At 52.1% G+C, this 140548-nt stretch overlaps 3 protein-coding genes, 1 long non-coding RNA gene and 5 other non-coding genes across 14 annotated transcripts; 7 read left to right on the forward strand and 2 right to left on the reverse strand.

The window, feature by feature from the left end:
• Window positions 1-7636: 7636 nt before the first annotated feature.
• TAB1 (TGF-beta activated kinase 1 (MAP3K7) binding protein 1) lies at window positions 7637-41254 on the reverse strand. Of its 5 annotated transcripts, none has more exons than XM_060306795.2 (11): window positions 37012-37160; window positions 27413-27549; window positions 26886-27039; window positions 25702-25788; window positions 25072-25210; window positions 23998-24111; window positions 23261-23372; window positions 21287-21431; window positions 19527-19749; window positions 18362-18524; window positions 7637-11123 (listed from the first exon to the last, which is right to left on the reverse strand). In XM_060306795.2, exons 1-11 carry the CDS (start codon window positions 37099-37101, stop codon window positions 11087-11089), a joined length of 1401 nt encoding a protein of 466 aa, XP_060162778.1. In that variant the 5' UTR covers window positions 37102-37160; the 3' UTR covers window positions 7637-11086. The 5 variants fall into 5 exon arrangements, with proteins under 5 accessions (XP_060162778.1, XP_030711773.1, XP_060162777.1 ...); XM_030855913.2 differs by lacking the exons at window positions 7637-11123; window positions 37012-37160 and adding exons at window positions 14949-16779; window positions 41173-41254; XM_060306794.2 differs by lacking the exon at window positions 7637-11123 and adding an exon at window positions 14949-16779.
• An 88-nt stretch (window positions 41255-41342) lies between these two features.
• LOC115852782 (uncharacterized) lies at window positions 41343-64027 on the forward strand. Its single transcript, XR_009565477.1, has 3 exons — window positions 41343-41477; window positions 50448-50561; window positions 62409-64027. It is a non-coding gene; the product is annotated as an uncharacterized lncRNA (long non-coding RNA).
• A 2425-nt stretch (window positions 64028-66452) lies between these two features.
• Window positions 66453-95436, reverse strand: SYNGR1 (synaptogyrin 1). Of its 2 annotated transcripts, none has more exons than XM_030855916.3 (4): window positions 95261-95431; window positions 75915-76152; window positions 74368-74507; window positions 66453-70285 (listed from the first exon to the last, which is right to left on the reverse strand). In XM_030855916.3, the coding sequence occupies exons 1-4, from the start codon at window positions 95357-95359 to the stop codon at window positions 70064-70066; spliced, it is 699 nt and encodes a 232-aa protein (XP_030711776.1). In that variant the 5' UTR covers window positions 95360-95431; the 3' UTR covers window positions 66453-70063. The 2 variants fall into 2 exon arrangements, with proteins under 2 accessions (XP_030711776.1, XP_030711777.1); XM_030855917.3 differs by lacking the exon at window positions 66453-70285 and adding an exon at window positions 70292-73135 and having other exon boundaries at window positions 95261-95436.
• Window positions 95437-121582: 26146 nt separating this feature from the next.
• Window positions 121583-128892, forward strand: RPL3 (ribosomal protein L3). The gene is made up of 10 exons (XM_030855918.2): window positions 121583-121699; window positions 123208-123400; window positions 124203-124371; window positions 124931-125066; window positions 126116-126302; window positions 126800-126960; window positions 127502-127603; window positions 128019-128114; window positions 128452-128571; window positions 128792-128892. The coding sequence occupies exons 1-10, from the start codon at window positions 121697-121699 to the stop codon at window positions 128834-128836; spliced, it is 1212 nt and encodes a 403-aa protein (XP_030711778.1). The 5' UTR covers window positions 121583-121696; the 3' UTR covers window positions 128837-128892.
• LOC115853110 (small nucleolar RNA SNORD43) lies at window positions 122182-122246 on the forward strand. The gene has a single exon (XR_004039425.1). It is a non-coding gene; the product is annotated as a small nucleolar RNA SNORD43 (small nucleolar RNA).
• Window positions 124876-124930, forward strand: LOC115853124 (small nucleolar RNA U82P). The gene has a single exon (XR_004039436.1). It is a non-coding gene; the product is annotated as a small nucleolar RNA U82P (small nucleolar RNA).
• On the forward strand, window positions 126362-126454 carry LOC115853117 (small nucleolar RNA U83B). The gene has a single exon (XR_004039432.1). It is a non-coding gene; the product is annotated as a small nucleolar RNA U83B (small nucleolar RNA).
• LOC115853116 (small nucleolar RNA U83B) lies at window positions 127803-127896 on the forward strand. Its single transcript, XR_004039431.1, has one exon. It is a non-coding gene; the product is annotated as a small nucleolar RNA U83B (small nucleolar RNA).
• A 2653-nt stretch (window positions 128893-131545) lies between the features above and the next one.
• LOC115853111 (small nucleolar RNA SNORA2/SNORA34 family) lies at window positions 131546-131675 on the forward strand. Its single transcript, XR_004039426.1, has one exon. It is a non-coding gene; the product is annotated as a small nucleolar RNA SNORA2/SNORA34 family (small nucleolar RNA).
• Window positions 131676-140548: the final 8873 nt, after the last annotated feature.

Consider the following 140548-nt stretch of genomic DNA (forward strand, 5'->3'; position numbering starts at 1 on the left):
TTTGTAAATTATCATCAGTAGGAATAAGAATTGTATCTACTGGGAATTCCCTGGTGGTCCAGTGGTTAGGACTCTGCGCTTCCACTGCAGGGAGCATGGGTTCGATCCCTGGTCGGGGAAATAAGATCCCGCATGCCACGGGGTGCAGCCAAAAAAAAAAAAAAAAAGAATCGTATCTACTGCATAAGGTTGTTGTAAAGATGAAACAAGTTTACACGTGTCAGAATGCTTGGAACAGGGTTTCCCTGGTGGCGCAGTGGTTGAGAGTCCGCCTGCCGATGTAGGGGACACGGGTTCGTGCCCCGGTCTGGGAAGATCCCACGTGCCACAGAGCGGCTGGGCCCGTGAGCCATGGCTGCTGAGCCTGCGCGTCCAGAGCCTGTGCTCCGCAGCGGGAGAGGCCACAACAGTGAGAGGCCCGCGTACCACAAAAAAAAAAAAAAAAAAAAATGCTTGGAACATAGCAAGGGCCGTTATTACTACTACTTGTAGCTGGTTACTGTCCAGAAACTCCAGCCACTCAGAGCCCCCCTGACTTCTCCCTTTCTGAAAGTTTAGGGTCATGGAATGGTTCCAGCCTACCCCCCATTACACCAGTGAGGAGACAGGGCTCAGAGAGAGGATGTGGCCTGAGACCATACGAAGCTGCGAGGACAAGACCCCATAACCATGGCCTTCAATCTACAGCATGTATGTGGCCCCAAGGCTCTGAAGCCCAGACCACTCCCCTGGGCTCTGCGCTGCCACCTTCAGAATGTTTGGCCCCTGCCTCCCGCCAGGACTGGGGCCTATGCAGAAGAGACACCCTGTTTCTGGCACCTTCTATGGGGCTGGGGCTGCGGAGGTTGGGGTGGTAGGACCCGAAGAGGCCTCGCCAGGACTGGGGCCTGTGCAGAAGAAACACCCTGTTTCTGGCAACCTTCTCTGGAGGGCAGAGCACCCACCCTCAGCCTGGGACCAGGGCCTTCGATGAGTCCAGACTTTCGGGGGCCTGCTGGCCTTACACCTCTTGGGAGGATGCTGGTAGCCTGGGCAGTGTGTAGAGAAAGCCAGGGTGGGAGCCAGGAGCCAGGGTTCTAGAACAGCCACACCCCTTGACTCACCACCAGACACCCGCACAGTGAGGGCCTTGGCCTTGGCAGCTCCTCAAAGGAGCTCTGCATCTCCCGGGTCACAAAGCCAATTCTCAGGCTTGTCCCTACAAGGGGGAGGAGGTAACCGAGGCTGGGGAAGGGGGATGACAGGGTAAGGGGATGCAGCAGGGCAGGGCGAGGCCTGGTTGAGCAGGGACCCTCCTGCCCCAGGGTCTGACTGCCCCATGGCCTTAAGCCTGCCAGCGTCTCCCACGTGGGCCCCTCTCATTCCCTCTGCCCTGGGGCAGCCTGGTCTGGCAGAGAGGGGTCAGGAAAGGTCAGAGCCAGAGGACTGAGCCCAGAGCTGAGTGTCCACAGATGGGGATGTTGGCAGGACAGGCTTTCTGGTGCCCACCAGGATGGCCAGCATCACTGCCCCTCCCCGCATGCCCCTCACTCAGGAGCTGCTGGACAGTCTCTGCCAGCTTCTTACCTGGCCCTGCCAGGGCTGCCAGCATTCCCTGGGCTTGGAGTCACACTTGGGTGAAAGAAGGAAGCCTTGTGTTTTGCTGGTGGGAATGTAAAATGGTGCAGCCACTGTGGAAAACAGTACAGCACTTCCTCAAAAAATTCAACATAGAATTAGCCTGTGATCCAGCAATGTTACTTCTGGGTATATACCCAAAAGAACGGAAAGCGCGGACTTGAACAGGTAGTTATGCATCCGTGTTCACAGCCTCTTTAATCACAATAGCCAAATGTAGAAGCGACCCAGGTGTCCATTGATGAAAAAATGGATAAGCAAAATGTGGTATCAATATGCAACAGAATATCATTCGGCCTTAAAAAAGAAGGAAATTCTGACAGATGCTACAACATGGGTGAAACTTGAAGGCATTATAAATGAAATAAGCGAGTCACAAAAGGACAAATAGTGTATGATTCCAGTTCCATGAGGTACCCAGAGAAGCCAAATTCATAGAGACAGGACGGTGGTTGACAGGAAATGGGGGGTTATTGGGTTTTTTTTTTTTTCGGCTGCACAGCATACAGGATCTTAGTTCCCCAACCAGGGCTTGAACCCGTGCCCCCTGCAGTGGAAGTGCAGTCTTAACCACTGGACCACCAGGGAAGTCCTGGGGAATTATTGTTTAATGGGTAGTTTCACTTTGGGAAGATGAAAAGAGTTCTGGAAATGGATGGTGGTCATGGTTTTACACCAATGTGAATGGACTTAATGCCACTGAATTATACATTTAAAAGTGGTTAAAACGGTAAATTTTATGTTATGTATATTTTACCAAAAAAAAAAAAAAAAAAAAGGAAGGAACTAGGAGATGGGGAGCAGACACTGCAGGAGTGGATGGAGCATAGGCTCCGGAATGATGACTAACTGTGTGAGCCCAGGCTAGTTACTTGACCTCTCTGTGCTTTCATCTCCTCATCTGTAAAGTGAGACTAATAACAGAGCCCCCTGCCCCTAGCCCACATAGAGTTTTGGGGAGGATTAAATGAGCTGCTAGATGTAAACTGCTGAGTACAGGGCCTGCACAGAGTGGTTACATTTGCCCTCTCTTCTCCCCATTTTTTAGATGAGGCAACTGAGGCACAGAGAGGTAACTTTCCCAAGATGGTACAGCTAAGAGTGGCAGAGCCAGGATTGAATCCACAGCCTGTACTCAGGGGCCGCTGTGAAGTTTCTGAGGTCCTCAGAGGCTGGAGGTGGGGGAAGGGTTCGCATGGTCTCCTCCCCACTGGCCCCCTCATGAACATCACTATCTAGGACTGCATTTACTCAGAACCTGTGAGGCTAGGGTGGGGCCGAGGTGGCACTGCTGGACGGAAGTTTCTCAGTATCAGGGAGGACCGATCAGGGCAGGGCCGGTGGCAGGCAAGGCCACAGCATCTCTCCCTGCCAGCGAGGCACCCCCAGCAAAGCCGAGGCAGGGAGTTTTAAGAGTGCTGTCATCAACAGGAAGAGCAGGCCCGGCCTCATTCCCCACTGGGGCTCGCTGTCTCACTCCTGGGGGGCGGGGGCGCAGGGAGCAGGGCCGCTGGGCCTTAGGAGGGGGAAAGACCCAGGAGACTGGAGAGAGAGGGCTCTGAGACCTTGGGTCCCCTTGGACCTGGCCAGAACTGGTCTACCCTTCTGCAGCTGGGCCTCTGAGCTTCCTGGGCGCTCCCTCCTCTGCATTCTCATGAGCCACCATCCACTCTCCCACATGCCGCAAAGCAACTAAGCCCGTGCGCCACAACTACTAAGCCTGCGCTCTAGAGCCCGCGAGCCACAACTACTGAGGCCGTGTGCCACAACTACTGAGCCCCGTGGGCCCTAGAGCCTGTGCTCCACAACAAGAGAAGCCACCACAATGAGAAGCCTGAGCACCGCAACAAAGAGTAGCCCTTGCTCGCCACAACTAGAGAAAGCCCACGCGCAGCAACTAAGACCCAACGATGAAGACCCAACACAGCCTAAATAAATAAATAAATTTATTAAAAAAGTTCTCCAGGACTGGATCAGGCAGACCCCTCTCAAGCTGGCCAAAGTCTCCTGGGACCCGGAGATACCAAGATGCTCTCCAGGGCTGTTGCCACAGGAACCTACTAGCTGCCATGTCCGCACAGGAACACCACCCCTTCTGAGCCTCCGACCGTCCTGGGAGACGTATGATGGAGCTCCAAGTGACAGAAGGGGAGGGTGAGGCCAAAAGACAAAGTGACTCCCCGACACCACCTAGGCCTGTGCCTCCACGCCTGTCCACCTTCCCCTCCACCTCCACCCTTTCCTGCTCTGGGGAAAACAGAGACGTGCCAGTGGCCCCAGCCAGGCTACTCAGGGGCAGCAGACGGCCGTCCACTGCCACACCTCTGTCAGTCCCACCAAGCCCCTGCGGTACCGGGGTCCCTCTTGCGGGGCCAGGTGTGGAAGGGCCGGGCTGAAAGGGCCCTTGAAGGGCCTTGAGTCCACACAGAAAGAGAGCAGCAGCTTGGCCCACGCGCTCCGCCGGGGGGCCGCATTCCTCCCTCCGCCCACCATCCCATTTCTGGCTCTCCTGTTTGAGAAATCGATGGAAAGAAGGGCACTCAGTCTGCCCCAGACGGACTGTAGGGCCACATTTCTACACAGGAGAGGCTTGTGCAAGGGGGAATCTTGAGGAAGAGCTGTGTCTTCAGCTGCTCCCCAAAGCAAGCACGTCTACTTGGGGCTGATGGAGTTTGGGGGTTGCCAAGACAACCGTGGGGCCACCTGTCTGTATGTGTCTGTCCCCCAGCCGGGGGTCCACTTGCACCCCTGTGCCCAGCTTTGCCCTCCCCCATCCCCCACCCTCCTTCCTGTGGGCCTGGACACACGCACTGCTCACTGCCCGTTGTCTCCTGAAAGCCGTGTCTCCACACTCCTGCCACTTTATCTTGTGGGTCATCTCTGTGCAGGAAGGAGCCTGGGTGGGTGCCAGGGCCGCCTAAGCAGACCTTGCCATTCACCCCAGGCGGGGGTGGGGAGGGTGTCCAAAGCAGCTGGGTCCCGGGGCTAGCCCCTAGGGGGCCAACCCTCGCTACCTTCAAGACCAGCCCCCAAAGAGAAAGCAGAGGCCCAGAGAGGGGGAGTGACCTGCCCACACCACACGGCAGGAAAGAGGCAGAGCTGGGCCTGGCCCTGCACACAGACCCCAGCTTCCCGATTGAATTCTCAGCAGCTCACGGGAAATGGCTCCTCTGCGGCTGAAGGGAGGACTAAGGTGACACCAGATCCCCCCACCCCATTTCCTGTGACCAACACTCCACTGCCACCAAGATGATCACCAACTTAAAAACGCTCGTTCCTGGGACTTCCCTGGTGGCGCAGAGGTTAAGAATCCGCCTGCCAATGCAGGGGACACAGATTCGAGCCCTGGTCCGGGAAGATCCCACATGCCGCGGAGCAACTAAGCTCGTGTGCCACAACTACTGAGGCTGCGCTCTAGAGCCCGCGAGCCACAACTGCTGAAGCCCGCGCGCCTAGAGCCCGTGATCCACAACAAGAGAAGCCACCGCAATGAGAAGCCCGCGCACTGCAACGAAGAGTAGACCCCGCTTGCCACAACTAGAGAAAGCCTGCGCGCAGCAACGAAGACCGAATGCAGCCATAAATAAATTAAAAACAACAAAAAAAGCTCGTTCCTAGTAGAGGATGGTTTACCTATCATGATCTACTCTTCCTACTATCTCGGGAGGGACCATCTTCACTTTATAGACATGGAAACTGAGGCTGGGAGAGGTTTGGAAGTCCCAGGGCTCGCGGTGCAGAGCAAGCCCTGAACTCAGAGTTGTTAGGGGGGCTTTAGAGCTCCTGCTTTCCCAACCGGTTTCCTCCACCTCCCAGGCTTATCAGTACTTGGGCCCTGGGGGTAGGAGGAGGCGTTGATGGTCACATGGCAGACTCTGAGGCTGCTGGTGGGGGCGTCTGTTACCTGGACTCCTGGCCCACAGGGCGATCTGATGGGAGCCGGGAGTCTGCCAGGCCTCCTACATCTGTCTTTGCAGACAGCCGTGAGATTCCGGTGTCTCCAGCCCTGGAGCCAGGAGAGGGGCTGCTGTAAATGAGGCTGGGATGACAGCCACTCCTCCCTCCCTGGGCTGCTCCTCTTCAACCTCCCTGGAGGATTCCAGGCCCTGCTGATCCCTGCAGTGTCTCTGCCTACCATTCCATGCCCATCCTACAGGTGGAGAAGCTGAGGCTCGGAGTTGGAAGGTAACACGCCCAACGTCACACAGCCACACCATGTAATGTGATGGCCAAGTGGGGTCAGGCCTGGGCCCAGCCCCAGGAGCACACCCCCTAAGCTGCACCGCCTTGGACATGTCGCTTCCCTGAGGCCCCCTTTCCTGAGGCCACACCAAGGCGGCTTTCTCACCACTTGTGGCTGGGGCACTCACCGGGGCCGCCAGGCTACGTGATCAGATCCTCCAGGAGCGGGGGCTGGATCACGGCAGGCATCCCCAGAGGGGCCCGGAGGCGCGTACCCACCTGAGGACCCAGGGAAGGTATCACAGCACCCCTCCCCCGATTCCTTTTGTTTTCCTCCCGCTCTTGCGGCGCTTGCTGTCATATGTCACTTACATTTCCTTGTTCGTTGTCTGTCTCCCACTGGGCAGGGCCTTTGCTTGGTTCCTAATCGGTGCTGCCCTAGTCAGTGCATGTTTACTGAGTGAATGAGTGAAGGCCTGCTGGACGCAGTACATCCCTTACTGGCAGGGGAGGCTGTAGGTGCAGGGATGTAGGGAAGAAGTGATGGTGGCTGGGCCAGGTGAGGTGGCGCTGAGAGAGGAGGTGAGACCAACAGGACAAGGTAATGTCCGGGGTAGGGGGAGGAGGGAGCTGCGGGGTGTCTGAGGGGGAAGGCTGGTCTCTTGGCCGCCCACCCCTGACAGTCGGGCAAAGCAGGGGCTTGTTTGGATGCCCTGACACCCTCTGGGCTGGGGCGGGTGCCTCCCCCCGAGATGGGTCCTTCCCCAGCCCCATCTTCAACTCCTCAAACTCCCTCTTCAAGACCCAGGATGCAGCCCCGCCCCAGCCTTCCCTGAGTCTCCAGCTCCGCTGCCTCGCTGGCCCAGCCTGGACGCTGGCCCTGCAGGGACACAGAGATGACTGTGCTTCAAGGGAAACAGACCCAGAAGCCAAAGCACAGCGTTACCCCAACATCCAAGCAATGCCGTGTGGACACTCTCTTAAAGAAAAAAATTAGTTCCGGGACCCTGGGGCTGTCTTCGATGGTTTTTATTACAGTGTTTCTTACTACACACAGACTCAGAGCCAGGTATAAACCTCTTGTGCTTACGTTTGCCTCCCACATTAAAACCAAAGCAAATGTACAAACAAATATAAAGAATATTAGCAGAACCAATAAAAGTACAAGGTGACAGGGGAATTCCCTGGTGGTCCAGTGGTTAGGACTCTGTGCGTCCACTGCAGGGGGCAGGGGTTCGATCCCTGGTCAGGGAACTAAGATCCCACATGGTGTAACCAAACAAACAAACAAACAAACAAGTTGACCACAGGAACGGACCTTGCCAGCTCTCACCACAGAAGGTCTGCAGTCCAGGGGACACAACGAAGAGCCGGTTCTCTGGGGCCGGGGGGCCTTGGCCACAGTGTGGGCCCTCCCCGCTCCTTGCACCACCTCTGTCCTCTCCCACCCAGCCTGCGAGGCCCCAGCAGGGACAGTGCCGGGACAGCTCCTGGCCGTCCTGGGCAGCCAGGCAGGCCTCGCTGGGCACGAAGTCTCCCCGCATCTTTTCTCATTAACCACCAGAGACTGTAAACTCTCAACTGCCCTGGTCAGCACCCACCCAACACACTGAGGGGCAGGACCTATTTTTTTAAATTGTGGTAAAATATACATAACATAAAATCTACCATTTGAGCCACTTTTAAGTGTACAATTCAGTGGCATTAAGTACATTCACATCGTTGCAGAGCCACCACCATCCACCTCCTGCACTTTCTCATCTTCCCAAACTGAAACTCTGTCCCTATGAAACACTAACTCCCCATCCCCGCCTCCCCCACGCCACAGCACCCACCCTTCTACCTTCCGTCTCCATGAATTTGACTCCTAAGTACGGCATAGGAGTGAGACACACAGTATTTGTCTTTGTGGCTGGCTTATTTCTCTTTAGTGTAATCCTCAAGGTTCCTGTGTTGTAGCCTGTGTCAGAATTTCCTTCCTTTTTAAGTTGAATAATATCCCACTGTGTGGATACATTTCGCTTATCCATTCATCGTCAATAGGCATTTTATCCATCGATGGGTTGTTTCCACCTTTTCCCTACTGTGAATAATGCTGCCATGGACGTTGGTGTATAAATAATTGTTCAAGTCCCTGCTTTCTCTTCTCCTGGGTGTGCACCCAGAAACGGATTTGCTGGATCATGTGGTAATTCTATGTTTAATTTAGGACTTATTTTTAGGTGATTGCTCAGATGATCCTAAATAGGATTATCGTCAATTTGTTTTTAATTCACAGTTCTTTTTAAAATTAATTAATTTATTGTTGGCTGCGTTGGGTCTTCGTTTCAGTGCGTGGGCTTCTCATTGTGGTGGCTTCTGTTGTTGCGGAGCACGGGCTCTAGACGCGCGCAGGCTTCAGTAGTTGTAGCTCACGGGCTCTAGAGCGCAGGCTCAGTAGTTGTGGCACACGGGCTTAGTTGCTCCGCGGCATGTGGGATCTTCCTGGACCAGGGATCGAACCCGTGTCCCCTGCAATTGGCAGGTGGATTCTTAACCACTGCGCCACTAGGGAAGTCCCTAATTCACAGTTTTAATTTGAAAACTCTCATACTCTGCAAATTATGTCCCGAGACTCTAGTTTGAGACTCTCTAGAGCTACGCCGTCCTATTGGGGTGACCATGTGCCACGAGTGGCTATGAAGTGCAGGAACTCGGCCAGCCTTCCTGTACTTGAGATGCTCTGTGCGGGTAAAGGCACCCGTGTTTCAAAGACTTAGCATGAAAGAACCATCTCATTAGTAGTTTTTATATTGATTGCATGTTGAAATGATAATATTTTGGCTATGCTGGGTTAAAGGAAGTAGAGTACTAAAATTAATTTGGAAACCCCAGCAATGCGTCTTGGGGGCTCCAAGGAGCTCTGGTTCTTTATGTCTCGGGGCAGAAAGAATTCAGCAAGAGGCAAAGTGATAGATAAGAAGTGACTTATTAGAATAGAACGTGTGAGGCTTACAAGCGGGTGGGCCAGAGGGTGCCACGCCCCGAGAACTTAGTGGGCTACAGTTTTATAATCAAAGGAAAAGTGAGGAGAGAAGACCACCTTCTTCCTCACTCTTGAGTAGATGTCAAGCTTCCATCATCAGTTCCTCCTCCACGTCAGGTGGGGGAGTTTTCTTGTCCCTCCATGGTCAAGCTGGGACTGTCATGGTGCAACAGAAATGGGCAAAAAGTGATAACATATCCTAAAATACGGTAAATCATCTCAGGTTTCAGTATAATGTCACCCTTATATTTTTGTTAGCGCACACAGAGGAGTGTGTCCTGGGAATCATTAACTTACTGAGCTCACTGGGCAGGATGTGGGTCTCCTGCCACCATTGTTTTATTGTTTTGGGGCATCTCATGCTTCTGTTGCATGGTTTTGTTGCTAAGCAAGCCTGCTTGGTTTTGTGGTTAAGCAAACCTGCTTTCTTGAGTTATCATTAACTTACAGGGGTCTCCCACACTTTTTTTCTTTACTTACAGTCCCCTATTGGGATTAACTATTTAATCACCTACTTTGTCCCTTTACTCTGTCCTTATCAATTTCACTTGTATCTTTTCACTTTTTGAGCGTGACCACTACGGAATCCAGCATGGCGTTTGTGGTTTGAATTCTCTCTCTGCTGGAAACATAACCCTCGCGGGTTAATCCAGGTGCTTTGCGAGTCTAGAGGAGGCACTTGGAGCTCAGAAGCCTTGGCCGGTTCTCTTACTTGTTTGTTTTTAATTCAGATAAAGTTCACATAACATACACTCAACCATGTGAAAGTGTACAATTCTATGTGGTCCCTGGGGTGTTTACATTGGACAACCACCACCTCTCTCTAGTTTCAAACTTTCTCATCACCCCAGAAAAACACGGCGTATCCACTGAGCAATCAGGCCCATTCCTTCCTCCCCCAGCCCCTGGCAACCACTAATCTGCTGTCTGTCTCTACGGATTTGCCTATTCCGGACATTTCATATAAATGGAATTATGTAATACATGACCTTTTGTGCCTGTCTTCTTTCACTGGGCATATTGTTTTCAAGGGTCATCCATTTTATAGAATCTATCAGGGCTTCGTTGCTTTTTATGGCTGAATAATATTCCATTGTATGCACAGACCACCATTAGCTTATCCATTCACCCACTGAGGGATGTTTGGGTTGTTTCTGCCTTTTGGCTGTTATAAGCAATGGTGCTATGAACATTTGTGGATAAATTCTGTGTGGACATGTTTCCATATCCTGGGAGTGGAATTGCTCGGTCATATGGTAAAGGCTGGTTCTGTTTGTCTTTTTTACCTTATCTACCAGAGTCCTAGATACTTTGTCGAAGAGACGGCTGCTCCCTCAGGGTGTGTTAGGACAGACACTTGATCTTGCTGAAAGGAGGCTTGGGGGGCACTTGCTGGGGATCCCCCCCCCATGTCAGTATTTTTGGGACTTTGTTCTTGGGAGGATTCGAATCTCCAGAGAGCACCTTCAGTGTCCTGCCTGGAGGGTAAAGGCCTGGCTGTCGCTGGGAGCAGGACAGGAGACAAGGGTGGGACCCCAGACTCAGAAGCCCCTGACTCTCAGCTCCCTGTTTTCAGTACAATGCCCCTATCCCCAGGCCAGGGACCCCTGGTTTACCGTTGCCAGAGAATGCCTCTGGTTTCCTGCTGGGGTGGGGGAGGGTGACTACCTAGCAGCTCTGGGAGGGGATTTGGGGGTCTGACTGCTCCTTATTTCACCTCCATCCACTACCCCCACTTGGGGCTGCCAGCTCAGGCTGAGCCCTTGGCGGTCCTGTGGGGTAAATCATGCTGGGGCTTAGCTGCCACCCTGCTTGGCTGGCATGTGGCTTTTCTGAGTCCTTTTTTTTTGCGGTACGCGGGCCTCTCACCGCCGTGGCCTCTCCCGTTGCGGAGCACGGGCTCCGGACGCGCAGGCTCAGCGGCCGTGGCTCACGGGCCTAGCCGTTCCGCGGCATGTGGGATCTTCCCGGACCGAGGCACGAACCCGTGTCCCCTGCATCGGCAGGCGGACTCTCAAACCACCGCGCCGCCAGGGAAGCCCGAGTCCGTTAAGTCAGCCGTCACTCTACGTTTACTTTCCAGCTTCAAAATTGCACTCATTTGCCTCCTGTCCTGCTTGCCCCATCCTCATGGGTTTATACTTTTTTTTTCTTTTCCGGCTGTGCCACACGTCTTGTGGGACCTTAGTCCCCAACTAGGGATTGAACCCAGGTCCTCTGCTTTCAAGCACGGAGTCCTAACCACTGGACCGCCAGGGAATCCTATACCTTAAAACTGGACCGCCAGGGAATCCTATACCTTAAAAAAAAGAAAAAGAGAATCAATTCCTTTCTGTAGTCTTCACGGGGCTTTAGGAGCAGAAGACGTTTGGCGTATGTGTTTAGTCTGCCACCTTTAGGGAGGTTGTCAGGATACGACTAGCCTGAAGCCCATATCCTTCACAAGTACGCCAGCCCCGACTCCAGGGAGCTTCTGAACCCATCAGCCGGAAGCGGTCCCCAGCTCAGCCTGGGTCTCGGGGCCTATTCGGGCTGGAGCTCCAGGTGCTGCTTTATCTTCTCTCCAGGTCAGGAGTCTTAACTGGGTCATTTGACTCCCTCCTCTCTCCACCCTCCCACCCACACCCTCTGGCTCAGGGCTGCACAGAGATGGCACTAGGCGTGTTTTGTCGCTAGACAGAGGAAAAAGGGAAGGGCACACGGGGAAGAAGACACAGCTGGGCAAAGGCCTGGAGCCGCCGAGCGCCGAGTGTGAGGGGACATCCCTCTGCCTTCAGCTCCTGACCTCCCCCTACCTGCTCTTGAACCCTTCTTGGATCTTCTTCCTGGGCCTGAGACCCCAGGAGTGCTTGGAAGTTCAGGAAGGCTGGGGCCAGGACCTCAATTGCAGGCCACCCCACTAAAGGGAACTGAAGCCCTGCTGGTCCCTGCGAGGCAGGGCCGACCTCATTAGGTGCTACAGACACAGAGCCTCAGGGGTTGGGACCTCCTGGGAAGGACTGGCGCCAGCAACACTGCCCCTCACTCCCTGCCACCCCACCACTGCCTGCCTCTCCTCCCAGATCCCTGTCACCTGCTCTGTCAGCCCAGCCCCCCCGCTCCCCGCTAAAACGTGCACTGTCTCCTCCAGGACTCTCGAGAAAGAATGGCCTGACCCCCATGGCGTCCCCAGGCCCCCTGCGGCCGCCCCGCCAGGCCCTCCACACCCTAGGCCTGTGCTCCTGCCTTCTCTCCCTTCCTCCCCCAGCTGATCACTACTGCTCCATCAAGATGCAAGCCCACTTCCTCCAGGCAGCCTTCCAGGAGCCCCTGAGTCTTGGTCAGGGGTAGCCCCAGCCTGTGAGCTCTGCCAGGACAGGGCTGTGGCTGATTCCCGCCTGGTCTGAAGTTGAGGGCCAAGTCCCAGTGCTGGGAAAGGCTTGGTACCTCTTTTGTCCCCAATCCAGCAGACAAGTTGGACCAGGTGACAATATTCCAGTGTGACCTTTGATCTCAGAGGGTCCTTGAGAAAGTTTCCCTCCTACACCCAGGAGAGTGTGTTAAACCAGCATGGAGAGATTGCCGTCAAATCCCAGCTCTCAGGCCTGGAAGGGCCTTTGAAAATCATGAGGAAACACTGTGGGGCACAGAGAAAAGTCCCGACTTCAAATTCCTGCTCCTGTGTGATCCTGGGCACCCGGCTTATTTTCTCCGAGTCTTGGCTTCCTTACGTCTATAGTGGGATCACTGACATCTGCTCCTTGCAGAGTTAACTATCCCGTGAGATCACGTCAGGTACATGCCTGGTACATGGTTACAACTCATTAAATGATAGGCGTGGGGCTTTGTTTTCACAAAAAGCTGAACTGTAAACCTTCATTTTGAGATGAGACAGGGATCAGAGAGCTTTTGGGCCTCATCCAAGGCCACTCAGGGACACACAGACGTAGGACTCACAGAAGCACCAAATCATGGAAGGGCACACGGAGCGGGCAGGAGGGCAGAAGCCATTCAGCCCGGCCTTTAGTCAGGAACTCCAGTAGCACGTGGTCTTGTGAGATTCCAGACTCGGGGGCCTCCCTCTGGAGGCTGTGATTTGTGAGTCCAGGATAGGGCCAAGGAATCTGTAATTTTCAACAACTACCCCCCACCCCCACTGGCACACAGCTCTGACGTGCACCCAGGCTGGGCCTGCAGCTCAACGCTGCTGGCTCCATCAGATGCTGTGGGTGCAGCTCTGCTCACACGCCGTAAAGATCGGAATCTCCCACCTCCCATAGGCAGCCCCTTCCGACGTTTAACAACTCACACGCCATTAGAAAGTTCTTTCCGATCCTGAGCAGAAATCTGTCTCCTGGTCGCTCCGCGCAAACTCCTTCACCTGTCTGTGCTTTATTTCCTCATCTCCAAAGTGGGAACTAACAATAGGACCCAGTGAACCTTCAGACACAAATCCCTGCCTGGTGGCACTGGGGGGCATGTGGGGGGCGACCACCGTGAGGGCCTCTCAGGAGTTAATGCCTCGCAAGTTCCCATCTGGCACGTAGCAGTTAGCGGGTGTTATAGGGTCACCTGGGCCCCTCCACCTGGGTCCTGCTGGGTTCCCTGCGATGGGCTGAGACCTACAAACCTATAGGACTGACGTGGATCACTTCCTGAAGCATCAATTTACTTGACAATAAGTAATTTTAAATATTATTTTTGAAAAAAAATGTTGCTTTTGTACTAAAACAACCGTGAGATTATTGTGGGTTTGCTTGCAGAATTCACCTCGATATTCAAAGTAAGGAGACATCTAACTGCTTACACACTTCCAAACTCGGGGGGTACTAGGGTGGGAGTTTTCTACAGGGTAAAGATGTTTCCTGTAGGAAAGTTCCAGAAGTTCTTCTCTGGGCAGTGCACCTACCATCGTTCACCTGACATTTCTTCGACCTGCCCAGGGGCTGTGCAGGGTCCAGGGTGGAGGGGCGGGGGGAGAGGGGTAAGCACACGAAGGACTCCAATGCAGCAGGTGCCTCGAGGCAGGACGCAGGAGCTCTGGAAGGTTCTTGAGCTCAGCACCATCTGGGCAAAGGGCAGGCTTTGCTGAAGTGACAATTGCAAGAGGGTGCACAAACAGGCGGGGGCCCTGAGGCCCACCCTGGCCCTGGCCCACCGAGGGACCTGGGAGAACGGGGCAAGAAGGGGCTGGATGAGCCGGCTGGTCCACACAGCCTGAAGGCAGGGGTGTCTCGGAGGCAGGAATGGAGTCCCTGAGCTGGTGTCAATACTCCTCAAAGCCGGCTGCCAGACACTGTGTCCCTCCTTGAGGAGGCTGCACGCCCAGAGGCTCATGGAAATGCCCTTCTTTGCTCCGGGCTGACATCACCTCTGCGTGGGAACAAAGCGCGTGCTCGTGCCGAGCCCGTCAGGATTGGCAGGAATCTGTGTCCTTGTTTGGCTTCAAAGCAGGGGGCCCAGAAAGAAGAATCATGAAAGATGCCCTTGCTGGAGGAAACGTCCGGGAGCCCGGTTGACAGCCTCCCTCTAGGCTTCGCTGAGAAGAGGCAATAACCACACCCACGGCCCAGCGTCTGGGTTCCCAGGGGAAGTGGCAAGTAGGCCCCAGGCAGACCCCTCCTTATACGTGACCTTACAGTGTTAGCGGGACAAGGTCTTAAGTCCCGTAAAGCGGGAGAGGCGCTTTGTGGACTAGGATTCATAGAGTATCCTCCATGCAGACGAAACCAAAATGAGGCCGAGGAACCTTCTCAAGGTCTACTGACCAGTGGGGAGCGGGAGTGCGAGGACTGGGTCCTGGTGACCCGCAGCCCTGCCAGCCACACCACACTCACACGCCGAGAACCGGCCTTGCCTTCAGGAAGAGGAGGAGCTGGCGCGCAGCAGGGGAGGACAGTCACCCTCTCCAGGTGTGCAGGGACCTCGGGGGATGCTGAGCAACCCAGCGCCCTCCCCTCAGGCTGTGAGGTGGCAGCACCGGTCCGGTCCGGAGGCCGGGTTCGCATCCCGGCTCTGCCACTCCCAGGCCTGGTGAGCTGGTGCTTCCAGATGCTGAGCAGGGCAGGAGGCGACGGCCACCTCCCAGGGCTGCCGCGAGCTACACGAGACACCCGTAGACTATTAACAGCACGACACATTATACCACCCTTTATTATCTCTTTACTGACGTAAAGAAGTGATTCTATCTCTAGAGACCAAACAGCATAGAGAGACGTTCTCGGAAGAGGATCCCTTTGTGCCCAAGCCTCTGTGACTGATTTTGAATCTGCTCACCTGCACAAGGAGATGGCTTCGTAGTGGAGGGGGGTCAGGGCCCTCTGCCGAGATCCGCTTTTCCTCTGCTCATGCCGCGGCTCCCCTCGGAAACCGGCACCACAATGGGCCCCGCCCTGCCACAGGAAAACATGTTCCTGGACCACATGGGACCTTGGAACTGGCCTTCGACTTTTCAGAGTCCAAGCACACTGGAGGCCGTGCACAGCAGCCAGTCCCTGGTGAGCTGTGTCTGGGGCATCATGGGGCAGGAGGCTGGGCACCAGGTGGGGGGGTGTTGGCAAGAACCCAGGGGGGCCTCAGAGACTGACAAGAAAGTGTGAGTTCTGCTCCACCACTGACTGCGTGACTTGGACAAGGTGAGAGTCTCCTGAGCCTGCTTCCTCCTCTGAAAATACGAAGGGCAATTCCAGCTGACAGCCCTGGTGGTACCCCTTCCCCACTGAACGCAGAGAACATGCATGAAATGGTCTCACTGAGGGCCTGGGCTGGCCTGATCCCGACCCTAAGTGTCTGTAAAAACAGTGCACGTCTCCAAAGCCCCCGACCACCCAGAGCAGCAGGTCTCCAGGACCTTTTGGAACCATTCTCCACTGTTCTCTGTTTCCAGTGAGCCCCGAGGCCTGGCCTAAGACCTGTCTGTTACCGTAGAGCTGGCAGAGACTCACAGTCAGTGGTTAAGACTGCAGTCTTAGCAGCTCCCACCCTGGGGCCCTCCCCAGCTCCAGCGGGGAAAAGCAGAGCAGAACTGGCTCACCCCGATTCAGGGCCTCGCCACTCCCGGAGGGGCCTGACAAGGGCGGCCCCTGCCCCCACTCAGGCCGGGCACACCTCCCCTCTTCACCCGGCCCTGGGGAGCCAGCCCTGCCCAGCCTGCCCACTCTGGTGGGCTCCAGAACCAGTGCTCCTCTTGGACCAGTTCTCTCCGGTTCCTTTCCACCTGACTGCCCTCTCTGCAGCCATCCCAGTGCCCCTGAGCCCAAAGAGGCCTAGGGACGGGGCCCAGGGACGGGTGCAGGCCTCGAAGGTGCAGACGCCAACTGGGGTTCCACTCTGGAGGCCGGCTGGAGAAGGCGAGAACCACCCCCCAGGGGCGAGGGGGTGCTAGCAGTGGCCACAGGCTCCACCAGGGGAGATGGTGTCGGGAAGGGGGTGGCCTTGGGAAAGCAGTGGCTGCCACTCGCGGGGCTTGTGGGCTGCCGCCCTTGTGCCCCTTGTTCTGAGAAACAGCCATGGTCGTGGCTGAGGCTGCCGGGGGACTGAGCCTCCGGCCCCTGTGCTGCCGCCGTGGCAAGGGGTCCGGTCTGCGTTGGTGCACTGAGAGAACATTCTCTACAGCACCACAGGCTGTGGAGTGAGAGTGCGATGCAGGCTGAGCACCAGGCCCTGCTGGCCCCTGGGGCACAGGCAAATGGCAGGAAAAGGCCCGTCCTGCCGGAGCTGGGCCCCGTCCCCAGGCAAGGTCCTGCTCGGGCTGCACTCCGCGGCCGGGCTACGGCGCCATCACCACACTCTGCTCGCCATGGTCCACGCTCCAGAGGCGGTAGAACTCCGCAAAGTCCACGTAAGGCTCGACGCGGCCATCCTCGCCGGGCGGGAGCGAGTGGGCGGGCCGGGAGCGGAAAAGGCCCCCGTCAGAGCTGGAGCTGCTGCTCTGGGTGTGCGTGTTGGTGGACTGCAGGGTCAGGGTCGGGCTCTGGCTGGGAGCACAACAGGGGCAAATCAGTGATGGGCCGTGGCGTCTGGCCAGCCCCTCAGGGCACAGGCCACAAAGGCAACCACGAGGGCCAGCCGGCCAGATGTCCTTCGGGGCAGAGGAAAAGTCAAATGTATTTTTGAAGCTCTAACCACATGCAGCTCTTTAAATTAACTAGAATGAAATAAAATGGAACCCTCACTTCAGTGCTCAATAATCCGCGTGGCTAGCGGCTACTGCGTAGGATGCAGAACTCGCCACCCGCGGAGCGGCGCCGAGCTGGGCGCCATCCACTCCAACCTCTCCAAATCCATCCCAGACCAAACCCCACTGGTCACAGGCAGGCCAGGGCTCTTCTCCCGGAAAACCTCCCTACTCCCTCCTCCTCGTTTCTCTCGCAAGCTGGGTGGGGACGGGCCCCCCATGTTCCCAGAGCTCCCCAGGCACCCACCCTCTGCCACACAGCCTGTAACATCTGGGAATTACCTGCTAACCCACTGTCCTGCACACTCCCAGCACTCAGAGCTGGGCCAGCCCGGCAGCGGGGTGGGGGTGGGGGCAACTAAGCTCTGACGCAGGATGGAGGGACCCAGGGAGCTGGAGGCACAGAAGAATGGCTGGTTCTCCTGCCTCGTCTGGGATGGCTGCTACACGCCCTGCCTTTGTGGACACAGCTGGTGGCTCCTCTGAGCAGCCCTGCAGGGGTGGGGAGGCCACCCGTACAATGCTTAGGATGCCCATCACTCAGCTGCCCGGCAGGCCCCTCCAGCCCACAGGGGAGGCGGCAGCAGCCTGGTGGCAGGGAGCAGGAAAGGCCCCTGCGAGGCACAGGGAAACCTTCCCGGTGGCCCTTCCAACCGGCCAGATCTTGAGTGGGCTGGGTGGGGCACCTCTATTATTCTGTGCAGGGCTGGAATGTGGAAACCAGAGCCCAGCCCCATGGTGTGGCAGGTGCGGGTACATTCCCCAGACGTGGAGGGGGCGAGGCAGACACCCGACCTGTCAGGCAGGTCTGCCAGGAGTGAGGAGGGGGCCCGCCCACCACACCCCCAGGCTCCAGACCCCCTGCTGCCTCCACCCCTCCCCCAGCCTGAAACTAGAGAACTCGCTTCAAAGCTAAAATCTGACGCTTCAGTCAGAGAGCACTGGCTCTCATAAGCTGGCACAGGCCAAACAATGTCCCACAAGCACAGATACCATGGGGGAGGCCCCCCAAATCACACACTCCAAGACGGGAGAAGAGAAAAGAACAAGAGGACAACCTTCCCATTAAATGAAAACGAATACATGGCACCTGCAAGCAGAAACGAGCAGCAGGCTGTCAGCACGAGCTGCCTGTCTCCACCCCCTCCCTTCCGGCTTCAAGGAGCTGCTGGAAGCTGCAGTCCCGCCTGGGAGGCTACGGAGGCCTCCCCAGGGATGGAACTGGGGGATTTGAGAGGAACAAGACCCCAGCACATCTCAGGGCGTCTCATCCAAGGTTCCTCAGGCACAGGACGTGGCCCTACGGCCACTCCTGTCCAGGGACCCAGGGCTGTGCCCAGGAAGCAGGCCTGAGATGGCTGGGGCTGGGGGTGGCCGCTTACTTGGTGAGGGTGGGAGTGGCTTCGTCCAGGGTGGAGGCGCTGTGGGCCCCGTTGACTAGCTGGCCCTGGGAGGGCATGACGAGGGACAGGGTCACGCTGGTTTTGCTGGTGCTCTGGGCGCTTGAGTAAGGCACTGATACGGGGTACACGCGTCCTCCTGCAGCTGTGGGAGGAAGAGAGTGGTGGGCTACAGGGTGTGGCTCGGGGGGACCCTGGGGTGGCAGCAACAGGGCCGCTCCAGGGCCTGAGAAGGTAGGCGGTGGCCCGGCTCGGATCCCCTAGCTTGACCCTCTGCCCCTTAGGACAGCGAAGGAGTACCCGTGGCAGAGACTCCTCCGGGCCAGGCAGGGGCCTCCGCGCAGCAGCAAAGCACTGCTGGTGCTCAAAGCAGGAAGAGAAGTGCTGAGCTGCCTCAACGAAAGGGTTACTGCCTGGCTTCCCACGGTGCTTTAACCCAAGGGCTAAGTATGCTCCTAGTTGAGGTTGGCCCAACAAAAATACGGCTGCAATAACAAGCTAGAGAAACTCCAGTAACCCCGGTGTCCGTGGGAGAACAAATCCATCTGATGCTTGAGTGCTAGGGCTTGCTTGTTTGAAAAAAAGAAAAAGAAATGCAGCCCCAGGAACTGCTGGTCTTGACACTAAAGCAGCACTGGGAGGGAGAACAAAAGAGTAATTCTTCCTGGGCAACATGATTTAGAATTAAAAGGTGGAGAGTAAAGCGTCTCTCCCTCACCTCTGACATGCCCGACCTCGGCTAGGTCCCTTCCTTCTAGGGCCTCAGTTTCCTTTCTGTAAAAGGGTTGTTAATGAGGACGAAAGGAAATATGTGGGCAAGGTGGCTGGCGCACAGCAGGCACTGAGCCCGCAGCTGCCGCTGTCCCCGCGATGTGGCCCGCGATGTGGCCCGTGGTGCTGCAAAGTGCTTCCCGTGCACTCAGGTCTTTCAAAGGAGGCCAGGGCAGGTGGTACTGGCCTCATTTCACAGACAAAAGGGGAAAAATAAGCACAGCTCAGACAGCTTTAAAGTCAGGGCCCGGCCTGGAACTGCTCAAAGCCAGGCCTCCCGACTCCACTCCGCCCCAGGCAGCAAGGCCGTGGCCTCGCCGCTCTGCCCCGACCCCAGCCCCGGACGGCCTCGGGCACGGGCTTGCGGCACACATACCTGGGGCTGGGGTGGGTGCGGCCTGGCTCATCTCTCCCAGGGGGTACCCAAAGTTCCGCACCAGCAGGGTCATGTCCTCGTGCCTTGGGCAGAACTTGGCACGCTCCCCGCCACTGGCGAAGGTGTCACTGTGGATGCGCTTCACCCGGTCCACCACGGCCTGGGCCACTGCATCCAGGGACGTCTGCTTGGCGAACTCCGTGTCGATCATGGCGGCAATCTCCTGGGGGCGACGGGAGCACAAACCTGGTGAGGAACGAGGGGGCCCAGGGAGTGTAGGCCACACCTTCACAGCCGAATCAGGACACTTAGGGGTCACCAGCCAAGCAAGTGGACGTCCCCACCGGCCAAGCCTGCAACCTGAGCTTCTCAAGGTATTCAGGATGATTCTTTTGGAACTTTCTCATTAGAAAAGGTGTGACCTTGTGATTTCTCTGATTTTTGGCTTCCACACACCAAAGAAATGGGGGAGAATATCCACCTCACTGCGTTGCAGTGAGGATTAAACAACATAATGGACGTGAGGGCACTTTAAGCTCAGTACAAACTGTCGGCTTTCCTTTCTGGAACAAACTTATTGTAGGAGATGATATGTCAGGATGAAGAGAGAGTCTCTGCCCTCAGAGAAGTCCACTGTCCCGTGTATTCTAGAACCCAGTAGAAGCCACTGGATAGTCTTATCACGAAGAGCAAAGAAAGGAAAAAAAGATCACATTTATGGTAAGATAAAAAATATAAACACAAAATCCTCTACGTGATGGCTGGCTGCAGTCTCTTGGAGGTAGGAGGGCAGGGGCAGGTAACGGGAAATGACCTGGGCCCGGTCCGGGGGGCTCAGCTCCAGCACCGACCAGCTTTGTCACCTCAGGCAAGACCCTGAACTCTGTGAGCCCCAAGTTCCCTAGCTTGACATGCCAGTGAGCCCCTGCCCCCACCATGTTATAAGGCTACTGGAAGGAATGAGATAAAATGGATGAAAAACCTTGAACACAGGTATTAGGAGACAGTGAGGCGCCTAAGACTTGCCCTCATTATTTTTAATTAGGACAGAGCAGAAAAGGTTACCTTCTCACCAGAATCACAGATGGAAGGAGAAACACAAGCTGAACTTCTCTGACTGACCCAGCAAGCCCAGGTCAGGTAAAGGCAGCTTCCCTTCAAGGTCATCCTCAATGTGACTGCCTCCAAGTCCCGCTTTACTGATGACTGTCTGACACGTGCATCCCAAGGTGTAGGAAAAAGCAGCAGCTCCCCCTGGCTGAGAACCTGTGTCTACCACGCCCAGCCTTCATCACAACCCCACAAAGGCAGAAGTCATCATCCCCATCTCAGAAACAAGGAATGAACTGTGTATCATCTGCAGCTCAAAGAGGGAAGCGACGGAGGCAGTGGAGCGGGACCTGGGCGGGCCGCATGACTCCTTGGCCGGCGCTCTATGTACCAGGCCGCGCTCCTGCTGGGCTTTCCTCCGCGGCCCACCCGGGCCCTTCCCAGTCTCCAGAGCCACGTGTGCCTGTGGAAATTCATTTCCCTCACCCTCTTCCCTTAGGCTTTGCTCAGGACCCTGGGGACTGGCACTGCTTCAAGCCCAGACGAGCAAAGCTTTTGGGTAGGATGGGTGTTCTTGGAACTCTGGGCTTTTTCTTCCCCCAACTTTGAACCCAGAGAAGATGTCTGGTGAGAGCATGTGAGAATCAGAGCTCTGGGGAGCATGCCACCCTGCAGGCTGGCCAGCCAAGCTCTGCTCGGGCCCAGCTCACCTGGTTGGCCTGCCCAGGCCCGTGGGCTGCCTCCAGGGCCTTGTACAGCCCCTCAGACATCAGCACCAGGAAGCCAGTCACCCCATCCAGGGGCTGTGCACCGTGGATTTCAGGCTCCGCGATGATGGGCTTGGACTTGGCAGCGCTGTGGGAAGAGAGCAGAGGGCACAGCTGTGCTTGGAATGGCCCCCTGGGGACATTTATTCTGGTGAGAAGAATCTACATCCAGAATGTAAAATAAAACACACATCTGACAAGAGGAAAAGAAAGAGAGGAGAGAGAAAACCAGAAAAACAGACCTGTCTTCTGAGGGCAGCTCTTAAAATAAAGCTCAGAGGGCCAGGAAAGCCAGGGCGAGGCTGGGGTCACAACGGCCAAGGTCAAATGCCCAATCCTGGTCCCACTCCACATTTCCTGTCCACAGAGCTGGGGGGTGGCAGGGGGAGGGTGGGACAGCCAGAGGGATGGGTTCTCTTTTAAAAGCCCACTCCTCTTGGGCTCCTCCAAGCTGACCCAGGCCCCACATACACTCTAGCTGCAGAGGGACTATGAACTGATGCACCATCAGAGCTGGTCAATGTCGGGAAGCTCCAACATGCACACATGCACACAGGGCAACGATAAGAAGATGTTCCCGGCAACAGGATTTGAAAGAGTGAGTCTGGCAACATCCTGAAGGTCGGTCCATCAGTAGGGGCGGGTTAGGTGAGTGCTGACAGCTACACACTGGAATCCTAGCAACTGTTACCAAGAATGCTGCCAGCCTAAACTGTAGGTGTGCAGGAATGGAGGAGTGGGTGCCTAGACTGAAAAAAGTGAGGTGCACAACACTGGGCGCGGAATGCTAGCATTTGTGGGTGTTTTGAAAAAGCAACTTGCTCCCTCCCCACCCCCAACAAGCACGCGCCATGCACAGTGCATGCGGCGCGCACACACATGCGCGCACGTACACAGAAACTCCAGGGCAGGATACCTCAGAAACTAGCAGCTTCTGAGGAAGGAGTCTGGGCTTGGGGTGGGAGGAAGATTCACTTTTCACTGCATATCCTGGGCACTGTTTGAATTGTTTTAAACCACAGATGGACCTTTCCATAAAGCAAACAGAACTCGACAAATTAGAGACAAAAGGTTCCAAACGTAATTATTTAAACCTTGTGAGGGTAAGGAGCTGTAACACATGTTTTCTAAGACACAAGGTGGGCATCTCTCTCTCTCTCACACACACACACACACACACACACACACACACACACACACACACACACACACACACACACACACACACACACACACACACACAGTGTTGTCGCATACAGGGCCGCCGTAGTTCAGGACACAAGCTCTGAATTCAGCCTGCCTGGCTTCAAGTCTTGCCTAAGCCCACTATTAGCCCTGAGACCAGGCAGGCTACCTAGTGTCTGCATGTGTCAGTTTCCTCATATGAAAATACCTCTGGGGCAATAAAAGCACCCACTTCATAGGGCCTGAGGACTGAATAAGAGAATGGATGTAAAAAACTGCGCATGGGCTTGGATGAAGGCTCACGTTATTATCATCGTCTGTTTGCTATGAGCAGTGGGTGGCATCCAGAAGGGACAACCCATCTGGCAGCCCCGCCCTGGCCCCAGTCATGACAATACCGACCAACAGGCCTTCGGTCTGTCTCTATCCACACCAGGCAGCTCATGCCAACTCTGGCCTCTCCTGCCAGGCCCTATGGCATTGGTTGCTGCCCTTGGCTTTGGCCCAGCTCCCCACCTAACCCCTTGCCAGCCTAGCTCTACAGGACCCCAACTCCTGGCCTGCTGCCTGCTGGGTCCAGGGCCTGCCCCACACCAACCTCTCTGGGAGAATGAAAGCATCTCCTTGGGCTCCAAACTACCTCAACTGTACCTTTTGTCCCTAGAGCCTACAATCTGCATCTGCCCCAGGCCTCTGGTCTTACAAATGGGGGCAGCTAGGCCGGCCACTCACCTGAGTAGGTCGATGTCAGTGTAGCCGTATTTGACCTTGTAGTCCCCAATGCGCCTGGTGCTCTCCTGCCCACAGATGACGCCCACTTGCTTGATCTTTCCTGCATCCAAACCTACCAGAGGAAGAACAACACGACAACCTCAGAGTTTGTTCATAAAGAAGAACGAAAAGAAGGGGATACAGACATATCCACAAAAACAAGGCACTGAACAGGAAGCGAAATCATAGCTGGCACCTTGGAGGGCAGTTAGCCCAAGTCCCCCAGTGCCCGCAGCCCCCATCCCCATCAGAACACCCGCGGCTCAGAGTCCTCCCCCACGGGACAGCAGATCCAGCACCGCCCAGCTCAGCTCCCTCTGCAGCCTGGGCTCACAGGGAAGGGAGGGGGTGGCCATGGCGGCAGCTGGAGCCCCAGGACTTCTTTGGCCTCTCAGTCTCCACCAATAACAGTGCATACCAGAGACTCCTGGAAGCATTTCACATGTAATAACTCTTTCAATCCTCACAACACCCTGAGGTTAAGTGTTACTATTATCCTCATTACACAGAAGGGGAAACTGAGGCACAGAAAACTTGAGTAAGTTCCAAAATCACCAACTAGTAAGTGGAAGAGCTGGGATTCAACCCCAGGCAGGCTGGTCCCAAGCCCAAGGTCACAGCCCGTCCACTTCATGCCTTTCTCTACATGACCAACAGAAGGCACAGGGTGAGCCACCAGGCCCCGCCCCCCCACTCACCCAGCTGTGAGAGCCGGAAGAGCTCATCCTCATTCTCCGTGGTGTGGTCCACGTTCAACTGTGTCACCTGAAGACCATCCCCCGTGGATTTGCATAAAAGCGCACGGTTCGTACCTGCAGAAGAATTCGAGCAGCTGAGCAAAGGCTGAGAGCACAGTGAAGAACGGGACACGTTGAGAAAAGAGAGAAAAGGCAAGCATCTCACACATGGAAGTCCTTGAAATGAGCAAAGAAAATAGGCTCAGACCACTGGAGCCAGTCACCAGTCAGGGAGAGCTGATAATATTAAGGAATTAGGTTAAACTTTTCCAGTGACATCCGAGGACAATTATGATTAGGATTTTAACGAGACCTCTTCTCTAAGGAGCCACACTGCAGTATTTACAGATAGCACGACACAGCGTCTGGGTTTGCTTAACAACAACGCGGGGACAGAGGGCTGTAGCTGAGTGAGGCTGGCCGGGGGAGGATGCTGGGGCTGGGGGATGGGCACACAGCAGTTCATTAAATGCTCTTCACTCTGCTGTTTATTACAGTTTTGAATTTTTTCCGTAACGAAATCTTAAGGAAAGGAGGAAGAGAAGAGGGACTGTATCAGTGGGGTCTCTGCAGAGCCCCTGCAGTAAACTGCACCCTGAGGGCACCACCTTCTCAGGCCGAACATGGCCCTTCACCTACAAATCCAAACGTCCCTGTGACCTCTCACCCTCCAGCCCACAGCCAGCCCATCTTGCCGCCCGTCATGCCAAGTGGGTCTTCCACAGCCGGGCAACTTCTTCTAGACAAGGAAGCCACTGAGGTAGCCCAGAGAGGGGACACAACTCCCCAAGGCCACAAGCCAGTTAGGGGCACAGGGGGGACTCAGGCCGGGACACCAGCCTCTCAGCAGGTACTTCAAATGCCCCGGCCTGGGACTGAGACGTCCTATGGAGTTAACGGGAAACACTTAGTGGTCTCAGGACGCTCGAGGTGGAGGTCTTCCGTGTCTGGGAAGCAGACCGCCCAAAGGACACACGGATCCCGAGGCTGACCTTCTCCCCTGCTCTCCCGCCTTGGGACAGGCAGGTGGCTCACCGACATTGGCGACATAGAGCCTGTTGTTGAGAAGGACCGCCACCACGGCCATGGCTCCTCCCGAAATCTCCTTCTCCAACGTCTTGAGTCTTTCGAGGATCTTCTGATACTGAGGGGGCAGCTGGTGCTGAGGGGCGCCCTAGAAGCCATCACCGGCAGTCAGAGCGGGCCAGGGCCTTGGAGAGCATCTCACCAACCTCCCCTCCCTTAAAGACAGAGCATCTGAGGCCCAGCCGGGAAGGAAGCTGGCTGCAGCCCCAGGGCAGGCTTCTTTCAGGAGAGCCAGGCGTGACCTAACTCGTCCCGTCGGCCCTGAAGGTACCTGCGCATGACGTGAGCAGGCAGGTGACGAGGCCTGGACAGATTCGGGCCGAGGACCGACCTGGAAGGAGCTTCTCTCACACCCTATGCCCACCCCAAGTGGAGTCGCAGAGTATGGCTGCTCGTAGCCAGCCAAGGAGGGCCCTAGGAGGGCAGACCCGTTGCATCCCATCAGAAACTGTCCCCTAACGCCTGCCGCTCTGGCCCAGTTGTATCAATGGCCTGGGAGGGACATGGCAGATGAGTCCTTGCTCCTAGCAAAGCTGGACCTTGATCTGCTGCTCGTGGGGCACAGGCTGGGGACGTTACCTCAGGCAGCTGGGACTGGAGGCTCGCCTTCTCTGCCAACGCGTCATCGATGGACTCTAGGAAGCTCCTCTCCACCACATCGAAGGCCTGGAGGCAGAGGACAAGGCGGCAAAGGCCAAGTCAAACACCACTGTCATCTGAGGCTGAAATGCTATTAACGGCAACAAGTTGCATCAACTGCAGGTTACCACGTGATGGGGCTTCGCACAGCGCACCACCAGGCACTGCTGCTCCCGCAGAGCAAGGTCTGATGAAGACGGCCCCGTGGGGCTGGTGCCTTCCAGGTGGCAGTGCAGAGTGACCAGAGAGGCGGGACGCGGCAGAGAGGTGGGGAGCACAGGCTCAGAGTCAGGCTGCCTGAGGGTGACGGCCAGCTTGGCACCTGCCGGCCAGGCAGCGGAGCCTCCTCAGAGGAAGTGCTGTTCTGACAGTGACTGAGGGTGTCCGCCCTGAGCACCCAGCGCCCGGCTCAGACTAAGTCTAGGTCAGTGACAGCTAGTGTCACTGCCACATCCTGAAGGCCCCTCAACACAGCTCACGCTGCCGCCTTTCCCAAGGGCGCCAGCTGAGACTCACTGGCACTGGGCCCTAAGGCCATGGCCGGCGCGCGGGCCCGCAGGTGCCAAGGCAGGAAAATGGCTGGGAACGCTGTTTTCGAGGAAGAGGAATCCACACTTCTCATCTAAGACTAAGTGCCCCTGGACTTGCTTCCAAAAGGCGATGCCAGGAGGACAAACTCCAGAACAGCAGCAAGCACAAACGCAGAAGTGGCAAAACCAGCACAAGCCCAGCGGGAGCGGGGAGGCCTGGGGAGCGCCCAGTGACTGAGTGCCTGAGCCACGCGGGGGGAGAGGGCCGCCCTCAACGACCTTGTCTCTACCAGGGCTCAGCAGCCGCCACCATGCCCCACGTCCAAGGTGACGTCCAGAATCCCCTTCCCCAGGAGCACCTCGTCCAGAGCCGACCCTGCCAGGCGTGGGGAAGGACTGCTGCTGGCTGCCCGGCCCTGCACCTGGGAAGCGGGTTGCCCCTGCCGCTGGGAGAGGCTCCCAGAGCTGGTTCTTCTGCAGAGACAAGGAGCCAGTGGGGTCTTCAGACCAGCCCCGGGCTAACCGCACGCTCTGCTGTCGCAGGGCCGAGGCCCAGGGAACTCAGCCACGGCCAGCCAGCCCGAGCCCCCGTACCTGCAGCAGGACCCGCCGCACGTCGGCCTCAGTGTGCTCAGCGCTGAGCTGGCCCAGCAGGAGCTCCGCAGACAGCCGCTGGGCCACGAAGTTGGTTACCCGGTTGCCATCGTAGCCGTTGAAGACCCCGTACAGGAAGCAGTTGTTCTCACTCCTGACAGAGGGAGAGGGCAGGAGGTGGCCTGAGACCAGGGGCTCACAGAAGAGTGATGCCAGCTCCAGAGTGAGGGGGAGAAAGGAAAGGTATTGGGGAGACAAAAGACACAGCAGCTGTGGCTTCAGGTGCCCACGTGGGTCCCCCACTTTGACTATCATTGCACTCCGGCCGTGGCTTTCTAGGATACCCCTGCCCCCTGTAGCAGGCCTTCAGCTGGTCTGAGGTCTAGATGTGGAAGGGACAGCAGCAGACACCACCTCTCGTGGGCCATATCGCACTAGGAAGCCCCACGGAAAACACCTGCAAAACTGCTTTCTCTTGCTTGCAAACCTACTTCTGGTGCCCAGGAGAGCGCTGCCAGCACCCTCACCTGAACTTGAGCCAGTTGTCCTCTGGTGGGTGGCTCTCAGTGCCCTTGCCATCAGCAGAGTAGCTGCGGTTGGAGGCTGAGCCAACTCCAGAGAGGTGGCAGAGCGGCAGGTCATCCGTCCAGCTTGGTTGCTGCTCCTGGGAAGGACACCAGGAAACCAAGCGTGTTACCTTCTCACCCAGGGCAGACCCCACCTCATCTGCTTTTTCTTCCCCAACAAAAACCTAGCAGGCCCGGAGCCCCACCCAGAGGGTTCCACTTCCTCCTGGAAAACAATGATGCGTGTATGAACAAACACTTGCAGAAGGGTTTGCATGGTTTATGGCTAATCCACAAACTTCCCCGGGAAACCTGAAAAAGACTAGAGTTCCCACATGCAAGGCTCAGCAGGGATCTCCAGGAGTGCGCTACGCTGTGGAGCATGAGTGAAACACACACACACAAGTGAAGCAAACTCCTCGTATAAAAACTCTTTGGTGGTCCCCACCTTGCACTGCAATGGCTCTGACTCCAATCCCTTGGGCACTGGTTAAAACTGCAGATTTCCAGGCCCTGCCCACAGAATGTCTGATCCTGGCGGGGCTCAGGATATATGCAGTGTAGACAGCTCCCCCCAGGGGACTGATTCAAGCAACACAGATCCACACCTAGAGAAACTGACTTAGAAGCTCAGCCTCAGTCACTCTTCCTGGCACTGGGGTCTCCACGCCCTGGTCCCCACTCCACCCTGGTGTCCTCTCCCATCTGCCCCCCTGCCATATGCTTCTCCACTAGTACCAAATGCTTGCAGTACCCTGTCCACATCCCGCTCTTTCCCTCTGCGTGGAACACCCTCCTTGTCCTTGTCTAATAATTCTCCATGTCCTTCGGGACTCTGGCTCGGGAGTCACCGCCTCCAGGAAGACTTCCTTCAGGACGCCCCTCCCCAGGCTTGGCTGCCAGCCCTCTTGTGTATCCCTACTACACTTGGCCCCCCACTCTTGCCTGTGTCTGACTCCCATTCTACCCCATGGATCTCAAAGCAGGCTGTTCAGTATAACCACGACAGAGCTTTAAACACAAACACACGCACATATACACAGAGCTGTCTAGGAGGCAGCCCAAACACAGACTCTGAATCTCCTAAATCTCCTTGCGGGGGGGCACTCTGAGCACCTGCACTTTCTAAGCCCCAGAATCGACCCTGACACAAGGCGCAGGTGTGATCCACTAACTCACTGAAAGCCTCCCCTACACCCAGCCCCCACTTGAGAGCCCTGACTGGTTCACAAAGGCATTCCCGTGCCCACCAAGCTGAACTAGAGCAAACTAAAACTGGGAAAATCAAAGTTCAACTGCAAGGAGAGTAAAATTTGGATTGAAAGCTTTATTGAAAATTTAAAAAGCACGAATACTGTGCACAACTTCTTACAAGTTAGCAGTAACAGACTTCAAAAAAGGATGTGAAAACTACTTCAACAGGCTTTTGCAATCAGATATGTAAAAAGCCTGTGGTTAGCTTTTGTGGCAAATTTCATCTTTTGTTTATTTACATACTGACAGGGAGTGACTTCATAGCTTTTTTATTTTTATTTTTTCATTTCAATTGCTTTTATGCTGCATTTATTCCAGCGCTTTAGTTTTGTGCTTTGCACCCTGGAGCAACTTCAGCGGGGTGTGGGAGTTTGTTTTTATTTTTAAATTAGCATATAGTAAAATTGCCTTTCTGGTAGGCAGGTCTATGAGGTTTTTTTTTTTTTTTTTTTTTTTTTTTTTTTTTTTTTTGCGGTACGCGGGCCTCTCACTGCTGTGGCCTCTTCCGTTGCGAAGCACAGGCTCCAGATGCGCAGGCTCAGCGGCCATGGCTCACGGGCCCAGCCGCTCCACGGCATGTGGGATCTTCCCGGACCGGGACACGGACCTGTGTCCCCTGCATTGGCAGGCGGACTCTCAACCACGGCGCCACCAGAGAAGCCCCAGGCCTATGACTATGAGTTTTAACACTCGTAGAGATTTGTGTAACTACCGCCACAATAAAGATACAGAACAGCCCATCTTCCCCAAACACCCCCTCATGCTGCCCCTTTGAAGCCACACCCTCCCCTAACTCCTGGCAACCAGTGACCTGTGCCCCATCACTCTACAGTCTTTTCAAGAATGCCATAAATCAAATTATGCAATGCATAACCTTTTTCTTCCTCTTTTTATTGTGGTTAACACGTATAACATAAACTTTACCATCTTAACCATTTTTCAAGCCATCTTTAAGTGTACATTTTCCTGGTATTAAATATATTCACAATGCTGTGCAGCCATCACCACCATCCATCCCCATAACTCTTTTCATCTTGTAAAACTGAAACTCTATACCCAGTAAACAAAAACTCCCCATTCTCCCTTCCCTCCAGCCCCTGGCAACCACCACTGTACTCTATGTCTTTTAAGTACATAACCTTTTGAGACTGGCTTCTCTCACTCAGCATTACGCCTTTGAGATTCATCCAAGCTGGTGCGAGCATCAACAGTTGGTCCCTTTTTATTGTAGAGCAGTATTCCGTCACATGGACATAGTATAGTTTATCCATTCATCCCCTTAAGGGCATCTGGGCTGTTTCCAGTTTTGGGCAATTCTGAAGAGAGCTGTCATAAACACTCATGGGCAGGTTTCTGTGTGAACATAACTTTTCATATCTCTAGGGTAAACACCTAGGAGTGAGACTGCTGTTTAACTTCATACGAAGCTGCCGAACTGCTTTGCAAGGCGGCGCGCCACTTGCCTCCCACAGGTAACGCACGACCGTTCTTGCTGCTCCGCATTCTCATCACATGGTATTTTTTTTTTAAGACATTCTAAGAAGTGTATAATGATATCTCATCACAGCTTTAATTTGCATTTCCCTAATGGCTAATAATGATGTTGAGCATCTTTTCATGTGCCTATTTGCCATTCACATATCTTCTTTGGTGAAGTGTCTCTTTACAAAGTCTCATACCTATGTTTTAATTGTGTTGTTTGTTTTCTTAACTACTGAATTTTGCGAGTCCTTCATATATTTTGGATAAAAGTCTTTTCTTGCATATGTGATTTGCAAATATTTTTCCCAGTGTCTACCTGCTATTTCATTCACTTACCAGTGAGTGTCTTTTGTAAAGCAAAAGTTTTTACTTGTGATGAAATCCTTTTTTAAAAAATATTTATTTATTTTCCTTATTTTTTTGGCTGTGTCGGGTCTTAGTTGCAGCACACAGGATCTTTAAGGCATGTGGGATCTTTCGTTACTGTGAGCTGTCTCTGCGCTGCAATGCTCAGGCTTCTCTCTAGTTGTGGCACACAGGCTCCAGAGCACGTGGGCTCTGTCGTTTGCAGCACGCGGGCTCTCTCACTGAGGCGTGGGAGCTCAATAGTTGTGGACCCTGATGAAATCCATTTAATCATTTTTTTTCTTTCATGGTTCATGCTTTTGATGTCATCTATAAGAACTCTTTGCCCAGTCCCAGGTCAAGATATCTTCTGTTTTCTTCTAAAAGTGTTATAGGGACTTCCCTGGTGGTCCAGTGGTTAAGACTCCACGCTCTCAATGCAGGGGGCCCAGGATCGATCCCTGGTCAGGAAATTAGATCCCACATGCACGCTGCAACTAAGAGCCTGCATGCCTTAACTAAAGGATCCCTCATGCCACAACTAAGACCCGGCACAGCCAAATAAATAAATTTTAAAATAAATAAATAAAAAATAAAAGTGTTATAGTTTTACATTTAGACCTGTGATCCATTTTGAGTTCATTTCTATATAAGGCAGGAGATTTAGGTAAATTTTTTTTTTTGGCAAATGGATGTCCAATTTTTCCAATACTATTTGTTGAAAAGACCATCCTTTATCTGGACTTCCCTGGTGGCACTGTGGTTAAGAATCCGCCTGCCAATGCAGGGTACACAGGTTCGAGCCCTGGTCCGGGAAGATCCCACGTGCCGCAGAGCACCTAGGCCCGTGTGCCACAACTACTGAGCCTGTGCTCTAGAGTCCATGCGCCACAACTACTGAAGGCCGTGCACCTACAGCCTGTGCTCCGCAACAAGAGAAGCCACCACAGTAAGCCCGTGCACCGCAATGAAGAGCAGCCCCCCCAGTCGCCGCAACTAGAGAAAGCCTGTGTGCCGCAACAGAGACCCAACACAGCCAAAAATAAATTAAAAAAAAAAGAGTATTTTAAATACTTCTGGTTACTTTAAAAAAAAGAAAAAAAGGCTATCCTTTCTCCATTTAATTACCTTTTTTGATCTATGTGTCTATCCTTCCACCAAGTCAAAGCTCTTGATGATTATAGCTTTATTAATCTGTATTTAAAATCTACATTATAACATCAGTTGGTGTGATGCCTCTAACTTTATTCTTTTTCAAAACTGTTTTGGCTATTCTAGTTCCTTTACCTTTCCATATAAATTTTAGAATCAGCTTGTATTTACAAGAAAATCCTGCTGGGATTTTGATTGGAATTGTTTCAAATCTATAGATCAATCTGAGGAGATGTGACATCTTCACTATATCGAATCTTGCAATTCATCAAACGGTATGTCTTTAAAAGTCCTTGTGTCTTCTTTATGGGACTTTAAAAATTCACACAACTTCACCACAAGGGCTAAAAAGCTACCAATGCCTACGAGCAGTCTTTGACAACAGAACATATGACTAAAATCTACTAACGGAAAAGGAACGGCAACAAGAGCTGAAATTCTGCTCAGCTCCCGATGATGCTGAGCATTTAACTCTTTCAGGTCAAGCTACAGGGAAATAAAACAAAACAAAACAATAACTGCTTCACGGTAACACAAAATTGTTTCTAGTTTTAATCCTGACCTGTCTCACTTTAAAGCAACAAAAATGTCTCTCTTAACATAAGTGTGAACTTCAGTCTTTGGAATCCACATATGACATTATGCAATGAGAGTATATTTGATTAATACATATATTCATTCAACAAATGTTTACTGAACATTTACAACAGGCTGGCATTACTCCAGGTGCTGTGGACACAGTGGAGAAAACAACCGAGGGTCCTGGCTTGAAACTTCCTTTCTAGGGAGAGAGACTTCAAACATGTAATACGATAAATAAACAAGGCACTTTTAGACAAGGAAATGTGCTATGGAGAAAATACATCAGGGTAGGGAGACAGACAGTGGTGGGGAGGGCTCTTTCAGATGAGGTGGTCAGAAGAAGCCGCTCTGGGGAGGTGACCTCTGAGACAGACCTGAACGATTATGGAGCAGTGGCCATTTCAGAAAGTGGGGAAAGAGCCTTCCAAGCAGATGCAAAGACCCTGAGGTAGAAAATAGAATGACTTACGTTTAAGGAAGTGTGAGGCTGGCATGGCCTCTGTAGTGAGCAGCGGGGAAAGTGGCTTGCTCCTGCGTTCACACACATGCACGCACGTGTGTGCCCAAGTAAGGACAGTGTAAGGCCTTTTAGGCCACAGAAAGGAGTTCATTACCAAGGAATTATACTTCAAGGAACAGATATTGCCAATCATCCCCTATGTCTTAGATCTGATTAATATACCTCCATCACCAAGGACCTCACAAAGGTCTCAGGCAACCTCGCAAGTAAATTTCCCAAAAAACTCCTTTTTCTAGGGTCTGCCTCCTGCCTCCAACTGGGAAGAAATTAAGCATAAGATAAGGCAGAGGCACAAAAGCATCTCCCCAACTAGGAGTGTCCCCTGTCCTGAAAAGATGGGCCAAGAAGCCAGTATTCGGCACCCCAAAATGTCCCAGCTGTTTTAAAGCATGGGAGGAGAAGACATTTATACTTTCTAGAATTCTGTCTGTGATTAAAACTGAGATTAAGATGGATTGAACTCGTCCTCTAATATGAGATGAACAATATGAATGTGTCACCCACGATGCAAAACCTGTCATCGATGCTGCAATCACAGTGCTTCCTCTGCCATTATCTAACTCCCACAAGGGACAGAGACAGGCTTCCAGGGACTTAAATCTTTCCAATAAATTCATACTTTCCAGAAAAAAAAAATATTACCCAAGCAACTTATGGGCCCACTCGGCATTGAGAAATACACTATGAAAAAGACTAGTACATTAGTCTTTCACAAGGAAGGATACAAACTCAAATGGATGACTGAGGAACTTGCCACGTCAGTGTGTCGTGGCAGAGGAACAATTCATGTAAAAGCACTTCACGATGGGAGCTCACGAAGCTGCTCTCAGGAGCGGGTGATGCCACGCTGGCTGCTGCAGCCATGCCCAGCTGACATGAGTGCAGCAAGCTCCCCAAACCAGAAAGACTGTGTGTCTGACAGTGGTCAACCTACTTAACAAGCACCTTATTCTTCAGAAAGTATTTATGCTTAGTGTCTGGATACTTCTACAGTGTTAAGTGCTTTTTCTGAAATTGGATTTTCATAATGTTGAGCTAGTAATATTTTGGAAATGCATTGTTTTAGTAGTTGGCAATCAGTGTTTAGGTCAGTGGGTAAGTACTCCAGGGCTTAAGGGCAGTGTTTGTCCATTTCTGATAAAAACACTTAAGGAAACAGTCATTGATGGATATTTTCTTAATGTACCATTATATATATACTTCAGTCAGTCCTAATACCAGCATCTTACTTAGTGGGTAAACACAAAAGGCATTCACATTAGGATCAGGAACAAAGCAAGGATACCTATAATCTCCATTACTTAATAATGAACTGGAGGTGTTAGCACATGCAATTAGACAAGAGAAAAGGAGGAGAGCATACGACTTGGAAAAGACGTACAGTCATCTCTATTTGCAGTTGATGTGATGGTATTTGGAAACCCTAAAGAATAAATAATAAAACTAACTCAAATAAAATAAATCAGTAAGATGGCAGGATACAAAATCAACAGCCTTCATATACTTAAAGAAAAGATGGGCATCTGGCCTCTACTTACTGTCAACTAAAACAACAAAGCCTTTTTCCTCTGAAGTTCTCTTGAGTCAGTTCCCCAAAACCACACTCCTATAGAGGAGTTTTTTTTTTTTTTTTTTTTGTGGTACACGGGCCTCTCACTGTTGTGGCCTCTCCCGTTGCGGAGCACTGGCTCCGGACTCGCAGGCTCAGCGGCCATGGCTCAAGGGCCCAGCCACGCCGCGGCACGTGGGATCTTCCCAGACCCGGGCACGAACCCGTGTCCCCTGCATCGGCAGGCGGACTCTCAACCACTGCGCCACCCGGGAAGCCCTATAGAGGAGTTTTTTAAACTTAAATTTATATCGGTTGGATTATATCTTAATGCTTTCATCTCAGCCATCCAGCCTGTTGACATAGTTTTGAATCTCACCCTTTGACAGATTAACAATCTCACTCAGCTGTCTATCTTGTACAGATAAGGCCTGCTACAGGGTGTTCCAAATGACTTCTAAAAAACTGTGACCAGAAGAAAAAGCGTGGGAAGCTAACCCGCTTCTGACAGGAGGTGTCTGCACCAAACACAGAAGGGAAGTAACACCTCCGCCAAAGGTTTATGATACTTGAAAAGCCATATATATTTTTGGAACCTCAAATAAAGAGGCTACTGACCCTAGAGGTACAGTCACAGAAACAAGCACATACTTTAAAACAAACCAACTATTTATATATGAACCTTGCTGAGTGAAGTTCTCCTATTTCACATTGACATTCTTTAAACAATGAGTTTCTAGCCAACTTGCCTTGCTATTTAAATAAAGAAAGAAGAAATTAGAAAAAAATTACCCAAAGAGCATATTAAATAGTATCTACGGTAAGGCAGAGCCTCCCCCTTTCTGTCTTTCCAAGTCCTATCCACCCACAAAAGCCCGGCTCAAATCCCAGTGGTGCCAGAGGCCCGTGTTTCCCAAACCTCAACCATCCACTCACCATCTTCAACAAATTATCCATTTCATGTTTTTTCTTTAATCTGCCATTTTTTCTTTTATTAAAATGACTTCATTTTGAATATAAACTCTTCAGTATTATAAGTGGAAAACCATTATTACCTGCCAAATCTTGATGGTAATAAAAAAGGAAAACAAAACAAGGTTATTAAATTCTAGCTTAAGTCATGGGCTGCTGCACTCTGAGCTGAAGCCTGTTCTCTCTGTTGAAATAAAGGGAGATTAGCAAGAATCAGAAAGGTGTTACATACGTACTAGGACCAAACCAAGTTTATCTCCTGATATCATCAGAAAGTTTCAAAGAGAACTAAAGAGCAAATAACCTCCACATGTAAGGATGCGTTTTACATCGGCATACACCTGACCACCTCACTGAATGTGTTCCAGGTTCTGGGAAAATACTGCCCAAGGCCATGGGGCCCCTTCCCTGAGAAATGCATCCCGTGGCCTCACCGTGCATTCTGGGTACCTACTCACTGACTATTAACTATTTGGCAACTTGTGGCAACTCTCAGGTTATAGTCTGGTATTGTTAATTGGCTACTTTATTTCACCGATTCAAAGACATGTATTTTCAACATTTTTAATATCGCTGAAGTTAGTGTGTTACAAGTTAATTAGCAGGGCACTTTCTTTCTTAGTAGTATATAAAATAATGATGTGCCCTTATAATCCATAGTGTCTTAGACCCAATGACATACGGGCAATTTCTCAGATACTCATGAGTGCTCCTTCAGCGACGGCCCTGCATAGAGTGCAGTCCCCACAGCAGCTCAAACATTCAGTAACAAGCTGCCAGAGAATTCCAGGAGGTGCTACCCGTGTGGGAGTGGGAGAGTATCTGGTCCTCCCTGATTTCAGCAGTGGCCCTCAAATCATTCTCACCCTGCTGTGGCCGGCTAAGCTTCAATTGTATTCTCCCCCTTCTGTCCACCGCCATCAGGGATTATCCATACCAAGCATTCATTGCTGATTCTATTAAAACCCACCAGACTGCCAACACTCTTGCTTCCTTCCTCCACGATTCTGAACAGTTTTCGGAAAGGTCATGTATTTTCTACTCACACAAACCACCCACCCCTCCACCCCTGCATGCACTGATGCACACTTTCTCCCACGCCCGCAAATGCCAGGCCCACAGCACCAGCAGCAAGCGGTGCTTAGCGCCTGAACATGAGTCGTGAGAAGCTGAGAAAGGGGAGCCTCAGGCTTAGAGCCTCATAAACACATACAACAGTGAGTATGGCTCACTTAACTCTTTGATGGGTTACAAGCTCATTTCTCACAAGAAAGAATCTGTTTCGAAAAGCCTAATTTTAACTTGATTTTCTGAGGGAGATTCCAAAATTCCTATTTTGGTATAAATTTCTCTAGTTATTCAATTGTATTTAACCCATTAAGGGGGTCACACCTTGCACACATATATTTCAGCATTAGCACCTCATGTACACGTGACCATGTCACATAAAAATAGTCCATAAGGGCTTCCCTGGTGGCGCAGTGGTTGCACCAATGCAGGGGACAAAGGTTCGAGCCCCGGCCTGGGAAGATCCCACATGCCGCGGAGCAACTAAGCCCATGCGCCACAACTACTGAGCCTGTGCTCTACAGCCCGCGAGCCACAACTACTGAAGCCCACACACCTAGAGCCCGTGCTCCGCAACAAAACAAGGCACCGCAATGAGAAGCCCGCGCACCGCGACGAAGAGTAACCCCCACTCACCGCAACTAGAGAAAGCCTGAGCACAGCAACGAAGACCCAACACAGCCAAATATAAAATAAATTAATTAATTTAAAAAAAAAGTAGTCCATAAAAGTCCCCAGAGACTCATCTCAAACTCCTGGGCAGCAGAAATAGACAAAAGCATGATTCCAAGTTCGGGCCACAGCCTGAATATCAAATTATAGTATGAAAAGGCCGAGTGTTTTTGTGGCGGAAGCACCCGGATTCCTTAGAAGCAAAAAGGAAGCTCAGAAAGGGAGAATCATGCCCTCAGCAAGATGACTCTGGGTGGGGGCAGCAGTTCTTTCTCTCCAAAAAGGCTAAAACACCCTGATGCCTCCTGCCATCTCTATCTTTCAGAATGACCCCCTTTTCCTTCCTTGCTTCTCTGGGACCGACCCCACTCCTGGCCCCCACCTCTTTCACTAGGGTTTCCATCAAAGGTTCTCTATGTTTTCATCACAAATATAGCACTAATACATTTTAAAGGGGCTACTAATAATTGTGGAGCTTACCGTGTGCTGGAGCAGCTGGACCACATTCTGACGGCATATGAGACAGTTGTAGGTGATGGTCTAAAGGATGTTTTTATTTTAAGGCTATGTGTTTATTTTAACATACATTAGAAGAAAAATATATGGCTAGGACCTGTGATTTCATAGATATAATTGCTCAGGAAAAATTTGATTTCAAGTTGACTTTTTAAATAATTAAGTAAATAGTAGTTTAGGCAAAATTAAACTCTTGATTCTCCCTGCCCCCAGGGCACGCCTCCTCCAGGGCTCCCCACCTCAGTAAACGGCACCACTGTTGTTCCAACCGAAACCCTGTAGTCCTTCTCGACTTTTCTTCCTCTGTCACACGCCTCACACTTGATCCGTCAGCAAACCGTATCGGCTCTTCCCCCCAAACACAGCCAGAACTGGGTCCTTCTCACCACCCCTCTTCCATCACTCTGACCGAGCCTCTGTCGTCTCACACCTGGGCAACGGGGAGCACCACGCAGCAGGTCCCAAGCTTCCACTCTCACCGCTCAAACACCTGCCTCTCGACAGAAGGCTCTTTCTCCAGCCACGAATCAGACCACTTCACGCCCCTACTCAAACCCACCCTAGAGTTTCACATCACACTTAGCACAGAATCCAAAGCTCACATCAGGATCCACAAGGCTCCCCCGGACCTCGGCTTCTCCTACTCCCCCAACGTACTCCACTCCAGCCTGACGCTCCCCTAATAGGTGAGCCTTGCACCCCTGTTCCCTCACACAGGAATACTCCCTCCCACATCGCCCACCTCATCTCATCAAACGTTCAACTGTCTTCCCCGACCACTCTGTCTAAAACAGGCCCTTCGCCCCGCTGTCTGTGAATCCGGCCTATTCTTCCTCGCAGCACCCCATGTTATATCCTGGATATTATTATATCATATATAATCTGTACTTCTGTTTCCTATCTCACTCACTAGAACATAAGCTTCACGAGGGCAGGGTCCCCTGCACCTACACAGTGCCTGCCACATACTGACTACTCAGTGACGTTTAAGGGAATGAACCGTAGGCCTTCATCCACATCAGGACTGAAGGTGGAGCTTCATGGCTGGAGGTAACCACACCAGGCCAGGAGTGTAACATGTTCATTCAAAACTAACAACACTCCTGGGAGTCCTCTCGGGTGCGGAAACCAAGGTTCAGGGACGTTAAGTGAAAAATCAAGGTTTAGGGATGTTAGTGACTTGCCCAAGGCCATACAGGACCCGTGAGCTGTTTTATCAGGCTGTGAAGGGCCCAAGTTCTTTTGAAGCTACTTCAAAAGCTCATCTTTTCTTCAAAAGACCTTTTAAGGTACTACACTACCTGGGGAGCAAAGGTGAAACTCCTCAGGATGACATTCCACGAAGCGCTCTGCCATCTTGTCCCTGGCACTCCCTCCCAGCACCATGACAGCAGATCCCCAGCCCCTCCTGCAAGCCTCCACTGACCTGGTCAAATTAGGCCATCTGCAGCCCCTCAACACATTGACACTAGAGTGCCTTACACATCACATTAGTGATACAGGCTCCTTCTCCCATGCAGGACTGCAAATGCAGTGGGGGTGGACACCTGCCTTATTTATCTTCGTACCCCCAGGCCCAGTAACTACAGACCAGCAGATCTCATAGCCACCTGCTGTATGACGGTGTCTGAGCTACTCTCACCGGACTCAGGACAGTGGAGGGCAGGCCAAGCCCAGCACACCGTGTGGACCCTTGGATACCCTGTGAGCAGAGATGTCTTGATCATCATTAGCGTGGGAGGGGTCTGGTGTGGACATCCCTATCATCCCTTTGCCTTTCATCACAGTGCTATGTGCTTAAAGCTAACCAGCCAACTTTAAAAGACTGCACACGTTCTGGAGCTAGCAAAGCTCGCCTCTGTCTAACCCGAGTCCCTGGGCTCCATCACACCGATAAGGGAGGGAAGCTGGTAGCCACTCTCCTCAGCAAGCCACGTCAGCCTATGACAGTTAACCGCAACAGCATCTGCCACAATCCACCCAGTATTTCTGGAATATTTACTATACTGGGGACATTTACATAGGGGCCCTGCCCTCCTGCAAAGCAGAGGGCCAGGCCTACCTAACCAACTCAAGGATAAGGCCAGGGCTTCCCTGGTGGTGCAGTGGTTGGGAGTCCGCCTGCCGATGCAGGGGACATGAGTTCGTGCCCCGGTCCGGGAGGATCCCACATGCTGCGGAGCTGCTGCGCCCATGAGCCATGGCCGCTGAGCCTGCGCGTCCGGAGCCTGTGCTCCGCAACGGAAGAGGCCACAACAGTGAGAGGCCCACGTACCACAAAAAAAAACAAAGGATAAGGCCAAACTGCCAGGCAGTAGTAAAATAAAGGGACAGCCACAGGTGTGGAGGGGAAGAGAGCATTCCCCACTGGGAAAAGCTGGGAATCGCCGTCCTGGAGGAGCAATTTCAAAGGGAGTCTACACAAAGCCTCTCATTAGATTACAGCAGTGAAGGCCACCCTTACCCGCTGGTTCCAATGCTTCAAGACCGCTTAGGGCAGTAGGGCCAAGATGTGCTGCATTTCTGTAAAGTCAGGGCTGAGCACTGGACCTGGTCTCAAATGCTTTACTCATTATTTTATAAACAATTTATTGAATGCCCAGCACCTAGCGATGGGAGGTGCTGGTAACACTATTCAGTGTTCCCCTCTCTTCAAGTTCACTTTCCAGTACAGGAGGCAGACAAGTCCACAGGCAAGTACAACAGACTGCCATGTCTGAGGAGGACCCAGGGGACAAGCAACCTGCCCTCGGTCCATGGTGCCAACACGCACGTGCATCTATGTATATGTGTGTCAAAAGGATGCAGGTGCTGGAAGACACCAGTGACAATCCCATGAGGGTCCAGACTGGGGGGAGGTGGGAGGGGGGAGCCTCACGACAATCCTCCCACTGCCTGCTCTTACCTAATGGATAAGGAAACTGAGACTGATGGAAGCACAGTGAGTTACAGCCAGGACCAGAACCCAGTCATTCCCTCCGTATAGCCTAGAGGTTAAGAGGGTTTCTGGAATCAGAATCCCTGATTTTAATCCTGCCTCTGCCACTTACCAGCTGTGTGGCCTTTGGCAAATGACCACCTCTCTGTGCCTCAGTTTCCTCATCTGTAAAACAGGGAGAATTACAGTACTTGTCTCACGGGGCTGTTATGAAAAATTAAACTTAGAAATATCAAGCTATTGGCACAAAGCCTGGGATATAGTAAGCGATACACAACTGGCTGCTGCTGCTGCTACGATGATTATTATCGCACGACCCGCCCAGGGCCCGGGGTAGGCTCGCTACCCCGGCTCTCTCGGCGGCCGCGCGCCACTGTCCCTGCAGGCTCCAGAACGCTCCTACCCTCCACGCGCCCTTGACGCTCGCGGCCGCTGGACCGCGAATCCGAGCCCCCGACGGCCCGGCCGGCAACGCGCACGCGCGGGCCTTGCGGGGCCGCACGCACCCGGGGTCGGGAATGAGGGGGGGCCGGCCCGGGAAAGGGGAGGGCGGCGGCCACACCCTGCCAGGGACGGGGAGGCGACCAAAGGCGGAGAAGGAGCCGCGCTTGCACCCGACAGGTCCCCCCGGGCTCCCAACCCCCATCCCGAAGAGCGAGTGGGTTCCTCACATTCTGTAGCAGGCTCCTCCTCTGTGCCGCCATCTTGGAGGGACCCCCGCGAGCGCGCCCGCCTCCCGCCAGAGCAGGCGAGAAAGGCGGCTAGAGCGACCCAAAGCCGGCCAGGAGGACCGCGCTACCAGGAAGCTTGAGCCCAGCGCCACCCTACGGCCGAAGTAGGATGCGGCCGTAGGGAAGCGAGTGCGCAGGCGCGCTCTTCCACCCTTTCTCCCGTAAAAGAAAGGGAAGGACGACTTCCTTATGTAGTAGCCCCTCTTCATCTTTATTTACAGAACTTTCTTCAGGATCCCTTTCAGGTGGGGCTCCTAAGACCCTGGATTAGGGTACTTTATGAGCACTATGGGGGCGGGAGAGGGCGAATTATTCATTCACTCAATAAATATTCATTGGGTGACTGTGCCTGGCCCTTTGGGGTGAAGCAGCAAGCAAGACAGGCCCTCCAAAAGCTAACATGTTAATTGGGAAGGACAACATTTACATGCGTAAGTCATTTCGAATGCTGCTGCTTACTGGGAAGGGAGTTTATGCATGTGGCAGGCGTGGCAGTGTGGCAGGTAACTGGCGACAAGGAAGGGCTGGAGGGGACAGCTAGTGCACAAGGCACGAGGAAAGGGAGCGGGTGGGTTCAGGAAGCATGGGTGTCACCGAAGGCCGCTGTGGCTGGAACAGAGATGCAGGGGGAGTGAGATGAAGGGGGTAGGGGGCAGGCTCTGACCTCGCTAGCCCCGGGCAGGAGTTGGGCTATTTGTCTGGAGGACAAAGGAAAGTTGTTGACTTCTGAGCAAGCCATTGACATGACCCTGTTGGTAGAAAGATCCCTTTGACTACTGTGTACAAAATTGGTGTTTAGAAGAGGATTGGCGTGGAGACAGAAAGACCAATTAGGAGAATGTTGTACTGGATCCAGGCAACAGTCCCTAGAGTGGTTTGTGTCAGCTGATGGCGGTGAACTTTATTTAGGAGATGAAATCGTCAGGGCTTGACCATGGATTGGTTGTGGGTGATGATGGGAAGAGATGTGTCAAAGATTCTCCCAGATTTCTGGCAAGAACAGCTAGGTCTGAGGAGAGGGAGAATGTTCATTTTCGACATGTTGGGTTTTTCTGGCTGCGCAGCGTGGCTTGTGGGATCTTAGTTGCCCGACCAGGGATTGAACCCCGGCCCTCGGCAGTGAAAGCGCGGAGTCCTAACCACTGGACCGCCAGGGAATTCCCTGGATATGTTGAGTTTGAGTTGCTTTTGAGACATGCAAGAAAAGAAGTCAGATCATTCCTTAGACAGAGAAGACTAGAGCTCAGAGCAGCGGGTTAGTAAGCAAAGCCAACAGAGAGTAAGCAGCTAGAGAGGCAGGGGGAGCAGAGGTGGCACAGAACCCAAGATGAGGGGGGCATGGGGAGCAACATGACATGCTTCTGAGAGATCCAGTTAGAAAGTAACCGAAGAAAGCCTGTTAGATTTAGCTGTCCGGAGGCCCTTGGCCCAGGCAATTCGGATGGAATGGTAGGACAGAAACCCAGATGCAGTGAGTTGAGGAATGGCTGGGAAATGGAGACACAAAAACCTTGAGAATAGGTGGTTCTTCCCAGTTGGTGGGAGGGAACATGGGTTTGAGAAGAGTTTTTTCTTTTAGGTTGGGAGAAACTTGAGCCTGTTTAAATGCTGAAGTAAAGGCTTAATAGAGAAGAGCTGATATTCAGAAGAGGGAAGAGGGAGGCAGTCTAGGACTGGGACGGTGATTCACCATCTTGCTGTCCTACCAGCACAGCTTCACATGGCCCAAGATGACTGCTTGAGCTCCAGTCATTTAGTCTGAGTTCATCCAGCAGGAAGGAAAGAGAAAGGTAGGAAGATGGCATTTGCTTCCTCCTCCTTTTTTTTTTTTTTTCAAATCAACATTTACTTGCAAGCAATCTCCCTTCCCTTTTAAGGAGACTTCAGAGGTTCCTCATGATGCTTCTCCTTACATCTGAATGGCAGTAACCTAGCCCCATGGCCATATCTCACTGAAAGGGAGGTCAGGAAATGAAGGCTTTGGACTGAGCTACAAAGTGACCAACTACAGTTTCTGTTACCGAAAAAAGATTGGGAAATGGATACCAGGAGCTTACGTGCAGTCTCTGCCATGAACGGGGTTGCTGAGGCCTGGTGGTTTGTCTGTTGAGGAAGAGTCTGGAAAGAATTAAGATTTGGAGTCCAGCCCACTCCATTCTAATTCCGGCTCCATATCCTGTCGCCTGTGTGACCTTGAACAAGCCACCTGCCCTCTCTGAGCCTCAGTATCCTCCTCTGTAGAATGAGAGTGATAATCTACCTGACAGAATGACTGCAAGGATTCAATGAGATGCCACGGGGAGACCTGACCTGTGGTAGGTGCTGATGTTTATTACATTCAGAGTAAACTTTAATTTTTTAAAAGAGAATAAACATGCATTGAGCATCTACTGGATGCCAGGAACTTGTTGGATGTTTTTTCATCATACACTTATTTACTTCTCACTCCAACCTGGTGAGATAGGTATTGTAATCTCCTAATTTATAAAGCAGGAAACTCCAATTCAGCAAGTCATCCAACATAGAAATGTCAGGATTTTGAACTCAGGTCTGACTCTGCAATGTTGTAATATAGTAAGACATGTATATTTCGTCTTCGTCCCAGTTCCTAGCACAGAGCTTCTGAAAGGGTTTTGAAATTTCCTGACAGAGGTGATAGGAGCATCTTTTGTTTTTCGTAACAAGCAGCTTTCCACTGTACTGGAGTTTACGGTTAATGAATGACTGGTGTCAGGAGGCCCCTAGATAACTTCAGGTTGGGGGTTAATCGCAGAGGGACCAACCTTGTGATTAGAGGATTGGAACTTTCAGTCCCCCCTCCCCTGCCCCAGGGAGGGGAGAGGGGCTGGAAATTGAGTTAATCACCAGTGGCCAGTGATTTCATCATTCATGCCTATGTAATGGAACCTCCATAAAAACCCTAAACGAAGGGGTTTGGAGAGCTTCTGAGTTGTGAGTGCATGCACTTCCTGGGAGCGTGGTACACCCCAAACTCCATGGGGACAGAAGCTCTGTTCTCTGTGGACCCTACCAGATCTTACCCTATGTACCTCTTCATGTAGCTGTTTGTATCCTTTGTAATAAACCGGCAGAAGTAAGGTGTTTCCCTGAGTTATGTGAGCTGTTATAGCAAATTATGAAAGGTGAGGAGGGGGTGGAGGGAATCCCTGATTTGTAGCCAAATTGTACAGAAATGTGGGTAACCTGAGGAATCTCTACTTGCAACTGAAGAGGGGGACGGTCTTGTGTACTCGGCCCTTAACCTGTGGGGTCTGCACTGACTCCAGGCACTTAGCATTAGAATGAATTAAATTACAGGGCACCCCATTGGTGTCTGCAGAGAGCTGGAGAATTGCTGGCTGGGGGAACCACACACTCGGTGTCAGAAATGTCCTGCTGGGACTTCCCTGGTGGCACAGTGGTTAAGAATCCGCCTGCCAGGGCTTCCCTGGTGGCGCAGTGGTTGAGAGTCTGCCTGCCGATGCAGGGGACATGGGTTCGTGCCCCGGTCTGGGAAGATCCCACATGCCGCGAAGCGGCTGGGCCCGTGAGCCATGGCCGCTGAGCCTGCGCGTCTGGAGCCTGTGCTCCGCAACGGGAGAGGCCACAGCAGTGAGAGGCCCGCGTAACGCAAAAAAAAAAAAAAAAAAAAAGAATCCGCGAAGATCCCACATGCCGTGGAGCAACTAAGCCCGTGTGCCACAGCTACTGAGCCTGCGCTCTAGAGCCCGCAAGCCACAACTACTGAGCCCGCGTGCCACAACTACTGAAGCCTGTGCGCCTAGAACCCGTGCTCCGCAACAAAAGAAGCCACCGCAATGAGAAGCCTGTGCACCGCAACAAAGAGTAGCGCCTGCTCGCCACAACTAGAGAAAGCCTGTGCGCAGCAATGAAGACCCAACGCAGCCAAAAACAAATAAACAAAATTAAAAAAAAAAAAAAGTGTCCTGCTGTTGTGGGTAAAAACACATTAGTAGGAGACACCAAGGCCTTTCCTGGCAACCAGTGAAGTAAGCAGACCCGCCAAGGCCCTTCCCAGCTAAGCCTCGGCATAACTTCTTCAAGTTTCTCAGACAGCCACGTGTTTCCTGCCTCCGTCTTTGTCCCTGTGGTTCCCACACTTGCCTGCCCAGTGAACTTCTGCTCCATCTTCAAGACCCTTAGCGAATGAAAGCCCTTGACATTTTTCTTGATCCTGTAGGGGAGGAAAAATTTCCCTCTGCCCTTCTAGGTTCTCTTTGGCTGGTCTAATATAATTAAATTGGCATAAGACAGATCAACAGGAGAAAAACAATCAAATTTAATTTCGAACGTCCAGGAGCCCCAAACATATGAAGCTCAAAGAAGTGACTAAAGCAGGCAGCTTTTATACCTTGTAGGCAAAGAAACAATTACTTGTGAAGATTTGACAACACGGAAGCCTTTTTGCTTGGGGTAGCAAATTAATGAAGAAGTAACAAAGTTTGTTTATACAGCCTTCTTGGCCTTGAGACCTTGAATTCGCTATCTCTGGCAATGAGGATGCCTCCTCTCCTCCTGGTAGAGGGTATCTTCACATGGGAGATTTATGTCCTGCTTTTTCAGGGGGACAAAGGAGGGTAAGCATGTTCTCGCACTGGCTGTTTCCCAAGAAACTTTAATTCAAAATAATCAGTATGCCAGAGTGGCATGTTTGGAGGTGGCCTGCCCTGAACCTCATCAATTCCCTCACCAAGAATCACTCCCTCAGTCATTTTTTGATCATTTAAAACCACAGGGCTTCCCTGGTGGCGCAGTGGTTGGGAGTCCACCTGCCGATGCAGGGGACACGGGTTCGTGCCCCGGTCCGGGAAGATCCCACATGCCGCGGAGTGGCTGGGCCCGTGAGCCATGGCCGCTGAGCCTGCGCGTCCGGAGCCTGTGCTCCGCAACGGGAGAGGCCACGGCAATGAGAGGCCCATGTACCGCAAAAAAAAAAAAAAAAAAAAAAAAACACAGTTATTGTTTGGAGTGACCTTTCCGAGGACAGGAACTATGGCATTTCAGCTCTGGGTCTCCTCGTAGGCCCTGGGGAAGCTTCTCAGTGACCGTGTGTGGCATCAAATTGATTGAAGAGTCAGAGATGAATGGATACATTGGTAGATGAGGCAAGTGGGGGACAGGCAGTCCCAAGGTCCCCAAGTGACTTACAGGGGAGCTGGGACTAGACTTGGGGCTTCTAGATAACCCCCCAATGCCTCTTTCCACCCCTGACCCCCTAACCAATGCACCATGATGGGTCCTTTTTCCAAAATTCCTCGAGTCTGATCTTCCAGGGAGCAAAAGGACGCTGGGCTCAGCATGGCATTTGGGAGAACAAGCATTAACTCAGCGCCTCCTGTTTGCAGGACACTGAGCTCCCAAGGGGTAGGGGTGGATCCAAGGAAGTCCGCTGGGGACAGGCCCCCTTTTCTGGGGTCACCGTGGCTGGGAACCAAGCTGTAAAGTGGATCCTGTTTTCCCCAGGACAACCCTGTGGGTCAGAGTTTGCCAGCAGTCCAAGTCATGCTTCTGCCAAGGAACAAAGATGTCACAACTGCTGACCTTGATAACTGTTTAAACGGCCAGAGCAAGCTCCAGGTGCCCAGGTGGGCAAGCCACCTGGCAGGGACAAGGGCCCCGATGCGCGGTGAAGCACACACATGGCCCGGGACATCAGGTAACTCCATGCCACCACACCGTGGCCTTTCCAAACCCCCAACAGCAGAAGAACAAACAGCCATGCAGAACAAACAGCCGTGCAGCTCGGTGGCCACCTTCTGGGAGCTGAGAAGGGCTGTGCCTGGGGGTTGGATCCGCCCTTTGTCATGAGATCTTCAGCAAGGCTTTCCCTGGCTCCAGCAAGCTCCCCATGGAGCCAGCAGGTGCCATCAGTCCTTTGTTCAGCCTCACACACAGCCCTGCAGCGAATCTGGCTTGCAGGTAACAGCTTGGAAAGGTGCTGTTAAAGACGCTGAAAATACTTGGAAGAGAGAATAGCAGATTCGCCCACATCCCACCACCCTCATCCCCACCTTCCTTTCTGCCTTCTCCATTCTGGCTGGGAACCCAGGCAGATATTTTGGCCCGGTTGCCAAAAGAGAATGCAGAGACCACCTTGGGCTGGGCTCTCTGCCTCTCTGGGCTTTTCTTGGTCACAAGCATTTTGCCATGGGGCTGTGTGGTCTTCATACTGGCCATCTGAAAGGATGCATCAGAGTCCTCTGAGCACCCCCTCATTTTCAAACGGTAGCTGATAAGCGTGTTTCCAGCTGGAGGCTATTATAAACAGCTTGGCAGCAGTCATTCATATGATTGAAAACCATTCATTCAATTTCTTAGAGAAGCACTGTGAGATACATGGCGGGGGGGAGGGAAGGATTTGCTTTACAATTGCAGCAAAGGGCAAAAGAAAACAAGGGGAGAGAGAGAGAACCAGTGGGACAAAATCAGTATAATCTGGGGTGATGCGTGAATGGGATTTTATGGTGCTGTTCTCTCCCTTTTTTGTGTATGTTTGAAATTTTTCATAAAAAATTAAAAATAGAAATGTAAACACAGTTCCTGCCCTGAAGGAACTCACAGTCCTGCAAGGAAACAGACAAGGAACCAGACCCTGGCAGAGCAGTGTGACAGGGCTAGCATGGGGCTAGGGGACCCAGAAGAGGGCCACCTCCTCTGACTTAGGAAATCAGGGAAGGCTTCCCAGAGGAAGTGACATCTTAGCTGAGACCTGAAGGATACATAGGAGGTGGTCAAATGATATGGAAGGGAAGGGTGTTCCAGGCAGAGGTACCTGCAAGAGTATACAACTGGTAGAGAAAGAAAGGTGGCAGCTAACGCCTGAAGCGATGGTCTGTCTGGCTTCAGTGTTGGTGAGGCTGAGCCAAAGCTGGAGCAGAGGCAGGGGCAGGACCAGCGGTGCTTCGTGATCCGTAAGTGTCTGGGGGCCTCCAGGTGCCTGGCAGCTGGGGAAGGATGTGATCAGATCTGGATTTGAGGCTGATCGTTCTGATCTCTGTGATTCCTGGGCGCGGGGTGGATTGTGGGTGGTGGAGAAAGCCCCAGGCATCCTCACGTTCACAGCTTTACTTTCCCCTGAATTACTCCTTTAAGATCATTTCCAGAATGCTCACCACCATGTCGTGCTCTCAATTTCTCTGTGCACTACTGCTATCTTCACTTTGGTTTACCTCTTCAAAGATGCTGTGACCTCTTTGAAAGCCGGGACTAGGTTTTAGTCATCTCTGCAACCCCAGTGTTTCGCACATAGCAGACACTAAATAAATGCTTTGTGAATGAATGAACTTTTATTGAGCACGTACCAAGTGCCAAGCACTTTTCTCAGTGCTTTACACATATTACTTCGTGTGCAGGGTTGTCATAACCACTCGCGTGGAATGTGTTACTATTAGCCCTGTCTGGGATATGCCATCAGACCATGATGAAGGTCTGAAGGTCTGACTCCTGGGGGTGGCAGGGGGGCGGGGGGTTGAGTAAGAAGGGTCTCAGATGGTAGGTAGTGCAGTCATAGGAAAGTGTCAGTCAGGTGACCTGGAGAGTCCTGGTTAAAGGCGTACTGTGTCTCGTGGGGACCAGCCCGAGTTAGCTCCCCTCTGCTCAGTCACTAGTTAGGAGCAGTCCATTCCTGCAACCTCGGCAGGAACATGAGGGTGGATCTGGAAAGGCAGCAGCTGGAGCCGTCTGTCAGTGATATGCACAATCCCTATTTTACAGTCATGAAAAATGAAGCCCAGAGAAGTTAGGTCACTTGCCCAAGGTCACACAGCTAGGAAGCAGTGGAGCTCCTTTGCTTCAAGGGCTGTCTTTGTGACCCCCTACTTCATGACAGTGTTGTTATGGGTTGAATCGTGTCCCCCCCAGATTCATGAAGTCCTAATCTCCAGTACCTCAGAATGTGACCTTATTTGAAAATAGGTCGTTGCAGCTGTAATATGTTTTGTTTTGTTTTGTTTTGGCCGTGCTGCCTGGCATGTGGGATCTTAGTTCCCCAATCAGGGATCGAACCCACGCCCCCTGCAGTGGAAGCACGAAGTCGTAACCACTGGACCGCCAGGGAAGTCCCAGATGTAATATGTTAATATGTGGTCATACTGGAGTCAGGTGGGCCTCTAATCCGATATGACGGTGTGAATTCCTCTCTAAAGTGGAGCCGTAATACCCACTTCACAGTGTTGTCGTGGGTTCACAACACGCGGGGGAATGTATGCAAAGATGTCCAAACTGGTGCTCTTATTACGGAGAGGGAGACTGAGGCCCGGGGAGTTGAAGTGACAGCTAGAATGTGGCAGAGCCAGGATGTGAACGCAGGCCCCTTGGAGCCCCGGGTGGATCTGACTTCCTCTGGTCCCTGCCAACCCCTGGAAATGGCCCAGCGTGACAAGAGGAAGCCGACTCCGGCAGGAATGTGCCCCGGCCCCCAGCCAGCAGCATGACCGAGGCTGGGATCCTTCCCCAGCTCAGTTCCAGCTCCTGACCATGGCCGGGTGCTCGCGGACAGCACCATGTCCTGTGGCTCCTGTCCCTGCCTCCTGTGGCTCAACCCTCTGGAGGATATCTGTGCGGGGGACTCCTCTGGCCAGCCACCCCCAGGGCCCAGTCGTGACCTCCCTCCTGCATCTGCCCCTCAGCTCTGTCTGTGGAGACTCCTGTCTTCCGAGCCATCCAAGGGAAGCAGGTCCTCCTTGAGTCCAGCCCGGTGCCACCAGGCTGCCCATCTGCCAGGCAGGCTGTTCCCCCACCTGGCAGCTCCTGGAGACAAGGCCTCTCCTTTCCGGTGCTCCAGACCCCTCCCTGAGCACCCCAGACCCCCAGTGCCCACCCCAGGCTTCAGGAGCCCAAAGGAAGGGGAGTTTGCTGGAAGACGGTCAGAACTGACAAAGAAAAGGGCAAAAGGTGTCTTTCCTGAGCATCCAGAGGGCTATGGAAAAAGCAGGACCGGTGTTTGAGTCTCAGCTAGAACACTGCTAGCTGCGTGGCCCTCCATCCAGCCACTCATTCAACAAATACCTACCTAGCACCTACCGTGCATCAGACCCTTAGAGAGGGCGGTATATGCACGACTCTGGACTCAGACAGACCTGGTTCAAGTCCCAGCTCAGCCCTTTACTGTGTGACCTCAGATGAGTTGCTTAACCTCTCTGAGGTTTCTTTGTCTCATCAGTTAAATGGAAGGAATTTTACCATCCTCTTTTCAGGATTGCTGGGAAGATAGAATAGACATCGGTGAGGAGTTTTGCATGCACCCGGCACCCAATGAGTTCTCCATAAATGGCCTTGTTGCTGCTATAGAAGGTGCTGGAGGTTGAAAGGTAAGTAACATGGAGCCCCTGCCCTTGAGAAGCAAATGGAGAGAGAGAGATGAACCTGAATCAGTGATTAGTAAAAACACACCCTGGGTTTGGCGTAGAAGGACAGACATGCTGGATGGGGTGGGGGCGGGGAGGAATAAAGAGGATGGAGAATCCAAAAGGCTTCCCGGAGGAGGTGCCCAACCTTAGGGAATTCAGCTAACTTCTCTAAACATCTCATCAATTGTTTATTTTCTTTAATGAGTAGTTCTTAGGCAAAACTGTAGTCACCAAAAGCAGGTCAGTAGGTACCAGGGGTGCAGGGAAGCAGTTGGATAGCACTGTACATATTATTTTATAACCTGTTTTTTCCACTGAATATAATTTTAATGTTTTATTTCATTATTCTTCTACAATAAAGTTCTTATTTCCCTCATGGTATTCCATTGTAAAGATACAACCAGGATTAATTAACCAGTTTCCCTTGCATGATGTCTTGGTTGTTTCCTGCTCCTCAGGATTCAACTCCAGGTTGCATGGTGTATCCCTGTAGACCAAGATTTCTTAACCTTCTCTGTGCAAGAGAGCCCCTGGCCACCAGGAGAAGCCTGTCACCCCCCAAAAATAATATTTTAAAACGCATAAAATAATATACCAAAGTTTGCAAAGGAAACCAATTATCCTGAAACACATTTATCAAAATATGTTTTAAAATTGGGCTACAGCGGTCCAAAGAAGGTGTGAGACCCATGGAACAGAGCAGCCCACGGGTCTTCAGGCTGGCTGTGGCCTGAAGCACCCAGCCCCACCCAGCCCCGCCCAGCCGCGATCAGCTGAACCCCGCAACACCCACAGAAGTGTGAGTTTATTTTAAACCACTGAGTTTTGGGACTTCCCTGGTGGAGCAGTGGCTAAGACTCCGCACTCCCAAGGCAGGGGGCCCGGGTTCGATCCCTTGTCAGGGAACTAGGTCCCGCATGCATGCTGCAACTAAAAGTTCGCATGCCACAACTAAGGAGCCCACGTGCTGCAACTAAGGAGCCCTGGAGCCTCAACTAAGCAGCCCGCCTGCCGCAACTAAGACCCGGCACAACCAAATAAATAAATAGAAATAAATATTAAAAATAAATAAATAAACGACTGAGTTTTGGAATAGTCTGTTACACAGCAAAGGCTAACTGATAACAGTGGGGGAGGATAGTCTTCCTACAGAAAGCATCACCTAAGCTTATGATTAAACCTGGAGCAGAAATGGCAAATAAGCATGTGAAAAGATGCTCCACATGTCTTTGGGGAACTGCAAATTAAACAACAATGAGTTACCACTACATACTTATTAGAATGTCTAAAATCCAAAACACTGACACCACCAAATGCTCGCAAGGATGTAGAACAAGAGGAATTTTCCTTCATTGCTGGTGGGAATGCGAAACGGCACAGACACTTTGGAAGACAGTTTGGTGGTTTCTTACAGAGTTAAACATAGTTTCACAATATGATCCAGTAATTGCGCACCTTAGTATTTATCTAAATGAGTTGAAAATTACATCCACACAAAAACCTGCACGTGGATATTTATAGAAGCTTTATTCATGATTGCCAAAACTGAAGCAACCAAGATATCCTTCAGTAGATGAATGGATAAAGAACTGTGGGAATCCAGACAAGGAAATATTATCAGAGATAAAAAGAAATGAGCTATTGGGACTTCCCTGGCGTTCCAGTGGTTAGGACTCTGCACTTTTCACTGCTGTGGCCGGGGGTTCAATCCCCAGTCAAGGAATTAAGATCCTGCAAGCCACACAGCACGGCCAAAAAAAAAAAAAAAGAGCTATTAAGCTTCATGAAAAGACGTGGGGTAACCTTAACTGCATATTGTTAAGTAACGAAGCCAGTCTGAAAAGGCCACGTACTGTATGATACCAGCTATATGACATTCTGGAAAAGGCAGAACTAGACACAGTAAAAAATCAGTGGTTCCAGGGGTTCAGGAAGAGAGAGGAAGGGAGGAATAGGTGAAGCACAGGGCATTTCTAGGGCAATGCAAATATTCTATATGGTACTGTAATGGTGGATACGTGACATTATGCATTTGTCAAAACCCATAGAATGTGCAACATAAAGAGTGAACCCTGATGTAAACTGTGGACTTTAGTTAAGCATAATGTATCATTCATATATACAATGAAATACTACTCAGCCATAAAAAAGATTGAAATAATGCCATTTGCAGCAACATGGATGGGCCTAGAGATTAGCATACTAAGTGAAGTAAGTCAGGAAGAGAAAGATAAATACCATTTTATATCACTTATATGTGGAATCTAAAATATAACACAAATGAACTTATCTATGAAACAGAAACAGACACACAGACATAGAGAACAGACTTGTGGTTGCCAAGGGAGAAGGGGGATGGGGGAGGGAGGGATTGGGAGTTTGGGGTTAGCAGATGAAAACTATTATATATAGAATGGGTAAACAACAAGGTCCTACTGTACAGAGCAGGGAACTATATTCGATATCCTGTGATAAACCATAATGGAAAAGAATATAAAAAAGAATATATATATGTATAACTGAATCACTTTGCTGTACAGTAGAAATTAACACAACTGTACTTCAACAAAACAAATTTTTTCAAAGTAGTAATAATAATGCATCATTATTGGTTTAACAATGGTGACAAATGTATCAGTAATGCAGGACATTAATAATAGGGTAAACTCTGGGGGCAGTGAGATGAGAAGTATGTGGGAACTTTCTGTATTTCCTGCTCAATTTTTTATTTTATTTTTTCTTTTTTTTCCCCGGTACGCGGGCCTCTCACTGTTGTGGCCTCTCCCGTTGCGGAGCACAGGCTCCGGACATGCAGGCTCAACGGCCATGGCTCACGGGCCCAGCCGCTCCGCGGCATGTGAGATCTTCCCAGACCGGGGCACGAACCCGTGTCCCCTGCATCGGCAGGCGGACTCTCAACCACTGCGCCACCAAGGAAGCCCAATTTTTGTTAACACTTTTTAAAATTTTTATTTATTTATTTTTGGCTGCGTTGGGAATTCGTTGCTGCACACGGGCTTTCTCTAGTTGTGGCGAGCGGGGTCTACTCTTTGTTGAGGCGCGCGGGCTCAGTAGTTGTGGCTCACAGGCTCTAGAGCACACGCTTGGTAGTTACGGCTAATGGGCTTAGTTGCTCCGTGGCATGTGGGATCTTCCCGGACCAGGGCTCGTACCCGTGTCCCCTGCATTGGCAGGCGGATTCTTAACCACTGCACCACCAGGGAAGTCCCTTCCTGCTCAATTTTAATTTTTTTTTTTTTTTTTTTTTTTTTTTTTTTGGCCACGCAGCGTGGCTTGTGGGATCTTAGTTCCCCAACCTGGGATTGAACCCGGGCCCTTGGCAGTGAAAGCGCCAAGTCCTAACCACTGGGTCACCAGGGAATTCCCTCCTGCTCAATTTTATTTTCTGTCGGTTTTACTGAGATATTACTGACGCACAGCACTGTATAAGTTTAAAGTGTACAACATAGTGATTTGACTAACATACATCATGAAATGATGACCCCAGTAAGTTTAGTGAATATCCATCGTCTCATATAGATACAAAATTTAAAAAAATAGAAAAAAGTTGTTTTCCTTGTGATGAGAACTCTTAGGATTTACTTCCTTCAAAACTTTTGATATGTAACATACAGCAGCATTCATTATATTTATCAGGTTGTGCATTACATCCCTAGTACTTATTTATCTTATAACTGGAAGTTTGTACTTTTGACCACCTTCATCCAATTCCCCCTTTCCCCACCCCCCCACCCCTGCCACAAATCTGATCTCTTTTTCTATGAGTTTGTTCAGTTGTTTTTGAAATATAATGACCTACAATACTATGTTAGTTCTTGGTGCACAGCAGAGTGATTCGATATTTCTGTACATTTCAAAATGATCACCACTCAACTTTTACGTAAACCTGAACCTGCTCTAAAAAATAGTCTTATGAAACAAAAGAAAATGGGTTGTACTTATGGCTGTGCTTCTTATGAATGCATTTAATAGCAAGATCCCATAGTGGGGCTAATAATGATGGAACTCTGAAATGGTGATGAGTGGCCGACGCTCTGATTTCTGCAACGCTGTGATTTCTGTTGACAGCAAAGCCACAGGTATGGCTAATTCTACTGTGGTTTGCTGCCTATATTTGTAAGTGAAGGAAGTGCTAAATTTCATCGAGACGTTCCTGGAAATAAAGGTGTCGTGTTTTTGTTCCCCATCCAGGTTCACAGATCCCTGCTGTACAGTTACCTTTCTTTGACCTTCTGATAAACTCCCGGAAATGGTTTTGTCGGGTCAGAAGATGCACATTTTTAAAAGGTTTTGCTGCAATTGGAAAATTGTCTTCCAGTTTGCAGGTGCAGTTTCCAGTCACCCAGCATATAAAAGGGCTTGTTCTCCTGCCTCCAACCTGCAGCCAGGGGTCCTGGGATTCTGCATCCCCTGGGCCACTCTGCTCTCTAATACTGAAGTGAAAATCACCTAAGCGTCAGCCCGGGAGACCACGCCTTCCAAGGCTCACTTTGCCAGTGACTTCCAAGCCATGCTTTCTGTTTCCTGCTCTGACCTGGTTGCCACTCGTCACCTCGGCCACCTCCCTTCCTCTGGACCACTGCCCTTCTCCCCAGAAATGGGTAACCTCCTGCCATCTGGTGACATCTCCAGGCTTCAGCTCTCAGGATGGCTTCTCTGGGCTCAGCACCCCCCCTGAATTCCCTAAAACACAGCTACCACCAACCTGACAAAACCTGGCTGCAGGTTTGGGGAGAACAAAAGACAGATGTAAATCAGAGATCAGGGACTTCCCTGGTGGTCCAGTGGTTAAGACTCCGTGCTCCCAATGCAGGGGGGCCTGGGTTCGATCCCTGGTCAGGGAACTAGATCCCACATGCCGTAACTAAGAGTCCACAGGCCGCAACTAAAGACCCAGCACAGCCAAATAAATAAATAAATATTTAAAAATTAAAAATAAACTGGAAGTCCACAGTCTGGGATTCTTCACAGGGGCCACATGCCTGCTTTCTTCTTAGCCCCCACTGGCCTCTGTGCAGGGGCTCAGTGCCCTTGACTGGGTCCCTATTGCCCAGCATGTAGACCTCCCCATCCCCCCAACCCCAGGGGAGAAGAAATCCTGGCCTCCCGTCTAAAGCTTGCTTCACCTCCTTCTCCTACACCCTCCTGCACAGAGCAGTCCAAAATCGAGATTAAGGGGGGAGAAAAAGTTCTTTAACTAGCTGACCCAGTTTATATAACTGAATAGAATACTTAACATCTTAGTCTAAAGCAGCTGTCTTTGGGCGTCCCCAAGAACAGCAGGAAGCTCTTACTTCACAGCTGCCTGACCAAGAGGGCTCAAGAAAGTGGTCTTTCCAAGACAATCCAGAACAAAGGGACGATCGTCTCTGTAAACAGATCCCCTCTGCTGCCCTAGAATGCAAAAGACGTTTATAACCTTTACGGTTGTCACAGTTTCTCTCATTGGCAGTTTTATGATGCATTCTCCCATGGCGCCCCATGACGCTCTCGTTTTATTAAAATGAATGTTTGATAATTTAGTAAAATTTATTTTTTTAATTAATTAATTTATTTTGGCTGCATTGGGTCTTCATTGCTGCGCACGGGCTTTCTCTAGTTGCAGCGAGCAGGGGCTACTCTTTGTTGCAGTGCATGGGCTTCTCATTGCAGTGGCTTCTCTTGTTGCGGAGCACGGGCTTTAGGTGCATGGGCTTGAGCAGTTGTGGCTCGCGGGCTTTAGAGTGCAGGCTCAGTAGTTGTGGCACACGGGCTTAGTTGCTCCGTGGCATGTGGGATCTTCCCAGACCAGGGCTCGAACCCGTGTCCCCTACATTGGCAGGTGGATTCTTAACTACTGCACCACCAGGGAAGTCCCTAATTTGGTAAATTTTAAATGGTACTTCAATTTGATTTAATTTATATTTCTCTGGTTACTAGAAAAATTGAACTCTGGCCCATTTAAATTTCTTCCTATGTGAATTGTCTGTTTAGATTAGGAACCTATATTTCTCTCTGGTAACATGTAGGAAGTATTTTTCCCAGTTTTCCATTGTCTTTTTAACTTAATTTGTTGACCTAAAGCGTTTACACTTTTACGTAGTCAAGTCTCTTAGTACTTTCCTTTCTGGTGGCCGCCTTCTGTGTTATGCTGAGAAAGACCTCCCCTACCCCAAATTCACATAAATAATCACTTAAATGGTTGTGTTTACTCCATTTGGAGTTTTAATGCAGTGTAAGGGGTCCAACTTGATTGTTTCCAAGTATATAGCCAATTTCACATTAAAGTCTTCTATTGAATAGTCTCTTCTTTCCCCCACGGCTTTGAAATGCTACCTTTATTAGTTTTGGAAATCCTATACACCAGTTCCTTTGTTTTTAAAATCCCTACTACCTCCCAGCGATGTGATGATGATTAAATGAAGTAGCATCTTCAGAGCCTTTAGCACGAGAACATAGAATCTGCTCCAAACATGTTGGTTCTCGTCCCTTCTCCTTCTCTTTCCCAGTCCCATTTCCCTCTTCTCATGCCACACGCATCTACCATTTGACCTTGGGATTCTGGGAACAGTCCCAGATTCACAGAAGGTGTTTACTAAGGCCTTTGCCATTTGGGCCCCCCAAACTGCTTTTTCACCTGTTAATCATCTCAGCCAGGGTGACCTTGCTCGTGAGAACTGGATGAGTGAGCCCCCAGTGAGGAAGGTGGTAATTACACAGTGCTGGGGAGGTGGGAAGGGGTGGTCAGGGAAGAGTTCACAGTGGAAGTGACCTTGGAGCTGGGTCTAGGAGGGGAGAGGAATTGGGCAGGCAGAGAAGGGAGAAGGCATTTCAGGCCAAGGGAACAGCACGACCAAGGGGTGGGTTGCGGGGTGTTGGGCAATGGCTGAAGTTGAATGTGGCAGGATGCTGGGGATGGCAAGTCAGGGAGGGTGCACGGGAAAGAGTAGGGCTTCACTTAAGTGGGAGAGTCACGTGATCATACTTGTGTTTTTGGAAGATCACCCCAGGCCAGGCAGCAGGCAGGGAGACCAGGACTAAGAGGCTGCTAAGAAAACCCAAATAAAAGTCCAGGCGTGGTGGCCTGGACTAGAATGGTGGCCATGAGGAGGAAAGGAAATGGGCAGTTTTCCAAAATATCCAAATAGGTAAAATAGAAAGAATGGCCTTAGATTGGCAGAGAGGGGAGCTGAGGATGCCTCCCGGGTGCCTGGCTCGGGCAGCTGGGCCAATGGTGGAGGGTTTCCTGAGACAGGAGGAGCAGGTTGGGGCCCGGGTTGGGAGGACTTGGGGATGGATGGGGAGAGGCAGGGGTGGAGAAGACACAGAAAAATTCAAAATATGCAAACTCAGTGTATTACTGTATGCATTCCTGGCATCTGTTGTGAAAGGGCAGAACCAAGGAAGTGGCAGAAGGATGGTGGGAAGTGGATGGTTTAAAAAATACTTAGGGGGCTTCCCTGGTGGTGCAGTGGTTGAGAGTCCGCCTGCCGATGCAGGGGACACGGGTTTGTGCCCCGGTCCAGGAAGATCCCACATGCCACGGAGCGACTGGGCCCGTGAGCCATGGCCGCTGAGCCTGTGCGTCCGGAGCCTGTGCTCCGCAACGGAAGAGGCCACAACAGTGAGAGGCCCGCGTACCGCAAAAAAAAAAAAAAATTTAGGAAGTTGAGTCAATAAGATCCGGGGGTGGATTTCTGCAGAGAGGGATAAATCTCGGATAAGACCCCCGGCGGGAACTGGAGACTGATGGCATCTTTTTCTGAGATGGTGAACACAGAGAAAAGTGGAGGTTTGGTGGGAAGATCAATTCAGTAGCTCAACAGTTCCCAATTAAGCACCTAACTGCTCTATGCCAGGTACATTTTTTCTTAAATTTTTATTGGAGTATAGTTGATTTACAATGTTGTGTCAGTTTCAGGTGTACAGCAAAGTGAATCAGTTATATATATATATATATATATATATATATATATATATATACATATATCCACTCTCTTTCTTTTTTTTTAATGCCAGGTACTTTTGTATTTGGGATAGAGCAAAGACAAGATCTCTACTCTCATGAGACGTACATTCAGTGAGGAGAGCCAGACAGTAAAGAAATAAACAGACAAACATGTTAAATGGTAAAAAGTGCTATGGAGGAAAATAAAGTGGGGGTGGGGACTGCTGTTTTTAAAGGCATGACTAGGGAAGATGCCATTGAGAAGGTGTCATGTGGGCAGAGACGTGGAGTGGGGAAGAGAATTCCAGGCAGAGGAAACTGCAAGTGCAAATGCCCTGAGGCAGGAACGTGCTAGGTGTGTTCAAGACACAGTGAGGAGGCCAGTGTGGCTGGAGAACATGTGATGGGAGAAGTGGCAGAGGCAGATCCTGTGGGGCCATGTGGGTCATTGTAAAGACTCCGGCTTTTATGCTCAGAAGGACAGGAAAACTTTCTGGAGAGTCTTAAGCAGAAGAGGACCATGAGCTAACCTGTATTTTATCTTTTTTTATTTTTATTTTTTAATTAATTTATTTATTTTTGGCTGCATTGGGTCTTCGCTGCGGTGCGCGGGCTTCTCATTGTGGTGGCTTCTCTTGCTGCAGAGCACGGGCTTTAGAGCGCAGCCTCAGTAGTTGTGGTGCACGGGCTCAGTAGTTGTGGCTCACGGGCTCTAGAGCGCAGGCTCAGTAGTTGTGGTGCACGGGCTTAGTTGCTCCACGGCATGTGGGATCTTCCCGGACCGGGGATCGAACCCGTGTCCCCTGCATTGGCAGGCAGATTCTTAAGCACTGTGCCACCAGGGAAGCTCTAACCTGTATTTTAAAAGCTTAGTGATTAAGAATTCTTTGGTCTTTAGATTCCCAATTCCACCATTTTCTAGCTGGGTGACCTTGGATAAGTTTTATGTATATATATACGTATATATACATATATGTATGTATGTATTCTTTTCCAGATTCTTTTCCATTATAGGTTACTACAAGATATTGAATATAGTTCCCTGTGCTATACAGTAGGTCCTTGTTGTTTATCTATTTTATATTTAGTAGTGTGTATCTATTAACCCCATGTTCCAAATTTATCCCTCCCTTCTTGGACAAGTTATTTAATTTCTCTGTGCCTCAGTTTCATTATCTGTAAAATGATGATAATAATAGTACTCACTCTGTATGGCTATTGTGAGGATTATATAAAGTTAATATAAAGAAAGCACTTAGAACAGTTTCTGGCATATTATAGCACCGTATAGTGGGAGCAGTGATTATGATAATATCGAATAGTTATATCTTGGCTGCTGGCGTTGAGAACAGACTGGAGGGGACCACGGTGGAAGCAGGGATGATGGTGGAAGCAGGAGAACGATGAGAAGGGCTTGGACTAGGGGCCACAGGGGAAATGGAGAATTAGGAAGAGCTTACAGCATTTGCCAATGGATCAGATGTGAAATATGACAGAAAGGGGAACCGAGGACCACGCCGAGGATTTCCCCCTGAACATGTGGAAGACGGAGTTCACTGAGCTGGGGAGTCTGGGTTTCAGGGCGGAACATCAGCAGGACTTGGGCTTTGAGTATGTTAAATGGGAGATGTCGACGCGGTATCTCCGTGTAAAGGCGCTTGGATCTGCAAGTGACCTGAGCTGGGGGTGTCACCTTGGGAGTGGTCAGTATACGGTGGATGCTTAAAGCCAACAGACCAGATGGGCTCACCCAGGAAGCGAGTATGGATTGAGAAAAGGGCCAAGGATGGGTCTGGGAGTCTGCCATGTTGACGCTAGGGCTCAACCGATGCCACCACCCAATTGATGTGACTTGGAAAGCCTGCAGACTTTGGAAAAACTTGAGTAAAAGGTTTTTGGTTTTGTCGGAGCTCTCTCAAACCTTTGAAGTAGCGTTTCTAGGACATGTATTGGGACAGGCTTGGGAAGACAGCAGAGATGGGTAAGCCCAGAGGATGGATGGGTACCAAAGCTGAAGCCTTTGCTGATCCAGAAATATTCAGAGCCGGGGGAATTGTTGCATAAAACAGCCTTTAAGGACATGTGAACTACTGAAAGTGTATAAAAATATTTCAACAAAAAGCAGCAAAGTGGCTAAGGGCATTTTTTTTTTGGCCGCACCGCCCAACATGCGGGATCTTAGTTCCCCAACCAGGGATCAAACTCGCGCCCCCTGCAGGAGAAGTGTGGAGTCTTAACCACTGGACCACCAGGGAAGTCCCAGAGCATGGGTTTTTTGTTTTTTATAAATTTATTTATTTATTTTCGGCTGCGTTGGGTCTTCGTTGCTGCGCGCGGGCTTTCTCTCGTTGCAGCGAGTGGGAGCTACTCTGCGTTGCGGTGCATGGGCTTCTCATTGCAGTGGCTTCTCTTGTTGTGGAGCACGGGCTCGAGGCACGCGGGCTCAGTAGTTGTGGCTCGCGGGCTCTAGAGCGCAGCAGAGCCATGGGTTTTGAAGTTGGGTGCACTATGGGGCTTCAGGCTCTGCCCCAGTGTGACCCTGGCTCTACCCAGCTCCTCCTCAGTAGAATGGGATCAGCTTAGTGCCTCTATCCATAGGCGTTGAAGAAGTGAAATAGATAATACAAAGTGCCTAGCATAGCGCTGGCCCTAAAAGAAAAAAACAGTTTTCTTTTTTTTTTTTTTAATCGGGGTATAGTTGTTTTACAATGTTGTGTTCATTTCTACTGTACAGCATAGTGACGTAGAGTTCCCTGGGCTATACAGCAGGTAAACACTGTTTTCTTCTATACCTAGTCCCACTCACACTTGTGACACTAAAAGTGTGGGGCTTCTCCCACACTGACCAATTCTCTGACACCAGCTGGGTGTCCTAACCGAACCCTATTCAGTTCTGACACTATCCACCTGGAGTTAGGAGTTAGGGTCCCATCCCATAAGTTAGGGGATCAGTTCCACAGACTGCCCTCACTTCAGAAACTATTTCTGACCTACCAGATATAAATCAGAGGTTCCCATGACCCCCTCTTTGTGTTCAATAATTTGGTAGAATGGCTCACAGAACTCCAGAAAGTACTTTACTTATTTTTACCTATTATTGTAAAAGGATACATCTCAGGAACAGTCAGATGGAAGAGATGAATAGGGCAAGGCATGTGGAAGTGGGTACAGGGCTTCCATACCCTCTTCAGGCCTGCCATCCTCCCAGCACCAACCGACAAGCTCTTGGAACCCCTTTGGTTAGGAGTTTTATGGCGGCTTCATGATGTAGGCATGATTGATTAAATCATTGACTGTTGGTGATTGAACTCAACCTGCAGCCCCTCCGATCTCTCCAGAAGTCAGGGGGTAGGGCTGAAAGTTCCAACCCTCTAAGCACATGGTTGGTACCCCTGGAACTAATCCCCCATCCTTAGGGGCTTTCCAAAAGTCACCTCATTAACATCTGCTCAGGTGTGGTTGAAAGGGGCTTATTATGAATAATAAAAGACATTTCTTTTACCCATATCATTCAGAAATTCCAAGGATTTTAGGAGCTCTGTGCCAGGAACTGGGACTGGATGAAGACCAAATATGTATTTCCTCTGTTAGCACAATATTACAGGCCCACAGTCAAGTGTAGCTATGTACTTGACAAAGAGAGTAAAAGGAGAAGGAAAAGAAAGATTCAGAATAGAACAAAGGGGAAATGGAGAGGGGGGCAGAATCAGTATTCTGGGCAGGGCTGAACTCATGGGCATGTGACCTGTGCAGTCACACAGAGCCCTGCTCTCAGAATGGACCCAGCTTTTGGTTTAATGCCAGCATACGCCATCTTGAAATTCTTAATAATTGAACTTGTTTTCTTTTTTTTTTTGCAGTACGGGGGCCTCTCACTGTTGTGGCCTCTCCCATTGCGGAGCACAGTCTCCGGACGCGCAGGCTCAGCAGCCATGGCTCACGGGCCCAGCTGCTCCGCAGCATGTGGGATCTTCCTGGACCGGGGAACGAACCCATGTCCGCTGCATCGGCAGGCGGACTCCGCCACCAGGGAAGCCCTACTTGAACCTGTTTTGTAAGAGAAGTCGAATGGGATGCTGATGCATGTGTATGAGCGGAGAAGATACACCAGGTGGCAGCAAGCAGGCTCTGGCCATCAAGAACAGCAGGAAAAAAAAAAAAAAAAAAAAGAACAGCAGGCAGTGGGCGGTATGGGTGCTGAGCAGTTGGCCTGGCCACCCCAGTGCACCCAATTGGCTGGGCAATCTGGGACACCGTGGGGCTGCAAGGGGCCAGGATCTGAGCCCAGATCGGCAGCAGTAGAAGATGGTAGCAGTCCACCAAGGCCGTGGTGAGAGAAGGAACCGCATATGGAAGAGCCCGTTCTGTAGCATCTACACAAATATAAGCTCTGCGGCCTAAGTCTGGGACAGGAGCTGCCAGCACTCACACAGTAAGATGTCAGCAAATTATCACAAAACTAAAGCATACACATGGATGTTGCAATAAAGCATATCAGGGAGTCATCAGAATTCATTAGAGCTAGAACCTCTGGTTTTAAAAACCGCTGCAGCACTGCAAAGCAAGTATTCACAGGCTTAGAAATACAAATTAAATTTAAAGATCATATTCTTCAGAAAAGAATTCTATTTTCACTGAAGTTTCATTATTAATGAAGAAGGCAATTTAAAATTAATTTTTCCTTGTAATCGAAGATAGAGCAAGCAAATGTATAAACAGGTTATTAAAATTATATACAGGGACTTCCCTGGTGGCGCAGTGGTTAAGACTCCACGCTCCCAATGCAGGGGGCCCGAGTTCAAACCCTGGTCAGGGAACTAGATCCCCCATGCACGCTGCAACTAAGAGTTCTAATGCCACAACTAAGGAGTCCGTGAGCTGCAACTAAGGAGCCCGCTTGCCTCAACTGAGACCTGGCGCAACCAAATTAAAAAAAAAATTATATACAAATCATGAAGTCACTCAGTTTCTTATACAACTTCCACAAGTTACAGAAAATGTTAGGGGAAACATTAAAATGTCACTGTATAACTACATATAAAATTAAATTCAGACATATGAAATTGGTTTGTATGAAGAGTTAAGTCTTTTTAGAAAAATTGTTCCACAAGAATCATCAGTTCTAGATGTACTAATATTTGATATATTTTGAAGTAGTTTATCAGAAATTTCTCCTAATGTGACAGCCTATAAAATATTCTTAACAACTCCAGTAACAACTGCATCAGCAGAAAGATCCTCAAAATTAAAAATTATAAAAAATTATTTGTGATCTTGCATTTGCCAAGAATGACTGTCATAGCTTTTAATTATGTCAATGGAAATGAAGTTGACAAAAGTATGTTTTGATGACTTAATAAATGAATTTACAAAAAAGTAAGCCAGAATAGTTTAATGATCAGATATCATATTAACAAGGTATTATTATTTATTGTATTATATAAAATTATGACAATAAAAAATTTATTTTTCAATTTTAGGTTTATGGTGTTACTCATGTATCACTATTACCTCTTACTTATCATTATAAGTAATAAAATGGGCTTCCCTGGTATCGCAGTGGTTGAGAGTCTGCCTGCCGATGCAGGGGACACGGGTTCGTGCCCCATTCTGGGAGGATCCCACATGCCGCGGAGCGGCTGGGCCCGTGAGCCATGGCCGCTGAGCCTGCGCGTCCGGAGCCTGTGCTCTGCAACGGGAGAGGCCACAACAGTGAGAGGCCCGCATACCGCAAAAAAAAAAAACAACGTAATAAAATATTTTGAAAGGAAAAATCTTTATATTTTAGTACCTTTAACTGCACTATTTTTTTTTTTAACTGCTTTTTGAACAAGAGGCCCTGCGTTTAATTTTGAACTGGGCTCTGCAAATTATGTAGCGCCCCTGATTCTGAAAACTAGTATTTTTTTCAAGGGTTTTCACACTTCTGCAAATTGTCCTGCCTCTGTGACAACACCTTCAGGCTTTTACAGACTTCCCTCCAGTCCAATGAATGGCCACCACGTGATAACTTTCTAAAACCCACATCACAGTGTGGAGCGCTGGTCATCTTGGAAGGCTGACGCTCTTCACTGTGATGTCCTATTCATCCCCTTTGGGGCGCAGTCTTCTCCACCTGAGACACTTTCCTCTGAATCCCTCCCCCACCCCCATCCCAGATGGCAGATCTGAGTCCTTCGATGTCAATTTTTGAAGTCCTTTGGCAATATGTGACAAGTGGTAACTGTAAAGGGTGGAGGGAATACCGGAATAATGATGACGAGGACAGAAAGTGCAAATAGAGGACGGTGTGACTACTAAATGATCACAATTCCATTAATCTTCTTGAAGACTGAGGGGAAAGGCTGTTACAGGTGAGCCCCGGGGTCAAGCAGAAGCTAGCGGGCTGGAGCCCGGCCCCACTGTGTCCCAGGGGTACGCTTCCTCACGCCGGGCTGGGGGTGGGGGGACAGCAGCCTCAAGGGCAGGCCTTCCAGGGGTGGTGGGGCTCTTCTGATTGCAAGCAGTTGCGGCCTTCGGGCCTCCTTAAAGCAAAGCAGGACAGAACCTGGGTAGGCTGAAACCTGCGGTTCTCCACTTTCTCCTGGAACTCGCACCCTTTCCTGAGTCTCTGCCCACCCGATTGACCAGTCCCTCTGCTCCATCGCCGAGGGAAGCAACCTGATTGGCTTGGTCATAGGGTGGGGTGGGACGGGGGGGGCGGTGCTTTATAACAGCCATGGCGCCAAGGCCCTGGGACACATCAGCCTGTGAAGGGGCGGCCCGTGGATCAGGTGTTCACCTCTGTCCAATCAGAGGCCTAGAGGCTATTTCCCAGGCCGGGACTACTGCGGAATTTGCAGAGAGCAGGGGAGTGGGCGTGGCCAGCACCATAACTGACAGGTCCATACTGAGAGCCAAGCTCACCTGCTCCTCCCCGCCAGCCTGACCTCCAGCACTTCCAGTACTTGGGAGGTGTTCTCACACCCACCTCACCCCTCTTACTCAGTCCATTATTTACTGATCTGCTCCTCCGTCAAACTTCTTCCACTCTTCTCATCGCCATGGTGACCTTCCTGTCTGAACACTGGGCAGCAACCTCGACTGCCATCTCACCACCGGAGTGCTCTTTTTAAAGAACACACTGGGACGGTCACTCGCTCTTCAGTGGGTTCCACACACTGACTCTGAACCAAACCCCTACGCAGGCCTCAAGACCCTGCGCCGTGGAACTCGAGTACCCTCCACATTCTCTCCGTTGTCCGCCACTCTCAAGCTCTTCCCCAGACAGGACAGCGTTTTAGTTCCTCTCCAGAATGCTCACCAGCCCACCTTCTTGCCAGCGAACCCCTGCTCATCCTAGACAGCTCAGGTTAAGGGTCATCTGCTCAGAAGGGCCCAGGTCTAAACCGCATCTTCTGACACTCTCAGCACTTCACACAGTTGAGATTTTTGCTTGCACGTTGGTTTAACGTCCATCTCCCCTGCTGGAAGACCACCTCTGCAAGGGCAGGGGTGTCTACCTGGTTCAGTGTTGAACTCCTAGGGCCCAGCACAGTGTCTGGCACTTTACAGAGTCTGAATAAATCCTGTGGCAGCTGAGGGCCACTAACTTTAAAAACAGCGCCCTGCAAACATGTGTACGTAAGAGCATGGGAATGGTCCGGAAGGAATGAGGCCAAGCTAATCTTGGCTGCCTGTGTGGTTGGGGAAGGGACCAGGAAAGGGAGTGGCGATGGGGTGTGCGTGCATGCACACATGTGAAGGTGAGGGGCATTGGCTTCATCTGTAATGACTTTACTTTTTACTAAACATTAATGAACAAATAAAGCGTGTTCCAGGTCAGGGGAGACAGAGGGGATGGGCAAATGCCAAGCCACACTCACCAAGAACCAAAAAAACACCGACACTCTGCAGTCCACTGGTGGGTTTGGAGTCTTCACTTTATTACTATGTCACCAGAAGTCACCACCTTCACTTGGTTCACCACAAATGGACGGATGTCATAGAGGAGGGTGCCATGGGGCCACAGGATTCACTCTTGAGACTTAACCAGGTGGTGGGGGAGTCCAGAGTGGGGGCCCAGGATGGGGACTGCCATTCACTGCACACACACGCACACAGAGATATATTTGTGGAGCCTTATATTATACATCTTATATACAGAAAATATATATATTTATACTATACACAGGCAGTAACGCTGCAGGAAGGGCCAGGGCACCCAGACAAGGGTTGTGGGCACCAGGGGATGGCGAGCGTCACATCAAGGGGCAGCGCTGGGAGACGGATGGACAAGTCCATCCTCCCACAAACTCTTGGGAGGGGTGCTCCCCCTTTGTGCTCCTTAGAGAATCAAAGGGGTCTTGGGCCAAGGTTGGGGGCTCCCGAGGGGTAATGTGGGGGGAAGCCTGGGACCCCCAACAGTCTTCGAAGATCAAGAACCACCAGGGAAGGGTGGAGTGGGGAGCAGATGCCAGCACTCTGGGAGTTAGTCCCTCAATTGTTACACACCCAGGTGGACCAGATGCCTGTGATGGAGCAGGACGAGTGTCAACTCGGAGACAGGAGACCTGGATCCCGAACCTCTGGCTCTGTGCTTGACTTTGGACAAGTCACTGTCTTCCTGGCCCAGACTCTACCACCCCTAAGCGTCCGTGCAGCTCTAAACTTGTGTGGAACCCAGTTTTCCTTGGCCCTCTCTTGCGCTTGACGGGAGGAGGGAGCCCAAACTCGGCAAGGTCGGACTGCAGGGGTGCCCTTCTCCAAGGAAGGGCTTGGAAGCAAGGGGGAGGCAGAGGGGGGCAGCAGGGAGGGAAAAGGGGATACCGCTGGCCTGTGAGCACAGGCTCTAAGCTTGGGGTCCCCGGGGGCTGTCCTCAGCCAACAGAAGGAGCAGGGCTTCCCCACCAACCACTCAGCAGGGGAGTCGGGAGCCCTGGGTCTCAATCAACTCCCGCCCTGCAAATCCCTGCTCCTGTTTCTCACCCCCGCCGCAGCACAGCCTGACCACGGGACCCTGTCTGGGCAGCACCCCAGGACTAGTGGGGATGCTGAGTGATGATTCAGCAGCCCCCAATCCTGGCAGGGCCTTGTAAGTTTTCCCATTCTGGGGTGGCAGGTAGAGTCTGTAATAAACACCCAGCGACCGGGTAAAGTTTAAATGGTATCCTGCCCTCTAGCCCAGCATCACCAGCAGCTGGTCGGTGCCCAGGGGAAGAGATGGGCAGCACCCTGGGGTGTCCTGGTGCCCATCAGCAAGGGATGTTTTTGGTGGGGAGTGGGGGAGGGAGAGGACTTCTCATAGAATCCTACGTGGGCACAGAGCTTCTCTCTGCCAGAAACACACCCACTCCCACCCTTACCTTTTCCGCAAACCGCTGCTCTGGTACCAGTTCCACTGCTCAACCTGGCAGATACCAGAGCCCCATCCTGTCCCCACTTGGGCCACCCAGGGGGAGAGAACCATAGATAGAGCCCCTTCCCCAGATGTGGAAAACTGAAGTCAGCAACAAGCAGCTGTCACTTGGCTGCCTGGGGTCCTCTCCCGTCACCGCTGCCTCTTGGGAGGACTTGACCAGACCTGATCCATGCTCCACTGCTAATTCACGTGCTGAGCCTCAGTTTCCCCTTAAGTGGGGACAACGATGCTTCTTCTCTGCCTAGGAAATTTCCTCTCCTTCCCTCATTGCCAAGCTAACTGCTGCCCATCCTCAGGGCCCCTCCTTGGGGAGCCGCAGCCCGTCATGCACTCGCATAGCGCCTCACCCCTGTAACGGACCCTGGATACAGCTGTCGGTTTAATGCTCACCTCTGACGACTGTCGGCTCCTTGAGGGCAGGGACCCCACCCTCTATATTCCCAGCACAGATGCCCCATAACTGCTGAATCAACAGGCAAGTGAACAAATATTACCTGCCCCTTAGGGTTCTCGTGGGGGCTGGTGGTGGGAACACCCAGCACCGTGCTGACCTGCAATCCCAGTGCCCTGCTTCCTGAGGCACTGGCTGGTGGACGCTGGGCCCCATGTCTCTCCACACCTCTCCCCTCTTCAAGGCCTCCCCAACCCTTAAGGCTCAGTGGAGAGCCCACGTTGTGTAAGAGTCCCTCCCTGTCCCCCACAACCCTCCCTGTGCCTTTGAGGACACCTGCCACCCTCTCTCCTACAGCCTGTGGCCTCCCGGAGCCTTCCACGCCCCAGGGGCTCTCACCGTTCATCTTGAGGACAGTTTGTCCCACGACAGCAACTGCAGGCTGGCCTTGCTGGGTCTAGAGCCCCTGTCTTCCCATAGGGAGACCGGCCATTGGCAGGCCTTCTGGAAGGCTTTGGCTTGGCTGTCCCAGCCCCTGGGACCCTGGCTGACCCCAAATGAGGGAAGATGACACAGTGTCCCAGATCAGTTCTGTTTCCTGGGAGGTCACAAGGGCAGGGAATGGGGCACCTGCTGGGTAGCTGGGACCAAGGAGACCAGGTAGCAAGCCCAGCCCTGCCACTCACTCACTGTAACCTTGGGCGACGTGCTCCCCATCCAGGCCTCCTCGTCCACTCGGCCCCGGGCAGGGACATAGCGAGCCCCTCCGAGAGGCAGGGACATGGTCAGTCGCCAGGAGGCCACAAAGGCGTGCTGGAGCTCCTGGCGGGATACGCGCAGCACGGAGCAGCACACGGGAGCCAGGCCCGCCCTCTTGGCTCTCCCGCCCTGGGAGGCGGCCAGGGGAGGGGCTGGCGGGATGTGGGGAGAGGGGCCTGGAGGCAGGGCTGTCCCACTTGAGGGAACAGTCGGGGAAGAGCAGGCCCCTGGCTTGCAGCAGAATCAGGGTGTCTCACGGGCTGAGGTCCCCAAGCCCTCCCAGAGTGACGGTAGCACTGAGCGGTGGAGCCCCCAGCTCGGGGAGGGGGGATGGTGGGAAGGCCAGGGGACAGCAGGTGCTCTGTAGTCAGGGGCCTGGGCTTGGCCCCATCTCTATCACTGGCTGCCTGAATGACCCTGGGTGAGTGACCTTGACCTCTCCAGGCCTCAGTTTCCTCAGCCATAAAATGGAGACAGGCCAACACTCCTAGCAGGGCAGTTGTATCACTCCTAGCGGGTGACAGCCCCCAGTGTCCTGTGGGTGCTCACACCCTGCAGCCAAACCTTCCCAGCATCCTCCGGGTCTAGTTTTCTCTCCATTCCTACTTCTGGTACCAGTAGGGCCTCCTCCACATCTCCTCTTCCCCATTTCCAGGGACCATTTGTCTTTCAGCACTCATGCCAAGCACAGGCCTGATATATAGTAGGTGCTCAACGAACGCTCGAAGACACAAGGAACGAATGCAAACACCCCAGGGCCCTGCTGAACACACCTGCACACACATGTGGATACCCCCCCAACACCTCACTGCCCCATCCCACCCGAGCTGCCCTGGACCTCAGTGGAACCACCTGGAGGGACCGGGTAGGGCAGCCTGGGAGGGAGAAGGGGGCCGGGTGTGAAGGGGAGCAGGGGGCAGCTGGGGCAGGTCACAGGCAGGCGGGGGGCAGGTGGTCACTGTGGCTCAGTAGCCCTGTGACTGGTAGCCCTGGGGCTCGGGCTCAAAGGCGCTGGCCGGCTGCTGGTAGGTGCCACCCATGCCGGTGGTGTCTGGCCCGGTGCTGGGCTCCACGTAGGGGGCGTAAGGCATGCTGGAGTCCTGGCTGGGGTCCATGTAGTCCTGGGAGAAGAGGGCCGAGTCTGCGCCAATCTGGTACCTCTGGAAGGCCAGCACAGCCTGGCCCGCCTGGGGACGGGGGTCGGCGGGGACAAGGACAGGCGGGAGGGGACGGTTAGGGGAAAGACAGACAAGAGCACTGGGTTAGTAGAGGTTAGTCCACAGGACACGGGCAATAGAGGGTTAAATATCCTCAAAACACAGAAGATGAAACAAGCTTGACTGGGGAGGAGGGAAGGCCGTCCTCGAAGCCAGCCCAGAACCACACTCTCTAGCCACAAAGAACTTCAGAAATCACCTGCCCTATGGCCCCTAATCCCAGAGGTCACTCTGGGTCAACAAAAATTCTAGAGTCTTCATTTTGGAGTGTTAAAATGCCCCCAAGGCCCACAGCATCCTTCTCAAGATGTGTTCTTAGGGAGTTAGATGGAATGGAGAAAAAAGGTTTTGGTGGGACAGAGAAATGTCGGCACCTCCTAAAAGCTATTCTGTCTCTCTTGCAGTTAGGCATAGCCATATGACTAAGTTCTAGTCAATGGGTCACCCCCAAGTTCTCTGTCCCACCCTTTGACCTGATGCCTGGAATGCAGGTGTGATAGCGGGCGCTCTAGTTGTCATAATGGACCATGAGGTCCATGAGCCAAATTATAGGGATGGACGAAGTCTGGGTCACTATAGACTTCTGGAGCCACTATGCCAGCCCTGGACTGTCTTCCCAGACTTAGACTTTGTTTAAACCACTGTCATTTGTGATTTCTGTCATTTGTCACTGAACCTAATTCTAACTGAAATGCTTCACCAAACAAGTTTGGGAAACTGAGTTAAATAGAAGACTATAGGACTTGTCAGAGCTTTGACTAATGACTAATATATGCTGGGATCCCCAAGGGGAAAACTATGGCAAGCAACATTTGCCAACCTTATCCAACCACTGAAGCCCTTTTTTCACAGGACCCAGTTGGGAAAGACTTGTCTACCGCATAAATGCATAGGCGGGAAGTTCTTTTCCAGTAAAAGCAGTTACATTGTTATGAAGGACAATGACACTGATCACACCAAGCTAGGGAATAAATTAAATCTGTCATTAAACGACAATGTTTATAGGTTTGCACTGAAAGTCTTCTCCAGAGACCTTCCCAGTCCAGGTAATCTGCCTGTGATGGGAAAATGCTAATGTTCTACATACCCTTGTTTGGGGTCTGGGAAGACTGAGGCCTAGAAAAGGGTGGCCTCATGGCAGTCAGTGCCAGAACCCAGACCTAAACACAGGGGTCCTGCCCCTTCCCAGGCCACGGCCCTCCCCACCTCCTTCCTTTTGATCAGCCTGCTGACAAGGCACTGAGTCAACCAGGAACCCAAAAGGGTCAATGGGTGAGAGGCAGGGGGCAAAGGGCCAGGGGCCTGGGAAAGGCAGACCAGGCCTCAAGGAGGTGGGCTGAGGAAGTTAGGAGTGGCCCTCCTGTATTTTCCACTATGTTGGTAAGAGGTCCTGGCTGTGGGGCACTCGGATGCAGGAGCCTGGAGAAGCAGGGAGGTGGAAAGTCCCCCCTGGGGTACCAGCAACGTTGTCAGCACCCTTGAGCCATCAGTGAGCCCACAAGAGCACAAGGGGAATGAATGAATGAATGAATGAGTCCCCGAGAGGAACTTCTGCAGACCTGGTCCTCCCACAGCTCCCTGGCTCCACTGGGGTCTGCACGGAGGCAGAGGGCTGGAGCACATGACCTCTGCAGACCCTTCCAGGAAGGGGCCTCTAGCTACAGGCACCTAGTGCTATATCTGTGGTCACTCCTCCATCCCCACTGAGTCAAGGCCTCCCTTAGCCAGCCAGTTCAGAGAGCCACAGACAGGAGCCATGGAGGGGTGTGGGCCCCTGCTGGACTGGGGTGCAGAGGTGAGGCTGGGCGTTCTGTTCAGAGCCCAGGGACCTGGTGGTCCACCTGGCCCTGCTTCTTCAGAGCAGGTGCACTCTCTGTGGCATTTCCACCGTGCAGTGCTTTGCCCTGGGGGCCAGTTTGTACTCCAGGGCAGCAGAGGGAACCTGTGTAGAAATGGGGGCCAAGGTCCTTTGGAAGAACAGGGATTCACCACACGGGAATCACTCCCAAAGTAGAGATTATGAAGGTGTCCTTGACTCCTTGGAGAGAATGAATGAATGAATGAATGAACAAAAGAACCTACATTTATTGAGCATCTCTGTGCCAAGCCCTGTGCCAAGCTTTGTTTCATCTGTGCAACAGCCCTGAGAGGCTGGTCCATTATCACTCCTCAGTCCAGGGAAGTAGACTGAGGCTCAGAGAGGTGCACAGGTCTGCCCAGGGTCACAAAGCACACGAGAGCAGAGCCAGACCATGAGTCTTCTGATGTCCTGGGCCAGACCCCCCTTGGCAGCCAGCCTCCATGGCGACTGGAAAATCGGCCTTCATGTTGCAGCCATGGGACAGGCTCTCAGCCCACAGCTCGGCACCCTGACAGCCCATGTGTGGAGCCACCTCCAGCCCTTCTACAACCTGTGCAGTACATTTGGGGGAGGTTTCGGTTTGTCTGTCTTCGCCTCCCCAGGATGTGGGCTCCTGGGGCCAGGGACCACATCTGATTCATCACTAGGCACATAACAGTTGCTCAATAAATGTTTACTGAATGAACGGACACATGAAGAATAAACAAAGGAGGCAATGAGCGAATGGTGAGTCTTAACTGGCCCCTCTAGCCAGCTTTCCACCGCCCTGCACGCCCTGGCATCTTGGCCGGTCCAGGAAGTGGGCTGCCCCCCAACCTTGCCACTGGGCATGATTAGGGCTCCCTGCCTCTGGAAGCCGGGCGGGCCTACGGCTGTGCTGAGCTGGGAAACAGCGTGCTGTATTCCTCCTGGAAGGTAAGGTCCTTGAATCTCCGCACGGCCAAGGCTGCGGTCAGGCTCTGCCAGGAGACAGCAGGTGTGAGGCCGGCGGGGAAGAACAGGGAGAGGCAGAGGTGCCGGCAGGGAGGCTGACTGCAGTGGGCTGGTGGGCACCTGTCAGTCAGGCTTTCAGACCCACCCCTGGAAGTCCTGGTGTCCAATCACCCACTTCTCCTCTGCAAGCCCCGCCCCCAAGAGAAAAGGGATAGCCAGGAGCCCACAAAAAAGGAAGAAGTCTAGGACAGGCCCAGGAGGGCAGGGGGGACAGGGAAGGCTGGCTGCAGCAAGGCTTCACAGGAGGGGTCAGGACAGCTGGAAGGTCTGGAGGGAAGGGGGCACTGTCAGAGGGGAGGCGAGAACCCTTGAAATGTGGCAACGGAGCCTATATAACCCCAGATATCTGCAGGAGGGAGACGAGAGAAGAAAAAGTAAATCGAGAGGACCTGGAACCAGTGGGAAAGAAGGACCAGCCTTGCTGTCACGCTGATGGGTGCTCAACACCACGTGGTCTAGAGCCTGCAAAGGGGTGACCTCTGGCCAGTGGGGCCCAGAGACATGCTTTTTTGGACCCACACAATATATTTTTTTAAACTTGAACAAATTGCTAACACATAAAGATCAGATTTCTCATAGAAATTCAGACTTCTGGGCTCCCTGGGAAAACAGGAAGACCTGGCCTCTGTGGGTCCCCATTACTGCTCAGAACAGGGGCCGGGCAGAGGGTACCCTTTTAGGACGGTGTGCACATGCCACCCGGTCCACTCACACCTTCTCACATCCTGCCTGCCCCGTGGCCATCTGCGTTTGTGACACACCCCACAGCAAATCCAATCTCCCCACTTTACAGATGGGAAGACAGAGGCCCAGAAAATTAGAGGCAGCCCCACGATTTGACCCAGGTCTCCTGACTCTCTGCTTGGGCTCCTTCCCTGCCTTGAACCTCAAGGCCTTATCTTCCCATCTAGGCCTCAGCTTTGTCATCTGTAAAAGGGGACAGTAACTACCTACCACCCAACTATTGGAGTGGTTGGGGGGGGAGTCCATTACCACAGGAATGGTGCTCTGCACCAAAGCCAGGGTCTGCCACCACCACCTGACTGTCTTTGCTGGACAGTCTCCTTCCTCAGGGAGCAGCCCCGCCATGAGCATTGAGGAGGGAAGCAGAACAGAGTCCATGGCTATGCTCAAAGGCCACCAGCCCGGGAGCCTGGCTGGGGCCGGCGAGTGTGGGCTGGGTGGGCGGTATACTCACCCACGTGAAGATGGAGAAGAAGGAGAAGGCGATGGCAGCCCGGGCCGCGTCTGTCCCTTCGTTCAGCGGGCTGTCCTTGGAGACCTGCCACTGGTTGGCCAGGTAGCAGAAGCCCACGAACCACAGGAAGGCCCAGAAGGCTGGGGTGTGCGCGGGGCCAGGCAGACGCCCGCGTGGGGAGAGAGGGCGAAGAGGGAGGCGATTGGAAACCGAGGAACGGGGGACGTTCAAGAGCACGTCTCCCACGCTCCCCCACCCCCAAAGGGAGAGGAGGTGGGGGTCAGAGTGGGGAGAGCACAGGCAAGGTGCAGGCGGAAACAGAGAGGCCGGTCAGATGCAGAGCGGGAGAGAGACCACAGAAAGGGACCAGCCAGGCCGGGAGCAGATCCAGGGAGGGCCGGGCAGTGAGAGGGAGGGAGACACAGAGGGGAGGAGAGACAGAGAAAAGTCAGTCAGCCTCGGCCGGCGTGTCTCTAACCTCAGCCAACACACGTTTCCTGGCTGAATCCCTGACTGACCCATGGTCCACCCTGAGACCTGCAGCTCTCTGGGGGAAGCGTCCACCCAACCCTGCAGCCTCCCAGAGAACTGGGCAGGGGAGGATGAGGGGACGCCGGGGCCAGCAGGTCAGAGTCTCAACCACTAGTGTGACTGCAGCCTCACAAGGCCCCGAGGTTAGTGAGGGGCCCTTGGAGAGCCGAGGTCTGGGGAGTTTAGTGGTGCGAGCCCTGTGGCAACAAGATCTCTAGATGCCCACAGTCTATCCATAGAAGTCCAGAGCTGCTCAGGATAAAAAGCGTGTGTGCCGGGGGTGGTGCCTAGAGCCCAGCCCCTCCCAGAGACACTGCTGGGGAACCCAGGGGCTCCATGGAACGAAGTTTGAGAACCACTCATGTCATTCTAGTTCCTTCGAGTCTAAGGGACCCCGGGCCTCACTGCCTGCAAGCCAGGCACATCCTGAGAGTCCTGGGGCCAGGAAGTGGGGGGAGGTCCCAGCCAGACACCTGAGACCACAACCCCAGGCCAGTGACACCAAATCCAAGCACCCTCCAATCAGTCTCTCGGAACTCATGGGGACAGAGACCAGGGTACTTCTGCCAAAGGCCATTTCTGAAGGGCAAGGGTGGCAGGTCACGGTGGCTCCCCAGCTCCAGGTCCTGACCCTCCCGGGGTACCTACTGTGTGCTAGGGCCTTCAGCCATTGCCTTGCTTACTTCTCACGGGGCTCCACCAGGGAAGGGGCCAGAGGAGGCCACTGAAAGAAGGGGTGACTCCTCTGGTCGTTGTGCTCCCCTCCCCGCGTGAGCTGTGGGCTGTTCTGGGGTCTCAGCCCAGCCCTGGTTCCACCCTTCCCTGCTGCCAGCCCTGTGACCCCAAGTCTGTCTCTTCACCTGCCTGTACCTCAGTTTCCCCATCTGGAAAATAGGGAGAAGGGTGGCAGCCGCCTCCCAGGTGTGCGTGAGGCTGAGGAGGACCACGGCCAGGACAGCCCCCTGCGGACTCTGTTGTGCTGGGGTTGGGGGGTGCCCACTGGGATGGGGGCTCACCCGAGACGCCGATGTCAGACAGGACGGCCTTCTTACGGTCCTTGACACTGCTGATCTGCGGGAAGTACACGTCCAGGGCCAGGTAGAGCAGGCAGGTGAGGAAGGCAAGCACGCCCACGGTCACGCCGTAGCCGCAGGCATTGGGGTTGCGGTTGTAGATGCAAAACTCCTTGCTCTCTGAGGGGCTATTGAGGTAGCCCTCATTCACGATGGAGCCGAACACCACGATGGAGAACACCTGCGGTGGCGGGGGAGGGGCAGGGGCAGGCGTGAGACCCCTCCCAGTACCAGCCCCAGGGGAGGGGAGGGCTGCCAACCCCCTCGGCCCCGCTGCCTGCCTCTCTGTGAGCCCTCTTCACCCCAAACAGCCACAGGGCCGGTGTTAAGCATGCATTTCAGAGGGCAGGCCCAGAGAGGGAAGGGAACTTGCTTGGGGTCACACAGCACAGGCGGGGTCAATCGCCTTCTTCTTCAGCTGCAGGCACTGAGGACCCTCTGACCACAGATGTGGCCCCACTCCCCTTCCAGCCAGGTGCTGAGAGGTCTTCCTGGGCCCTGATACCACAGTTCCTCTAGGACTGGACCTGGCCTCCCAGGAGAAGAGGTCTCAGCCCTCTGGGTGGTAAACTGCCAAGCCAGCAAGCCCCCAGCTTATTCCCCCGGATGTGGGCACGTGCCCAGCCCCATTCTGTGCTCCCCTCTGCTCTGCAGAGCCACGGGCTGTTCTGGGGTCTCAGGCCCTGTCCTTGGTCCCACCCTTCCCTGTTGCCCAGGCCCTGACAAGTGGAAAGAATGATAAATGAAAAAAATACAACAGTCACAATCCTGTCAATTACAGAGCAACAGGTCAATTACTTGCAGGACCCCAAGTGTAACATGTGTTACCTCCTTAAGTGCTCCCCAACAACTTCCAAGACAGGTCTATTTCAGCTGGGCTGGCAGCCAGCAGAGGTGGTCCCCTAAGACCCCACCTCCTGGTATTCCGCGTTTGTGCAATCTCCTTCCCCTAGACTGTGGGCTGAGCCTAGCGATTTGCTTCTAAACAAACAGAATACGTCAAAAAGTGACAGGATGTCGCTTGCGCGAGGAGGTTACAAAGACCTGGCCTCCATCGTGCTCACCCCCTCCTGACTCCTCTCACTTGCTTGCTCTGATTGAAGCAGCTGCCAGGTTTTGAGCTGCCTTATGGAGAAACACACGCAGCATGGAACTGAGAGGCCTCCAGTCAACAGCCAGCAGGGAACTGAGCCCCGCGGCCCACAGGGAACGAGTCCGGCCAGCACCATGTAAGTGAGCTTGACAATGGATCCTCCCTCAGCCTTCAGATGAGACCGCAGCCCTGGCTGACACCATGATGTGAGAGGCAGTGGCACCTCGCTAAGCAGATTCCTGGCCACAGAAACTGTGAGATAACAAATGTTTGTTGTTTTAAGCCACTACATTTTGGGGTGTCTTGTTACACAGCAGCAGCTAACGAGGACAATCAGCATCATCGGCATTTTGCAGATGAAGCAGGGAAGGTATAGGTATTGGTGAATGTGCCCAGAGTCACACAGCTGGTACGTGGCAGAGCTGGCTTCAAACCCAGGGACCTGACTCTGAAGTTCATGCTTTTTCCTCCTACCTCTCGCCTCCCCAGAAACTATGATTATGAGGAGGCCCAGACCCAACAGACAAACACACAAACAGGAAAACAGAACCTCAGGTGTGGCCTACAGTGAACTTGAGGTGCAGGCTGCAGAGCGTTTATTGTCCATTGTCCACTTCACTTTGCTTTCCAACTTTTCTATAATAAGGAACTAGAATTTCAATATGACCCAGACACGTTTTTGTCCTTAGCTAACACCCATGATGGGAAGTGACTCCAGCGCAGGTGTGAGAAAAAATACAAGCAGCATCATTTTTTAAATTGTATCTTTTTAAGATGTCTACACTTTACATGGGTTTTATAATGTACTGGACATATTAGTGTAGCAGTAATATATATAAAACAAATCCACATTTCTTATTGAAGTATAGTTGATGTACAATATTATATAAGTTACAAGTATACAATATAGTGATTCACAATTTTTAAAGGTTATATTCCATTTATAGTTATTATAAAATATTGGCTATAGTCCCTTGTTGTACAATAAATCCTTGTAGCTTATTTTATATGTAATAGTTTGTACCTCTTAATCCCCACTAGTAACCACTAGCTTGTTCTCTATATCTGTGAGTCTGCTTCTTTTTTGTTATATTCACTAGTTTGTTGTGTTTTTTAGATTCCACATATGAGTGATACACAGTACCTGTCTCTCTGTCTGACTTATTTCACTTAGCATAATACCCTCCAAGTCCACCCATGTTGCTGCAATGGCAAAATTTCATTCTTTTTTATGGCTGAGTAGTATTCCATTATATATATATACAACATGTACCACATCTTCTTTATCCATTCATCTGTTGATGGACACTTAGGTTGCTTCCATTTCTTGGCAACTGTAAATAATGCATGAACATTGGGGTGCATGTATCTTTTCAAGTCGGTGTTTTTGTTTTTTTCAGATATATGTCCAGGAGTGGAATTGCTGGGTCATACGGTAGTTCTATTTTTAGTTTTTTGAGAAACCTCCATACTGTTTTCCACAGTGGCTGCACCAATTTACATTCCCACCAACAGTGTAGGAGGGTTCCCTTTTCTCCACATCCTCGTCAACATTTGTTATTTGTGTTCTTTTTAAAAAAATATTTATTTATCTATCTATTTATTATTTATTTATTTATTTTGGCTGCACCGGGTCTTCATTGCAGCATGCGGGATCTTTAGTTGCAGCATTTGGACTCTTAGTTGCAGCATGCATGCAGGATCTAGTTCCCTGACCAGGGATAAAACCCGGGCCCCCCGCATTGGAAGTGTGAAGTCTTACCCACTGGACCACCAGGGAAGTCCCTATGTTCTTTCTGATGATAACCATTCTGACAGGTGTGATATGATATCTCATTTTTGTTTTGATTTGCGTTTCCCTGACGATTAGCGATGGTGAGCATTTTTTATGTGCCTGCTGGCCATCTGCATTTCCTCTCTGGAAAAATGTCTATTCAGGTCTCCTGTCCATTTTTTAATCAGGTTGTTTTTTTGATGTTGAGTTGTATGAGCTGTTTATATATGTTGGATATTAACCTCTTACCAGTCATATCATTTGCAAATATTTCCTCCCGTTCAGTAGGGTTGTGTTTTTGTTTTGTTCATGTTTCCTTTGCTGTGCAAAAGGTTTTAAGTTTAATTAGGTCCCATTTGTTTATTTTTGCCTTTATTTCCTTTGCTTTAGGAGATAATTCCAAAAAAATACTGCTATGATTTATGTCAAAGAGTATTCTGCCTATGTTTTCCTCTAGGAGTTTTATGGTTTCCAGTCTTACATTTAGGTCTTTAATCCATTTTGAAGTTTATTTTTGTATATGGTGTTAGAGAACACTCTGATTTTATTCTTTTCCATGTAGCTCTCCAGTTTTTCCAGCACTACTTGTTGAAGAGACTGTCTTTTCTCCACTGTATATTCTTGCCTCCTGTGTCATAGATTAACTGACCATAGGTGCGTGGGTTTCAAATTTATGTTTAATGGGAGGACTGATTCAAAAATTTTTCCTGAAGGACGGCACGAACTAAGGTTTGGAGACCGCTGGTTCATGACACTTGCGTTAACAAGGATTCTGACCCAAATGTCCATGAATGGATGAATGGCACATCCATACAATGGAATATTATTCAGCCATAAAAAGGGACAGAGTTCTGATATATGCTGCAACTGGATGAACCTTAAAACAGGTGAAGAAAGAAGTGATAGAAGCCCAGACACCAAAGGTCAGTATTATGATTTCTTTTATGTATCATACCCAGAATAGGCAAAATAGAGACAAAAAGCAGACTAGAGGTTACCGGGGGCTGGGGGAGGGAAGAATGAGGAGTGATTACTTCATGGGTATGGGGGGTATTTATGGGGTGATGAAAAAGTTTCGAAACTAGACAGGTGGTAGTTGTACAACATCGAGAATCCACTAAATGCTACTGAACTGTATACTTTAAAATGGGTTATTGTGGGTAATATGAATTTTTCTGCAATTCAAAAAACAAAAGAAAGGATGCGGGGGGTGCTGTGTCCTGGTTCAGCCACGGGCACTGAAATGGGCAGCGGTGGCCTGTGAGCCACACATGTGCCAGTCCTGATTTGGGAATGTACATGTCACCTCAACCTGCAGACCAGTGCAGGCCTCCTGGCACACAGCTCTGCCCGGTCACAGGCTCTGCATCTTCACAATCTCCGCGTGGAGCAGCAAGGGCAATTCGTACTGCCCCCAATTGACAGAGAAGGAAAACTGAGGCTCAGAAAGAGAAGGTGACACTGTTGTCAGGGTACAGGCTGAACTTGAACCCAGGTCTCTTGAACCTCAGCCCTACGCTCTCTTCCACCTGACCAAGCTGACCCTCAGCCTCAGGAGGTGGGCCCTGAAGCAGGCGTGACCCTTTATTTCCAGAGACCCAGGGGATCAGTAGGAAAGCATCAGTGTGATGGGAACAGGCCGTGGGACTGGAATGGCAAGTCTGGCGTTCAGGGGCACAGGAGGGGAGATGCACGAAGTCCAGACTTCAGAGCAACTGTCAAAGGGACCCCTGGGCTACTGACAGCCCAGACAAGCAACGAAGACGCCACTGGGAGACAAAGGCGGGCTCTGACAGCCAGCTGCCTGGGCCGTGCACTGCACAACTCCAGGGACCACCACTCACACAGCCCCTTGGGCCTGTGCACCAAGACAAGTCCAAGGCTCCTACCAGAAAACTGCCAGGCTGGGAATCTGAGGCCCAGTCCCAATGTCATCAGACATCACCAATCCAGCAAAATGGAAAAGCCTCTTGATTAGACAGAGACTTCAGACACTGAGGAGTCACACAGACCTGCTGGATTCAAATCCCAGGCCTGCTGCTCATGCTGTGTGGCCTCAGGCAAACGACTTAACCTCTCTGAGCCTCAGATTGGTCCTCTGTAAAAATTAACCTTCCCTCCAGGGCTGATGGAAGCATTATACACAAGTACACAGAGCACAGCAGGCAGGACTTCGTTAAAGGTTAACTCCCTTCTCCAGAGGCCCTGGGAGAGAAGACACGCTCCCTGGGGGCTGGAACAAGGGTGGACCCCTTCCCTAAAGCAGGCTGAGTGGAGGGCTGGGGGCAGCAGGTGGGCGGAAGTCTGGGCGTTGGGGACAGCAGAGGAGGAAGCATTAAGACGGGCCCTCTTGGGGGAGAGGAGCAGGGAGTCCTCAGAGACGCCAGGAGGAAAGTGCTGGTGAGGGCGTGTCCCCAAGAGGGGAAGGAGCAAGATTAAACAGCCTCCTGGACCTGACCGGGCGGGGCCACGGAACTGACAGGGCTGGCCTGCCAGCTCCCTGCAGCCAGTCCTTCAGCCCCTGGGCTCCCCGCCCTCCTCTCCGCCCCCGGCTCCCTCCTGCAGACTTGGGCCTCCGTCAGGCATTCATCACAGGTCACAGGCTTCTCAGTGCCTTGCACTGTGCTGGGAGGGGGCGTCAAGGGGGACCACGTCCGTGGAGCCCCTGCTGTCGGGGAGCTGACCATCTGGAGCTACAGGAGTGAGGGGGCGAGAGCCTGGCCCCTTGTCTAGCGGGGTGACCTTGGGCTTAACCTCTCTGAGTCTCAGTTCCCAACAACAATAGCACCTAAACCACTGACATTTTGTGAGGAATAAATGAGGTCCTACGTGTAAGGAAGAGCATGTGATGCAGAGTAAACAACCAAAAAATGCCAGACTGACACTAAACAAGTGGAAAAGATAATTGAGGCAATAACTCACGGTGGCAAGTGCTGGGAAGAGGTGGCAGTGGTCGAGGGGGGAGCCCTGAGCAGGGGTCTCTGAGCTGGGCCAAGAAGGAGCCAGTCCTGCACAGGTCAGGCGAAGTGTGTTTCAGGCACAGGAACAGAAGGGGCAAAGGCTGAAGGTGAGGGAAGGAGCACGGCTGGAGCAGGGACCAGGGAGCTGCGGCTGGAGGAGGCAATGGGACAGGAAGCGGCAGGGAGGGCAGGACCTGGTGGGCCACGGGCACATGGGATTAAATGCAGTGAGAAGCCACAGGAGCAACGAGATCTGGGTCTATGGATCATGGTCCCCACCCTGCAGAACGAAGGTCACCTAAGTGCCCCCAATCCCCGGCCCTGGGCCTTCTGGACACAATCCAAGCTTCTAGGGCTGGTGGTCAAGGTCCTCTAAGTACTCGCTCTGCCCACCTCTCCCGGTGCCTCCCTTCCCTCCACTTCCCACCAGCCACCTACTTGCCCACCTCACAACCCCCGGCCCTTTCCACTGTTTTCTTTCCGTAATATTCTTTCTACCACGCGGTAGGTGCTGGGCTATAACTAACTTTTCTGATTATGCTGGGTGGCGGTGGGGTGAGCTGCCCCTCTGCTGGGCCTGCACTCCCCAGGGAGATGACCGCTCTGCAGCCACAGGGCCCCCTGCCTCCGGGGCCTGGGAGGCCGCAGCTCGGAGGCCAGAGAACTGGGGCTTGCTATCGGTTGTTCATTCATTTTAAAGTATTTCTAAGCACCTAGTACGTGCCAGGCCCTGTGCGAGAGGCTGAGGGGGCAAGGTCCCTGTTCTCATCAGGGGGACAGACAGCTGAGAAACATGTACAAGAGTCCAGACGAGTGTCCCGAAGAAGCACCAAGCAAGGCAGGAGGAGACAGACTGGGCAGATGGGGGTCACTGACGTAGTGACCTTTGCGCGGACGCCCATATGCAGAAAGGCAGAGCCATGCAGATATTGGGGAGAGATGTTCCAGGGAGAAGTAACCACAAGTGCAAAGGCCCTGGGGCGCGAATAAGCTTGGTGCCTCGAGGAGGTGCACAGGGTGTGGCTGGAGCACAGTGAGCGAGGGGAGGTCCCCGAGGTCGGCAGGGGCCGGCCTCCAGGGCCTGCAGGGGAAGGCTGAGTTCAGGAGTCACTTTGGGGTTACGAGCAGGTGAGTGACTGATCTGACTTAGGTTTAAGGAGACTCACCCTGGGCTTCCCTGGTGGCGCAGTGGTTAAGAATCCACCTGCCGGGGCTTCCCTGGTAGCGCAGTGGTTGAGAGTCCGCCTGCCGATGCAGGGGACACGAGTTCACGCCCCGGTCCGGGAAGATCCCACATGCCGCGGAGCGGCTGGGCCCGTGAGCCATAGCCGCTGAGCCTGCATGTCCGGAGCCTGTGCTCCGCAACAGGAGAGGCCGCAACAGTGAGAGGCCCGCGTACCGCAAAAAAAAAAGAAGACCCACCCTGGTCATGGTGGAGAAAAGACTGTGGGGCGAGGGTGAAAGCAGGGAGACCAGAGGGGCTAATCAGCGCCCAGGTGAGGGACAAGCGGGCGGGGCTGGCATGGGCAGCGGGATGGGGTGAAGTAGTGGGGGCTGAATGTCCTTTGGAGGTAAAGCCACCAGAATCTGCAGACACTGGCCTGCTGCGGGGAGCAGGGCAGTCGGGGAGGGGCTGGGCTGGATGAGAATTGGGAACAGAGGTGTCGTGCCAGGTCCCCCGCAGGCTGCAGGGCTGGGCCAGGGCAGGGAGCCACCCCTGGACCAGGCTGAGAGTCTACAGATGGAGAAACTGAGCCTAGGGGAGGGGAAGCAGCATTGCCAAGGACACACAACAAGGCCCTTGCAGTCTCACCACACCCCCTGCAGGACCCTCTGGGCCCCAGCTTAATTCCTCCATTTAGCTGCAGTCTCCCCACCCCGAGTGGGAGGGAGCCTCCCAAAAGCAGGCCCAGGCCCCAGGTTTCTGTTCCACAGTCCAAGGCAGGAGGAACGGGGACTCCCTCCAGACCCACGATGTGACTGAAACACATGCTCTTCACTCCACAAGGTCCATGGCCTTATTCTCATTTTACCCACATCCAGGGAACTGCCCAGGTCCCACGGCTGTTTAAGGGTGGATGGAGTATTGACAAAAATCCAAGGCCGGTGCCCCGTGTCAGGCGGCCTCTGGGGTGACTTGCTAAGGCCGGATGGCAAGGAGCACGCAGAGCAGCCATCAGAGAACCGGAAATTAAACCACAATGAAATTCTACGCTGGCCACAGTGGCAGAGGCATGGGAGGGAGAAGCTCACCCCAACAAGCAGATCTGCTGCAGGGGCCAGGACAGGTCTGCGGAGGCAGAACCAGCAGCCAGGAAACAGGAGAGGATGGAGGGTGAGGGCCCCGGGAGGTACTCAGGGGGCCACTGGGCACAGGCAGGCACAGGAAAAACCACCTCCCTCCCTTGCACTAGAGAAAAATGTTAAAAAAAAAAAAAAAAGCACCAAGGTAAACTGGGGCAAGACTCTGTTTTTTTCACCATCTTTATAATCCAATCCTGAGCCTTAAAAAAACGGATTCCAGATGGCACTTAGAGCAGAGCTATCTCCAACTCAGAAAAGCAAACCGAAGGAATCTCAGCATCTCAGGCTCCTGGACTCAGAGACACACAGAAACAGACACCCCAGAACTGCCAGACCCTGCCCTGGCCTCACATCGCTCTCTCTCCCAGCCCACGACTCAACCATCCTAGAGGGCCAGCACTAGCAAAGCCACAGGCTGTTTGATAATTTCGCCCTGGCTGTTCCCACCTCCCAGAACACCCTTCCCCACCTTCTTCATCTTTCAAACAGGAACGAACTCCTTCCCACCCTTCAAAACCCTGTTGGGAGGTGGTGACTTGCAGCTGCCTCCTGGGACACCCTCCTTCCCAGTCACTCTCGCCCACCCTAACCCTGCACATACTCCTGCTTGGGATTCATCTAACGGTCTGTCTCCCCCGGTCCACCCTCACCCCCGACCCTGAGCCAGCCCACAGCCTCTGCAGGGGCCCTGCATCCACTGGGAGGGCTTGCCAAAAATCATCTCATTTAATCCTCATCAAAACCTCTAAGGAAAAAAATAAACCTAAAATCACCCCACAGATTAGGAGATACACACTACTATGTACAAAACAGATAAACAAGGTCCTACTGTAGAGCACAGGGAACCAGATTCAGTATCTTGTAATAACCTAATGGAAAAGAATCTGAAAAAAAATATATATATATATATATACACACCTATATGTATAACTGAATCACTTTGCTGTACACCAGAAACTAACATTGTAAAAATCAACTACACTTCAACAGGTAAACAAAAACAACAACAAAACGCCCACCCCAACAAAGCAGGCTTACTTTGCGCACTCCAGCAGAGGGCAGCTGAGGCTCCATGAGGCCTGGACTCTGGCCAACCCACGGCCGGATGACCCGGAGCAGGTAAGCATGGTGCCGGGCCTCCTGCCCAGGCCTGCCCCAGGTCCAGCCCCATTCCAGAACATGTGCCAAACCTCGACCTTCAGCTGCCTCCCCATGAAGAAATGACTTCCAGATCCCAGACTCTAGGACCAGCACGAGACCCAGGAGAGACAGCTGCTGTGACGAGCCTGTCACCTCCCCACAGTGCAGGAGGGGCCCGGCCCACTTTTCTCCACATCCGCCCAGAGAGCTGGCAGGCTGTGCCTGGGCCAGTGCCGGGCATCAGGCTAACTTGGGCTCCAGGGACAGCTGGGCCCAGCCAGCGTCAGGGGCAGGTGGGGACAGAGGTCCCTGCTGTTCTCAGGGAACTTCCCAGAGGCCTGGCTTTAAACATCCTTGGGCACCTGCTGAGTCTTCCCCCAGACAAGCTGTCAAGAGATGAGGTCAGGAGTCCACGACTCTCCGGTCCTGCCAGCTCCGGATGGTACCTTCTATCTACCTCACCCTGTACAGAGACATCTGTTCCCCAGACCGGTGGCTGGGAGGAGTCCCTGGTCCCTGCCTCACGCTGCAGGCAGCCAGCGGACCCGCTCACCGGCTCTCCAGTTCGCGGCATCGGCTACTGTCCACTTCCAGGCCACAGTGTTGCTTGCCTGACTCAGGACAGCCTCCTCTCCCGCCTCCTCCAACCCATCTCCAGACGGGCGCCAGGGGGCGCTCACCACTCCCCCAACTCTCACCAGTCCCTCCCGGGGCTGAGGATAAAGTCCAGCCCCGAAGAAGAAGACACCAACGGGCTGCTGGTCTCATCTCTGGTCTCTCCCCGCCCCCTCATCCATCTGCACACTGGCCCCCACTCAGCTGCTCAGACCCCAGAGTGGGCGCGTCCTTGAACCCCATCCAACCTGGCACTTGGGTCTATTTCTTCATCCTTCCCCAAAAACTCTCAATTTCCTCCATGCAGCCTCCCGCCCCCGCCCCTGTGCCGGTCCAGGCCACCATCACCTCTTGCTAAGCGATGACGGCAGCTTCCCAGCCTCTGTGCACCACTCCTGCACCCCTGCACCATCCACTTCACTGGGGCTGAAAAGACCTCTCTAAACCTAAGTCAGATCGTGTCACCCCCTGCTGCATCTCACTCACCAACAGCCGCATGGTGAAATCCCCCTCCCCACCCCAACCCCCAGGGTTCCAGCTTCCTCTCAGCCTCCTCTCCTGCCACTCGCCTCTGCTTCCTCCTAAGCTCATTCCTGCCTCAGGACCTTGGCACTGGCTGTTCCCTCTACCTGGGATGCCTAGAGTTCCCCAGATCTTCCAGGCTGGCTCCTGCTGGTTCCTTCTCAACATCCAAATCTCAATGCAAGCCACCTCCTCAGAGAAGCTCTCCAGACCTGACTCCCAATATTCTCCAATACCCCCATTTATTTTCTTGATAACCTCATTACATATTTTTTCTTATTTTTTGGTTCAGTTGTTGGGTGTATGTCTCCACTCCAGACCCAGAGGGAGGGTCAGGAAAGGCTTCAAGGTGAGTGAACAGCAAGCCTGATAGATGGGCAGAGGCACAGGCAGCACGAGAGTTGGGAGAAAGACTCTTCTCTCCTCAGCATCCTTGGCTTGCACACCTCTGACCACAGGGAGCTCACTCCGTAACAAAGGGCTGCCACGTCCTCTCCCTCAGCACGAGCTGAGCCCGCCTTCCTGCCCGCATCCCCATGAAGTCCTCAACCTGCCTCCTGGGCCTCACGGGAAGAGCGGACAAAGAAACGGGCAGCCGAGCGTTTGAGGGATGAGTCAGGCTGCAAGGGCCCCCCTTCATGGGAACAGGCCCTGCCTCCCCCCGGGTCACGTGAGGGAAAGGGCCAAAGCCAACGCAGGGGCGCGTGATGGGCACTGGGTGGGGGGGCACTCGGCTTCCTCAAGAGCCTCGTGCAGAGCCGCAGGGTGGGGGCGGGGCAGGCGGGCTCCCTTCTCTCCTCCCAGGCCCCGCCCGGCCACCACCTCTGCAGCCTTGGAAGCAGAGACCTGCTGCGGATTAGGCAGTAATCTTCCCGCAAGCTGTCTCTGTGTGCTCTCCGCAGTGGGGGTGGGGAGTGGGCTTGCTGGGCAGGGGCCCTGTCCCTGCGGCACTGAGACTCGCTGGACCTGGTGATCTGAAGGCTCCCCTGTCTTCTCCCTCCTGTGGCTGCACAAACACCAGGAGAGCAGGGAGCCTCCTTAGAAACGGGGAAACTGAGACCCAGCCCTGAAGACTGCAGACTTGAATGGGGACGGTGGGTGGACGGAGGAGGACAGAGCACGGCAATTCCCAGCCTCATTCACCCACGTGTGAGCCATGACAAGATGCCAGGTGCCGTCTCGCACTGGGGATACGACAGGGACCTGACAGACACGGTCCCTGCCCCCCAGAGCTTACAGCCCATGGGGCGTGGAGGTGGGGGGCAGCAGCCTCTCATCACCGCCCTGCCGCGCCTTCACCCGTGCTGCTCCTTCTGCTTGGAATGTCCCCCCCTCCGCCTGGCTGGCCCCATCCCTCCCGCCTGTCCCGAGCCGAGGGAGCCTGAGTGAGTGTTCCCTCACTCTAGGGCTTATGCTCACCTCCATACTTTAAGTGGTTTCTCAGCCACATTTCCCACCGCTAGACTGTGAGTCTCGCAAAGGCCAGGCACATTAGAGAGAAGGCGGCAGTCCCGCGGCTGTCGGAACCCACGGAACCAATGGGAGGACGTACGAACCCCTCACCGCGCCAGATGCGGCCGTGACAGCCATTAATAACAACTGGCCACAGGATCTGGCAACGTGAAGGTCACGGATGATCTTGACGAGATGGAGAGGTGAGGGCGAGAGCCTGAGCAGGGCGCAAGTGAGAGAAAACCAGGGGAGAAACACCAGAGACGGAGACCGTAGACAAATCTTCCGCAGGACCAGAGGCACGGGCAAGGGGGTGGGAAGAACTCCCATTTGTAAGCCGATGGGAAAGAGCCAGAGTGGAGGATGGAGGCAAGGGCGGGGGGAGGGAGGGAAGGAGGAAATCTGAGTCCTCCAGCAGGTGAGAGGGTGCACCTGGTGGACCCTGTGAGGCTGGCCTGGCCACCAGAACAGGAGAGAGCCTGGGGGAGGGGCGGGTGCGAGGAGGCCGAGGGTGGATGCAAGCAGGGCTTTGCCAGGTGAGCGCAGCGACACAGTGGGGCCAGAGCCGGGAGCAGGTGGGTGAGACCACCAGGGAGCCCAAGCTGGCGAGGGGGGCGGGGAGGAGGGGGTGAGGGCCGGTGTACAGAGGGAGCCCCAGGCCAAGGACCGCGCGCGAGGCAGAGCGCTGGAACGACAGGAGGGGTGGGGAGAGGCGGACACCTGAGTTCTCGCCAGGAACAAGGGCCAGGCCCAGGGTACACCCAGTGAGAGTGGCTGAGGCAGGGAGGACAAGACTGTGGGAGGCTGGAGGCCAAGGAAGTGAGAGGCCAGGCTGTGAGAAGGATCACGGAAGCGGGAGCTACAGTCAGCAGGATGGAAGGCGGGGCGGTGCTGAGGGACAGGGCAAGTGACCTGGGGCTGGCTTGCAATGAGGGGAGTGGCTGGCCCAGTGCTGTGATGAGATTCAAAGCTGGGGGAGAATGGTCTGGAAGCAGCCTCAGGAGCCGGGATGACTGTGTCCCATCTCCAGGCCCGGCGGAGGGAGGGCATGAGGCAAAGAACAGCCCCCACTGAGAAGGCTGCTGCGGAAGCCGGGTCTGGGTGTGGGGGGGGACGCCAGGTTACAGTGCAACTTAAAAAAGGTGTCAGGGATGCTCAGAGGGGGGCCCAAGATTTGGGGAAGACCATGTCCTCTTGACCCCTGGACCCTGAGTCATTTGAGGAGCCGGGATGGTTGGGGTTCCCAGGTGATGGCTTTCTGAACAGTCTGGGCCTGACAGCCTGGGACTCTCCCAGCCACCCCTTCCCCGCGGTCCCCCTCCCCCCCACACCATCTTCCCAGGCAGAGGTGGGGTGAGCACATCTCCCTCCAGGAAGGGAGGGCTTCCCCAGAAACACAGGGGCACGGGCCACCCTGCCGGCTCCAGCTGACACTGTTCTGCTCCTGCAGTATGGATCTGGGGCCCAGGCTCCCCCTGCAGGCCCCCACAAAGCATCAGGGGTGCAGGAGGCTGGTCCCTGACATCACTTCTTTAAATACTGACCAGTCCCCAAGTTCCCAACCTACAGCCCACTAGGAGCAGGAGTAGCATTTGCTGAGGGTAGAAAGGCCGGGAACCACCAGCCCAACCTGGCTGTCCTCCCCGCATCTGATAGATGGGGAAACAGGCCCAGAGAGCACTGGCAGACGCTCACGTCACACCACCTGTCAGGGGCGGAGTGGGCGCAGAACACGGACTCAGGCCTCGGGCCCCAAGCACTTCCTGACGCTCTGCCCTGCCTCTCCTCCCACCGGACAGCTGGTTCTTCCGGTGTAGGTGCCAACTGTGGCTCCGTGCCAGCTCTGCCATCTGCCCTCTCCCTTTCCTCCCTCCTCCCCTTGGTTCTTCCTCCTCTCCGCCCTCCCTCCCCCAGCCTTTGTTCTTTCTCCCCAGGCTCAAGCCTGCCTAACAGCTCTGCACAAGTGGCCGTGTGGGACTCCCCATGTGGCTGGGGACTCCCCAAAGCAGGAAGAAAGGGCCACGTCCTGGAAGTCAGGCATGGGCTGCAATCCCAGTAGCTCCAGTTAACCTCTCTGGGCCTCAGCATCTCACCTAAAGCGGGGGCCATGAAACCCACTGGACAGGGATGTCACGCGCCTAGAGGAATGAACTGGATGGCAGGCCCTTTATACATCCATGTTCACAAACCGAGTGCGCCCTGAACCCAGGCGCTCCAATCCCACGTTCCAGGTGAGGATTTTCCAAGGTCCCTCTCTGGCGGCCCTGGTCTCGATGCCAAACCCAAGACTCCTCAAGCTCCCACACTGCCCCAGGACACGAAGAAATGCCCAAGACGCATGCAGAAGCCTACCAACCACGTCTCCTGTTGACCTCCGTGCCCTGACTCTCTCCCAGGCCTGAGAGAGATGGACCAGACAAAGGTCGGTCACAGGCAGGCGAAGAGGACAAGAAGATTCTGAGGCTGTCAGCGATACACACCAAAGGAGCACAGGACATGCCTGCGTGGACCCAGCCCCCTGAGTAAGTGGCAGGGCCTTGCCTGGCGCTGGGAGAGGACAGGCTAGACCACCTCACACATTTCCTGCTGGGCCTCCTGTCCCCAGAGCCCGCCCCAAGCCACACCTCCACATGGCTCCGCAGGGAACTTCCGAAAACACACCTCTTCTCTGCTTAAAACCCCTCTCTGAGGCTGTCCATGGCCCTCCGATGCAGCCCAGCTTGTGAAACTGGCGTCCAAGGCCGACCCTGGGTTGCCCACCCTGCCTGCCCCCCACACCTCTTTGACTTGCTCTCACTCACACACCCGGGGTCCCCAGGAGCTCAGCAACGTTTCTAAAACCCACTCAGACCTTGTGCCCCCAAGTATTTATTTATACATGTTGTTCCTCCCACCTGGAATGCACCTCCACCCCCACCTTCTTTATTAGGACCAACACAGGGGTCACCTCCCCCTGGAAGCCCTCCATGCCCCCTGGCAGAGGTACCTACTCCCCACTGGATTTCCTTCTCATTGCATACCAAGCCTTCTGGATGGTGCCTGTCGACTCAATTCTGTTCTCACTGACCTAGAGCATCTCCGGGGGGACACACAGGCTGGCACCGAGCAGGGACTCGGTATTTGTGGAATGAATGAATGAATGCCAGAGCTGGCCAGAGGCTGTCTCCACCCTGGACCCATTTCACCCCAGCCCCTGCAGGCTCTAGAATTTCTATGTGGGACAGCTAGAGTGTGGCAATCTGGCTGGGAACGGAGACAAGGGGTCTCATTTCGAAGCTGCTGCGTCTGCAAAGCAAACTCAGCTTTTTTATTTTTATTTTTTGGCTGAGCCTCGCGGCGTCGGGAATTCCCAACCAGGGATTGAATCCGCGCTCCCTGCAGTGCAAGCGCGGACTCTTAACCATTGGACCGCCGGGGAAGTCCCGCAAGCTCGGCTCTTGTACTCAGTGTTCGCTTGGAGTGATTGAGGGGGTCTGATAAAAATGAGGGTGTAAAACCGCTCCCTCAAGCCACTCCTTGGTGCCACTGCGACTCAGACAGGGAAGCCACGGGGAGTACACTGAATGTGGACCCAGTGGACTGGATTGAAACTGCGGCTCTGACAGTCCCGGGCCCAGGAGCTCTGTCTCTAGTCAGTAGAGAAGTCACCTCCAGCCTGCCCCTGACTTCTGTCATGCGAGGGATGACACCCACCCTCCTTACAACATCCTGAGTGTTACAGCCAAAGCCCTTAAGAGATCAACCCTGAAAATGGCAAAATTTCCAACATTTTATTGTTTTATTTTTGCCAAAACAGAGCATTAATTTAAAAAAAAAAAAGAAAGAAAGAAAAAGAAAACCTCTCATCTACCAGTGCTAATATTCTTTTCCCATAGGTCATTTCAAAACTCTAAAAGGATGTAAATTCCAAGTAGAAGGTAGTCCTTTATATGAAATCAGCTAGCGCCCTGCTGAAACTCCACTCCCCCATCTGGCTCCAGGCAAAGAAAGGGGCCACTGACAGGCTGCAGGGTCAGGGCAGGATTGGGCCCCTCTGATCCAGCCCAGCCTCCGCTTTCCGATGGGGAGACAGAGGCAGAGGGGGTGGCCACAGCTGGTGCCAGATCTCCTGGCCCCCGGCCAGCACAGCCCACCTCCCCGCCAACCCAGGTCAGAGGAGGCAGCTCTGAGCTCACCCTGGACACTGTCCCAGCTTAGCCATCACCTCCTCGCCCAGGGCAGGAAGGGTCCAAGTTGGGATCTGCCAGAGGGCTCACCAGCTCCCTCCCCACCTTAACCCTCAGGGTCCATTCCTCAATTCCCGAAGTGAGTAATCACCCCCCCCCCAGGTGTGTGTGTGGGGTTGGGGGAGGTGGTGTAGGGCACACAGGGGCAGAGAAGAGTTGAGAAAGCCTCGGTCAAGAGATAAGGGGTCCTGCAGGCCTGGGGGCTCAGGTTCCAGGGTAGGTCCAGGTTTGGTGACTCCCTGAAGCTTACATGGTTTGGGGACCCACTTTCAAATAAAAAAATAACAGAAAAAAGATCTTTCTCTTGCAAGTTTTACAAAATCGCAAGCCCAAGTGCTCACGTTGTTAGGGCCCTACAGGGCGGCAGAAGGGGTCTTGGGGAGCACGGGAGTCCTGGATAGAGTGACCAACCGTCTTGTCTGTCTGGAACAGGGGGGCTCCCAGGTCATGGGACTATCAGTGCTGAAGCCAGGAAAGTTCTGGCAAACCAGGGCAAGCGGGTGCTGAATGCTCAGGCTCCATTAGCTGGAAGGTGAAGCTTAACGCCAGCCAGACCCTGCCTGCCAGACCCTGTGGTGAGCAAGCAGAGGGAGCTCGAGGGAGGAGGGCAGGTGGCCATGTGCGTCCACCACGTGCCCCCACGTGTTAAAATGTCTCAGCGCATCACGTGTTTTTGAAAAAGGCTGGTAGGAGACAGCAGCCCTCCCTAAGTGGTGGGATCACGTGTGCTTCTTTTTCCAATTTTTTTTTTTTTTGGTGAAATACACACAACATAAAATTTACCATCTTAACCATCTTTAAGTGTACAGTTCAGTGGTATTCAGCACATATATATGGTTGTGCAACCATCACAAGTGATTTATGTTTTCCAACAATCGGCAGGTATTACTTCTATGATCAGAAAAAAACCTACATATTTTTTTAAAGTACATCAGCCTGTATCAGATACCTCTGCTCACGCAAAGGTAGTGAGCAGAGCTGGGAGACTGTTGGGGGCCTCTGGGGGGATTTGGACATTGGATGGAGGTTGACCCAGATGACCCTTATCCTTTCCAAACCTGAAATCCCAGGACTTCAAACTCTTCCTGATCCAGGGGAAGCACTGTGCTTTGGAGACAGGAAGATCTGGGTTCAAATCCTCCATCTGCTACTTACATGCTCAGTAACCTTGGGCCTCTCTGAGCCTCAGTTCCCTCAAGTGTGATACAGACTTGTGGGGGGAACTAGCCAGGCAACCGTGAGAACAGCCCTGCATAGTGGGTGCTCAGTGACTTTTTCTCCCTTCTGCTTGGAATGTCCTCCCGGCACCTTGATGTGCACACATGTAAACCCTCCTCATCCTTCCAGGCCCAATTTGACATCGCTTCCTCCAGGAAGCTTCTCTGATTGCTCTCCTGGTTTTGCTGGCCTCTGCCTGAGGGTGCCTGGCTCACTCCCCAGCGGGACTGTAGGCTCCCTGAGCACTAAGGGCTGCGTCTGAGTCACGCCGCCTTCCCTCGGAGCCTAGCCAACTCAATAAAGCTTTGCTAAATGAAGCCTTCACCAGCAGAAGTGACCCAAGCAGACAAAACGCCCACACCCCGTCACAAAGCCAGTGACTTCACGCTTCGGGCCGGCGGAGGGGAGCAGTGCACAGAGCCACCCCACCTCATCAGGCAGGTGTCCCCCAGAGCTCTACCTTTGCCAAGGACCTGCCAGGGTCTCTGGGGAGCTGGAGACAACACACGGATGAATGAACTCAGCACCACAAACCCTCCTGGATGTACCCAGGGTGCCAGGCCATGTGCCAGCACCAGGGACCCAAAGACTAAAGAACAGGGCTTCCCTGCCCTCAAAGAGCTCCCCATCTGGTGGGCACTTGAGAAGAAGGGGTTTAAACGTGGCCACCCTTCCTGTGGCACCAGAGGGAGGTTTTAACGTTTTTAGACAAAGGAAAGGTAGATCCCTTTCCCTCTGGGAGGCCAGAGATAAACACCCCAGCTGTCCCACCCATCACACCCTTATATGGCCCTGAAAATCCAGGAAGTGAGGGAGCTTGAGCACCCCACAGCTGGCTTTAGGCTTAGCCCGGTGGGGTGGCTGACAGGGGCCCTGCCCAGTGTCCCCAATCCAGGCCTTTCTGATCTAGGCCCACAGGAAGGGGCCCCAGGCCTGCAGAGGCAAGACCCTCTAGTGAGGGGGTCTGGGCAATGGCCAGCAAACCTAGGGAGCCCCAGACACCCCTCCCCAGACAGCAGCAGGTCTCCTTTCCCTGGGGTGCTGCCAGGTCATGTGAACCCCTCCCCGTGTGCTGACTCTGTCCCATCCTCCTCTCCCCGACCCCAGGTTTGAACAGGGACCCCCACTCAGCTCTCTGCACTGAGGGATTCTGCCCTCACCAGGCTGGAGGTCCAGAACGGGCTTCTCTGCTCTTCCCTGTGGGCAGGGGACCTCTCTCCCGCCCTGCCGGCCCACGGCCCTCCTCAGGCATCCAGGTGTCTGCACGAATTCAGGAAATATCCAAGCCCAAGGAGGTCTCAAGGAGGCTCCTCCCACCTCGCTACAAATCGGGAAACTGAGGCAAGCTAGAGGAGGTGACGCTGCCCACCTCGGAATTTAACTCCTCACTTTCCGTGAACATTTCTAGGGTGGCTTCCAGCCCAAGGTCACGCTGCAGAAAGACGGTTCCCGGGGAGAGAGCCCAGGTATCCGGCTCCCGGCGCGTCGCTCCACACGAGCCCAGCTAAGCCACAAAAACCCGGTTTCCTGCCCTCTCCTCCTTGAACGTCCATGGCAAGAGCGCGTGCACCCCGCGAAACGATCCACGCCCCGATCCACCCCCGAATAAAGGCCACCTGAAACCAGGGTTCCGTCCCCACGGTCGCCGGTCCGCCCAGGCGGCCGCGCGCAACCCGACCCACGAGGCGCCAGGTCGCGGTCTGGAGGTCACCGCGACGGGGGGGGCGGGGGGGAGAGTAAGAAGTGGGGACACCGGGAAGCCAGGGGTCGGGAAGCAGGCGCCCCCGCGAGGGCCAGGACCCCCGCCCGGAGCCCGGGAAGGAGGGAGGGGCGGGCGCCAGGACGCCGGCCGGCCAGCTCCCCACCCGCGGCCGCACCCGGGCAGCAGGCCCGGTGGGGTTGGGGTCCGTCCGGGCGCGCCGCCCTCGCCCGCGCCCCCACCCCGCCCCACCCCCTGCTTGGCCGGGCCACCCAGACGTCCTTACCCAGGACACGACGCGCAGGATGGTGTGCGGCTGCCGGACCAGGGTGTAGGGGTCGAAGGCGCCCCCGGCTTTGCCCGCTCCGTATGCACCTCCTTCCATCGTGGCTGCACCCGCGCGGTGCACCCCGCTCGGCGCGCTCCGCCAGCCCGTGCGCGTGCGTGGCGCTCCCGCCCGCTCCCCTGCTCGCGCGACCGGCGAGGCCGAGGGCTCCCGCGAGGGGGCGCCGTAAGCCGAGGGCGCCGGGCAGGCGGGCGCGGCGCCGGCGGGCGGGCCGCGCGCGCCCTCGATCGCGGGGACGCGGGTGCTGCGGAGCCGGCGGAGGGCGCGCTCGTCGCTGGCTTGGTGACCTCTTTGCTGAGTAGTGGGGACGAGGAGTGGGGGGGTGCAGTAACTGCAGGACTTGTCCCCGCCCCCGGGTGGCGGGTCTGCCGGGCCGCCCTACCCGCTCCGAGCCTACGGCCCTGGATGAAACCACCTTCGTGACTTTTTTGCTGGTTTCCTGTCGCTCTGTCTGCCCCCAATATAGTGAGCGGACAGGGGCCGCGTTTGTATTCCTCATGGGGTGCTTGGGACACAGTAGGTGCCGCAGGACTTCTCGAATGAATGAACCACGAATGAATTCGATTCACGAATGAATTACCCTTCTCTCAGAGCCTTCCTAAGCACAGCCCCACCTCCCCGGAGGACCTTTCCACCCTGTTTTTACGCTGACGTCACGTGAGTCCCCGAGTCTGCGCAACCCCACCCCCAGCCTGGAGGGGTCCGAGGTACCCAGCTCAGAGGCAGAGACCTAGGAACGGCAATCAATTCTTTATGAGACACCCTCACCCCCACCCCACCAGCACGCTACCCTTTTCCTTAATCCACTAATTAATTATGTAGTTATTTGTTCATTGTGCTCCTCTGCTAGTCTGCGAATTTTGTCTGACTTGTTCACTGCTGTAGCCAAGGGCCTGGCACACAGTAGATGCTCAGTAAACAGACCCTGATCCCCATCACCCCATCACTGCTTGGCCTAGAGCTCCAGCTTTCATGGAAACCGAGGCTGGATGGAGGAGTGCTCGCTGCAGTGAGAATGACTGCCTTCCAGGTCTGGCTCTTAGCATGACCTGTAGTCCCCAGGGCCTCATGTCTCCACTGGTTCCAGGAGGCTGTTGGATAAGGATGTCTATCTGCAGGGGCCTTTGCTGTCCTGGTGATGACAGAACATGCCGCATCCTGTGATGACAGGACACCAGGTCCGTGCAGAGGAAATGTGGTGGGTGTGAGGCCACCCCTTATAAACATTCCATAGACAAATGTCCATCTTAGGCTCTGTTTAGTGACTGTTAACTCAGCACCAGGGCCTGAGCTAAGGGCTTTACATACGTTATCCCATTTAATACAGCAATCATATTCTATGATTATATGAAACTTCTAGAAGCAAACAGAAATTTTTTGTGACTTTGGGTTAGGCAAAGAGTTCTTAGATACGATACCAAGACCATGATCCATAAAAGAAAATCGATAAATGGGACTTCGTCAAAATTAGGAACACTCATCCGGGGACTTCCCTGGTGGTCCAGTGGTTAAGGCTCCACGCTCCCAATGCAGGGGGCTGGGGTTCGATCCCTGGTCAGGGAACTAGATCCCACATGCCGCAACTAAAAGATCCTGCATGCTGCAACTAAAAGATCCCACACGCCACAACAAAGATCCAGTACATGGCAACAAACATCCCACGTGCCACAGCTAAGACCTGGCACAGCCAAATAAATAAATAAATATTTTTTTAAAAAACACTCATCCAAAGACCTTGTTAAAAGACTGAATGAAAAGGCAAACCACAGTCTGGGAGAAAATATTTGCAAAGCACATTTCAGACAACGGATTTGCGTCCCAAATATATATAAAGGACTCTAAAAAGTCAATAATAAGATAAACAAGCCATTTTTTAAAAAATGGGCAAAAGATTGGAGCAGACACACTTCACCAGAGAAGATATACAGATGGCAACTAAGCACATGAAAAGATGCTCAACATCATTAGTAATTAGGGAAATGCAAATTAAAATCAATGAGCTATTTCCACACACCTATTAAAATGGTTTATGTTTTAAAATTTTGACAATTTAGGGCTCCCCTGGTGGCGCAGTGGTTAAGAATCTGCCTGCCAATGCAGGGGACACGGGTTCGAGCCCTGATCTGGAAAGATCCCACATGCCGCAGAGCAACCAGGCCCATGAGCCACAACTACTGAGCCCGCGTGCCACAACCACTAAAGCCCACGCGCATAGAGCCCATGCTCCGCAACAAGAGAAGCCACCAGAATGAGAAGCCCGCGCACCGCAACGAAGAGTAGCCCCCACTCGCCGCAACTAGAGAAAAGCCCTCGCGCAGCAATGAAGACTCAACGCAGCCAAAAATGATAAGTAACTTAATTAATTAAATTGAATAAAAATTTGACAGTTTTGAGTGTTAATGAGTATTTATAACAACTAGAACTCTTGTACATTGCTGATGAAAATACAAAATAGTGCAGCCATTTAGGAAAACAATCTAGCAGCTTCTTATGGCGGTAACTATACATTTGCCATGTGACCTTGCAACCCTCTCCTAGGTATTGACGCTAGAGAAACGAGAAGTTACATTCACACAAAACCCTGTACAGGAATTTTTACGGCAGTTTCATTGGGAATAGCTGAAATCTGGAAACCACCCAAATGTCCCTCAGCTGTAGATTGTATAAAAAAAATTGTGGAACATTCATACAATGGAATACTACTCAGGAATCAAAAGGAATGAACAACTGATACACTCAACCACAAGAGACTACAGACTGCATGACTTCCTTTACGTGACATTCTTACAAAAGCAAAGCTATAGGAACAAAAAACAGACCAGTGGTTGCCAGGGGCTAGGAGTGAGGTTGGTGTGTGTGTGTGTGTGTGTGTGTGTGTGTGTGTGTGTGTGTGTGTGTGTAGGATTTACTACTAAGAAGCACAGGGAAATTTGGGGGGATGATGGAATCATTCTATATCTTGTTTGTGGTGATAGTTATACAATTGACTATATATGTTTGTCAAAACTTGCAAAAATGTCCATTAAAGGGTGACTTTCACTGTATTGAAGTTATACCTAATTTTTTTTTTTTTGCGGTACGCGGGCCTCTCACTGTTGTGGCTTCTCCCGTTGCGGAGCACAGGCTCCGGACGCGCAGGCTCAGCGGCCATGGCTCACGGGCCCAGCCGCTCTGCGGCATGTGGGATCTTCCCAGACCGGGGCACGAACCCGTGTCCCCTGCATCGGCAGGCGGACTCTCAACCACTGTGCCACCAGGGAAGCCCCCCTAATTTTTTTTTTTAATGGAGAAAAAAGTGTGCAAGGCTGATGGGCTGAATCAGTGAGTGATATTCAGATCAGTGAGTCATGTTCATTCATTTATTCATTCAATAAATATTTATTTGAAGCCCACCATGCATAAGGCTTTGTGCTACGCATAGGGCCATAAGAGTGAAGAATTTAGAGACTGTCCCTAGACCTTCCAGCACTAAGGTTTGATCACACTAATGTATTAAATCTCGGAAAGGGTAGTGTTCAGAAACCTGAGCTTCAGACTGAGATATTCTTGGGTGGTCCTGGCTCCTGCCACCCTTCACTCACTGTGTGACCTTGGGCAAGTGGCTTCACCTCTCTGTGCCTGTTTCCTCATCTGAAAAATGGAATAAGCATAGTACCTACCTCTGAGGATTATTGACAGGATTAAAGGAGAGAACTCACAAAATGTGCCTAGAATAGCGCTTGATACAAAGAATGAGCTCAGTAAACGTTAGTGAGCTACCCATCCCCGTTGGCCTTCAGGGTAGCTGTGTACAGCAGGGTATACAGGCACTTTCTTAGAAACACAAAGCTATAAATGGTGGGTAGCTTCCCGACTCACCCAGGAACCTCTACTTTTTAACTATCATTGCAGGTCATAGAAACATCCTCCTCTTCTACTGTCTGTATTTATGTGTTCTGCATTAGCAGCAAGGCCAGGCTGTCCTTCGTAGGTCAAGCTTTTGCAAACCCAGAGCTGCCTGGATCATGCCTTGTACTGCCTGGTCGTTCAAGTTCCCAGCCCAGGCTGAGCTGTAACTCGCCTTTGTTCCTTCTCTCCTGCCCCCTGGAGGCCGCTTTGGTATGGAAGGTGTTTGGTCTGTTTTGTGCGAGTGTGGAGTTACCTGGGCCAATGGGCAATGCATTCATTGTATTTGAGTGCATAATGATAACGTTAAAAATTTGCCAAAGGTACGTTTCTGGAGAGCTGTTTGGCAGTGTGCCATTTGATACAGAAATCCCATTCTTTTCCCAAGGAAGGGATGTAGGAAGTACACACAGACCTAGTTAGCTCTAAGGCTGGGTTGCACATTCGCCTAGTCATTTGTTCAATATATCTTTAACACCACTGTGCTCCAAGTCGTTGAAGACCCTCCAACAGTGACATAGTACGTGGTCTCTTTGATGCTCCTCCCACAGAGAGGTGGAGTCTGTGTCTCCTCCCCTTGAATATGGGCAGGCTTGTGATTCGTTGATCAATAGGATGGCATTGTGCCCTTTTCCCGGCCCAGGCCTTAAGAACATATCAGCTTTCACATTCCACCTCTTGAAACACTCAGCCCTGAGCTGTCATGTAAGAAGTCTGACTATGTTGACACCGCTGAGACATCATGTCCATACTCAGGTTAAGAATCGCAGCTGAGGGGGCTTACCTGGTGGCGCAGTGGTTGAGAGTCCATCTGCCGATGCAGGGGACACGGGTTCGTGCCCCGGTCCGGGAAGATCCCACATGCCGTGGAGCAGCTGGGCCCGTGAGCCGTGGCCGCTGAGCCTGCGCGTCCGGGGCCTGTGCTCCGCAACGGGAGAGGCCACAACAGTGAGAGGCCCGCGTACCGCAAAAAAAAAAAAGAATCCCAGCTGAGGGAATTCCCTGGCAGTCCAGTGGTGACGACTCAGCACTTTCCCAGCTGAGCCCATCCTTCCAGCCATCACCACCACGGTCCTGGCCCCTCCAGACTGATCACGTACCAGCTGAATACCACAGAGCAGAAATACGAGCTGGGGAGAGGGTGGAAGTCATGGATACTCGAGCTCTGGATCCAAGCAGCCACCGAAGCTTTGGCTTTTGTAGGATAACAGAGATTAAAACTTTCCAAAAGAGACGGAACCTGAGCCGGGCTCTTGCCCGAAGGCAGCAACAGGGGTGGCACTCCATCACCGGGAAAGGAAGCAAAGAATAGAACTGCAGGGGATTCTTGCCTGGGACTCTGACTTAAGAAAGTGATGGGTCCGGGAAGGGAGGACAAAGATTTAGCTTGCCACCGAATGCTGAAGCAAGGCTCCCACTGCATCCCCAGACAAGGCATCCCCGATATGTCCATAGGAAAGAGCCCTAACACATCATTGTGAGAGCTGCAGAGATTTAAAATAATAATACCAATATAGCAAGAGAATATTGTGAACTTTATGCCAATAAAATTTGAAAATAAAGAAAAATGGACAATTGCCTATGTATTTATAGAAAAATATAGCTTACCAAAACGGATGCAGCAAGACATAGAAAAATCTATGTAGTCCTATAACCATTAAAGAAGCTGAAACAATGGCTAAAAAATCTAGTTACAAATAAAATACAAGGCCCAGATAATTTTATGAGTGTATTTTAACAATCACCCAAAAAAGATGATTTCATTTTCACACAAATTCTTTTAGAGTGAAAAAGTGGATATGCTTGGGCTTCCCTCGTGGCACAGTGGTTGAGGATCCACCTGCCGATGTAGGGGACAGGGGTTCGTGTTCCGGCCCGGGAAGATCTCACATAACGCGGAGCGGCTGGGCCCGTGGGCCATGGCTGCTGAGCCTGCGCGTCCGGAGCCTGTGCTCTGCAACGGGAGAGGCCGCAGCGGTGAGAGGCCCGCGTACCGCAAAAAAAAAAAAAAAAAAGTGGGTATACTTATTTTATTTTATGAAGCTAGAATACTTTGACATCAAAATCGGAGAAAGATAGTACTAGAAAGGAAAAGCTCAGGGCAATCTCATTCATGAATATCATTGCAAAGTGTGCTGAGAAAATATTAGCAAACCTAGTCCTGCAACGCATAAAATGATAATACATCATGAGCAACTTGACTTTATCCTAGGAATGCAAACTTGGTTCATTTTTAGGGAATCAGTAAATGTAATTTTTCATATAAACAGATTAAAAGGTAAAAACTACATGATCATCTCAATAGATGCATTAAGACTATTCGATAAAATCAATACCCATTCAATATAAAATCTCTTACCAAACTAAAAATACAGCATCCTTAACTTCAGATTATCTACAAAAGTCCTATAGGATGAGTATACTTTTTTTAAAATTTTTTTAAAAAGTTATTTATTTTTTTTGGCTGCGTTGGGTCTTCATTGCTGCGCGCAGGCTTTCTCTAGTTGCAGCGAATGGGGGCTACTTTTCGTTGTGGTGTGCGGGCTTCTCATTGTTGTGGCTTCTCTTGTTGCAGAGCATGGGCTCTAGGTGCGTGGGCTTCATTAGTTGGGGCGCTCGGGCTCCGTAGTTGTGGCTTGCAGGCTCTAGAGCACAGGCTCAGCAGCTGTGGTACACGGGCTTAGTTGCTCCGCGGCATGTGGGATATTCCCGGACCAGGGATCGACCCCGTGTCCCCTGCATTGGCAGGTGGATTTTAACCACTGAACCACCAGGGAAGCCCCAGGATGAGTATACTTAACAGATGAAGCATTAAAAGCATTCCTTTTAAAAATTAGAGAAAAAACAAGAATACCAGCCATCACTATATTCAACATTGCTCTGGAGATCATAGCCAGCACAGTAAGACAAGGAAAAACCATGTGTAAGGTACAAAGATTAGAAAGAAATATTCATTAGTTCCAGGTGATATCATTACTGTACATAGAAAACTCTAAAGAACGTACAGTCAAATTATTAGAATTGATTAGAGTTTAATAAGTATGCTGACTAGAAAATCAAAATACCAAAAGCAATCGTATTTTTATATTCCCACAGCCAATAGTTAGAAAATGTAAAATTTAAAAGGGAGTCATTTATAATGCATTTTTTAAAAATCTAGGGGTAATTTTAAAAGGGGGTGTGTGGGGACTTCCCTGGTGGTCCAGTGGGTAAGACTCCATGCTCCCAATGCAGGGGGCCCAGGCTCGATCCCTGGTTGGGGAACTAGATCGTGTATGCATGCCGCAACTAAGAAGTCCACATGCCACAACTAAAAGATCCCGCGTGCTACAACGATGATCCCACGTGCCGCAACTAAGATCCAGCGCAGCCAAATTAAGTAAATAAATAAATAAATATTTTTAAAATAAAAATAAAACCTAAGCCCTAACACAGTAACCCCTGCATACAAACCTTCAAGTTGTGAACTTTCAAAGATGCGAACGTGCCCCTGTGTGCCAGTTGTTGTACGGTACCACTGTACTTTTCAAGGTACTGTACTGTAAGATTAAAATTGTTTTCTTTATGTCTTGTGTTTGTTTTTTATGTATTATTTGTGTGAAAAGTATTATAAACCTATTATAGTACAATACTATATAGCCAATTGTGTTAGTTGGGTGCCTAGGCTAGCTTTGTTGGACTTACGAACAAATTGGACTTACAAACACGCTCTTGGATCAGACCTCATTCGTATGTAGGGGTCTTACTGTAAAGAAGACCTAAGAAAATGGAGATGTATTCCAAGATAATCAGGTATGAATACTCAATATTATAAAGATCTCAATTCTTCCCAAATTGATCTACAGAGTCAGTGTAATTCCAATTCAAATATCAATACGCTTTTTAGTGGAACTTGATACGCTGATTCTAACATTTTTATGGAAAAACAAAGGGCCAAGAATTGGTACAACAGTCTGAGGAAGCAGGGCAAGCCCTATTGGACAGGTAGGGCAGCTGTAAAGGTTGATTATAAAGCTAAAGTAAGGTGGTAGACAGAAAGAACAATAGAACAGAATACAGAGCCCAGAAACAGAACAGTGAACATATGGAAGTGTGTTATACAGCAGAAGTGACACTGCAAACAGAAGGATGGGCCATTCAGTAAGTAGTAGCTGGGAAGAATGGCTATCCATATGGGGGGGAAGATGAGGTTGGGTTCCTACCTCACATCATTCACACAAGTTAATTCCACATGCTGGTTGCAAGTACCATCAGCGCAAATCAAAAGCCCCAGCGGGTGTGGCAGTTGTGAAAACAGGCGTGGACTGGCCGCAGGAGTCACTTACCCACCCCTCCCCTCCAAATCAGCAGCTCAGGGATGACAGCTGGGAGACGGCCTCCTCCCAAAGCCCCTTCACCCTAAGCGTTTTCAGGTAAAACCATGGTAAAGTGAGAGGTAGTGTCAGCAAGAGGGGATGCTTGGCTGTCTTGTGGAGCCTGGAGCTCTACTGCCCCAGGGCTCACCCTCCCCTCTACTTCAATTTCCTGGGACAAACACACACTAGAAACGGCCCTCTTTCTTTCTTTCTTTTTTTTTTTAATTTTACTTATTTATTTTTGGCTGTGTTGGGTCTTCATTGCTGCATGCGGGCTTTCTCTAGTTGCGGCGAGTGGGGGGCTACTCTTTGTTGTGGTGTGCGGGCTTCTCATTGCAGTGTCTTCTCTCATTGTGGAACACAGGCTCTAGGCGCGCGGGCTTCAGTAGTTGCAGCACGCGGGCTCAGTAGTTGTGGCTCGCGGGCTTAGTTACTCCGCAGCATGAGGGATCTTCCCTGGCCAGGGATCGAACCCATGTCCCCTGCATTGGCAGGCAGATTCTCAACCACTGCGACACCGGGGAAGCCTGAAACTGCCCTTTTTCTTTTCCCAATACACATTACCAGATTGAATAGTTGAAATCCTTGTGGGGGAGGGTGGGGCTCAGAGGCTAAAATAACTAAATGTCTGAGTAGGACAAGTCCCTGAAAATAAACACAGTAAACTGCAGGACATATACCATTTGAAGCCCGGCTACTGGAAAACACAAACCAAGAATATAAAATAGACCTGACAGAGCTAAGGGATGATATTAATGATATAAATGAGGAATAAGAAATAATCAAAGTGAATCCAGCAGAAGTATTTCATTTTATTTTATTTTTTGGCCGCACTGCATGGCTTGTGGGATCTCAGTTCCCTGACCAAGATTGAACCTGGGCTATGGCAGTGAAAGCGCAGAATCCTAACCACTAAGTCACCGGGGAAGTCCCTTGAAGTACTGAATGAAAAATATAAATGTTGAAATAAAGGACACAGCATGGATACAGCTGAAGAATGAATTAGTGAGATGGATGATCAGAGTGATTAAATGCCTTGGTAGAGTTTACTGATGGCTAGAGCGCCCTGCTGTTTGGTCAAACACTAGTCTAGTTGTTGCTGTGCAAGTATTTTGTAGATGTAATTAACATATAATCATTTGACTAAGTAAAGGAGATTATCCTCAATAATATGGGTGGGCTTCATCTCATCAGGTAAAGGCCTGAAGGCTTCCCAGAGGGGAAGGAATTCAGACTCCAGATTACAACATCAACCCCTTTCTGAGTTTCCAGGCTGCTGGCCAGCTCTACAAATTTCAGACTTGCCAGCTCCCATGATCCCATGAACTAATTCCTTAAAATAAATCATACATATATTTTTATTGGTTCTGTTGGTTCTGTTTCTCTGGAGAACTTCAACTCATACAGGTAGGTTGTAAAAATCTCGCCATCATAGAAGTCCCTTTACCCTCCCTGCTCTATGTTGTACTTGTCATATGTGTCACCTCTACATACACTGCAAACCCCATCTGTGGGAGTTGCAATAAATTTAGAGGAGCTGAAGGGGAGAGCTTGAGAAGGGGCTGGGGGAAATTGGAGGCCAGAGCGGCACGATTTGTCTGTTTCCTCAAGATAACACCTATGTGAAACATTTGGACGTTAGTAGTTCACATATGATGTCACGCACTTCACCGTGCACCCCACTGGGAGGGTCATTATGCCAGGTTGTCCTACTATGTGCTGCTGGCTTAAAGTGTGACCATCAGTCTCCCTGATGTTGAAGCGCACTTTTCCTTGGTTATTAATAAGTAATCTGTAGCTGATACTTCGCCTGACTAGCCCGTTTCCCAGCCGTGTTTCACCCAATGGTTTTAACCTCTCTTGACGATCCTTGCTTGATTCAATTAGGGATTACAAAGGGGTGATTTTTCTATTATTTTTCTGTATTTATTAGCACAGCTGTTATCTGGTGTTTTGTTTTTTAACAACATAGTAGTAGATTTTGGTTGGTTGGATTAGAAACACAGCTCATCTAGAATCCTAAAGCTAAGTGGAAGGGGCCTGGGACCATCCATTAAAGAGATTCTGGTCCAACCCCCTCATTTTCCAGAGACGGGAAGGGATTTGCTCAAAGGCTCCCAGCAAGAGCTTTGTAACGTCCTACAGCAGCTTTCTGGTGCACAGCAAAGACTTATACAATTACTCGGATTTTAAGCTTAAATGATTTGCCCAAACTTTCCCTAGCTGAGTGGACTGTGCCACCAGGGAAGTCCCTAATTTTTAAATAAATAGGATTATAGCATTTGGACTATTCCATGAATTGCTTTCTTTCTTTAACTTGATGTGTTTCGAAAGTCTTCTCACGTCACTATATGTAGATCTACCTAATTCTGATTAACACGCTGTAAACTATTTCATTGTACAGAAATATCATTGAAGGAAACCAGAATGTGTCACCCCCAAATATGCCTCTTTGACATAAGAATTCTTTTGAGCTGAAGGCAATTAAGAAGTAGCAAATACAAGGGCTTCCCTGGTGGCGCAGTGGTTGAGAATCCTCCTGCCAATGCAGGGGACACGGGCTCGAGCCCTGGTCCGGGAAGATCCCACATGCTGCGGAGCAACTAAGCCCGTGCGCCACAACTACTGAGCCTGCACTCTAGAGCCCATGAGCCACAACTACTGAGCCCGTGAGCCACACCTACTGAGCCCATGTGTCACAATTACTGAAACCCACGTGCCACAACTACTGAAGCCCGCGCGCCTAGAGCCCATGCTCGGCAACAAGAGAAGCCCCCGCAATGAGAAGCCCTTGCACCGCAACGAAGAGTAGCCCCCGCTCGTGGCAACTAGAGAAAGCCCGCGCACAGCAACGGAAGACTCAACGCAGCCAAAAATAAATAAATAAATAAAATAAATCTATTAAAAAAAGAAAAAAAAATTTTAATAAATAGCAAATACAGGAAAAGCTCTCTTTCCCCTCCCCTTTTCTAGGGTATAAATTTTCCTTTCCTGGAGACAACTCTAGACTCTTATTAACCCAGAGACAGCACCAGAGGAATCTGAAAACGAACTGTATTCCATTCGTTTCCCCCCCATGTACTTACTTCCCCACAGTTTGCCACCCTTGGAAGCTTAAACCCATTTCCTTTGTCCCGTCATTCTCTATAATCGTGTGGTTCCTAATTGCAGCTGCAAGATAAGCCCAAGGTTTAGCCACTGCTTTGAGTTACTCACGGGTTTCTCCCATGTGTATATACTATATAAATGTTAATAAACTTCTGTTTGTTTTTCTCTTGTTAATCAGTCATATGTTATAGAGCCCCAGCCAAGAACCTAGAAGCGTAGAAGGAAAAATAATTTTTTCCTCCCCTACAAGCATCATGGTAATAATAATAATTATTGTTCTTTGTTCACCTCAAGTGCAAACTGCCGCGTTCATTGGTCTCCTCAGCTCACAACACATTTCGGTCTCCAGACTGGGTCAAAAGCCCTCTCCTGTCTCCTCTAATTTCTTGCCTTTTCCGCTCCCAGGCCCTTCCTCACAACAGTTTCTAAAGAGAGGTTCTCAAATGCTGGAGTGCATCAGCCTCCCCGGGAGAGCTAAGAAAGAACACGGAGCCCGAGCTTTGCTGACAGGTATGGCCTGGGCTTTTGTGTTTCTACCTTGTTCCCCCTTGTAAATTAAGTATGGATGCATTTGTGTTTGTGTTTTTAAATAGTATTAATGGCATTGGGCTATACATCTTACTGTTTCTTCCCTTTTTCAACTCCACATTATGTTTTAAGACTTCTCCATGTTATAGTAGGAGCATCGAACTTGGCAATTCCAAATGTGGTCCAGCATCCCATTGTGTACATCCCCACATCTTATTCATCCATCCCCCTAGTGGTGGCCACTGGGGCTGCAGCCACCTCCTGCTTCAATTCCACTGTTCACATTTGCTTCAAGAACTACTGAATTAAAGTAAAGGGAAGATGTACTGTATAGCACAGGGAACTCTCTTCAATATCTGTAATAACCTATAATGGAAAGGAATCTGAAAAAGAATATATATGTATAGTTGAATCGCTTTGCTGTACTACCTGAAACTAACACAACATTGTAAATCAACTATACTTAAAAAAAAAAAAAGAAAGAAAAAGAAAGGAAGATACGGGTTTATATATCCACTTAGGGACTTCCCTGGTGGCACAGTGGTTAAGAATCCGCCTGCCAGTGCAGGGGAGAAGGGTTCGAGCCCTGGTCTGGGAAGATCCCACATGCCACAGAGCAAATAAGCCCGTGCACCACAGCTACTGAGCCTGCGCTCTAGAGCCCGTGAGCCACAACTACTGAGCCCGTGTGCCAAAACTATTGAGCCTGTTCTCTAGAGCCCAAGGGCCACAACTACTGAGCCCGCGAGTCTACAGCCCATGCTCCGCAACAAAAGAAGCCACCGCAATGAGAAGCCCACGCACCGCAACGAAGAGTAGCCCTCGCTCGTCACAACTAGAGAAAGCCCGCGCACAGCAATGAAGACCCAACACAGCCATAAATAAATAAATAAATAAATTTATATACCCACTTAATTAGGGGATAGGGAGTGGGTAGAAAGGGCTTCTATGGAAGAACAAATGGAAGGTGTGACAGTTTCAGATAAAATTGGTTTAAGCAATATTCAGGTTATGATGCTTAGTCTCCTTTCTGACCGTGAACCTCCCAGACCGGGGATTTATGGTGGCTGTATCTTTCAGGAGGTCCTGCTTAAGGCAGCAAAGACATTTAGGTAAGTTTTGTTTCTGTGGCTGCGGTTTGTTCAGATATTTTCAGCTTAAAATAATCTTAATGCCACTGGAGTGCATTTTGAATCCCCACAACTATATGGTCCACAAAACCCCAAATATTTCCTCTCTGGCCCTTTACAGAAAGCTTTTGTGGATCCCTGGCTAATGACCCCAGGCCTTGGACCCAGACTACTTGTGCTTGAATCTGCTCTCATCACTTTCAAGTGTACCTTTCCATGGCTCTGTTTTCCTATGTATGAGATGAGGATATGAATGGAACAGAGCTCATAGAGCTGGGAGATGAAATGGGTTAACATTTGTAAACACATAGAACAGTGCCAGGCACCTAGGAAATACTCTGCAAGTGCTAAGTATAATCTCCTTCAATGGAAAGCAATCCTTAATTTTGACATAGATGAATACAATCACCCCCTTATAATGTGTTTTTCTGGGGCTTTTTTAAAAAATTTTGTTTTTAATTTTTTTATTGAAGTAAGTTGGTTTACAATGGTGTCGATCTTTTTTTTTTTTTTTGGCTGCATTGGGTCCTCGTTACTGTGTGCGAGCTTTCTCTAGTTGCAGTGAGCGGGGGCTACTCTTCGTTGTGGTGCGCGGGCTTCGCATTGTGGTGGCTTCTCTTGTTGTGGAGCATGGGCTCTAGGCGCGCAGGCTTCAGTAGTTGTGGTGCTCAAGCTCAGTAGTTGTGGCTCACGGGCTCTAGAGTGCAGGCTCAGTAGTTTTGGTGCAGGGGCTTAGTTGCCCCGCGGCAGGTGACATCTTCGCAGACCAGGGCTCGAACCCGTGTCCCCTGCGTTGGCAGGTAGATTCTTTTTTCTTTTTTAAAAAAAATTAATTAATTAATTTTATTTATCTTTGGCTTTGTTGGGTCTTCGTTGCTGCGCGCGGGCTTTCTCTAGTTGCGGCCAACCTGGGCTACTCTTCATTGCAGTGCGCGGGCTTCTCATTGTGGTGGCTTCTCATTGCGGAGCACGGGCTCTAGGCGCACGGGCTTCGGTAGGTGTGCCACGCAGGCTCAGTAGTTGTGGTGCCCAGGCTTAGTTGCTCCGCGGCATGTGGGATCTTCCTGGACCAGGGCTCGAACCCGTGTCCCCTGCTTTGGCAGGCGGGTTCTTAACCACTGTGCCACCAGGGAAGCCCTCTGGGGCCTTATATAAGAAGTCTTTCAGCATCCGTAAGTCACAAAGATTTTGCTTCCATTTTAAAAAGAGCTATCTTTATAGTCGTACATTTCTTTAATCTACCTAAAATTTGCCTTCATATACGGCATATGTAGAAGATGCCATAGTTTTTCTCCCCCCAGTGAATCGGTTCTCCCCACACCATACATATCACTTGTCAGTCCATCTGTGCCCCATGGCCTGTGGCTCATCAATCATGGGTCCGGTCCCAATGTGCATGGAGATCTGCTTCCATGCTCTGTCTTTACTCCTTTGTCTGTACCTGTCCCGGTTCCATGCTCTTTTTATCATTAAGGCTGGAATGTGAGCACCCAGAGGGCAGGAAGCGTTGTGTTTTTTTGTTTTTTTTTTGCAGTACGGGGGCCTCTCATTGTTGTGGCCTCTCCCGTTGCGGAGCACAGGCTCCGGACGCGGAGGCTCAGCAGCCATGGCTCACGGGCCCAGCCTCTCCGCGGCATGTGGGATCTTCCCGGACCGGGGCACAAACCCGTGTCCCCTGCATCAGCAGGCGGACTCTCAACCACTGCGCCACCAGGGAAGCCCAGGAAGCGTTGTTTTAATCACTGATTTTTCCCAAATGCCTAAATCAGTGCCTGGCACACAACAGGTGCACAAAAGATATGTGCTGAATGAGTGACTTTGTGAAATGTCTTAATGTCGGGTAAGGTGAGCTGTGATTTATTTCACCACCCCTGACTGATATGTATTTTTTTATCTTTCAGGGGATTCTGTGCCCACGAACCACACCAGGGTCACCTCAGGTCCCTGGGAGACTTACCCCAGCACAAGTTACTCAGCCCAGGAGTCTGTAGGGCAGGACACAGAAACGCTCTCACCTCAGGGGAGATCTGCCTCCTTCTGAAAGGCGGCCCCCTCTCCCCCTCCCCTTCCCCACTCCTCCCCCTCTATCCTTCCCCTCCTACAGCCCTTCCCCACCTCTCTCCAGGTAAATTGAATGAACACCAAGGGGATTCATCTCCAAATCCCCAACCCCCCAGGGCAGAACATAGCACACATTCAGAAAATAGAAAAGATTGGTTGAATGGATAACGTTGAAACCTACAACTTCATCCTCCTCCTGAATTCTCTAGCCCAGTAGTTCTCAGTTTGGGCTATACTTGGAATCACCTGGAGAGCTTTTCAAAATGTCTAATGCCTGAGTCTCACCCTCAGAAACTACAATTTGTTGTGCTGAGATTCAGCCTGGGACTCAGAATGTCTAAAACCTCCCTGGGTGATTCTAATGTTCAGTCAATGCTGAAGAATCTCTGCTTTACTCTGTCCCTGAAACCACTCTCCACCTTTGCCAGCTGTGGGACCCTCAACCACTCTGAGCCTCAGGAATGGGCTGTAAAATGGGTATAATTAATAAGATGTACTTAGGGCCTTGCTATTTAAAGTGTGTACCATGGACCAGCAGCCTCGGAACCCCAATCCTCCTGAATCGGAACCCACATTCTAACAAGCTGCCTGATTTGTTTGCATATTAAAGTTTGAAAAACACTGTTTCAGGAGATTTTGAAGAATCACTGAGATAGTGAATATTATAATTATATAATGAATTATATGTAACGAGTATAACAGAATCTGGTAACAGGCATTCCTTATGTGTTCGCTGAATGAATAAATGACCCCTTGATTTAGATGTGATTGTTCTCATTTTACAGCTGAGGAAACAATGGTTTAGTTGGCCATTAGGTTAGCTGGTCGAATTAGTAAAATGCTGGGGGCGATGGGCATGGTGTTTGGGGGATGGCAAAAAGGGAAGTTTCCAGAGACTTGAAGGCCAGGACACACCACTACACTTTTTGTTAGAGAGACCCAGGATGTCCAAGCTTGAGGCTCCACTGACAATACTTACATATCCCCAAAACAAACAGGCTCACCATTGCATTTACCCACAAATATTTATGCAGCCCTGCTCTGTGCTTGCTGCTGGACAAAACAGAAAATAGCCCCATCTCTGAAGAAGCTGATAAGTTAGAATCCACAATGCAGGATAAGATCTGAGAAGCGGGAACTTCCCTGGTGGCGCACTGGTTAAGAATCCGCCTGCCAATGCAGGGGACACGGGTTTGAGCCCTGGTCCGGGAAGACCCACATGCCCGGAGCAACTAAGCCCGTGCGCCGCAACTACTGAGCCTGCACTCTAGAGCCTGTGAGCCACAACTACTGAACCTGCGTGCCTAGAACCTGTGCTCCGAAACAAGAGAAGACACCGCAATGAGAAGCCTGCGCACCGCAAAGAAGAGTAGCCCCCGCTCGCCGCAACTAGAGAAAGCCCCCCCGCCGCGTGCAGAGACGAAGACCTAACGCAGCCAAAAATAAAAATAAAATTAAAAAAAAAGATCTGAGGAAGGGAGAGAGGCCAGTTTATAAGATCAGGTGACTGAGGAAGGCTCCCGAAGAGATAACATACAAGATAAGATGTGAAGAGTATAGGAATATTTAAAGATTTTTGGAATAAACAAAAGAGATCACTGGCTATCCTTTTAATGACAAGCTGGAGCCTCAGAGATCATCTAGTTCTTTGTAGTTTAAAGGTTCTTCTTTGCCCTTAAACTATTTTGCATCTCTGTACACTGTAGACAAAGGATAGTAATGCACATAATCCTTATCTGTACACATGCAAATAAATCCTGTCCAGTGGAAGGACACTCCCACCCCCACCAGTGGAAAAAGCCAGTTTTATGTCTATTTGTAAATTCATTTCAACATTTCTTTGCTCCATATAACTATGTGGTTCTGTGTTCTCCTTTGAACCATTTGCAGCATCTGCCTGGTTTCCTCGTTAATTAATGAGCTAAATAAAAATCTTTCACATATGTTCCTTTTATATCTGTACAAGTGTCGTGATTTTATCATCTTTTACAATTTATGCTTTAACAAGAATAGAAGTCAGCCCATGTTCCGGGCAGGAAGAGAAGCAGGTCCAAAGACTCTGCTGCGGGGAGGGCTGCATGTGGAAGGGGGGAGGTCAGCGTGAGGGGAAACCCTGGGACCAAGGGATGTGCTGGGACCCAGCTGGCAGTCCCCAGAGGCCTCATATGGAAAGTCACTGGAGGTCTTAATCAGTGGGATAATGGTCTGATTCTCAGTATAATACCTACCTAGCTACTGAGTGGAGAACGGCTTGAAGGGGCAGGAGGGAGACCAAGAGGATGCACCTGTAGATTGGTTCAGCAATCCAGGTGGGAGGTGACCGTGACCTGGACTTGGTGAGTTGAGGGTTGAGTATCTGCTGAACCACAAACAAATGGGGATGGCACAGGCGAAAGTCTACAAGGGGACACTGCACCTGATTTCTTTTCTTTCTTTTTTTAATATTTATTTATTTTTATTTTTGGCTGTGTGGACTCTCTAGTTGTGGCACATGGCTTAGCTGCCCTGAGGGATGTGGAATCTTAGTTCCCCAACCAGGGATTGAACCCGTGTCCTCTGTGTTGGGAGGTGGATTCTTAACCACTGGACCACCAGGGAAGTCCTGCATCTGATTTCATTCATAGGATAAATGCTCTAGGACTTTAGCAGGGAACTCAGCAGAGCCCATCTACATGACACCTGAGCAGGAGGTGAAGGCTTGTGGTTGAAGGTGTGAGCTCTGCTGTATGATCTCAGGAAGTTACTTAATTCTTTTGAGACAATTTCCTTAACTATAAAATGGAGACATAAAAGAGTGCTTTCCTCAAAGGGTGGATTGGATGATCCGATGAAATAAAAGACTGTTCTGCCCTCAGTAAATGGCAGCTAATATCATTTCCCCAAGAATAATAAATGCCTCAAGAACATTAAAATAACCTCTGCGTTGGTATACTGCCGCAAATATTTTTGGACCTTAGGTATAGAGTTGAGATACAAGGTAAGGATCTGTATTAGTCTCCTATGGCTGCGGTAAGAAATCACCAAAAACTCGGTGGCTTAAAACAACAGAAACTCACTCCGCCACAGTTCTGGAAACAGGAAGTCTGAAATCAGGTGTCGGCAGGGTTCGTTCCTCCTGGAGGGGCTGAGGGTAAAACTGTTTCATGCCTCTCTCCTAGCTTCCGGTGGCTATTGGCAACCCTTGGCATTCCTTGGCTAATCTGCTTCCCGCTTCACATGGCCTTCTCTTCTGTGTTTCTCCTCCCTTTAGCTTCTCTTATAAACACACGTGTCATTGGGTCCCCCATCCTAATCCAGGATGATCTAATCTCAAGATCCTTAGTTCAAAGTGTCCTTTGCAAAGATCCTTTTCCCAAATAAGGCCACACTCACAGGTTCTAGATAGACATATCTTTGGGGGACCACCATTCAACCAACTAGAAGACGCATATTTATTTATTTTTTCGTAGAGTGAACCAATTTCTCCAACTCTATCTGCTAAATAGCTCCTGCTCTCCCCACTGGTTTGCGATGTCACCTTTTCCATGTACCAAGTTCCTATGTGTCGCCACAGCTTACGTCTGGGCTCTGCATTCTGCTCCACTCATCTGCCTGTTTTTTTCTGCCACATTGTTTTTACTACTGTGATTTCATACTATGTCTTAATATTTGGTAGAGCACGTCTCCTACCTTGGCTCCATTTTTTTTTTAAATGCTTTAAAATTTTAAGGACCTTGACTTTCCATATACATCTTAGAATCACTTTATGAGTCCTCTCCCTTGCCCTCAAATACCTTGAGTTTTTTTTTTTGTTTGTTTGTTTTTTTGTGGTACGCGGGCCTCTCCCTGTTGTGGCCTCTCCCGTTGCAGAGCACAGGCTCCGGACGCACAGGCTCAGCGGCCATGGCTCACGGGCCCAGCTGCTCCACGGCATGTGGCATCTTCCCGGACCGGGGCACGAACCCGTGTCCCCTGCATCGGCAGGAGGACTCCCAACCACTGCGCCACCAGGGAAGCCTCCCTTGAGATTTTGGTTGGAATCCTAATGACTTTGTAGATTAATTTGGAGACAATTGACTTTTTTAAGACATTAGGCCAGTTCACCCGTAAATTGATTATGTCCCTCTTTATTCGGGTCTTCTTTTTATGTCCTTTAATAGAATCTAAGTGTTCTCCGAGGAGGCCTTGTACGCTGTTAGGATACCTGAGGGGGAAGAGCACTCTGTAACTTACAAATGGCTCCGTTTTATATATCTCTTCTCCCTGGAGGCTTATTATCCACATTTTACAGAGAAGGAAACTGAGGCCCAGGAAATTCCCCAGGGACACATAGAAGTGACAGAGCTGAGACCAGGTCCCCTAGCCCAGGCCCTGCTATGCAATGTGGCTTGCATACTGGTTACCACCCACCCTTGCCCCCAGCCCAGCAAAGGCTTGGGTAGACAGATCTGATGCCATTCAATCTTTTCTTGACAAAGCAAGTCATGGACATACCAGAGGCTGGCTCACATTTGGTCATTTATTTTAAGATCTGCACGAAGAGACACATGGCGTAGATATACAGAAGAACGATGAGAATACAGGTCGTCTTGACTTGTCGTGCAAGGGCCTGCTTGGATGAAGACCTGAAGGCTATCTTGCTTGTACTATTGCTCTGGAAACTGGTGCTAATAGGCACCTTACTGGCCCCCAGTCTGCAGCCTCCCTCTCCCTCACTGGCATCCTTGTCCCCAGCCACTAAGCACAGGCTGATGGAGGCTGGCATGAACCCACCTCACGGTGGCCAGGTCAGGTCCAGGGAAGTGCTGGCTAAAAAGGATGGTGGTCGCTGGAAGGATGGTGGTGACCGCATCCAGGTCTTTGGAGGGTGCCCCGCACGGCCCGGCCACTGCCCTGCAGGGCCTAAGCCACCTGTCCCACGATCACCCACAGCCTGTCCTGGCAGCGGAGCAGCAGGGACACTGCCACCTGCTGCAGCACAGCCCGCAGCAGCAACTCCAAGGCCTTGCAGTTCTCATGGTGGAAGTCGACCAGGCTATAGTAGGCCCACTGGGCCACAGAGAGCAGGGCTAGGGGGGCCTCCCACCACAAGTGCCACTGGAGCCACAGGACGCATCAGTGTGGCAAGCAGCTGAAGGCCCTAGCCCTGCACGACAGTCAGCAGCTGCCGCAGGCCTGCTGGATGGGCAGCAGTACAGCCACACACAGCTTCCAGGCCAGGACAAGCCCCCCAGTCACCTGCAGACTCCTGCCGCACGGGATGCAGAGGCCCAGCGTGGAAACAGAAGGGCAGTGAGAAGCCATGTTTGCCATGGTTGCCTGCAGCCCCAGCAGGGCTCCATAGAATTTCACCAGGCCCGGCCCGCACAGGAGCGGAAGCTGCCAGGCGCCTCTGGCCAGCCAACTCCCTTTCTGAGGGGCATCCCCGTGGCAGCTGGCGGTGGAGGAGCAGGGAGGGGGGCCTTCATGACCCAGAGGCTCTGTGCCCAGCCTCCTGCTCCAGGGGCAAGGGGCTGCACTCATGCCACAAGCTCATATTAACTGAGCCTCTGGCCCAAATGCCCTGTCATCTGAGCCAGGTGGCTTTGCGACAATCAATGACAGCACAAAAGATCAGGATGTGAGCTCTTGTCAAAGAGGGAGCTGGGCTTCCCTGGTGGTGCAGTGGTTAAGAACCGGCCTGCCAATGCAGGGGACACAGGTTCGAGCCCTGGTCCGGGAAGATCCCACATACCGCGGAGCAACTAAGCCTGTGTGCCACAACTACTGAGCCTGCGCTCTAGAGCCGTGAGCCACAACTACTGAAGCCCGCGCACCTAGAGCCCGTGCTCCGCAGCAAGAGAAGCCACCGCAATGCAAAGCCCACACACCACGAGGAAGAGCAGCCCCCGCTCGCCACAACTAGAGAAAGCCCGCGCGCAGCAATGAAGACCCAACGCAGCCAAAAATAAAATAAATTTAAAAAAAAAAAGAGAGAGAGTGTTATTGCTTCAATGGGCAAGGGAGGCAGCCTTGGAAACTGTGATGTTCTAGTTCATGCGCACATCGCGAAATGTGACCCAGAGCCTTCTCTGGGCTAGGACCGGCAATCTCTGTCGCCACAAAGCCTCCCGTCCAGCAAGAGGGATGGACATTGAAACGCCCTCGTGACGAAACTGCATCACTCGTGCTTCCCCATTCTTTTGTTTTTGGCCACACCATGTGGCTTGCAAGATCCTAGTTCCTGACAAGGGATTGAACCTGGGATGAACCTGGTGCTTTCATATGCCGTAGCAGTGAAAGCGCCAACTCCTAACCGCCAACTCCTAACCGCTGGACCACCGGGGAATTCCCCCATGCTTCCCCATTCTGCTCCTCAAGCCCCCTAACTTCTGCCGAGTTTAGTCCATGTCTCTGGTTTTCCCTGGCAGCAGAGAACATCTGCCCTTCAGGGATGTGAGCAAAACCTTGGACCCTTTTCCATTCCTTACTAGAAGTTCCATTTTGAAAAACAGTATCGATGGGGGATCATTTGTAAACAAAATTAATCCATTTCTTTCCAGACTCTGGATTTTACCTTTGGATTAAACCAGCAATCCGGCATCGGGTAACCCAACCCCCTTGTTTTGGCCTTTTGTAAAGAGCTCGCACACATGGGCTTGGTGAGTCCCCCTGATTTCACTGGTCCACATCAAATATGTTCAACCATTGTGTGTTCGCTGTGGGGTGATAGTTCAGGGTGTCATTAGCTGCATCCCACTTTCGCTCCTTTAGGAGAAGCCCATCTCCCCAGAGAAATTTCTTTCAAGCCTTATTTTAGGCACAGTGGATTCCTTTGGCCACTGGTTTGTTTTTATCATGTGGATATTGTGAATCCTGTTACTAATCATACTTACCTTTCTTATTTAGCTGGACAGAGGCTTGAAACCTAATGGGAGGACTACTCTAGTGCAAACAAGAGTTCTATAATGTTTGTTTTGGGTGTGATCGTGAAACCGGGGCCCTGTGGGGCTCCCGGGCACGGAGGCCTTTTTGTCCCCCCATTTCTTGTAGGCAAGACTGCAGCCTTCCTGACCTTCCCTGAGTTCCAAAGGGCAGATTCGAACAGTTGCTAATCAAGGGAGGAGCAGCCGAGAAACCCCCTGAGGCAAGATTAAAGGGACCAGGGACTTCCTGGTGGTCCAGCGGTTAAGACTCCGCCCTCCCAATGCAGGGGGCCCGGCTCTGATCCCTGGTCAGGGAACTAGATCCCACACGCCAGCCGCAACGAAGACCCCACGTGCAGCAACTAAGAACCCCACCCTGGGTTGGGACACATAGTTTTCGAGGGCAGGAGCCCTCTGTGTCCCCCTTCGCCTGGCAAAGCAATAAAGCTATTCTTTTCTGCTTCACCCAAAACTGTCTCCAAGATTCGACTCGGCATGGGTGTACAGAGAGGCTGAGCTTTCGGCATCAATCCCTCTCTGGCTTCATCTTATTTCCCTTCACTCACGTCCTTACTTTTTTTTTTCTTTTAAATAGACTTTTCCTTTTTTTTTTTTTTTTTTTTTGCGGTACGCGGGCTTCTGACTGCTGTGGCCTCTCCCGTTGCGGAGCACAGGCTCCGGACGCGCAGGCCCAGTGGCCATGGCTCACGGGCCCAGCCGCTCCGCGGCATGTGGGATCCTCCCGGACCGGGGCACGAACCCGCGTCCCCTGCATCGGCAGGCGGACTCTCAACCACTGACACCAGGGAAGCCCTAGACTTTTCCTTTTTAAATAATTTTTTAATATATTTTAAAAATTTTCGGCTGCGTTGGGTCTTCGTTGCTGCGCGTGGACTTTCTCTAGTTGCGGCGAGCGGGGGCTACTCTTCGTCGCGGTGCGCGGGCTTCTCATTGCGGTGGCTTCTCTTGTTGCGGAGCACGGGCTCTAGGCGCGCCGGCTTCAGTAGCTGTGGCTCGCGGGCTTTAGAGCACAGGCTCAGAAGTCGTGGTGCACGGGCTTCGTTGCTCCTAGGTATGTGCGATCTTCCCAGACCAGGGATCGAACCAGTGTCCTCTGCATTGGCAGGCGGATTCCTAACCACTGTACCACCAGGGAAGTCCCTTATTTTTTTCTTGTTGATTTGCATACACCTCGCTCTGTAGTCTTAGACATGTTCTTGGAAGAAGGAAAGATACAGTTAACCCCATAACTGAATCCAAACCTGCATATATAATCTATCCTTTCTAAAAGTAACGTTATCTATCCAATATTCCAAAACGGATATCCTGACTCCTGCCATCTCTGCTTCCTCTCCCTGCCCCCACCCACAATGACTCATCCAAATAGTCTCCAGATCCTGCTATCCTAAATATCTCCTGATTCTGCTCCTTCATGTCTACCCTCAGTGTCCTTTTCCAGGTCACCCACCTGACAGCTTCCATAGAGTAGTGAAAGCCCTTCTACCTTATTCTCACCTTTAGTTGGTCCTTTAATGTCATTCTTAGGCAGAGTAGGCTCAGTACCATTTGCTGAGTGAATGAATGAATCCCTCATTTGACAGATGGGGAAAGAAGGCCCAAGGCAATAACCCAGTGAGCTATGTGCACTACTGGCAGGACTGTGCAGGTCTGTTGATACTCTCTTTTCTCTGACTGGAAAGAGGGAATTCCTTTTAGGGGGAATGGTTTGTCCAGGACCTTTGGTAACATTGTTAAATCTTTTTCAACCCTCATCACAATTTTAAACAGTCTTATTTGGTCTGCAATGGTAGCTGTCTTGTTCTCTTACAAATTCCCACAGACTGGTGTAGTACCGGCACAGAGCAGGCCTTTAGGAAGAATTTCTTATTGAGTGAATGAGTGACTCAGGACCACAGAGCTCCTATTCCAGTGAAAGGGCTACTGAACCCTGAGTCTGATGTCATGAAAACCCAACCTAGACTCAGTCAGACTTGAGCTCTGTCCTTTATTAATTGCATGACTTGCCAAATTATTTCCTCTTGGCCTGAACTTAGTTTTTTGTGCCATGTGGGCCATAATTCCTTGTCTGCAATTCTGAAATGAAAAAACTTTTTTTTAATTGAAGTATAGTTGATTTACAATGTTGTGTCAGCTTCCGGTGTATAGCAAAATGACTCAGTTATATCTTTTTCATATTCTTTTTCATTACGGTTTATTACAGGATATTGAATATAGTTCCCTGTGCTATACAGTAGCACCTTGTTTATCTATTTTATGTATAGTAGTTTGTATCTGCTAATCCCAAACGCCAAATCCATCCCTCCCCCTTTCCTCTTTGGTAACTGTAAGTTTGTTTTCTATGTCTGTGACTCCGTTTCTGTTTTGTAAATAAGTTCAATTGTATCATAATTTAGATTCCACATATAAGTGATATCACACGGTATTGGTCTTTCTCTTTCTGACTTACTTCACTCAGTATGATAATCTCTAGGTCAATCCATGTTGCTGTAAATGGCATTAAGAAAAATCTTCTTAAGTCATTTGGTGGCAAAAACCAAACTAACCTGAATTTTTTTTTTTTTTTTTTTTTTGCGGTACTCGGGCCTTTCCCGTTGCGGAGCACAGGCTCCGGACGCGCAGGCTCAGCGGCCATGGCTCACGGCCCCAGCCGCTCCGCGGCATGTGGCATATTCCCGGACCGCGGCACGAACCTGTGTTCCCTGCATCGGGAGGCGGACTCTCAACCACTGCGCCACCAGGGAAGCCCTAACCTGAATTTTTTAGGTAGCTAAGTTAGCCTTTAACTGTGAGGCTATTTATACTTATCCCACTCCATGTGAATATTCACGTTTCTTAGCAGAATTAACGTGTTTCATTCAACAGCTTAGGGATGATTACATAATATATAGTATGTGCACCATATTGCACGGTATTATCTAAAACATGAAGAATGCTGAATTTGGATACATATCTGGCCCCAAAGGTTTCCAGTAAGGGGCTGAGGATTGTCAGAACTGCCACTGGGGGATGGCGCGAGGGTTACATGAGAGAATGTTTTTTTGTTTGTTTGTTTGTTCTGTTTTTTTGCGGTACGCGGGCCTCTCACTGTTGTGGCCTCTCCCGTTGCGGAGCACAGGCTCCGGACGTGCAGGCTCAGCCGCCATGGCTCACGGGCCCAACCGATCCGCGGCATGTGGGATCTTCCCGGACCGGGGCACGAACCCGCGTCCCCTGCATTGGCAGGAGGACTCTCAACCACTGCGCCACCAGGGAAGCCCGAGAGAATGTTTTTTAACAATGGTGTGAGCAATGGTCAGTCCCAGAATCCAAGAACAGGACGGGGTAGGATGGAAGTGGAAGGTGGTGATCTATGAAAAAGTGTGTGTATTCGCCTGCAGCGAAGAGGCTGGAGTAGCTAGTTAGGGCAGCTTCTTGGCTGGCAGGCTCAGAAGTTAAGGCTTAATCCACGGGAAATAACAAGGGTTGGGGGTGGGCGTGGGCAGGGTCATGGGAAGTAACAAAAAGGGATTTGATTCTTAGAAAGATTTGGAGGGGCAAGCCTGGCGGCAGGGAGAGCCGCTAGGAGCCGCCTAGGACCTAGGTGACCCCGAGCCCAAGCAGACATCAGCAAGGGCGATTCATGCAGAGTCTGGGAAGCAGGGAGGGCCAGGGTCCGTGAGGCCGGGCAGCTGGACCCATGACCCTAGACGGTGAGGTGGTTCCGTCGCCTAAGACCTTCAGAACCAAGCACGGGCCCCCACAGCCAGATTCTCGGAGGAATAGCCGAGATGGGGCTTGAGGGAGGGGGGCCCGAAATCAGGAAGCATTAAAGACAAGCTGGTACCGGGAAGCGGCTCTGGGTTGGGAGCCAGGAAACCAGGGTTCCCGTCTTTCCTCTCCAACTTCGAGCTGGTGGAAGCGGTGCGACTCGTCCCACTTCTATGTGCCTGCAAAATGGCAACAACGCTGTGTGGGACGGAAGCGGGATACCACGTGGGAAAGCGCCTTGGAACTGAAGCCCCAACAGGGTTACTCAGTTCCAGAGGTTTCATATGAAACCTGGATTTCATATGAAAAGAACCGACGTAGCCATTTTCCTTCACCGTAACAGCCGTTTCATCAAATTTGGCTGCTGCCCAACGCCTCAGGACAACTCTCTGCCGGCGAGTCCGAGGCTTTTCACTAATTTTGAACTCAGCCGCTCGCCGTAGAGCCTCTAAGTCCCGCCTACGAAACTGACGTCCCGGTCGGAACGTATGCAAGGAGAGGACGAGCGTGCGTGGAAACGGCGCTCAGTACCCGCCCCCCGACCCGACGTCTGCCGCGGGCGCGCGCTCGCACGCCGGAAGGGGCGGAGCCAGACTGGAATTTATATATCGCGCGCCGAGAGTCGAACGATCTCTACCGGCAGCATCCGACGGCAGGATGGTAAGGGACATTATGGCGGACTTCTACTTGTCTGTCGCGGCGGCATGAGTGAATCCGCGGCACATCCCCGCCATCTCGCCTCACCCGGTGCCGGAGTTTTGCTCTAGGGGCATGGGGCACTCAGCAGAATCCGCAGTCAGGTGTATTTTCTGAAAATGTCCGAGGCCTGAGGTTGGCTTTGGGCCTGCCGGTCGGCTGGCGAGAGGCCTTGCCACGGGAGCTGGGTTGGGGGGCCCAGGCCCGACAATCTCCAAGCCATGGATTATTCCTAGATCTCGGCCTTATCATTCGAGATCCGAGTCATGAGCACTTTCGCCAGGAGGACCTTGGGTGGGAGCGTTTGGCACTGTTGTGAAAGTGGGAGGTGCAGAAATCCAGGCCGCAGGCGGCAGGGGAGGCTTGTGTATGGGTTGTTGAATCCTCATTCTGAAACGTCTGGGACGGTTGGTACAACTCCTTGGGCCTCTAGAGTTATCAGAAACCAGAGATGATGAGCTTATTGACGGGCGGACAGAGACTTGTGTGCTGATTGTCATGTTCTGATTTGGTTCTGTCGAGTTCTAGTGGCCTCCACTTGCCAGTTAGCTCCCGTTGGGAGCATGAGGAACCTTTACTACCATTACCTGCCACCCAGCCGTTTGACCAGGAGTCCCTATTGTGGACAGAATGTTTATTGGAGTACAGTTGCTTTACAATGTTGTGTTTCTGCTGCACGACAACGTGAATCAGCTATACGTATACATATATCCCCATATCCCCTCCCTCTTGCGTCTCCCTCCCGCCCTCCCTATCCCATCCTAGGTCGTCACACAGCACCAAGCTGATCTCCCCGTGCTATGCAGCAGCTTCCCACCCCGTGCTATGCAGCAGCTTCCCACCAGCCATCCATTTTACATTTGGTAGTGTGTATATGTCCATGCTACTCTCACTTCGTCCCAGCTTCTCCCCACCCCCGTGTCAAGTCTGTTCTCTATGTCTGCGTCTTTATTCCTGCCCTGCCACTAGATTCATCAGTACTGTCTTTTCAGATTCCATATACGTGCGTTGGCATACGGTATTTTTCTTTTTCTGACTTCATTCTGTATGACAGACTCTAGGTCCATCCACCTCATTACAAATAACTCAGTTTCGTTCCTTATGGCTGAATAACATTCCATTGTATATACATGCGTGGTCAGAATCTTAACTGACTCGCATATAAGGCTGCTTGTTAAGCGATTTTTAATGCCATTACCTGGTGTGCCTTTGTGCTCTTTAGAGGAAAAGGTGGGTGGTTCATGTCCTTTAAATTATAGGGTGAGGGTTTGAGATACAGGTTTAACGCATTTGGCTGAATAATGCCTTTTAGACGTGTGATGCCGAAAAAAGTAAATCCAGCGCATAAGCCTGTGACCTGGGTTCCTGGTGTGGGTCCAGCATTGCTGGGAATCTTAGAACCTAGGCCTCTGGGGATGCAGAGGCGTGAGCTACTTAGAAGGTGCTAACGTTGATCGATCATTTTCTCCTAGTCTCACAGGAAGTTCTCCGCTCCCAGGCACGGGTCCCTGGGCTTTCTGCCTCGGAAGCGCAGCAGCCGGCACCGCGGGAAGGTGAAGAGCTTCCCCAAGGATGACTCTTGCAAGCCCGTGCACCTCACAGCCTTCCTCGGCTACAAGGCTGGCATGACCCACATTGTGAGGGAGGTCGATAGGCCAGGGTCCAGTAAGTACATGCTGCACCCTCCTAGCTGATGGGAGGGTAGGAGTTGGTGGGAACTGACTAGATGGGGCCAAGCTCTCAGGAGAGCAGGCTTTGGAGAGATCAACAGAACCTCTAGATATCACAATGGAAATATATTTTAGGATCGATTAATGCTTCCCGGGTTCAGGTGGCTGGCAGTGCTTGATTTAGGCAGAGGGATGTAATGGTGTAGGGGAGCGTGATGAGGAAATTTGTCAAGAGCTGCAGCACAGAGAAGTATGCTAACATGGGAGGTGGCAACCATTGAGGGTTAAATAGAGACTCCACTCAAATTTTAGTGGCAGCCCTGAACTGTGAGCCTCACCTGAACGCCTGAATACTACCCATGTTCCTGGGTTGTGAAGTTCGAAGTAGAAAAGGCGCTAAGTAGAACACGGTGCTGGTGATTGAAACACAGTAAATAGACAGTTAAAATGGTCTATGCTGAGGAATTACTACCTCACTATACTTAGTACTCTTGTATTTTCTAGGTAATAAGGAGTTTGTCTCTGGAGATGGTTATGATAAACCAGCACCGAAACCAGGCTGTTACTTGGCTGCATAGGGTCCAGATAGTTTTGTGCTGCAAAGGTCAATGCACACAGACTGAGCATTCAGCAGTGAGGGAGTTTGGGCTGCGGTGCAGACTTGCCCACAAACCTTCCTGTCATCTGAAGCAACTTGCTTTGCTGGCCTGGAAGGGTACGCGACATTTTTCCAAAAGAGCCCTCCTGCCGGGTACTTGAGGCAGCCGCTCAGGTCTAACTGCCTGCTTCGTCTGCAGAGGTGAACAAGAAGGAAGTTGTGGAGGCTGTGACCATCGTGGAGACGCCGCCCATGGTCATTGTGGGCATTGTGGGCTACGTGGAAACACCTCGAGGCCTCCGGACCTTTAAGACCATCTTTGCTGAGCATATCAGTGATGAATGCAAAAGGCGCTTCTATAAGAACTGGTAAGGGAGCCGATGCCGCCCTCGCCCTGGGTTAGGCTGGCCAGGAGGGCCAGGGCCTCAGCTCCGTAGCCGGGGTGGGAGGAGCTGCTCTGGTGTCAGGTTTAGTTGCAGAACAGGGCAGAACAATCCTTTGCTGCGCTGGGAGCAGCATCTTGAGACATTTCCTTCAGTGCTCACCTTAGTGGGTGCTACCTTGAGTCAGTTCAGTATTTCCTGAGTTGCTGGCAAGTGTTGAGTCTACTTAGAAGCTGAGGGATAGCTGTAATGCCCCCAGACCCCACCAGCCCCGGTGTGTGGTCTGGTTAATGGATAACCTGGAGCAGGAACTTGTGTGTCTGAATGTATGTGACTTGCATCATTAATTTTGTGGACCTCTGCTCAGCTCCGCTCGGCTCTGCCCGATGAGCTCCATCTAGGCTCCGCTTGCCGGTGGAAAAGGCTCCTTAGAAGCCGGCAATGAGCCCTGTCCCCACACGGTGCCCGTGTCTTCCGCTCACCCCTTGGAGGGTGATGAAGGCCGGCACCTGGCCCCCTCCGCAACTCTGCTCTGCTCCTGAAGGCATAAATCTAAGAAGAAGGCCTTCACCAAATACTGCAAGAAGTGGCAGGATGTAGACGGCAAGAAGCAGCTGGAGAGGGACTTCAGCAGCATGAAGAAGTACTGCCAGGTCATCCGTGTCATTGCCCACACCCAGGTGAGCGCCCACTGCTTATTGTCAATGGAGGTGATGACCTACATGACCACCTGTGGCCTTTGGGGGGCTCAGTTGCCTTCTGAATTGATCCTCAGCTCACACTGGTTTTGTGTCAAGCCTCAGGATTTTAGGGATGGTAAGACTTAGAGGTTCTTATACTTATTTCCTGGAGGAGGAAGGGGTTGTTAAAAGCAACACAGTCCAGCCAGTGCCCTGCCTTGAGGCCTGGGTTCCTGGGGCCATATTAAGGACAGTTGTCTGCTTGAGAAGGCATCCAGGTCTCCTCACATAGGGTTGGTTTTTTTGTTGCCAGCAGAGGGCACTGTGTCCCTGATGGTTCTTAATTAGGGAAAACCACATCCCATTTTAGGAGAACTGGTTGAAGGAACCGGTGAGTCATAACTAACGTTGTCTAGCCCCTAACTGAAAATAGTGTTGAGATGCTGGCTGTTTGCACTTCAGACCTGACATGTGAGCTGAATTAGCTCTTGGTTGTCTGGGTAGGAATGGGTGCCGCCTTTGTTGTCAGTCTGGGCGATTATCCTGGGTGTATACCCATGATTCTAAGTGATCAGTAGTCCTGTGTGCTTAGTGGCGACCAGATTACCATAGATTTGTGGTGTGTGTCCATTACTGAAGACGGGTCAGTAGGATAACACTGGACAGCTCTAAAATTTGTTTAGATTCGTTCCCTAATCACAGCTTGTACTCTCACAGTGTTCTCCTGCTCCCAAAATAAGTGGCTTACTGATAGTTAACAGAGCAAGGTAGATGGCCAGGGTAAACCAGGGCAGGTACCCCAAGGGAACTGGCCAAAAGGACAGTGAGCAGGAACATTGGGCTGGTTGGTCCCAGGATCTGGTTAAATCAGCCTGTCTTAAGGTGGGCCTGGTGTGTCTGTCAAGGATCAGCTTATTCTGACCTGATTCAGGCACCAGAATTGAAAGGGGAATGGTACCCAGTGGGGAGTCGTAACACTGGAAAGCAAAACTGTTGCCTGTCGTGCCCAGCCTGAGTTCCTCTCACCTTGAAGCATCTGTTCCTTTTAGATGCGCCTGCTTCCTCTACGCCAGAAGAAGGCCCACCTCATGGAGATCCAGGTGAACGGAGGCACTGTGGCCGAAAAACTGGACTGGGCCCGAGAGAGGCTAGAGCAGCAGGTCCCTGTGAACCAAGTGTTTGGGCAGGATGAGATGATTGATGTCATTGGGGTGACCAAGGGCAAAGGCTACAAAGGTGAGCTTCGCAGTGGCCCACATTGCTGTGGCTAACCTGGGAGAGGGGTGTCAGGCCCAGCTGTTCTGTGATGAGGCCCTGGAATGAGCGCTGGCACAGCGCCCGAGTCAGACTGCGGAAGTATTCCTTGCTGCCTTCCTTCTGAGGACAGTGCTGTGGTCAGGTGGCTGGGGTAGCATGTGGGACTGGGCATGACATACGCTTTGAGCACACTGCAAAACGCGCTGGGAGGCTTCCTGAATGCTCTCAAATGAGCATGATCACGTGCTAGTAGGGCTGATTTTCCAAGGCCTGTTCTTTGCTGATTATAACTCAAGGGTTGTGTCTCAGCTGGTATTCAAGCTTGCATGGAGATAGAAGAAGGGAGAGGACATGGCAATCATGTTGCATTGCATGTTCTGTGGACAGTACCACAAACTCAAGTTGGGCATTCATAGCAAGAAAGGGCCACTGGCATGGGTGCCAGGCACCCCAGTAATAGCATGTGTCTTATCCAGGGGTCACCAGCCGTTGGCACACCAAGAAGCTGCCCCGTAAGACCCACCGAGGGCTGCGAAAGGTTGCCTGTATTGGGGCGTGGCATCCCGCACGGGTGGCCTTCTCTGTGGCTCGGGCCGGGCAGAAAGGCTACCATCACCGCACCGAGATCAACAAGAAGGTGAGGTGCCCAAGGGGATCCTGTGGAGACTTTAACCCTAGGAGGGGCAGGGTGGTCCCAATATTGGGAATTGGGGTTTCCAGTCCCCGTCACCATCGGTCCATTTGTGGTGGAGCACCCCGTGGACTTAGTTGCTCGTGTCTGGTGGCACAGTTCTGACTCTCCGGTGTCATGATAGTAAAGTGCCATCTTTGAATGTGGTTCTGGTGCAGCTGACCCTTGGCGGGGCTGAGGACGTGAGCTTTGTCTCCCCTCTCCTGTTCCATAGTGTTTGGAGAAGCCTCATCCATTGTCTCACTGGATGGCATTGTTTGCAGTTCAGGCCCAGCCACCTTTTCTTTGCTCAAAGCCTGGGACGCCCCCTCACTAGGGCCGAGGTCATAGCTGCTTTTCCAGAGTCCTTTGTAGGCTAGCCCACCCCCAAGATGGATCATTTGTCCCTAATGGCTGTCCTTGCGTCCAGCCAGCTCCAGAGGCCTCTGAGCTGTCTCTCCGACCAGTTTTCTTGTTCTCAAGTATTTATGCTCATTTCCTCCTTCAGATCTACAAGATTGGCCAGGGCTACCTCATCAAGGATGGCAAACTGATCAAGAACAATGCCTCTACTGATTACGATCTGTCTGACAAGAGCATCAACCCTCTAGTGAGTAATGGGAGCTGTCCATGCAAAGCCTCAGATATCTGGTCTGGGGGGGGATTTCCGGTTCCAGGCTTCCCCTATGGGGCTGGGGCCATTTTTACAGCCAGTTAACTGGACCCCTGTACAGCATCCAGCTGTCTGCACCCTTTGTCATTGGTGGGGGGGGGGGGACTGGCTCGTGAGGAGTGGGGTGGCAGGCCCAGCTGTTCAGTGATGATGCCCTGGAATGAGCGCTGGATGCGGCGCCCGAGTCAGACTGCGGAAGTATTCCTCGCTGCCTTCCTTCTGAGAACAGCTCTGGTCAGGTGGTGGGACCACCGGGACCTGCGGGGGCGGGGGGTGTCGTGTGCACGGTCAGACCTGTCTCCAGCCCCGTACTTGATCTGTGCTGACCTTTGATGGCCTTGCTCTGTCCCAGGGTGGCTTTGTCCACTACGGTGAAGTGACCAATGACTTTGTCATGCTCAAAGGCTGCGTGGTGGGAACCAAGAAGCGAGTGCTCACCCTTCGCAAGGTGAGGCTGGAGGAGGGGGTGTTGAGCTCTGTTTGGGGGTTGGGAGGGAAGGCGGGGAGGGATGATACTCCTGACTTTGAAGGCCCGGGAGGAGGGAATTCCGTGTCTGGCCTGGCCCGGCTGTTTGCTTCTGTTCTTAATTGTATTCTCATCCGCCTGGTGGCAGGAGGAAGCCCCTTGGTAGTGGCTGGATGGTGGTGTTTGGAGTGGGTGGGTGTCCTGATTCCAGGACTGATTTAGATGGAGTTGGCCTCTGCCCTCTTAAAATGAGGGACCTGTGAAAAAAGATGGTACAGAGGAAGGCGTGGCTCTGTACCCTTGCTCTCTTGGTCCACAGTCCTTGCTGGTGCAGACCAAACGGCGGGCCCTGGAGAAGATCGACCTCAAGTTTATTGACACCACCTCCAAATTTGGCCATGGCCGCTTCCAGACTGTGGAGGAGAAGAAAGCATTCATGGTGAGCACCTACCTCTCTGCCCTGGGGCTGGGGTGGGGGTGGCTTTCAGCTGCTGTCTCCTGTCAGCCTGCCCATCTGGTGCTGATGCAGAGGGGGCCACCTTGTACCTGTGTGTGCCCCGGGCTGTGGAGACCAGCCCGGAATCTGATGGCACTGCGGTTGGCGGTTATTCTTAACTGCCTTCTATCTCTAACCTTGCCTGCTGCATTTCTCTCCACAGGGACCACTTAAGAAGGACCGAATTGCAAAGGAAGAAGGGGCCTAACGTCAGAACAGATTATACGGCTGGTAGAATCTCAATAAAGTTATTTTCCAGTGACATCCATCTGCCTGTGCTTCACCTTCCCGGTCCTGGCTGCCTCCCTCGGCCCTCATGCTCCCAGGGGTGTGCTGTCCCCCCAACCTCTTTGGTTGCCTCTTTCCCCTGCCACTTGCCGGGCCCCATGCTTGGAGCAGACTAGGTGAAGCGGGGGGTGAGAGCCAGCCAGCCTGGTCTGCCCTGCCCTGTACAGCCAGCCTGGGGAGTGAGCTCTGTGTGAAATGCTTGTCACAGGGCGAGGAAGCTGGGGCTCTGCTGTAGAAGTTGTGTCTGCAGCTTGGAAGGAGGCAGTGAGGAAGGATCTGGTGTTGCTGTTGCCCATGGGCAGGGCAGGGCAGGACCTGGCTCTCTGCTGAGTGCAGGTACCTAATTTAGTCACTAGTCCATGCAGGAGGGGTTCCAGTTAGGGCTTGTGGAGGTTCTTCTGTAGCCAGCGGCAGAGTTCTGGCCATGGGAGAGGGTGTCGTGTAGAAGCCCTGAATGGCACCCGGGACTCGGGGAAACACTGGAATGTTTGCTTTGAGGAAAGCCCTGGTGATTAACCAGGACTTCATTAAAACGGGTGAGAATGTGGACCGGCAGAGGTCGAGTGCCTTGACCAGACTCACCTGGCTGGGTGAGGTCATTGAACCCCAATTTCCATTCTGGTCTAGGTCTGCGTTGGTAACTTGGCTCAGCCCCCGGTCCCGTGCCGACCATGTTGTGCACCTGCATCACGTAGGCTGGTAAGAGCTTGGCTGCTAGAGCCCAGCACCCAGTCCTGTGATGTCTGGCCCACCCTTTGGTGGGGTGACTGAACCCCAGTCCAGCCCCTGGCATTCCAGGTGTACAAAATGCCCCCGCTTATCCCCCTTCCGGCCGCAGCTGCTCCCCACGTCACATCTGCCCGTGTGGTGTGTGTACCTCAGCGCCACCTACACGGAGGGCAGAGAGCACAGCTACAGCAGCGCCCACGGCCCTGCCCGGTCTTCTGGCAGACAGCTGGTTGCCCACCAGTTAATCACTTGGGTTCTGGCGTCTTCTGAGCCTTAGTTTCCTCTTCAGAAGGGGTAGTGATAGCTGGGGATAGATGGAGGTCCCATACTTATGGTGCTGTCTCAAGATGACTGGAGGTGGCCGAGTTGAACCTCTGGTTCCCAATGAGCATGGTATCCCCATGACTCGCGTGAGGCCCTAAGATGTCCAGTCAAGGCACAGAGGAGGTTGCAGGAATTACATGTGGGCCCTGAGGCAGAGGCTGGCTGAGGTCTGGAGGGGCTGAGCAAGAGCCCTTGGCGCGGGACCCCTCCCCAACGTCTGTCTGCCCACTTCTCTGGAGTCCTTTCTGATCTCTGTGGGGCAGTGGGCCTCAAAGCCAACTTCTGGGCCAATTTGCCACCCCATGCAGCACCCGTTGGCTCAGGATCCAGGCCTAGACTGTCCAGAGCTGCATTTCAGGCTGGAGCCACCAGGGGGCGAGAGTGGGCAGCACCCAGTTGGGGCAGCACCCAGTTGGGGCAGCCCTGCAGGAGGACCTCTGGGCTTTGCGGGGAGTGCAGAATCCCTTCCCCAACCGGGGTCTCTTCAGATGCCCCATAATCCTGGGAGTCAAGCCCACAGCCAGAGGCTGTCAGGACCTGCCTCAAGGCTACCAGGCACCTGCGGCAGAGCCAGGCATGGGAGCTGGGCTCCTGGTCTTTGGGTTCTATTCACTGGGGAACTTCAGTCATATCCTGGGGAGGCTGCTGAGCTGGGCAGTGGCCCCACAGCGTCCCCTCGCTCATCCCGGTTGCTCTTGGCCTCTTAGCCTGTGGGCCTCCCCAGACCCTTAGGCCAGCCCTGGAGCCCAGCTGCCCGCCCAGCCCAGGTACGAAAGGCTTTGCTGGTTTGAGCCGTCGTGGCTGGGCCTCACTCCCTTTCAGGACTCTGCCCAGTTGTAGGTATGGCCAGGATGACTCGGGACGTGGGTCCAGAGAACAGGCTGAGGGTGTGCACATGTGCCTCCAACAGCACAGGTAGAGCACACGCTCACGTCCCCACACATGTGACATGTGCGCAAAGAGCCTTTTCAGGGGCAGGCTTGCTTGACAAGGGCTGAGCCCTTATCTGTTGACCATCCCCGCGTCCCCATCCTCGTTTCCGCCCTGCCCCTGGCCAGTGAGTGCTTTGAGGCACACCCAAGGCCACAGATCTGAGCCTCAGCCTCATCTGGGTGGTGACTGGCCACCTCAGAGGTGGTGGTTATGGGACCCAGTGTGGAAGACAGCCCCAGCGCGTGCACAGAACGCCCGGAACTGGTCAGGACGAGTAATTGGGCTTCCAGGGGCAGCGGGAAGCTCAGCCACGTGTGTGGGATCAGCTTCATTCTCAAGAAACCTGAGCGTCCGCGGTGGACAGAGCACTCCTCCAGGTGCTGGGGAAGCAGTGGCTGAACTCCAGGTCTATCTCTCAAGGAGCTTTTATTCTAGTTGGGGAGGGCAGACAGGAGACACAGGCAAACAAGACAGTTTCAGAAGTGATGAGGGACTTCCCTGGCGGTCCAGTGGTTAAGACTGCTCTTCCACTGCAGGGGGTGTGGGTTCGATCCCTGAAGATCCCACATGCCCTGTGGCCTAAAGTAAGAAAGAAAGCATTTGTCTGCTAAGATAATATTTGGGTAATACAAATGATAACGCTTTCGCCCTGAATTAAGGCCAGCAGTTTGCTGAAGCTTTTGGTTTTAAGCAGGAGCGTAAAGTTCCTGTGGTCTGTTGGCCATTTCAGAACTTTATGCATAAAATGGTTAATTCATTAGAAAGAAACATCTGAGTCATTGGTGATAGATGTGGGTCAGAATTTAGAGATCCCTGATTTAACTTTCTTCATTAGAATTACATTACTGTTAAGTCTAGTTACTACAAAAGTTGCTGTGGATCCAAAAACAATGATTCTGAGCTGAGCTTTCTTTGAATATTATCCTTTTGTATGGTCAGGGCCCTGATTTGTATATTTTAGACTTCATTCAAATTGGAAACTTAGTAAATATAAGTTTGGGGCTGTAAAGCTTTTTGAGTTGTATATTGGATTGTGAAAGTGCATCTGTATTATGGACATTGAGAAAGTTACTTTCATAGTAAATGCACTTTATTTTTTACTTAAAAAAAAAAATTTTTTTTTGCCCACGCTGCATGGCTTGCGGGATATTGGTTCCCTGACCAGGGATTGAACCCGGGTCCACGGCGGTGAAAGCACGGAGTCCTAACCACTGGACCGCCGCCAGGGAATTCCCCTAAGTGCACTTAGAAAAAAAGTGATGAATGCTGTGAAGAAATAAGACAGGACATTGGGATGCCGAGTGATGGTGCAGAGGAGCCCTTTCTGAGACCTGAGGGTGTAAAGGATCCAGCCTGGTGGAGCTCTAAGAGGAGAACACCCCACGCGGAGGGAACAGTAGGCACAAAGGCCCTGAGGTGGGAACGAGGCTTTGGGGCTCAGATCTGAACTCCCGAGGGAGGCGGCTGAGTGAGTTCCACGAAGGTGGGACCGGCTCCGCCCCCAGCCCCGCCTCCATAGCCAGGACCTGGCATATAGTAGGTGCTCAGTAAATGTCGTTCCCAGGGTCTCTGGGAGTCGCCCGTTCTTGTGTACGTCTGGGTGTCCCATGAGGGGGTCCCCAGGCATTTCCGTGGGCCTGTGGTGGGCTGGGCAGCGGTCTGGGCCTCCTGTAGACCTTGTTTGTGTGTGTCACAGAGAGTGCATCTCCAAGTGCATGGCGGTGTGTGCTTCCTGTCACCAGAATCCCCAGACAGACCTCTCTGGGATCCTGTGGTGACAGAACAAGGAGCCTCATTACATTCCTCCTGGAAAAAAGAAAAAACCTGCTGGGAATTTCTGAGCACGTGGGAACAGGGAGGTGGCAGGAGCCACCATTGCCGTAAAAGGCAGAGCCAGTGACTTCGAGGAGCTTACCTGGGATGGCCTTGGGGGATGGAGGGGTGGACAGGCTGCTGCCACCTCGAGGGCTCAGCCCAAAGTGCTCTCCCCCGATCCTCACTGACAGCCTTGCCAGTGGGGCCTGCGTGTTCGCCCCTCAGTCCTCATCCCCCAAAGCCTCCAGCCCTGTCCCCTCACCCCGGCGGGGGGGCCCAGCCCTGGCTTCCGGCGGCCTCACCCTCCTCCCATCAGCTCTTGGCAGGAAGCTACTTGTCTGAAGCTTCTGTGGTGCCCCTGCCCTGCATGCGACGTTCTGGCACTCAGGCTGGCCCTCGGGACCTGCCGACCTCACAAGTATCGTGTGCCTCCCGGGGTCCGGACCCCTGGGCTGCTCCCAGGAGCCCAAATAGCTCTCCCTGTCCTTTCAGCAGAGGCTCTGAAGCCAGGTCTGGACCCCTGAGAGGAGAGGGGCCTGACCCGAACTCTTGGAGGCAAGAAAGCAACATCCATGAGCCCAGGAATGAGAGAGGTGGCATCCAGGAAACTTCCAGCGCCTATTAATACATCAGAACTATTAAATGTCTGAATGACCTGTGTCCTTGGCATCCATCGGCCCCCTGGACTCACAACGCTGCCCAGGGCCCAACTTCACCTGCCCCTGGCCCTTGATAACAAGCGCTCATGTTGACTTTGAATGCCTCTGGAGGGTGGTGCCCAGGCTGACAGGTAGTAGTAATTGTGAATACCTTATACCTATTGGGTACTGTCCTAAGTACTTTATATATATAAACTCAATACTCAGGATCACCCCTTGAGGCAGCTTCTATTATTACCCCATTTTATAAACAAGAAACTGAGGCTCAGAGAGAGTGAGCCACTTGCCCAAGGGCACACAGTGATAACTGGCAGGGCTGGGAGTTGAGCCCGGGCGTTACTTCACCCTGAACCTATGGTACTAGGGGCCGGGAAAGGATATTTTGGCTCAAGGGAGAGAGTCGGGTGCTTATCTGGTTTTGGTTTCTTCGGCCGCGTGTGCAGCGTGCGCGATCTTAGCTCCCCGACCAGGGATTGAACCCATGCCCCCTGCAGTGCAAGTATGGAGTCTTAACCACAGGACTGCCAGGAAAGTCCCCAAGGGTGCTTATTTGTTGAGTACCTACTTTGTGCCAAGCATTGTGTTGGACCCTTTCAAAGCCATCTTATTTAATCCTTGCAATCACTATTCCCATTTCACAGATGGGGAAAATGGGGGCCCAGAGAGATTCAGAGAATCCTCCCAGGTCAGAGAGCTAGAATATACTCTGCCAGGCATCTTAGGTGCTGTGTCTCACTGAGTGGTCATGACAGCCCTGTGAGTCGTGAGTCCAGGTTCCTGCTGACACTCCTGTTTGCACAATGAGGACACAGAGGCATGGAGAGACCAAGCAACGGCCTCTCACTCAGGAGTGCTGAAGCAGAGAGTCAAATCCAGGCACCAGCAGCTCAGCGCTAACCACTGCACCGCACTTCCCCCACCGAGCTGGGGCCTGGAGGCTCCCAATGAGGAGCAGGAGGGACACCTCATCCCAGCAGCCACCGCGGCACCAATGTTCCTTCGCCCGCCGCCTCTTGTAGGCGCACACCCTGGGCCCCTGCTTGCTTGAGAGATGGGGGCACCAGGGGACAGGTCGGGGTGGGGGAGCCAGGTACCACAGCCGGCCCCACCTCCTCCTGTCCCAGCCCCGCAGCTGGCCTCTGGGCCACCGGGCCTCATGTGACTATGGAGAAGTAGCCCCTCCCGGCCGCTGCCTGCGCCTGCCCCCGCCCCACGCCGCCAGGCGGAGGAAAAGGGCCGTGAGGGAAGGAGCTAAAGATAGCCGACTCGCCGACTTCCCCATCCTCACTGGCCATCACCTCGTCCCCCGTGGGCTCCTCCAGGGGGTCCCCACCCCATGGCAGCCACTCCTCAGAGCCTGGTTGCCCAGCCTGGGGCACCACACAGGGACCCAGGCAATGGTGCTGAGGTGAAGATTACCCACCCTCCGGGCACCGGGCCGGGCAAGGATGTGCCTCGTCCACTCTCGAAGTACCCCCCGACAGGAAAGGAGCATTATTATCACCCCTGTTATTATTATTATTTTTAATAAATTTATTTATTTGTTTATTTTTATCACCCATTATTTATTTATTTATGGCTGCATTGGGTCTTCATTGCTGTGCGTGGATTTCTCTAGTTGTGGCGAGCGGGAGCTACTCTTCGTTGGGGTGCGCGGGCTTCTCATTGCGGTGGCTTCTCTTGTGGGGCACGAGCTCCGCGCGCGGGCTTCAGTAGTTGTGGCTCGCGGGCTTAGTTGCTCCACGGCATGTGGGCTCTTCCTGGGCTTCTCATTGCGGTGGCTTCTCTTGTTGCGGAGCACGAGCTCTAGGCACGCGGGCTTCAGTAGTTGTGGCTCACGGGCTTAGCTACTCTGCGGCATGTGGGATCTTCCCGGACCAGGGCTCGAACCCGTGTCCCCTGCGTTGGCAGGCGGATTCTTAACCAGTGTGCCACCAGGACGTCCTCACCCCTGTTTTATAGGCAGGGAGCCCAAGCAGAAGGGGGCAGCAGCTCCCATTCACACAGCAGTGCCCATGAACACACCTCCACACTGACACAGCCACACCGTTTCCATCAGGCCGGGGCCTGTGAACTCCCCAGCACGGCTACACGAAGGCCCATGGAGACACCAGTCCCTCTTGCTTCGTCAGGGCCAGCCACTAAGCTAAGCACTGCACAGATACATCCCATCAAAGTCAGGGCCCTCCCCTGCTCAAGAGCTTCCCATGGCTCCCCGCTGCACGTTCATTCATTCATACAATGGAAACAGGTACTGAGCACCTCCTACGCATCAGGCACCTTGGTGTGGCGTTCAAGACGCGTGGCAGTTTAGCCCTAGTCTACCTACCGGCTCGTCACAAGCTGCTGTGCCTCGGTCACGTGGGACCACCAGAGTCATTCTGCCCAGGCCTCCTGGGTCTGCTGCGGTGACCCGTGTGTCGAGTACGGCTGGATCCTGGCACCACGACAGCCCTCGGAGGCCGGAGGGAGGATTCAGTGGGGTCCTGCATGGGATGTGCCCCTGCCCTGTAGTCTTCACTCAATGTCCAGCACACACTCTCCATCAGTAAATACTGAATGTGCGGACGGCCCCCTGAAGAGGCAGTATTTTACTTCCATTTCACAGATGGCAAAACCAGGGCTCAGAGAAGGCCGCTGCCTCGCCGAGGCTCGCACAGCCAGCCCATGGTGCTGACCAAGGTCCACAGAGCCCACAGAAGTGGCAGTTGGCAGCCCAAGGGCCAAATCAGCCCACAGATATGTTCAGTCTGGTCCTCAGAGCGAGCTTCATAGCTTGGCTTTTATCTTTAAAACCTGATCAATAGCACAGACCCGGAAGCCATGATCTGAGAGCTGCTGAGGGAGAGTGGTTCCCACAGCCTGGGGAGTGCCTCTCGGCGGGCGGACGAAGCAGCCCCAGCTGCACGTGAACCTCCGTGAGGGACCCTGCACGCTGCGGCGGCCTCCACAGTTCCTTTGGTACGTGTGAAATATTTTACATTTCATTTAAAAACAAGTAAGTCCGATCTGTGCTGTTGGCCTGGCCCTCATCCCAGCTGCCCTGAGAACACAGTATATGGGCCTCAGTTTCCTCATCTGAAGCATGGGGGCTCAGGGAGGTCTGGGTTGGGCAATTTCTCAGGGCCCTTTCAGCTCCGAGGCTGGGACTGTGAAAGCCAAAGGCCAGTGCAGAGTGAGGGGAGAGAGAAAGGAAAGGAGGGAAAGAGAGAATTCCATGGGCAGCAGCAATCGGGGAAGACTTCCTGAAAGAGGGAGGCTTGACCTGAACTGTGAAGGCTGAGCAACACCCAGCCCGGGGCAAACAGGAATGGAAGGCTCTGGAAGGGTGGGAAAGCACAGTTCAAAGGAATGAGTTTGTAATAGAGGGATTTCAGGCACAGCAGGAAGCAAATTGAGGAGAGATTTGGGGGTGGGTTGTGGGAGGTCTTCCCTGAGACCCTCCATCACACCTCATCACAGGGAACCCGCTTCTCCACACCGGGGTGGGGTGGGTGGGAGCGGGGCAGTTGGCTTCTTGGCCTGTCCGTGCCCTGTGTCTGGAGCCTGCCGTGCATTGGCTCATTTACTCCTCACATCTAGGGCCGGCAGGTACGACGAGGACCCCCATTTCACAGAAGAGGAATCTGGGCTTGACCCCCAGGCTCCTCTGGGCCTCTTTTATCTAGAGGAGGCAAAGGAGAGGAAACCTTTCCTAGAAGCAGGAGGCTGATCCCTTGAGAGCGTCTGCCTAGGCCGTTTCCCCTGCTGGGAATGCTTTTCCCTCTGAGGCTCGCTGTCTCTGCTGCTCCCTCACCACCCCCACCAGGACTATCACTGCGTTATTATTTTTGCTGCTGTCCATCTTCCCAGCCACACGGCCCCTCCTCGAGGCAGGGGCTGGGTCTGCTCTGCTCATTTTGTGCCCTCTGCACCCAGCGCGGTGCTGAACACGAAGTAGGTGTTCAATAAATATTTGTTGAAAGACTAATTGACCGAAGGTATGAATAAACAAACTTCAGGGGCTTCCCTGGTGGCGCAGTGGTTGAGAGTCCACCTGCCGATGCAGGGGACGCGGGTTCGTGCCCCCGTCCGGGAAGATCCCACATGCCGCGGAGCGGCTGGGCCCGTGAGCCATGGCCGCTGAGCCTGCGCGTCCGGAGCCTGTGCTCCGCAACGGGAGAGGCCATAAGAGGCCCGCGTACCACACACACAAAAAAAAAACCAACTTCAGAATGAGTGAAGTGATTTGCCCAAGGTCATCCAGGTGGTCAGTGAAGCGTGGCCCTGGTGGAAACCAGGGCTCCTGCCTCTTGCCTTCTGTCTGGTTCCCCTGCTTCTGTCTGGGTGCCCTTGTCTAGTCTCCACCCAGCAACCAGAGTGACCCTGTTAGAACTCAAGTCAGGCTGCATCCCTCCATATGGAGTTTCAGTTTTACAAGATGAGTGACAGGGATGGATGGTGGTGATGGCTGCGTGACAAGGTGAATGTATTTCATACCACTGAACTGTGTAGTTTAAAATGGTTAAGTTGAAAAAAAAAAAAATGTTAAGTTGGACTTCCCTGGTGGTCCAGTGGTTAAGACTCCACAGTTCTACTGCAGGGGAGGAGGGCTCGATCCCCGGTTGGTGAACTAAGATCCAGCGCGGTGCAGCCAAAAAAACCCCAAAAGGTTAAGTTGGTATTTACATGTATTTTTAATTTATTTATTTTATTTATTTTTGGTTGTGTTGGGTCTTCGTTGCTGTGTGCAGGCTTTCTCTAGTTGCGGCAAGCAAGGGCTACTCTTGGTTGCAGTGTGCGGGCTTCTCATTGTGGTGGCTTCTCTTGTTGTGGAGCATGGGCTCTAGTCGCGCAGGCTTCAGTAGTTGCGGCACGTGGGCTCAGTAGTTGTGGCTCGCGGGCTCTAGAGCGCAGGCTCGGTAGTTGTGGCACACAGGCTTAGCTGCTCTGTGGCATGTGGGATCTTCCCGGACCAGGGATCGAACCCATGTCCCCTGCATTGGCAGGCGGATTCTTGACCACTGCACCACCAGGGTAGCCCTGTTACATGTATACACACACACACACACACACACACACACACACACACATACACACAGCATCCCTCCTCTGCTCCAAACCCTGCATAGCTCCCATCAGATACCCAGTCACCAGAGGGAAAGCCCAGGCCACCACAGTGGGCCAGGCCCTTCACCTCCCCAACGTCCGCTCCCTCACTCATACTCATCCACAGCCACACTGGCTTCCTCTCTGTTCCTCTAACATGGCGGGCTCACTCCTGCCTCAGGACCTTTGCACTGGCTCTCCCCTCTTCCTGGAATGCCCCTCGCCTAGAAATCTGCAGAGATGCTGCTTTCTCAGTGAGGAGATCATCCTAACTGCCCCTGCAACCTGCTCCCCCAGCACTCCTGATGCCCCTCTGGGCTCAACTTTCTCTCCTCCACTGCCTATTCCCTGCCGCCATCTGTAGAATGGAATTATTCATCATATTTACTGTTTGTTTTCTCCACTCCCTGTTCTCCTGGCTTCCAGAGAAGTCAGGGTGGGAAGGGATGTGGTCTGGAGTGCGTGAGAGAGAGGGGAGAACTCCAAGGCGGCAGCAACTTCCTCAAAGCAAATTTAGGAAAAGCTGAAGTGAAAAAGGCTTGGGCAGCTGAGGACTTCCTGCAGCCGGTCCCAGGGGCCGGGGGCTTGCGTCCAAGTCTGTGTGCGTATGTGTGACTTTCTGTGTGTCTCTCTGTGTACAATTATGTGGGCTGAGGGCATCCTGAATCGAGGGCCATGCCCTCTCGGAGCTTTAGGCGGTCAAGCTAGGTGGTCTCTGGCTCCAGGGTGCCCCGAGACCCCCCAGTGCTGTGCACCCAGCGCTTCTGTCTTTCCCTCTCCCTGGACAATGCAACCTAACGGGACAGCGCGTGGGCTCTGGAGCTGGGCTTTCAGGGCACCTTTCCCAGCTCTGCCACTGACTGTGTGACTCTGAGGAAGCAATTCAGGCACACTGTGCCTTGGTCTCACCATCTGAAAAATGGGCATGATCGGACCAGAATCTATTCCTAGGCTCTTGCTGGGATTTGATGAGGAAAGGCATGTGAGGGGCCGAGACCAGCGGTGGGCCCTCAGTAACGACTCACTATTGGTGTCGGCCTGAGACCCAGACTGGGTGAGACCCAGCCCAGTCTCCCCAGCCTCGGGGAGTGGGTGTCTGGGAAGAGGCTGCCACTGGCAGTGCAGTGAAGCTGCAGAGGGGGAACCCAAGGTGGCACAGAGGAGGCACTGGCCCCCGGCAGGTGGCCTTGCTGAAGCCTTAGAGATGAGGATGCTCTGGCTGGGGACGGAGTGGGGAGGGGAGTGGGCTGCAGAGAGATGGCCTGGCGGGGGCTGCCTGGAGCTCAGTGAGACCCATGCCTGGTGGGATCAAGGGATGAGGCTGGAGTGTAGCCACAAAGCTCTAACTGAGTGCCAGCCTGCCTTAGACTTTGTCCCTGGGCAGTGGGGAGCCATGGAGGTGTTTGAGTGGGGCCGTGGAGGCCTCAGCTCAAGGCTTCTGGTTCCAGGCCAGTGGGGAGACACCATCACAGCATAGGCTGGGAAGACGAGACATTTTTGCACAAAATACTTAGAAAACAAAGCCTGAGTAATTAAGAGCACTCTGCTTGGTGGAACAGTAAAGTCTCAAGGGGCAAAGAGGCCCAGGGGAACATGATCTGGGAAGACTTCCTGGAGGAGGAGGCCCTAGAAGTGAGCCTTAGTGGAAGCAATAAGGGACTCTGCTGCACCATGTTGGGTGACTTTGGGTAAATGGCTGCCCTCTCTGGTCTCAGATCCCATGTGCCCTGACCCAGGCCTCTCCACAGTGGCTGTCTCAGCTCTGACATTCCACGGTCAGGAAAGGGGACAGCTGGAATCTGCCAGGGGCAGATTCAGGTTCTTGGTTTAGACAGAGACCCCGCCTGCCTCGGTTTCCCCTCTGCACCGGGCTGGGGTGAGGCAGGGAGGATAATAATGCTTGATTGTCAAAATCTTGTATGCCTCGGGGGCCAGATGCCAAGGATTGTTTTCCATTCCTAGGAGGGTGGGCCCTTCCTGCCAGGAGAAAATTCCAAGCTCCTGCAGCCAGGGAGGGGGTAGATCCTGCCACCCCCTGTGACCACATACCCGCCGCCCAGACCCGTGGCATCAAGGGCTTTCTT

Source organism: Globicephala melas, chromosome 10 (assembly GCF_963455315.2).
Source record: "Globicephala melas chromosome 10, mGloMel1.2, whole genome shotgun sequence".
Classification (NCBI taxonomy): domain Eukaryota; kingdom Metazoa; phylum Chordata; class Mammalia; order Artiodactyla; family Delphinidae; genus Globicephala; species Globicephala melas.

Coding starts and splice junctions, on each gene's coding strand:
- TAB1 (XM_030855912.3), bottom strand. CDS start 29,976: ATGGATAAACTATACTATGTCCATGTGACGGAATACTGCTCTACAATA. Junction 25,789..26,885: donor TGCGGCGGGTCCTGCTGCAG/GTACGGGGGCTC, acceptor CTCTGCCTCCAG/GCCTTCGATGTGGTGGAGAG. Junction 23,373..23,997: donor CTTCCGGCTCTCACAGCTGG/GTGAGTGGGGGG, acceptor TTCCTCTGGTAG/GTTTGGATGCAGGAAAGATC.
- SYNGR1 (XM_030855916.3), bottom strand. CDS start 95,359: ATGGAAGGAGGTGCATACGGAGCGGGCAAAGCCGGGGGCGCCTTCGAC. Junction 76,153..95,260: donor TCCTGCGCGTCGTGTCCTGG/GTAAGGACGTCT, acceptor CCGCCACCGCAG/GTGTTCTCCATCGTGGTGTT. Junction 70,286..74,367: donor TCTTCTCCATCTTCACGTGG/GTGAGTATACCG, acceptor CCCCGTCCCCAG/GCGGGCCAGGCTGTGCTGGC.
- RPL3 (XM_030855918.2), top strand. Junction 125,067..126,115: donor GTGTCATTGCCCACACCCAG/GTGAGCGCCCAC, acceptor TGTTCCTTTTAG/ATGCGCCTGCTTCCTCTACG. Junction 127,604..128,018: donor ACAAGAGCATCAACCCTCTA/GTGAGTAATGGG, acceptor GCTCTGTCCCAG/GGTGGCTTTGTCCACTACGG.